The sequence below is a fragment of the Varanus komodoensis genome, unplaced genomic scaffold, assembly GCF_004798865.1.
Source record: "Varanus komodoensis strain SLA01 unplaced genomic scaffold, ASM479886v1 scaffold13_1, whole genome shotgun sequence".
Classification (NCBI taxonomy): Eukaryota; Metazoa; Chordata; class Lepidosauria; order Squamata; family Varanidae; genus Varanus; species Varanus komodoensis.
In genome coordinates, this window is record NW_025335408.1 from 4,866,041 (window position 1) to 5,010,219 (window position 144,179).

Genomic DNA, 144,179 nt, shown 5'->3' on the forward strand with positions numbered 1-144,179 from the left:
CACATCAAGATAGAATTTGGGCTTTGGAGCAGGGAAAGGGGGATGCTGGGACTGCAGGTTTCTGCTGATACCTACTGGCACCCCAGCCTTCTTCCCTCCCCTTTTCTGACTCTAAGAATGATGACCAAAACTGGCCCTTCTAAGAAAATGCCTAGTATGTGACTGGAATCATAAGGCACATCTAGGTTTCTAGATTTGGAGGTTCCTATGTATCTGCCACACTTGTGCCCTTAGTCATAAATAAAGAATGAAGCAAAATATGAAATAGTTCTCTATGAATCTTAATAGGTTCAATAATCCAGTAAAATACGTGGTTAATGTTAAAATTATGCCAAGAGGGAGCTAATATTTTTTACAGGAAACTCACATGAGGCTAACATATGAACATTTATTGCCTTTAATAAGTTGTGTGAAGGATATTTTGCATTCAATTCTTATTCTGAAACTAAAGAGATCACTATAGCTATATATTTGGAGTCTGAGGTAAGTATGGATGTTTCTTGACTTTATTAGGTACTACACCTGGGAGAAATATACAGTAGCTAATGCTTCTGGTCCAAACATTTAATAGTATGAAATTTAAAGGTTTTTTTTAACTTACCAACACATATTGCATAAGATTCTATAATACTAACAGGATTAATATGTATATTAGCAATTTTTGAATCCAATCTACTTAGATCAATATCTAGAAAGGCAAAACAAGGGATTCTATAAAATTAATTTGAAAAGGTAATGAAGATGAGCTAAGGGAAGGAAGATGGAACCATGTACACCATGCTATCTCTTGCTTTCCTTGCCAGCTACCTAATCTCTATCGGTGAGGTCACTCTTGCGATCTTATAATTATATCTGGCATGGTTCAGAGGGCACAGCTGTAGTGGGGACAATGATCTGAGCCTGGAGACCCAGCTACAAGGTTGGAGCATTTTTCTACCCTTGAAGCTGGGTTTCCAAAACTATAGTCATATAAACTCTGTGTCACGCTGTAAATGTTTTACTGATGTAAACTAAGGATGTTGTTGTCTTGTTCAGAAATGTTGAAGAGTATTTACAGATTAATGGTACAAGTTGATTTAATGCTATTATAGTACAGGTATCAATGAAAACTTATATGTAAAGCTATATAATTAGGAAAGCTATTGAATTAATATATCAAAAAGGAAGAAAGTTAGAACATTGTGTTGCACAGTAAATTTTCAGTTTAAAAGAAGAACATAACCGAAATATGAGAAATTATGAAAATAAATAAATGATCAGAAATGGTCAGATAAATAAATATTCAAAAACAATTATGATATTACAGACAGCATTTTATTTATTATTTATGTTTGAGATGTTTATTTTGAATTGTGTAAAACTTTTTGAAAGACATGCAATGAGCACTTTTTTAGACAAAGGAAATAAATGAACTACATTGAGGCAATGGCAGTGATTATTCAAAGGAGAGGGAAAAAATCTGTATTTACTCAACTGGAATCACCCTATTCTTTGTAGTGATAAATTGTCACTGTCATTTTAGCAGGCATGTTAGATTTAGCTGTGCATAAATTGTTTCACATTGACAAGCAAGTATTTATTAAAACCAGGAGAATGGATTACAATAGTGATAAAATAAGACTATAATGACTTGTATATGCTGAGAAAACATTTGATAGAGTAGATAAGTCCCACTTATTTCGGATTTTAAAATATTATTGATTTGGATTAAAATTTGAAAGTTAATAGTATTTACAAATTCCCATGTGCTAGGATATTATATGCAAGATTTATTGTTCTCACAATTTCAGCTGCCATGAGGAACTAGACAAAGATGTCTCTTACACTCATATTTTATTTATATTTAGAGCAATTTTTGACTGCATTCTACAGCAATCCTAAGATAAAAGGGCAAAAGATGGAAGATCAAAATATTAAGATCTGTGCATATGCAAGTGATATTTCCCTCTACATTGTAGGGGAATTTAGGAAAAAAACAAGCTATGAAATTATTAAATCAGAGCAGTTAACTTTCTATTTTACAGAATGGAAATGAATAATATTTGAAGTGAAACAAAATTTAAAGTTACCAAAATGTTAGTGAAATATTTTCAGACTGAGTTTTCTACCACAAATGAACCATCACAAGAAGTAAATTATGATGTATCAGAAACTAAAATAAAGGATGAGTTGTATAGATGAGAATATATTAAAGTATTTTTATGCAATAATGGCAACAGTAAAGATGAAAATAATCCCTAAAATAAAAGACTTGTTACAAAATAGACCAGTAGCAATAACAGAATCAGGAATGAACTTCTGAAAATGCACGTTTGATAAAGTTGTGTGGGAAACCAAAGACACAATCTGGGGAGCACCCACCACTGTGGAAGCTCGATCACACTTGCCCCTCACAGCTGTCTCTGATAGAACTGCACTGGCTGCCTCTCTGAGGTTGGAAATCAGACTTAGGATGTAAGGAATAAGCTATGGCCCTGGAAAGAGAAAGAGGTTGAGAGCAAGATATAAATGATATATTGTTTTTATACATCCCATTTTATTATGTACTGCTGCTATGTTTCTATGGTGAATTGTAGCAGTTGCAATTGCTTTTATGGTTTTGAGTAATGTTTTTGTGTGTGTCTTTTTAACATTTGATTGATTTTAACTTTTGTCACCCATCCAGAGAGCCTTGGCTATTGGGTGGCAAAAGATGAAACAAACAAACTTTTGCCATATGCAGATTGAACCTCAGTATTCTTCATTTCCCTTCCAGGGTGCTTTATCTACTTGTCCAGTAACAGCTGTCTGGATAAAATGTATGATGTGAGTCATGACGGCAGTGAAAACCATTGCCATTACTCCTCATTCCATACCTCAGATGCATGCAAGGCTCCAAATTTATGTACTTACATATAAAGTGTGACTGTAAAGAGCATCAGGTGTCAAGGGCATTGAATTGCATCCTTTTCTCTAAAAAAAAAATACAATAAAAGCTAAAACAATGATTCCCAATAGAAAACAGTGGGGTCTTCTTCACCGGACATAAAGAGTTATTTTCAAGCAAATTGTTTATGTGGATTACACACTTGTATCACTACCTTAGGGAAGGATATGTAAATAATTTAGAACAAAGTTCTGTTAAAATCTTATTCGAAGACCCATTTTGGATAAACCAGAAAAACATATTAGTAATGGGAATTGTCTGTATTATCACAGTCTTACTGAAAGTTTGAAATGAACTAAGAGTGCATTTATGTGTTTTCAAATCACCTTTGGCAATTCAATTTTGCCAAATTGATCCACAATTAAATAAACTTGGAGCAATTGGTAATATTATAAAATTGCAACAATATAAGGTTTTTTGGTAGCCAGGTCATGCTTTTAGACAAGTTCAGAAAAATATTAATGCAAACCAGTGTTATTTGAATACTTTCACATTCAAAATTATTTAAATAGTTTGTTAGGAGATTGGGAGAGATCAGGCACAATCCTAGCACCCAACAGCAGATTAAATGCAAAATACATGCTGTAGTAGCACTGATCTTTGCTGTGGCCACGCCTCTCTCCCTGCATTTTCTATAGGTGACTGTTTTGGCTGTCTAGGTTTAGCACTGGGTGATGCTGGGAAACTATAAGACTGTGACCTTAAATGCATCTGAGGAAAAATTGTGGGACAAATAAAGAAACTAACACAATACTTCAAAATTCTAATACATGTTGAAGAAAATAGAAGACCTGATTAATGCAAAGATGGGATTAAAAACTAGAGAAAGAACCTCAGATGAAATATGGGAGTACATTTGGATCATTTAAATAGATATTCTATGTCTGTATTAGAAAATTCACTTAAGCTTCTGTTTTTAAGGTGACTTCCTCACAGTTATCTAAGATCTATGAAAATTGTAAGGTTATTTGCTGGAAAGGTGAAAAAGAGAAATCAGACTTTATGCATTGTTGCTGAATTGCTCTGAGGCAAGGAGTTTCTGGAATGAAATCATTTTTAATATTAGTAATCTTCTGCAGTACACTATACCCTTAGATTCTAGAATTTGGTTATTAGATTATATGAAAAATGTGCTGCCAAAGTACAAGGAAAAACTGTTCTTAGGATATTACCAGCATGTTGTTTTTATGCCAAGTATTAGAAAAGAAAGGAAATGCCTCAAGTAAAAGCATAACATATTAAAATGTGGGATTTGGCAGGCCTAAGCAAAATTACATGGGTTTTTCATTAGGCAGGGAAGATATAGGATAAATTAACTTGAATAGGTGTGGGAGCTCATCAGAAGATTTGTAATAACATGCGATAACTGTTACCTATTTCAGAAGTGGTGATGGATATTAGACTATGTTTAATTCAGGAAATATTGATTTTTTTTAGTATACATGGTATTGTAACTTCTCTTTGCTAAAGGATTAATTCAATCAGTCAATTTTGCAGGTATGATGCTGTTTTTCTATTTCATATGTTTTGGCAATGCCCACTGGCAGCTTCCTTTTCGAAGGAGGTAATAATACAGATAAATCTTGTAATGGAAAATAGTTTAATATTTAATGATATACATTCCTTTTTAACTATCTGCCTGTCTCTTGGAATTTAACCCTGGGGCAACACAAATTGATTTCTGTGCCCTTTTGATAGCTAAGACTAATGCTGCAACATTGTAAGGATAATGGCCACCTGCAATAGCACAATGTGGAGGACTTAATGAAATTTTCAGTTTTTGAAAGGGTGGCCCTTAGGCATTATTTACAGATGGCAAAATATATAGCTATTTGGGCTGCCATTGTTGAAGTTTGCGTGTAATTATTTTTAACAACAGAAGTACTCATACATAGGAATATGCAATATACATGTAATTAGTGGACCTTGTTAGATTGTACAAAAAACTGTATTATTTTATTTTATTTTATTTTGTCCTTTTTTACTCTTCAAGATAGTTTGGTTTGGTATGGTAACACATGATAAAATAAGTAAAAATAGAAGGTATCTTTAAAACAGAGGACCTCTAGCAGGCCTTCAAATAGGCAACTGTTCACCCCATTAAACGTGCAATCTCATACCTCTCTACTTAGAAGTAAGTCCCATTTACCCAGACCACACAATCAAAGCAGTACACCATAGGTTGTTTAAGCCATCATGAGTTGCACCACATGGCAATTTACACTGGGTGTAAATTGCATATTGAACACCCAGCCACACTTGTCACATCATGCAAATCTGGAGACCATGGGTTATGAGAGGGGTAAACAACCTATACATAACCAGCACAACACCCTGGGTTACATGAGGATTGTTTAATGCCATGAAAAACCATAACTGAGTGTTGACTATTCAAAATGGCTACACCCAGTCACCATAGTCCACCATGGCTTTAATAAATAATGATCTTGTTCCATCATGCATTGTGTTTTAAGGGGTTTACTTCTAGGGAAGCGGATACAGGATTATAAATTAAAGGAGAAACTCATCTGATTGGAAACAACCTAATGAACAAAATCCTGCTTTGAGACAATTGCCCAAAAGAAACAAATTTTATGGAAAGGTATGGGCAGGAATAAATTGCAAAGAATGAAATTAAACACAGTATTTCTGCAATATTCCATTTTGCCAAGCACTAAACTTCTTTTAAAGAAAACTATAGATTGAAATCCAAATAGTTGATTAATTGTAATGATTGGTTTGAATGCCCTGTTTCAACTGCTGAGTAATCTGATCTAGTAACCAGATTTTCCATGGTATTCTACTGGACCACTTTGGTCACTTATTCTATATCTTTCTTTTTGCTAATGTGTTTTTTTAATGAAATTTCATTTAATCAATTATCACTTAGCCCACATAAACACCCTACACCAAAAGAATGAGAGCTTATACAAAAAGAACTCTTTGTTTTCACATTATAGTCTATAATTTTTAGATCATTTTTTCAACCTGATTATTATTATTTAATTGTACTGACAGAGCAAAAAACATTAGCATGTCATTCAGGGCCAGTTGACAATCTTCCAGGAAAAACTGTATGATTAAAACGTATAACATATGTGGGAATTGGATTTAAATTATAAGTTTGTAAGTTCCCCATTTGTCAAGTTCATTTTGAAGCTACTTAATTCTGTGGCATTATTTCTGAAGTGCCTCAGGAGTTAACAAAGAAAGAACATTGGTCTTTATACAGAGGTATCTCACAGATCCATTATGATCAACAAGACTAGAAGTCATCAGTCAAAAGACTGCAATTCAGTCACATTCTGCCACTCTTGAGGATATTCTCATTCTCAGGATATAATCATTCTCAGTATGAGTGTTACTGGGCAGATGCAAAGGGCAGATAATATAACAGAAATGTGCATTAGACTCATCTGCAGCCCAAGCAGAATTGAACCCTTTTGTGGGGCTTCCCAAGGTTTCCCTCTGAAGGGCAAGAAGAAATAACTTGATGGGCTGTATGTGGCCCACATGTCTGGGAGCCATCCAGCACCATGGATAGCTCCTTAAAATTTCAGGATGAAGCCCAGAGTGGACACACTGCCCAACTGACATTGGAAACACCAGTCTCCACTAAAAACTGGACTCTGCAGAACGTTTTGTTCACAATTCAGCTTCAGAAAGGTGGATAAGGTATCCACAAATATAGCAACTTTTGCTTTTGGTTCTCTAATTGCCAACACTAGATTCAGCTGTTAGGGCCACAAAAGTTGTACACTCCTAATATCATGCAATAAAGTGTGTATTAAATCCTATCTACATGTGTGTATATGAGTTGAAGGGATATATTAAAAATGTTGTTATATAAATACTACAGTTACCTCCCAATTCAAGGTTTCTTTGGCAGGAGATTGTACAATTTGTGGTTTGTTTCTTAATCCCTGGCCTGCTTATTTTCTTCCTCCTTTGCCGGCCCCCTCTCTGCATCCCAAGTGGCTTTGCAATGCCATTGTATGGCATGTAGAGTGACCGGATAGGTTTGTTTTTCATTTTTCATTGTCTTTAACTATTCCTGTCCACTATTTCTGTATTTTGGAAAAACAAATCACAAGCATTGCATAATGCTGGGTTCATGTGTAATGATGGCACATGGTTTAAACAACCTAAAATTCACATAGACAGTAAACTATGAATTTATTTTCTAGATTTTAAGTGATTAACAAATTGTGCTTTACTAGCATGGTTAAGGTTGCTCAGCATGACAATTCAGAATCCAATAACCTTGTTTCCAGCTGAATGATAATTCTTCACTCTTTCCGTTTATTTATAGCACCAAGTAACATTTACTGAGCTCTTGATATTCCAGTGAAGAAGCTTTTGGCATAACAAAAAATCAGACCTCAAGGGGCAGATCTTTGGCAGCAGTGGTAAAGACCACAGACACTAAAGTCACATTGGTGATTATTAGAAACAATTATCTGGCAAGTAAAGAAGAAAAAATGGTGTTGGAAACTGAGCAAAATAACAATAGTAATTGGAAACCAAGAAATTCCACCTAACTCTCTCCAAAGTGGCTAAGTTTCAAAGTTCAGCAATTGTCCTTTTTTTCCAGTCAGAGATTTCTTCTGGCAACAACAAAATACTGGCACGAAGTCCCTTAACTTTGCCAGCTGAGACCTCCCTCCTTGTACATGCAAAATGTAAGCATAAATTGATTTACCAGGTTCCAGCTACAGGCTGTTGGAAGAGAAGCAGTAGAATATCTGATACGCAGAGGTCATCTTCTCTAAGACTTGAAAGTCTAATTTATGGAACTTTGGCAATGGATTTGGCTCTCCTATTTAAATTATGTTGAGTCTGAGATGCTTTAGGAGAAATTCTCAGGATAATATTTGAACAGATTTTCACCATAGTACAGCAGTGTAGTGATTCTGGAAGTAGTTGTTCAGACATAAGGAAGGGACTACCTTGGGAATGTCTGACCTATGTTTATCATTTATCTAGTCCTGCATCCCACAAACACACACACACACACCCCTACATTATTTGTCCTACACTCCTTCCCATTCTCTTTTCTTCCTCATTTTCTATTTTTGTTTCACACATGCAGAGACACCAAGGCATGTCTGAACGAGCTGTGGATGCCTGTGGCTAAATAGTGGTAATGCCATCACTGTTTTTTTCCTATTCTAGCAAACCCTAAGGAATGAAAAGAACTTTATGTTTTGATGCTATATTAATATATAGAAAAATGGTCACTTCCTTATCTTGGCAAAAGTCTGCAGTTCCCTATCCAGTGCAGGAAGTCAAGCCAGTTGATTATAATGATCCCTTTTGGCCTTTGCAATCTATGGATCTGTGACCTCTGGGTCAAGCAGCAAAGTGTATCTGTTTATCTAGGCTTTTCCAAAGGCTTGCAAGCTCAAACAGTTTGGCTAATCGGGGAGTCATCCTGTTTGTTTTAGTTAGCAATTACTTAGGTGGGCATCTGATGCTGATTTTTTTCCTGTACATTGTAGCTGTCTTTCTTCTGCAGCAATAATTAATTGCTTATATAAATGAAGATGGATAAAAATATTTTTCAGACAGCAAAACATTACCAAAAAAAAAAAAAAAAATAAACCCCAACATTTTTTTAGCACAAGTGGTACAGTATCTCAACTCCACAGGATAAAGAAGAAACAAGGCAGCCTTGCCAGAACAGTGAAACCTGCTGCTCTTTTTAGTAAGCTGTTTTCTGCCACTAAAAAGAAGACAAAAGATAATGTTTATAGCAACCTTCCCAGGCCTTGTGCCCTCCAATGTTTTGGACCTCCAACTCCAATAAATCCCATCCAGCATAGGTCAGGGTCAGGAATTGTGTGAGTACTAGTCCAAACATCTGGAGAACACCAAGTTGAGGCAGGTTAAAATGGTGGGAGAAAGACAAGCATTGCTGCATGAGGAAAAATAATAGCATTATTGGAGTTTATCACATTTTTGTTTTGCTGTTTTTCAGTTCAGGCTTACGTCTATTTAATTAGAAGTAGCTATGCTTTTGTTCTCTTTTGGGCAACACAGGGGCTGCATGTTGTTCTTGCCCCATAATTTGCAGTTGGAAAACAACTAACAGCCAGTTCACTGATGAATTTAAAGTTACATTTCGGCATTTTAGTCTTTAGTAGTGCTTTGCTGCCAAAAACAGTAGTAAATCATGGGGGGAGCCATGGGAGCAGCAGGATTGCAGCAAGAATGGTCTCTGGTCACCCCCTAAGTCCTCCATCCCTGCTATTCAAATTTGCTTGGGAATAAGACGAATTCAACAGCATGGAATTTACTTTTCAGTCAAGAGACATCTGAAAGAGCTAGAAGAACATGTTTCACACTTCAGTATTGCTTAAGAGGGCAGCTTAGCTCCGAGTAAAATTGAGCTGAGCCAAAACGAGCCGAGTCGAACCGAACCGAACCGGACTGAACTGAACCAAACCAAACACACTTGTCTAATGTTTAAATTGCAAGAAACTTAACCATTCTCTGGAAGGAAATAAAGTGTTTAAACACACCACTAGTGATGTTGCAAACACTGAGCAATAGGTACAGTTGTTGAGGGATGGATCACATTCGAAGAAGCAAAACAGTGCAGTTTGACTTAGAAGAAAATATTCTGCCCGCCCATTTTTCAACAAACAGCAACTGAGGAGCAGTGTAGTCTATATCAGCAATAAAACAATAGTCTAGCATGGATTGAGTCTGCCTCTAGCTTTCACACAAACTGACAGGAAGAAAATTGATGCATTTGAAACATGGCGCTGGAGGAATGCTTTACAAATACCGCAGAATGACAGAAAGACAAACAAATCAAGCCATAACTTTCCTTGGAAGCAAAAATGATGAAACTCTCATATTTCAGGCACATCATGAAAAGGCAAGACTCCCTGGAAAAGACAATCACGCTAGAGAAAGTTGAAGGCAGAAGAAATAGTGGAAGACCAGCTATGAGATGAATAGATTCCATAAAGGAAGTCACAGCTCAGTGAGAGCTGAGCAGGGCTGTCAAGGCCGGGCACTTTGGAGAGCATTCATTGATAGGGTCACCATAAATCAAAGATGATTTGACAGCACATGGCAACAGCAGCTTTCATACATACTGAAAGTTTCTGTCAAGTTAGCATGAACACCCACTCAGAATAGTGTTAGTATCAAACAGGTATAAAGAGATATGTTTGATAACAGAAATCAAATGTGCTAATAATTCTAGCAGTGAGTTCTTCCTTCTGTGCCCTGGCTGCTTGGCAGCACATGCATGGTGAAGTTTAATTGCTCTGATGAAGGTCACAGTGCAACTAAATAGCAGAGTAACCCTAGCAATGTTTTGTCAAAAATAAGTGCCACTTTATGGAGTGGGTCTTCTTCCTTGGTAAGCATTAAGTACTTAAACCTTACTGTTTTTAATGAGATGGTGAATACTTTCCTTGAAATCAATAAGACGGCAAACATTATTCTATATATGCATACTCTGGAGTATGCTCCATTGCCTGGGTGTCAGGGCACAGTCCTATGCTTCTTTAGACAGAAAATGTCCTACAACTCCCAGCATTCTGGCTTGGACCATAGGAAGGTGTAGGACTTATTTTCTATCTAAACATGTCCCAAATCCCACTGATTTCAGTGCAACTGAATTCTGAATACACTTGATAGAATTGCAGTGTGTTAAAGTGATACCAAGTCACTCATGTCACCATATGTGAAGAGTTCCTCTACCATTGCCTGAACAACCATTATTCAATGCCTTTATCAAGATGCTCACATTTAATTTCCACTTGGTATAATTGCAAGGATTGTGACATAAAAGCAGATCAGCATGAAATTCAGTTTGGTTTTCTATTAATTGCTGTTCTTTCTTCTTTGTCAGACAGCTATTCCCTCTCTCCAAGGATGATGAATAAAGGGGTTTTATGATCTGCTGCAATTAATCTGATGAATAATCAATAGCATTCAGTCACTTTGTTTAGTGATACTGTTTGTAATTTGCATCCAACAAAAAGATTCTGATATGGTTAAAGAAAGGCTTCCGTTTCAATAACATTTGAGATTACAATGTAAAACAAGAAAAACTAACAAGGGTATAATACTGGCTAGGGAATACTGGGAGTTGTAGGATTTCTTTCTGTTTAAACATACATAGGATTGTGTACCAAGCCAATCAATGTTATGGCTGATGATCCACTTTAGGAGTTTGATTACAGACCTCTAAATATAGGTTTATTACACAAGTCATTATCCCCCTGCCCCAACCTCACTCTTTACAGTGGCCTCTCAGAAGCTGATCACACCATTTGAGATTTGATTATTGTAGTCACGTAAGATTAATTTTAAGGCATAGTAAAAGATGGATAGCTAGGTACAATTGCTGAGCGCAAATATTGTGTTGGTTGAACATGAATGTCTAGCTTTACACTAAATGGGGCTGGAGGCATGGACAAAATATACAAGGAATGACTTTCCATTTGACACAAGTTCTGCATTATTCCTCCTGGCTTCTCCAAAGAGGTTGCCTTCTCTGTGCCCAGGTAATAACACTGTTCCAAATAGGATTCTCTTCATTACGAAACTGTCAGGTATTAACCCAAGTGTGCCATTCCACTGCCAGAAAGAATTCTGCCAACAGAACCAGAACGGAGGGCATTTTCCACCACCCCACCATCCAGCACACAGGCCTCTTCAATATTTGCTCTGAAGTCCTGAACAACCCCTTGAAGCAGAGTTTTGGGTGGCATGGAAATCTGTAGGGAAGAGGAAAGAGGGGAAAAGTCCCATATGCTTAGCATACCTTCACTAGTGCAGCACTGGATTTGACTCTCAATATGGAACCATTCCAGAGGGTCTGGTTCTTTGCCTATCAGTGTTGTCTGCTTTGATTGAGAACAGGTCTTCTGGACCTCAGGCACAACTTGTTTGCATCACCTGTTACTTATTCTTTTTTCCCTTTTCTTTTTTAAAGAAAAAACTCAGATCGCCAGGAATTGAACCCAAGGCCCTTCTTCATGGAGAGCAGGTGTGCTACCTGGGAACCATGGTCCTTTGCTATTGTGCTTGGATCAGTTTTACAGCAGTGGCAGTGGTGGCATAGAGTAGGCTGGGAACTTTAAAAGGACTCTGCACCTGTAACATTGTACCTGTAAAAATGGTCTTGCCTCTCTTTTTTCCACAGGTGCACAATATGATACTTGGCAGTAGACATATGCCTATGCAAATCCTTCCTTGAATGGGCACCTGGCACTCATGGAGCCCTGCAATGAGTAGAAATTATGGCACAGTGCCTTAAGGAAATACATTTGAGACAGGCAGGGCTCATGATGAAATGGGGCATTGGTCCCAGAACGTGCGTATAAGCAGCAGAGTGCACAAGATCAAAGCCAGAGAAAAGCACATCTGACAAAACGTGCAGTGTTGCTGCTTGTGTGTGGTTGTGGTTATTTCAGTGGTGTGTGCGTGACACAATACTCCTGAATCTGCATCTCTCCAGAAACAGAGAATTCAGTAACACTGCAGGTCTGCTCAGAAGGAAGTCTCATCCCTCTAAACCTGCATACTAGCAAACAGCCCTTTGCAGAGTTTCTGCTTGTCATGCAACTGTTAATGGAAGAGGAGTCTGCAGCTAGAAAGAAACTGCAGTCCTGCTTCATATTCATAAATACTAGGAACGTAAAGGGACAGTACTGGCACATTGTAGCCATGGTTTGTTTCTCATCCCAGAAGGTTAAGTGGCAGAATAGTGGTGATGAGGCTGTAATCCTATGCCCTGGATTTGGGCAACTTGTGGTTCCCAGGTGTTGTGGTCTCTAGTGCTCCCATCAGCCCGAGTCAGCATAGCAAATGGTGAAGGATGATGGGAAAACATCTGGAGGGCTACAGATTGCCCACTTCTCTGACTTTACCCACTTATGCTGGAGTTAGTGCCCTTGAGCTCAATAGGACTTGCATCTAAATAGACCCTGATTCAGTATCCTGATTGCTTTGTGTTCATCCTTCAACACTGGGTTCTGCCTCTGAGATGAGTTGCCTTTCCAACCACAAACACAGCCCTACTGAACTGACTCCAGTGACCAGTTAAAAGGCATTGTGCAGCTACTTCATCTTTCCCTCCTGAATGGATTTTTGTGGAGATAAAAACTATGGAAGGATCAGAGACTGTGTGTACCTTTCCTAAAATTCTGCAAATGGAGAAGGCTGATTACCTCATTTACAGCCCATTCTGGAAACACTTTGAATACTCTGATCCTACAAAGACTCAGAATCTTTCTAAGATTCCCAGGAGCTGCCTTAAATATTTGACTTCTACAGAGTAGCTAATAAAGAAAGTGTAAATGGAGGTGACAAAGATGGTATGGTGGAAAACAAACAAGAACAATGCTATCAGATGAAATGGTGGTTGCATGGTGTGATTATACAAGGACTATCTTTTTCTTGAGAGCTTAAAGATCTATGGCCAGAATCCCAACATGGAGTTCACAGACACTTCCAGTGGAGTGTCCACAGGGCCCTCAGTGTGACTTTTTAAATTATTTTATATGTGTAAAAATTATGTGATGTGTTTTGTTTTTCTAATATGTGTACATGGATTTGAATGAAATGCATATAACTTTCTAGTAAATATACACAGGCTTTAACAGAAGTGCACCATTAATCCAAATCAGTATTAATTTGAAGTTTGCTTCTGTGTCACCTGTTCATTTACTGAAAGCATGGTAAGATCCTAAGTACACTGCATTATAGAAGGTGACTGTTTGTCCTTCTGTCATGAGGGCACAGATAATCCATTTCCTCTTCCATTTGTTAAATGCCATGAGAAAACTAAATAATTTAAAAGAGTATTTCCATCAGTGAATATTAAAGACTGTTCCAGCACAAAATTTATGTGTCTAATAACCTCTTTCCAAATAGAAGCAACTGCTGGACATTACCAAGACGTAGTTTAAAATAAGTATTAGCTCATTGCACTGCCAGCAATTAGCTGAATTAAACAATATCTTATTAAAGAGAATTTTCAGTGTCCAATAGACACAAAACAAGTTTTTGCTGAACAGGATGCATCCTAATGTTCATTGATGTGACAGGTAGATTCCAAAGAGGCAGTCCAGATTCTCACATTGCAAAATGTCCCCACAGGTTTGTGACCCCTTATCTGCATGTTTGGATTAATTAACTTCATTGACAGGGCAAAGCTATTCATGTCTACTCAAAGATGATTTCCACTAACTTAAATGGAACATTCTCCATGGCATACTGTGGAGGTAGAGGATCTGGTGAGTGTTAGATCACCCAGGAACACTATCTATACCATGTTGAATTCCACAATGGAAAGAAGGTAACATAGACATGGAATAAATAAAAATGGAGATAGGATTGCAGTCTTAAAACTGTTTTCTACATTCCTATTTTCAATAAATATGGTGGATGTGTCAGCCTATCCCAACCTACTGCCCTCCAGACCAATGGAGAAAGGCTATTTGGGGTATTCTGTTTATGGACAATGGGAATTGTAATCTTATATGGCTAGAGGACACCAGGCTGAGGAAGGCAGATATAGATGATATTGTGCAGTGTGCTGTCCTCTTTCTTTGGGCACTTACACCTGGAAGATGAATTTTCCATTGGAATCATTACTGGATACTGAAGTGTGCCGGACAGGTGTACCAGATACTGGAGCTGCCAAGTCCAAAATAATACAATCTGGAGCTTATTCTCTATCTCAGATGGATTCCACCTTTCGTGTAGTTACTCACAGTGGTGCCCAGATCTGAGTCCATGAATGGTTTTATGGACCGTAAAGCCTGCCCCACAGTTTGTGCATTTGGTTGTCCAAATTACTTCTGTGCTTCCCTGGTAAGCAGCTTCTTTTTCTGCATGTGGAACTTTTGCTTAAGGGGACATTTTTTTGCCCTGCTTGGGACTGGCTTCTATAAGCCAGAGGGCAGAAGCATAATTACCTAATTTCCTTGCCATTCACATTCAAATCCCTATAATAAAATGATCAATGAATCAGCATAAATTTAGGGTCTAATGTGCATTTTGGTCATACCTTGCAACTCAAATTTTCTGGAAGAATCCACTAGGATCTCACAACAGATAATTCCCTCCCCCCGGCTTTTTAAGAATACCATGAGGGTTAAATGAAAGATGAAGACTTATAGCATAATGAAAGACATTTAAAACTAGTTTTGGGTAAAGGATCCTATAACTTTATCATATGCCATAGTAAAAAGAAAAAAAAATTAGTAAGATAACTAAACTGCTCATCCTAGAGCTAGATCTATTCATAGATGACTAAACATAAAGAAGCTCTTCTTAGTTAAAAATAATAATCTAATTTCCTATGATATCCAAGGTCAATATAGGCCAGAACAAGTGCAAGCAATAATGTAAACTGGCAGTGTAGATTTGAAGGTGCTTAGATATTACAGGGATAAGAGTTTCAGAAATGCTTGAACAGAGAGCACAAAAGAACACAGCACAATCTACGTGGCATAAATTAGGAGCAAACAGAGCAGAACAATTCTGATAAGATTTTTACCAGCTCCCCTTCTCCCCCTCCCTCAGTCTATTTCCCTTTCTAGGCAATCCTGGAACCATTCCCGAGTATGATGTTTTGGGATCTTAGATTTTCATATGTTTCTTTTTAAAAGGCTAATTTTAAATCACTGCCATAAATGTTATTGACCTCACTGAATTTAAAATGAATTGAACAGCACATTTCATTCTCATTAGGAAACTCTGAACAGAAGTCTGATTTGCTAAGGTTTACATGGGGATTGATAAAAATTAGAATGTGTTCTCTGCTTCATTTTGATGATCTAGATCCTGTATAAAACCACTACAAAACAAAACATAATGTTCTTCTAAAATCAGCTCTGGCTGATTTTTTTAATTAGTGCATTCATTTCCTTGTGTTCATTCATTTAATATACAGTAAGGTTATTAGGCTATTATTTTAAGTGATTACACATACGTTTTCTTGTGGCAAACCACACACAGCTATGCTTATGAAAGAAAATTTATTCAAACTTTCTCAAATCCTGTTTTTTCCTTTCTATTTTTTAGACCCCATCCCAAAAAAAAAAAAAAAAAATCCCTAGAAAAGCTTAGCATGGAATGTTTATTTTTGAATGCAGGCTGAGAAACAGAAAATAGCTATTTTTACAGCAAATATCAATAGTAGCAAGCATACACTTGTTTATTTCAGTATCACTTCTGAAAGGGGCAACGGAGCAAGTGCCTAGAAGGATCTGTTGATTTCATTGTGATTATTATTCCAGAGCAAGTGATTTGGTGATATTCAGCTTTCCTAACTTCTATGTTGTCGTGAAACTGATTTTTACAGTTGGAAACTACAAATGAGTAGCTTCTAAAGTATGTTTTAGTGACCTGAGCCTTAAACCAGTGATAGGGAACCTCCAGCCTGCCAGCTTGATGTCACTGGTGGAAGTTTATTCACTGGCCCGCAGGGTCTCCTTGGCTTTCTCCAGGAGAACTTGGAATTCCCACTGTTATGCCTGATCTGAAATAGGAGAATACAATAGGAATGTGGGTGGCAGGGACTCAGCTGGAATAGCAAGCACTCTTTCAAGCACTGGATGTACCTTCTTTCCTGGGCCTCTCCAAGGAATCCTTGTATCCTTAGCAAGGATACAAGCAAAATGGTGCATGCGTGTGTAAAGTAATTATTGTATTAGGCATAGACATTCGCTGGCATGAGGTGGTCCTGCTGGGGACAATTCACTCCTCTACCTGATCTATGTTCTGTAGTCCTTTCTTAAAACTAGCATGCTCAGCATAACTCTGAGGGAGAAGATGTGTCTGATGTGCAGAGGATTCTGTCCCGGCATCACAAGACTGGATTGGGAAAGACTCATGAATATATCCTGGGCAGCAGCTGCAGTAGAACTGCCAAGACTGAGCTGGATGGAGGGGTTGTCTGACAGAGGGCCAGGCCTACGATTAGGCAGAGTGGAACAACAGTTTCAGTTAGCAGAGGCAAGAGCAAGGTGTTGGAGGAGAGACCTGTGTGCCAAGCAGTCTGTTCAACAGTCCCAGAGTTAGCTTGTTGTTATCAGGTGCAATGGGGGATGTTACCCCATCATCAGCTTTGTGGCAGATTTCATCTTCCAGTCCAGTTGGGCTTTTTTATGTGGCCTGGAAAGGAGTGTTCATTGCCTCAAGCCAGCAAAAGTGGGCCAGCCTTGGTCTACTTCTGTTTAAGGCAGGTTCTCATGAATGGGGTCAGATGACACAATAACCCACATTTAAGGGCTGAGGTGGAAATGTGGGTTATTGTGTTGGCTGAACCTGCTAGCATAACAAACACATCACAACCCAACAACGTTACAGGGGTTCTGTTCATAGATGCATGGTTAACAAGTTGTGTCTTGTAAGTGGATCTGGGTTCAGACATGTATTGGTAATAAATCAGGCTTTGAGTGGGGTTACCCTGCAGTCTAAATAAGAGACTTGTCTTTTATATGGTTCTTTCAGGTAATGTATTTGTATTTATTCAGATGTTCCTCTAAGAACCTTTTATTTATGGCTGAAAGGTTTAATAAACATTGCTAAAGGGTAAAGCCTAGCCAGTCATTTGACTTGGGCACCTTTGTGAACACTGACCATTAATTAAACCAATTTAGAAACTATTGAGAAGCATTGTGTCATCTGTAAAATGTGGAACGTAGCTTCAGCACATGGGTAGCCTTGAAGGTACGGTCCTCAACCATCATGTATGAAAGTGAATTATATGATTTTACTAGGACTTCCTTCCAAGTAAACGTGGAACAGGTAACGCACCTGGCATTTCGTACGGATAAAATTGGCAAAACAGCAAAGATGAAACCAAATAGTATGGTTATCTCAAGTAATCGAGGTGTATGTTCGTGAGCGGTGTGCGCGCTACAGCTCAGTTCCAAAACTAGGGCATCTCTGGAGCTAGAATGGCAAGCGCAGTAGCATATTCCGCGACCAACTATTTCTCTTTTAATAGAAGGCTGTAAGAATGGATGCGGTGATTGTCAATATCCTCGCAGGAAAACAGGAATGTGAGCCCATTTCCTGGATTTAATTCCACCCAAGTAAGCAGTTTAAAAGTTTGCCATGCCTCGATGAACTTCAAATACCGCAAGATCCGCCTATGCTCGGCTAATCGTCCGTTTCACGGAACGGCACCCCAGACGGGGTCCTTTCATTGCGCACCACGCAGCCGCGAAGAGCACGCTCCCTCTTCCTCTCCGGTGATTCGGTCGCCTCCCTCTTGCTCGCCCGGGAATGCAGAAAGGCGACCGCCGGCGCTGCTCCGCTCCACTCCGCGCCGCGCCGCGAAACCGTTCGCCGTGCGCTCCCGAGCAGCGTTGCAAAGCGGCCCCTCTCCCCTGGGCGTGATCCGGCCCGCCGGGTTTTCCGAGCAGCCGCCGAGACCAGAGCCTTCGGCGATTGGCGTGTGCGGCTGGCCGCAGCCAATGGGCGGCGGGGAAGGCTTTTCTCATTGTAGCGGGCACCCAGCGCCCGAGTTCCACTAGGGGAGAGGGAGAGCCTGGAAGCGTTCGGGTCGCAGCGCTGGTGCCGAGCCTCCTGGCGCGTCTCCCTGCCGGTGGCGCCGCTGGTTGACACCTCCCGCCCGTGTGTTTCCGCTTAGTATGCGTGGCTCCTGCTTGCCCTGATTTCTCTGGGGACCCGCAAGATCCAAGCCAGGCTTCCGAGCGCCGCGCGTCGGGTTCCGCTCTCGCCTTCAATGTTGACTCTTCGCCCTTCGTAGGAATACCTGGGCTGCTGCATTGCCGGGGTCCTTCTCTTAGCGGGTGAGTCGCAGATCGGCGGTCGGGTGTGCGTGTGTGCAGAGATTCGCCTTCTGCGGTGTGAGGTGGGATCGGGCGGATTCCATGAAATCCCACTTCAAGAGAGGGGGAAGAGGAGCAGGATGGTCCCATCCGTCTCCCCGTAGCATCTCCTGCCGGTTTCCAAAAGTCCCAACCTTGCAATCCTATACATGTCTACGCAGAAGTAAGCCTTGCTGCTTTCAGTGGGACTTACAGGTGCATAGGATCGCGGTCTAAGAGTCGTACTGGTAAGGACCGAGGGGGTGGGGACATAGCAAAATGTACCCTTCTTAACTTCTGCGGAGAGCAACCAATGATCCTTCTGTAGAACATCCTCCGTGGTGACTTTAGTCTGCTCTCGGAATCAAATCACGTCGTATTTATGGAGCTGAATCCCAAGTAAGTGTTTACAAAATTGCTCCGTAAAGGCTGATTCCCTCATTTTACTGGGTTGCGGCTAATGTTAGTCCTACTTCGAGGAGACAAATTGAATGGGACTTCAGTTAGACTAGCATCTGAACCGTTTTTACTGGTGAATTCTGATGTGGTGTGTGTGATGTTTAATGAGTGTGGCATCCCAAGTGCATTATCTTCATATCCTAAGGGATCATAGATTCATAGAATAGTAGGGTTGTAAGGGGCCAAGAAGGCCACTGGATCCAACCCCCTGCTGTTGCAGGTCACCAGTTTACAATCTGCAGTGGCACAGTGAAGTCTCTGTAGACTCTGGAATTAAAGGTCCTATGGGCAGCTTGGAAGGGGCGGTTTACATAGTGTGTATCCTGGCCACACCTGAATGGGGTGCTAGACTCTTGCACCAAAGTCCTGCCCTGCCAGCTCCATTGTCAACATACAGTTGCTTGCTTTGAGCATGGTTAGGACTTTCCTTGGGGTCGGTAAGGAAATTGGGGCACAGGGCTGAATTGTAAGTGGATCGACAAGACTGGGGAATATACATGTTTTGTCTTTTCTTAGCCAAATCTTGGGTAATTTTTTGGAGAGCTCTGGAAAAGCCTTGTGGTGAGCAACCTGTCATTCATAAGCAAAGAACTGGTGTGGGGCTGGTTCTACTCAAAGCTGTAACTTGCCTAAGCAAAGCCTTAGTGTTTAAGTAGCTCTTAGTGTTTAACTTATGCCTCCTGCCTCCTGCCTCCCCAGCTGCACCCCTACATGTGTGAGCACATGTGCACACACACACACTCATTCACAAGAAAAAGGACGAGCAGCCAGAATGGAGCATTGCATGAACAGTATATGAACCTATTTATTAGATTGAGGTCAGGGCTTGTGTATAATTAAAAACCTCTTCACACTTAAAAAAGCTGTGTTTATTTGGGAAGCTTAGGGTAAACGGTTCACCCTGTAATCACAAGAAGGTAATACTGAAAAAGTGCACAGCCTGGGAGGTGGTCATGGCCAAATATCTGGCTTTATTTATTTATTTTTGCTCTCCTAACAAGGAATACTCCATCTGTCTTTCTAGCTAGCCGTGACTATAGATGGGTGTGAGTTTCAGCATATCTCCAGATGTGTGAGCTCAGCTGTTGTCTGTCACTTGGGTGACAACTGGCTCCCCCCTCCATGGCCCCCACCAAGCCCTTTCTTTCTCCATTATCCTCATCCAAACATCGGTTCGACCTCCTCTATGATCATGTGTATACACCCAAGGGAGAAGGCAGATCCATTTGACCATCCCTAAGAGTGTGTGTTGTATTTAAGAGCTTTTGAGGATAGAAAGAAAGCTGAACTCCTGCATTTGAAAATGTACCTTAGTTTTAGGGGGTAGATGCAGCCTAGATCTAGAGAGCCACTTCTGACTTCTGATGAACATTCATCTCTCCTCTCTTTCAAACAACCCTGAGCATTCCCTTGGGGATCGAAAACTTAAACAGCAGCCATTTATCTTGACTGAGTTTTCCCCTGTGTGTGTGTAGTGGGGGGGGGGGGGGAGCAGGGCTAGGAGGCAGTTTTTCCATTTAGTGAGTCTTCAGCATGCCTTCTCTTAAAGTGGATGCCTAGCTTTTGGCCTCAGTCAGAAATCTGTCACTGTTCCCACAGCTGGGGGCACACAGAAAGCAAAATAAAACTCCCCCTTTCCGTACTGTTTTTAAGTACCATCCACTAGGGAACTGAAGCACAGTGGGGGAAGATTTTACAAGCTCCCAGCACAATGTTTATGCAGAGGACGTAAAGTCTAGCCATGCATATTTCCCATATGCTAAAGTTAAAGGGTGACAATAATAAATGGCTGTCGTGTATTCCACGCACACATTCTCTGCTGCCCTGCTAGAGCTTGAGATGTGGCTGAGAATGCTGACCCTCTGTTGTATTTCTTGCAATAACTTGAGCAGCATCTAGCTGGTTTTTCAGGACCATATTCACTTTTTTGACTCTGTTAAAACATTTGGGACCCAACTCATGTGGAAGAATGTTACTGATCTATACGGCTCACTGAAGGAATCATTGAGTCTCTGCAGATGCCTAAGATTAACAGCAGCCACTGCACAAACAGATCTTGCTCTGTTTTGCCAGCAAATGCTGGTAGAAAGTTAAAGCCATCACAGTGTGAGCTTATAAATGTTTGCTTGGAAAGAAGCCCCACTGGGTGAAATTGGGCCTCATGGCCATGTAAGTCATCGGTCACAAATAGATACACCCTCACTTGGGAATAAGTCCTGGTAAACACAGTAACATTTCTGAGTTGACTTTGTATAGGATCTTCCTGCAAGTCACTTTTTCTAGTTTTGGATCTTTGTAGCTGTTTCTTTTGTATTAAAGGACATTGTAGCCAGTCTGCCTTAGTTACCTAGACAAACTTTAACATCAACTGGAGGGCAGGGTAGAGGAAGCAAACTTACAGGCTTAATAGCTGAGCTATTAAGATTGGAGTCAGATGTGGCTAAAAGCAAGGAGAGAGCCTGGATTTCCTTTTTTTATCCTGTACTATAACTAAAGGTAGTTGCATTTTTAAAGTTTTGTTTTGCTACCTTCTATTTTAAAAAGTTATTGTTTGCATAAATAGAGAAAACATCTGCATTACACAATGGGGAATTGTAGTCTTGAGCATTGGCCTAGACATAAAGACATTAAATATCTAGGTTTTCACACACAAATTAATCTTGGTATTCCCTGTTTAAATGGCACAGTTTTGGGGGAAAGAACCTTTTAGGAAACTGGAAAATGATCAAGGCCTTTGGGAGACAGGAGAAAAGCTCCACAAGCCTCGCATTTATTACCTAGCATGACTTTCTGTGGAATGCTGGGCGCTGAAGGACTTTTTCTGTCTAAACATGTATAGGATTGTACTCTAGGTTGTGCATGTAATTAGGAACAGTTATTATAGATCCCCTGTGATACCATTTTGTTAGGTACATTGCTTGTCAGAACTATTTTGTTTTTGCTGCTCAGAAGTGATACGGTTTGCTGAGGTATATCTTGGTAAAATAAAAGCTTCTCGGTTCATTATCTGTTTGGTCTGTCTCCCCCTGTCGTCTTAGAAAATGCATGAATTTATTTTGTGTTGGTTCAGCACACTGGAATTTCTCTTCTTGTTCAGGAAACAGGCTCCTGCAGAAGGCTATTTCTTAGGGTCACTGTTCATCAACTTGCAAGGCCACTTTTGAGGAGCAGTCACCATATGAAGTCAACCAGGGATGGTGGGCAGAAGGGAGACTGCGGATACCCTAGAGTTCAGCTCAAAGCAGCCCCTGGCAGCATGGCCAACGAGCAGGAGTTGCTTCCTTTGGAATGTAGGTTGAAACACATTTTCTAACCTCCAGGCCTGCAGTCCAAGGTCTGCAGCCAATATTACACCATCTCTACCATCAGCCTTTCACTCAATAATAGGGAGTTACCATTCCTATCACAATGGTAGTTTACATGTTCTGTTCCACAGTTTGGATACCCAATGGGTATAGGAGCAGTGGCTATAGGAGGGACTCTGGCCAGCAGTAGCATTGTGTAAGTTGATATTGCAAGATGTACTTGTGTCATGGGCACAAAGTGAAGTTGCTTATAAATGGGTCAGCACCCCATCTTCTAGGTATACAGGTAAGTTTTGCTTGCTTTGAGTTTTTTGCAGGAATAGGGACTGGAAAGAAGAAACGTCAGCTACCTTCCTTTCCCAGCTTGCTGAAGAGTGGTGGGAAGCAGTGTGTTTTACAACTTATAGCACACTGATGTCATGACATTTCTGGCAGCAATATTCAGATAGACTAAATCAGATCACTTTCTGCCTTGCCAGAATGACAGTCTTTCCAGATGGAGTTTCCTTAGTGCTTGGTCTATTGTCAAAGGGTATTTCCAGTTCTTGAGAGAAATTTCCCAAGGGATCTATAATAATTCTTCCTTTGTCTCTATATTGTATTCATGTTTAGACTTCCCTCTAAATGAATTAATCTTCTTGTAAGGCTCTCTCTAAGAACATGGCATGGCAACTCAACGTATATTAATTAAAGCAATTTTTTCATGATCACTTTTCTGCAAAAATAATTTCCACAATATGTATGATAATTAAGACACTGAGAGAGATGCATGAGCCAACACAAACACTTAATATTTCTTTAAAAACATGCACACAACCATCTACAAAACTGATGTCATCTACCTCTTCCTGGAATTATGCCTGAAAGTGATTTGCTTTTTTTCTTCCCCTTTGGAGAAACTACACTGGCTACAAGTCAGTGCAGACTTAAATGCAATTAAGCTCTTTTAAATAATAATAAAAAAGCTGAAATGCAGCTCACTCTGGGTTATGACCATAATCTTGAGTTTTGTAGCATTACTGATTGGCATCTCTGAGAAAACTAGGCAGTTACCCTGTGGCTTATACCCAAAACATTCTTAAGGAATTTCATTGGCTCCAATGTGTTGTGAGGTAAACATGATGATTACAAGGCGCCTCCTCCCCCCACCAAGCTGCTAGGGAGCTGGACTCTCCTCCCCAAAACAAATATTGATGGAATTAACTGCAGGGAGCCCTGAAAAGGTGGTGTGGTGCTTAAAAGACTGAGTTGTGAAGAAGGATGTCCCTGGTTTCAATTTTACCTTTCACAGACTCACCTCCAGTCACTGATACTACCTGTCCGTATGTGTTATGGGAACTCATAATGCAGACTGACCTAACAGGATTGATGCAAGGCCTGACCCCCTCCATTCCCAGCCAACAAACTCTCAGCCCAACCTACCTCACTGGGTTGTTGTTGTGAAGATAAAGATTGAGAGGAGAATTATGTTCCTAGATAGGAAAAAAGGAGGGATATACATGTAATAAGTAAATAAAATAGGGTCCACATAGCCAGAGGCAGTGGTGTAGTAGTAAGTTTTGGGATTCAAGCTATCATGGCAGTTCTCATGTCTACACCCCCAAAGAAAGTCCAAAAATGCAGACTGCTGTGTGGATCCATTTCAATACACCCATTCCAGCAGCTTTTATTTCCATCTGGAGCAGGCCTTATGTGAGAGGAACACATCTGAATTACAGAATTTTGCATTCAAGACCAAACCACCTCCCCCTTCATCAAATAGTTTACATTACAAGAAGGATAGTTCACACCAGTATATTGCTGCTGGGAAAAATCCATTTTCCCTCCATTTACTGTGAAAATTGCAACAAAGCTCAGGAAGCCTGAGGGTATGGAGAGCTAGCAGCAGTGAATCTGGGAGGAAAATTTTCCATGGGAATTTTTTCAGTGCTTCATTTTTCCATGGGCAATTTTCATGGAAAGTTTTCATCCCATTAGTTCATCATTGTTATTGAGTTGCATTTATATCCCACTTTTCTTCTCCATGCAAGGAACCCAAGGTAGCTTAAAGGGTTTCCTCTTCCCCTTTTATCCACACAGCAACAACCTGTGGGGTAGGTTAGGCTGAGAGTGAGTGACCAAGCCAAATCACCCAGTGAGTTCCATAGCTGAGGGGCGACTAGAACCCAGTGCTCCTAAGTACCAGCCCCAGTCTTAACCACTACATCACACTGGCTTTCAGGGTAGCAATGCCTGGATGGCAGATGAAAAACAATACTAGTGGAGCTTAGCAGTTATCATTAATGTGTTTCAGGTAATTATTCCTAGCAAATAGGTAAAATAGTACATTTTATTTATTTATTTATTTATTTATTTATTTATTTATATTGTGGTTTATATCCTGCCTTTTTCCTACAAAGGACTCAAGGCAGCTTACATCATCTCTCCTCCATCTTATCCCCACATGTCTATCTTGGTGTCAAATGGCATGAATAAGCAGTGCCAGGGAAACATACAAAACTAGTGCAAGAGAGTCGAACTCTGTTGAAGTAGATAAATGCTTCAGCATTGCATGAAGTTCTCAGGATTGCTAAAACTGATTAGTTTGTCAAAGTTTTCAGTTCTTTCATGCATTTCTTTTCTTAAATATAATCCACATAGGGAAAGTGCATGTTCTTTTCAAGTGTTTACAAGTAATTTTGATGTACTACAGCATTTACATCACATTAAAGGAACAATCCCATGCATGTTTAAAGAGGGAAAGGCCCTACATCCCCTGCTAGCCATGCATGGGGTTATACTTTTTTGCGCTTTCTTTTCTCTGCTTAAAATATTTCAGGTCAAATACTTGGAATGTAGTAAGGCAAAAAGTATGGGGCATGTTGTTGTTTATTAAATACAGGTAAACTAAATAGGCTAAATTGGATCATGCATGCTGCAAATAACCCTAGGCAAATTAGGCTTGGAATTTTATGGAAGATGTATATCACTGGTTGGTAGGAGAGGTCATTATCCCTGCTAATCAGAAAGGCCTAGTGTTTCAGCCCTGTGGGTCCTTCATCGGAAGGGCACCAGGTTGGGGAGGGCTGTTGTAAGGATTACAAGTAGATAATGCATGTCAGATGCTCTGAACATTTGAAATAGTCAGTCTATCTTGAAGAGGGAGGGGAGTGGCTTTCCCAGAATGAACAGCTCTGCTTCAGAATTCTGCTCTGCCTCTGCTGGGTGAGTGGTTGGTGCATCTTTCCCTGAGTGGCTTACCCAGGAAAGTGGCATTGCCCAGGCAGAAAGCAGCCCAAGAAATCCTTGCACATCTCTTTCGACTTGGCAGTGTCCTGTTTGTATGTAACGAGAAGTCCCTTACTGGAACTTCCCAGGTGAAGATCCTCATGGGTGTTGTGGTTGCGATGGGGCCTGCCATTGTGAATATTCAGTGCATAGTGGCGGCATGGTTAAGCATTTTATGTTGGAAAACCTGTTGAGGGTCAGCTGTTTGGATGGTTGAAAAGTCACAACAATCCTAAAATAGCCCAGAGACCCTAACACCCTATGCCACGCATTTGTTGTGAGGATAAAATGGAGAGAGGAGAACCTTATAAGCTTTCTTGGGTTCCTTGCATGAGGCAGAAAGCTGGTGTATTAATGCAATGCAAACCCACACTTGCTGGGTTTGCACATAAAGAGAAGCCACTGCACTGGGGGCTTAAATCAGCCATTTGGCCCCTTTGAGTTCTGCGGTTCACTGTGACTAATAAATTGTGGTGGGCTACAGTGATCATGTGAATGAAGCTATTGGGTGATCGTGTGAAATTGACTATTTCCATGTGTAACTGAAAGATGTATCAGATGCTTCTGAAATGTTCTTTCTTCTGATGATAGGTGGAATGCTTGTTGCTCTGGTAGCACACATACATCCAAGCTACTGCAGGTTGAATTAAATCTTGGACCCCGCAATTGGTTATGCCTGCTGTACATTAATTTTTACTATATAGTATACAGAGACTTTTCATGTTTGCTTTCCGCCTCAGTCTGCTACCCTTCTCTTGTTCTCTAGACCAGGATGGGTGCTGGATGGCTATTTGGCTCTGCACATTAAAAAGAAATACAAGCAGACCTTCAAGCACATGCCATGCTTAAGTTGCATTCAGCTGTGCTCCCTTTAAATATGAGCTGCAGATCCTCACATCACAATCGTGGTCTTTGACTTCAGTAACAATTCTCTTTGAATGGCTGCCAGTTATATGGACAGCATGAAACAGCTGTACACCAAAAGAAGAATTTCCAAGGGCCTTCTCAGTGTGGAACTGTGATGGTATTTAATTTAAATAAGGATACATGATTTTCCATGACTGCTTTCCTTTCTGTAAGCAACTTTGCCTTTACCTCCATTCCTGTTCAAATCTCACAGCAAAGGGCCACGATAGTGCCCAAATTGCTGTCAGAATGAACAAGTGCAGTGGATGCCCTAATCTTAGCTATGTAAGTACATTCCTTAACTCCACTGACACCCAGGCATTTAGCTTCAGGGCTATATCCAGGACTTTGCCCGTGAACCTGAGTCTTCAAGGGCAGCGTAACCCCATCTAACATGGGTTGAATTGAATTGAACCCCTATTGGCAAATGTTGAACTTCAGCTCTTCCAGACCCTCCTAATTATTCTTAGTATTTATCACCAGTGATCCCAGATGTTTGCAAGGCTACAACATGTTGCTCATATGAGTTTGGCCACAGTCAGCTGGTAGATGCTAGGTATAGTAGATCTTGATCCTACAAGGCCCTTCTTAGGGTAAAAATCAATAGTGCATGCTCCAAATCACTTAGCACTATTTGGCTCTAGATTACCTATTAAGAGAACTTGCTGTTTTCCCTTGCTTTATAAGAATTGAAACATTTAGGCCAGGACAATATCACAAACAGCAACAGAAATGGCCCATTTGTTTCTATTATATGCCTTCAAAGAAATAATTCATGTGTCTGAATACGTTTGTCTCACAAGCACAAATACTTCCAAATAGAATTAGGTTTGACCTGAAATTCTTTTTGTATATCATTTTATTTATTATAATATCATATGGATAACTTCTTTAGGAGATTTTTCTGCCTGTACTCAAGACACAAAGAGAGGCTCTCAAGTGATAAAAACTGTTTGCAATTTATGCTTGGTCCTTGGAGTGATTTAGGCCTTTGTTTCTTGTGCATGTCAAAGAAGGGAATAATATAGAGTGCACGTTTGTTTATTTTAGTAAAATCTAATCCTATAAATTCCTTTGTGCTCTTTCTATATGTCTAGACAGTTTGGTGGGCTAAGAGCCAACAAAATGTCCTTACTCACTGCCCAGTGTTCTTGAAAGAACAAGACAACTGTCCGCCTACATGAGAAATAAATTCTCCCTTTATTTACAAAAGAAACTACACCAGAAGCTGCTTTGCTCAGGAGAGCAAAGATCCAATGGCTAAGAAGCCCAAGCCTCAGTAGGTTTCCCTTGTGTTTCAGAAGGCCTGTTTTGATTTTTTTTTTTTTTTTTTTTTTTACTGGGATAGGGAGCTGTTGAAGATCCCAAATTACCAACTGTTGTACTGCCAGGATGCTAAGAAAGCAATCTCACAGAAACATCTTAGAGAGATCAGTGTAACAGCTACAATGTCAACATGTATCATTTTACTGACAACTACGTTAAAAAAGAAAATTGGTGGGTGGGCATATTTATTATAGGAGGAGGACTGCTCCCAAACTCTTTCAACTTTTCTTTTTAAGGTTAGCACTGGGAGCTTCTATTGTTCCTATAAAAGTCTCTCTTCACATATTGCTCACATTCACACAGCATTATAAGCCAGAAGTCCATAGAATCCTGGCTTATTTCCATAAAAGCGCATGACCTAATTTTCCTCTGCTAGCAGGAGTAGTTTCAGCAACTAGTTAGCTCACTAGGAAGAACTAGTACATCTGAACTGGGAACTTGTCATTAAAAAGGTGGAGTTTGAAGCCAGGTTTTGAAGATGGCTTACAATTCCTTATCTGTTTGGGAACTATCACCTAGTTGGGTTTGGAGGTAATGTTAAACTTTTTTCTTTGGGTGAGTTCTTGGTTACTCAAGCCACTCCCACTAGTAAGAAGAGACAAACAGGAACAATCAGGCAACATGTAGGATCATCCTCGTTCATGAAAAAAAGCCAGGATTCTGATCCCTTTGAATGTGGCAAGCTCACATTACGTGATAAATGGAGACATTATACTTGCTTGCCATTTCAGGGGTTCATTGCATCTAGCCATAATTTGTGACTCTCTCCCTTAGACCAGAGCTTCGACTTGCTGCAATCTGAAGACTGTTAAATGCACACCATTCTCGTTGATATGAGTGAGACTGAAGCATGGGTAGCTTTCTAGGATTCAGCCAGTATTGTCTGTTTTTTCTTCCCCAGATAAACTGGCAGATGGTTATACTGCAGTGAGAACTTGCATTGATGCTTGCATCTTTTGACATGTTGACCTGGACTGCACATAATGACAGTAGTGGATTAATTATCCCAAAGGCTTCTAAGCAGGAGCAACTGCACCACCTCTGGCTTACTCCTCATTTCTACTTTAATTTTACAACTGATAGTGGCCTCAATGTCAGATGATATCTGCACCTATGAGCCTAGGCACTTTTGCATTGTTCAGGAGTTAACCTGCAAACAGCCCAGAAAGGGAACCAACATTTGTTGTTGAATTGTGAAATCTGGGTTGTTTAAATGATGGGCTGTCATTATGTGTGAATCCAGAACCATCCATTATGTGGTTGTGCATGGATTGTTTTGCCTAAGCTACAGAAAGGCCCAAAATTACCATGTTAAAACACTTAGCCAGTAGTTACAGCATTGTAAAGGTATTTGGGATACAGTGAAGGAGCAGGCAGAGGGAAACAACCCAGGGATTCATAAAACAAAGCACAGCTTGTTCTGTTGTCTGTTAGACAAACCCAGGGTAAGGCAAAAAATCATGGATTTGCCTACTCCTTCACTAAACAACCCAGGAATTACCTCCACTTTAATTATGGGGTTAACTTTAAATTGGGTTTAAACTCTGGGTTGTTTAACCCTAAACAATCCAGGCTGTTGGGCTTGCATATCATTCCTGCCTTGTTTACAAAGTTGCATGCAAAGCAAAAGTGATGAACATGCAGGGTGCTATTTAATCCATAGCATATAAGTTATCCATTATATATAAACCAGGTCAACCCTGGATAAGGCGTATTGTATGGGCTCTACCATAAGAATGGGAAGGATATGATGAAACCTCAACAGTTTCACACACTACAGATAATTTAGAAAACTTTGCAGTGTACAAAAGCAAGAATACTTTTTTTGAAGGCATGCCAAGGCCTTATGGCCTTCAGCTTGTTTGGTAAGAGCACCAGTGATAATTGCCTTGAAGCTGTCTTCCCCAGTCCTTCCGAGATAAGGGCTGCCTTTGCTGTGGGAACAAAGCTCCTTGCCTTACTGAAGCAGCCTCACTCCCAGGACAGGGGTGGGTGGGTGGAGTGAGAACCAGCATGCATAGTAGCAGACTCTGCAGCAGCAGAGAGGAACTTCGTAAAATTCATGGCAAGAGTTGTCTTTTGTTTTCTGCTGTGGAAAGGAATTGACACGCTGCTTACCCTGGCAACTTTGGATGCCGGTGGATCATCTCCTGGCCTATTGAGGGAACCAGTTTGGGCCCAGGTAAAGTGGAGTGTAAGGTTTCATTTGCTTGCTTATATCCTGGATCCATATTTCATCACTGTATACAAGAATGAGTATATCATGCTTGATGGTGGTTTCATTTCTTCCTAAGGATCATCAAAGCTAGAGTGGGAATATTTGGCTGAACAAGTTATCTGGGTTTAAAACACAAGACAGTGAGCCATAGGTTAGCATTATATGTAATGCTATGTGTAACACAACGAGATTGTTGTGTTAGCTTTTGGTGCTGAATTTAGACACTAGTATAAAGCGTCTGTTTTCAGCAGTGTTGGACTTATGTTATCTTTATAGCGTCAGCTGGATACAAGCAGTGTAAGAACTGGTGATTTCAAAATCTGGAGTCAGTCTAGAGATTAATGAATGGTTATTGCCTAACTCAATATAACAATGAGCAGTTGGGGCTGTTCAGAGGCCTGTTGATGGATGAAGTTGCATTCAAGTGTTTCCTCTTTCTGGACCCAATGAAGAGCACTGTCAGAAATGATGAGGAGGGGAACGTCTTACTTTTAAGTAAGCATTGACAGATGACTACAAATGTTTAACTGTGCAGAATATCAAAGGTTGAACAGCATGAAGCCTCTTGCTCTGTTCTGAAGTTAAGATTACTTTTATGAGGTCCGAAAAAGCCTTCTTTGGAACACTTTTCTTGTTGACCAGCAGTCCACCAAACTAGAACTGCTCAGAGAATCTTGGGTCAAATTGTATTTCTGGAGCAACAAAGTTACAGCAAGAGCACAGAACTTGTAAATGTATATAGATAGGTGGGATCAGTTTCTTGCCTGCCTATTCCTTGGGCAGAGTTGCATACTTCTTCCCATGCTTGACCTCCACTGATGGAACGATGGTTGACCTCTGACTTTTGGAAGTTGCTTCTTGGCCAATATCACGTTGGGCTCTGATTCAGTAGACTCTAATAAATAAAACAGCTACAATAAAAGTCAGAAAAAGCAAAGCATAAATGTACCTATGCTTAACAGCTAGGGTGTTGGAACTGGTCCAGCTGTAAGATACACAGTGCTATACCAGTAGAGATAGGTAAAAGGTCCTATTGGCGTAAAACATAGACTCATTTGGCTTTTTTGAAACTTAATGGCACAAAATGATTATGGATTGTTGTTATATGGATTAGACAGGCAGCGATGCGGAAAACTTCTGCTGTGAGAACAAGACCAATGTTTGCATTGGAAAGCCACTCCTTTCATTGTGTACCATTTTCTTTACTCTGTCACCTCAGGGGGTCATTAGAAAAGCTGAATTTGACAACTGCCTAATTGTTCAGCTTTACCTCTGAGGCTCTTTCCTCTCCACCAAAAGAGTTATGTAAAATTCCTGTAGCTCTGCTTAGCTAGCTTGCTTATGATGACACTTAGGTTACTCAGGAAAGCATCATACACTTTGATACGGTCCCAATGATGTGAATTTACATGTTGTGTCTGTATTTAAATGGCAGCTGTTTATGCAGTTATGACTCTTTATAATAAGAACGGGTGACTTGCAGCCATGCGTAAGCTGTTGGCCTTCCACTCCCATCAGCCCTAGCCACTGCATATGATGATGAAGAATGATGGGAGTTGCAACCCTGGAAGGTGACAGTGCTCAACCTTGCTTTACATGAGCTAGAAAATGTAGGGAACAGATTGCATTAGACTCCGTATCCAGTTTTGCAACCCTACATGAGAGTACCAGAGAAACATTTCATAATTGGGACTCTTTGCCATTGAGTTTGTTTACTTTTTTCTTAAAGCAAGTTTAGCTAATGGGGATGAAGAATTCATCTTTCAAAAGAAAACTGTCTCAGTTTGATGTCTCCATACTGTTGCTTGGCCGCCTTTTCTAGCCACATAAGTTTTTCCATAAATGGAAAACTTTGTTCTGATTTTTTTCAGATTTTTTTTCTGAATAGTTAATCCTGGGGAAGTGTCTGCTGGACAGCTATATAAAAACCCCAGTATTGCTACAAGTCCTGCTGGATACTGGTACATGTGTACTTCTTGGCAATATGTGTAGGTACTTAATTGGCATCTGTACTCAAATCACTGACTCTGATTATGCAGCAATGCTATAAAAATATCTACACTAGCCCCAAGTTTGTTTTCCCACCCTCATACAGTCTCCTTATTCATCAGAAGCAAACGTCCCACCAGTTAGTTTAGTTTAAAAAAACAGCCACCCCATAAATAGGATTCTCAGATTTTCAACTGAATTTTTTCACTTGTAAAATTCAAAAAATAAGTCAGCTCAATTGGCTAATCTGAATTTGGATCAAAGATGATTCGCAGAATCTTTTTCTCATGGTTTGAAATATCAAATCATAGGCCATATTTCAGGCACTGTTTTGGCATCTTTGAATACTATGAAGCAAATGCTAATTTAGCTTTTCAGTATAGAAAAAGGGCAAATTAGGGGGGAGACAGGACAGCGGCATATAAAATTATGCATGTTGTACAGAAAGTAGACACCAGTCATGATGTAAGAACCCAGGGTCATCCCATGAAGTTGAAAGGTAGAAGATTCAAGATGGATAAAAGGAAGTCGTTTTCCATAAAGCACTGTATTAACCAATAGAATTTGATGAGATCTATTTGTGGAGGAAGAGGCTATCAATGGCTATTAGTCATGTTAACCATGTAATCTCCTGTATCAATATGCCTTTGAGTACCATTTAATGGGGAACTTGAACTTAGAGAAAACAATTGCATTCGCATTGCATGAGCATCCATCTGCCACTGTGCAAACAGAATGCTGGATGAGAGAGGCCTTTGACCTAGTCTAGCATGGCTCTTATGTATATCTTACATATAGATATAATGTTAGCTTTAAAAAGTTTGTTTCCTCATTTTCTAAGAGTTTAGACCTGTTTCTGTGTGATCTCTAGAAAAAGTTGTTTTGACTGCCAATGCAAATGCCAAATTCAGTGCATTTTCATACTCTAAGGTTTCTTGGCAACAGTTATCCACGCTCTGGTTATATTTGGACTACTGCAATGCGCACTGTGTGTGAGTATCTGGAAGCTTCAATTAATGGTAGGCTGCTAACTGGTGTATGGCATTTGAAAAATCTGCACTCCTTTCCAGTTGCTTTCCTGGCCCAATTCAAGATGCTGGTCTTTCCTGAGTTAAGATTGCCGGAAAGGCCCTCGCTATCCACAGAGGATGGTTTTCTGGGCACACATGAAGGGGCTTTCTCCTTGTGTCACTCCCGAACTGTGGAATGTGCTCCTGCAAGAATGACTATTACCCTCACAATTCTGTTGGCTGTGGAGAGCTTTCTGGTCCAATAACTCTGCTTAATTAGGTGGTATCAAAATGTGGTTAAATAAACACCTTTTTACTTTAACCTTTTAAATTACGTTGTTGTTGTAAGGATTTACTCTTTTAATCTGTGATTTTTAAAAAAAATTAACGAGTTTTATTGTTTCAAATTGTTGTGTACTGGCTGGATGGCTTTTCAGCAAGTAAGTTGGTATATAATTGTTAATAAATAAGATTGTATACGTGTGAAGTGTGGATGGTGCTTACCCACCGAATCCAGACATACTTCTGAAAGGGGCTCTCATTTAAAATAAACACTTAAAGCTGATGTTTTAGAAAAAGGTCTGAACAAGGCCAGGAGTTTTCAGCTTTCCTATCGCCAGATGTAGCCCTTGCCAAGGTGTGCCAGTATATGCTTTGCCGTGTCAAAATAACCCAGCGAACATCAAACATTCATTTAAATAACATAAGCAGTTAAAAACACTTAGCTGAAACTAACAAAAATCTGTGTGAAATTCCTGGGAATGGAACCAGATGCCAGTTGATTAAAAAAAATCTAACTTAATGTGCAACAGAGATCTTTGTTTAAAATTATGCATAATGTTAAAAAAGGCAGGCTGCTACTTTGATCTTTACTTCTAGGAGAGGATGTAAGCAAAAACGTGAAACAGGAGTTGACCTACTAAGGAGACTACTTCATTCATTTACCTGACACCAAACTGGTGGCCCTTGCAAGCAGGCCGTTTCATTAGCCACTCGGTACCTCTGTGATATAAAAATGCTGTAGGGAAAAACAAAGGCACATTAAAGCTGAATTAAATTGCTCTCCAACCAGAATAGCGGTAGTGGTTGTATAATTGTTCTGTTTGACCCCCAAAGTATGCAAAATAGGTTTTAAGCAAGATTATGTTGAAATGAAGTGTGCTCTGGGGATCCATGTCACATATAAAGCTGCATTTCAACTGCAACAGCCCTGTGTAAAATGAATGTCCAATGCAGCAGAAGATTCAGGAGGTTCAGAAAGTACAGGGCGAAAATGACTTTGTAAAGGACAAGTACAGATTAGCTGACACTAGGCTTGCTACATGCTATGAGAATAATTTTAAAGCAGGCAAATATAAACTCACTGTTTCTTTCTTTTAATTACTATGGAAGTTAAAATTAAAGTTTTTAAATTCTGAATGGAAAATGCTGGGCCAGTTAAAGTGCTTGAGACAATCCCACTTTGATTTTTCACAAGAATGGATATTGCGGTATCTTCATTCACTTACCTTCGCAAGTCTTCCCTTTTCTCCAAATGTATGTCCAGAGACTGCAGAGCAACATGGCACCAGTCTTTTAAGTCTCAAGATCAAAACACACTTTTCTGGTGGCCATCCCTACAGATCGTGGGATGTGCTGAGCTTTGCAGAAGCTTAGGGGTTACTGAAGACAGTACCTAAGGAACTACACCTTGAGGTTCTACTGGATCCCAATGGAAAGTTTCTTCTATGCCCTTTCTCAAGGATGCCTGGAAGTTAAACTGTTCCGAAAGTGCTAACCAAGGCACCTCAATCCTGACATTAGAAAGCTGTTATGTCAACCAGAAGTGGCTCATAGCTGGGAGTACTTTCCTTAAAAAAGGAACAGGGCAAGAGGATCAACCCAGATGTCCTAACCAAAATTAACACTGACTATATAGAGCTCAGGATCTTCTTCTCCTGTCCCCCTTCTGGCCTTGCTAATCTACACTCCCAAAGAGAGACTGGCATCTTCTAGATGTGTATAGAACAATATTGACATTCTGTATTGACAAGACGAAGCCCTCAGGATACAGAGCACAACATTCATGTGCTTTGATGAATCCTCTTCACTGTGTTTGCCACCTCATAGTATGTTTCACTCCAGTTCCTGCTCAGGGCCAGAGGGCGTTGTTAAATCAGTCAGAGTGGTTGTGATCTCAACAACTTTAGGGAGCAGGCACTCTTGAGTGAGATCTTGAGTGAGACCACTCTTGGTGGTCATGTGGTCATGTGTTCACATATTTATCAGATGTTGTAGATGGGTAACAGACAATGTTCTGCTTTGCATCTTGTAACTGAGCCTTTGGCAGATGAGTCCTTCAGAAGGTGCTCATTCATAAGCAGAGCTGAGCTGGGAGCTTGTTGGTTGCCCGAGGGTGTGCACTGCTTTTAACATTACAAATGCAATTAGCCTTGTCTGTACTTATCAGTGAATCTTTGTTCTTCTCAAGAAACTGGGATGACATCCACTTGTTTCCCGTAGCTAGTTCAGATTCCTGTCTTCTTTGGACATTTCCAGGCACACACCCCAGTTTTCATGGTGTTTATCTCCATATTCACCTCCCTTCTCCAGGGTGAAGAGTGACAGGCACCTGGGGAGAGTTATCTTTCAGGGTCAGTTCTGAGCTTATGTAGCTCAGCTGAAATTTTCTGGAGATGGATGGGAGAGACTCTGCCTTCTCTTGAGCTTCAGAGGGCAATCCTTTCCCCACCATAGGTGGCTTCTGGTGAACAGAAGAACAGCAAAGCGGAAGAACAGAAAATAGCCGGTGCCTACAGAATTTTCAGTTCTAAAGGTGTTATATTTTCTGGAAGCTCAGGAATGTTACTCGGGGATCGAATAGTGGCAAGCAGAGAGTTAGCACTTGCCACCTTTCTAATGGAAGAAATCTCTGGCCATGCACTTTCTTACTGGTAAAGCTCTTGTCCCTCTGACTTCATTTGCCCATATATAGTACTACCAGTGCTCAAGGCATCATACAAAAGTACACAGTTCCACATCGAGGAGCTTAAAATAAGCACTTTTTAACACCTCGAGAAGAGCTTTTAAAATATCTCGCAGCTTTGGAAGTACCTTCCTTAGTGTTGCAATATTCCCCAAATGTACACACTCACATATGTACTACAACACTGGGCTGGCTTCAATGATCTGGTCTGAGTCTGTAGTGGTAGGGCTAATTACTGTTTTGGAATGGTTAATTTTAGATTACCATGTTTAATTTTTATCTGCCTTTTTATACAAGGTCATAGTAAGAATTGGCTGTGATGATGGCTTTGAAAGCTTTGCTTAATTGCAGGGAGAAATTAATTTAAGCTTTTTACACTAGCAGTTACACACGTGTTTGTATTCCCCTTCCCCCTGGGTTTGCACAGTGATACTGTATATGATGTCTTGGCTGCTGTTGCTGATGACACAGTGATGAAATGTCTCTCTCTAAAGAAAAATCTGAAGTTGGTCAATATCTGTTAAGCACAAAGAAACTCATGCTTGTGCAGTTTTGGAGAACTTTTAAGGGAAGAAAAAGGGGGAGTCACTCTTAAATACATAGTAATTGTGATTTTTTGCTCTTGGTGTTCTTTTACCTAAGTGAAGTAGGAAGCAAGCTTAATGCACAGGCCTGGGGGTAGCAGGCGGGTGGATAATTGAAGTCCTTGTTAGTTACAGAGATGGAGTGCAAGAGGGTTATCATTTCCATAGATACCTCTTCTTTCCATAGCTCCACCACTGAAGTAATCCTCTCAAGTGCATACAAGCATGCCTTATAAATAAAAATATAAATAAAAGGATTAGTCAGTGAAAAATGCAGTGAAGTGATAACCAAGTTGGGTTCTGTAAAAGCATCAGACAAACAAAGAATCTTTGAATGCATGCATTTAAAGTAAAAATGGAGCAAGATAGATTGTATTTTGGTAGAGCAAGTATTATACTGTCAGTCCCCCCCGGAGAAAAAGTGCCATATAATTACCCCTATCCTACAGCTAGTTAGCAATCCAAGAGAGAAGTTGCTGAATGTACTAGCTTCTCAGTACTGAAACATCTAAAGGCATACTGTGAGTTACTCTGAAGACATGGCTGGCAGCTCAGTCTTGCTTTCTTACTCTAAAGTGAGTGCAGGATTGGGACCCTAGTCTACAAGGGGATCAACCCCTTGCCATCTACTATGGCCCCAGTCTGGCTTGAGATCACATGTTGTTAGTTTTCCTTGCCAAAAAAGTATTCATGGATGACACATCCATAGGAGCTCCAATATAGACAGTTAGTAGAGCCGGTGGCAAAGACTTAAGACCCCCTACCCATGTCAGGGTTCCAGCCTGTACTTACTTACAGTAAGGAAGCAGAACAACCGTGGCCGTGAGCTGAATCTTAAAAGTAACATGTAGCTTGGATCTAAAAGGATTGGAAAGAATCCTTTCAGTTTTGTAACAAACAAAAGTAGTGGGTTAAACCTAAAGGCAGAGAGATCCATTATGTCTATTATGAAGAAAATGCCATTAATACATCAATGAATCAGAAGGGTATATTATTTTGAGCTTCTTCTAAGGTAAGTGCAGGCAAGCCACCCCCGTGTTTCGAACTGCAGCTCCCATAAACCCTGACCATTGGTCATCCTGTTTGGTGTTGAGCTGAAGTCCAAAAGACCTGGACAGTTGTCTTCACTCCAGTTTGCCTAATCCCGTCCTAAGGAGTGCCTCATCAACAGATGCTTTTGATTTTTCAGTGTATGTGTGTTGGGAGTGAAACCCCACTTTGGCTTGCACACATCTTTCATCTATATAATTTACAAGCACAAAAAGGGTAATGTGCAATACAGCCTCAGATCTATATGACAGAGAGAAGCTATTGAGGTAGACCTCACCATCGTGCGTATTTGAGAGGCCTGGCGACAATAGCAATGGTGTTGCTTTGTTGCAAAAGCTTCGCCTCTCTTGATGGCAGGTAGATTATGATTTAGGCAGTCTGTCCACTAACTGTAAAAGTGACTATTACTGGTCTTATTTATTTATTTAATTTTTATACTGCCCAATAGCCAAAGGCTCTTCATGCATGCAAGGAACATTAATCCTGATTTGGAAACAACTGCTGCTATTGTGATCATTTTCTTCTGTTCAGCAGAAGACATGATCACGTGCCAAAGGCCATAAGGAAGAACATTCCTCTGAAAGTATTAAGAGGTATACTTTCTATCAAGTGAAACGGAGTTTTCTCAGTTCCTCCATTTTTCTAGTTAATTGTGCCTGTTCTGTTCTTTGCAGGAAGTGGATAGTTAGTGTTCAGGTATGAATGGCGTTTTTATCTCCCTTGTGTTCTGCGCCCAGGAGGGCAACCATACAATTTTCCTTTCAGATGTGATAGAAACCCTGGTGTTTGTTCAGAAAAGTTTATTCAGAGAAGATGGAAGGTGATAAAGGATATTTTTTTCTCCTCCGTCTTGTCAAAAGCTGTGAAAGTTTCAGAAGGGTGCCCTATGGTTGTTCTACAGGAAGCACAACGTTCATAATAATGGCTGGATTATCTTGGGCAGCTTAGTGAACAGCACACGTTTTGTGTGCAGTCGAGCTGGAACAGACTCCATTCTGAAAGCTTAAAAGACCACGGCTAGCAAGTATAGGCAGTAGTTAGCTAGACAGACCAGTGGCTGGTTGCAATATAAAGCAGCTTTCTGTGTTCCTACACATGAGAAAAGCACCGCTGTTTCAACCGATACCTTTTCTGGGTGTAGGTATACCTGGATGGCAATACACATACTCACATCCATTAGTGTTGCCTGTGTATTTATACCACAAATAGGGTAGATAGATCTTGTAATGAAATAAAAGGGCTGCCTTTTTTAATGACAAGAACTGCTTTCCCAAACCTGAAGACGCAAAATGACTGCAATTTTGGCATTAAATTGTGATCCACCCATCCTGTGGTTGTCTGTCTTATGAGAACTTAACTTTGTTTATAGTTGCCTTGTATGCATTCCTGTTACTCTTTCCCACTGACTCCAATTTATTTGGTTACTATTTTCACACGAAAGAAGGTAATGAGCTAATAAAGAAGAAAATAGTTCCAGTGTCATTTCCCCCTTGCTTTTCTCCAAATTCAAACACATTTCTCTTTGCAGTGGGATAAGAGGAGGGTGTGTCATGGTAACATAAAATAAAGATGGAAATTGTTGCCTGTGACTTCATCTGCCCCTGCCCAAGGGTGTTTCTGAGCCCAAATATGAGGGGAAGTTGGCTTGATCTGCTTAATTTGGTTTTAATAGTGCTTTCATTTCTGGCATTTGAAGTCATCGCAGCTTGGTATGGGCAGAGTTTGGAATGCCATCGTCCTTTGCTTAGCTGCTCTCCATTCTGGTTCTGCTTCTTCCCTCCATCTACTCACACACCCAACCTCACCATGTCTATCCAGATACGTCAGTGAAAGAAAACAAAACTATTCTTAATAATACTGTGTATGCCTGTGGACTCCCATCTCATGAAATCAAGTTTATTTCCTACTCTGTGCTAAAACCGATTGTTTAAATTGGGAAGGTCCTAAACATATGATGATATTGTGTAAAATTTAAATCTGTTTCTCTGCACAACCACTTCTTGCTCCTGCAGCTTGAAGAGACTAGCTTCAGGAAGGTCTTTGATAGTAAGATTGTCCATGTGCAGTTCCAGCCCAAGATATTTTTCTGCTTGAGGTGAAAAATGAGAAGGTTTCCTTCCCTATTCCTTGTACAAAACACCCCAGTTGTACTGGCAGATGATGCTTCTTTCGCACAGATGAGGGCAGAATCCAATGAGATGCTTACATCCTCACTGATTCTCTTCTTCTCACCAGCTGCATGGCCCAAACTGATGGCACTGTGGTGTTGGAGCTCTTCTGTGGCAACACAAAATGTGCAAAAACAGTCATTCCTGGAATGAAGCAGGGAGCCAAGCTCTCATAAGGGAGTCTCGCCAACTTGCCTTTTTCTTGAAATAAGCACTTCCACTCATTTCGGGGCTTAAACGCCTCATTTGCTTCTCTCCAGAGCCTTCCACTGTGTCTGAAGGCATCGGGCTAATTTAAGAGGTACAGAGCAGGCTACACAATGCATACCTCTTTCCTCAACACTTCACTGCCATCCCCCTGCACCTGCTCACTGTTGTCTCCCTCTGCTTGATGGTAAGGCCATCCCAGTTCATGCGAGCCAGTTCCAGAGCCAGTTCCAAGCGGCACATCCAGATGTGGGGTAAGCAGCATGATCCACTGGCCGTTCCACTCATGTGTGTGATCCTTCAGGGCAAGCTTTGACAAAAGAGCCTGCATCTGCATAGCCTGATTATTCACACACAGCTCAAAAATCTCACAAAATATATGAAGGGAAGGTGCGAGGCCATGTGAAAATTGAGGGAAGGTTAGGAGATTTGCCCTCTACAACATCTACATTTGGGGGTACATTGATGCAAGAATGAGTAAAGCTAGTTCTTACATAAGGTTTATTTTCAAGTCGTAATAATGCTGTTGCATCAATATAATAAAGACATATGACTTATTTTCTACATATGACTTGTTTTTCTCAGCAACGCATCCAAAATTTAATTCTGCTTTTACTGAGTTAAATGAAGTAGCAGAGTGGAAGAGAGTAACTTGCATGTGTGAAGGGAATGAGTGATTAAGTTTCTGTTGCAGTGACACAGTCGATTTTACTAAAGCTTTTAAGAAAAAGCTGGGCTGTGCTTAAAACAAGTCTTTTGCAGAAATGTGTGTCCTTTTTGCATTTATAATTTTAGTTACTGTACAGTTAAATTGTTGACAGCTGTAAGGCTTGCATTTGTGGGGGCATAATTAAATTACTTGAATCGTTACTTTTCCAGATGTAAAAGCTCACTGCTGCATCCTTTGCCAAAAACAGAATAACATTAAAGTAATGTGTCTGCTTTTTCAATCTTAACTTGTCTCTTTCCTATTTTTCCACCCACCTCCTTTTTGGAGGCTCCTTCATTTTGCTGTTAAATGACTATGTAGGAAAATGTTTCCTAAACTTTTACTTCATCCTGCTTGAAGGCATTATTCCTCCACAAAGTCAGTGGAATTTTTTAATATGCTTTCTTAGCATTTGTCCGATGACCTTAGGCTTCGGCCTGATTTACACATAATGACAACCCAGAGTGAGACATTATTTAACCTGTGAGGAGCTGTGATGCATGCCAGATGCATGTTGTAGCTGTTTTTATTATATAAACCTCTATTGGACTGATTAAGTGCTGCGCTATATTGTCCAAACCCAGTTCCTCTTCATGGTCTCTGTGCATCAGCCAAATGAATGATTGGCATAAAAGTTAAGCAAGGGTTGTTCAGTTGTAGGTTGTGTAATCAAAATGGGGGCACATGCATCCCAGAATGCACTGTGGCTCAGTGGGTTAAATATCCCATAATGAGCTGACTGAATCTTATCCATATAGATTGTCTTTGAGCCATGGGTTCTTGTTGAATCGTGGGTTTTTGTTACATGCAAACCCTGTGCTATGGTTTGGCTTCATGGTCGTATGGAAAATAACTTGATTTTTTGAGGGGAAACTGCAGTGGTCTCTAGATGTGGAAAGGAATGGGATTTTTCCATGAAACAACTGAGATACACATAGACGATCATTGCTCAGATTCTTCAGGCTGTTTATTTTTAAATCAGCAGTTGAAAAGCTTCTATGGAGGTACTCACAATCTAGAAGGGTCCACTTCTGGAAGGAAACTTCCTATTTTGTATTATTTAGAATTTAAGAGTTAGAACTTTTAAAACTTAATCCAGATTGCAGCAAACACAAAAATACAATTTTGTGCACAAGCCTGTGACCATCTGTTTTCATATGTGCAGCAAAAGCAATGACTTGGTACATATTGCTGCTCTAAGCAGTGCTTTTCAGAAACATGACTGCTACTTCTGCATTTATCACAAAGCTAGAGGTTTAGCTGACCTGTATGAAAATATCTCTGGAAACAATATGCACTTAAAATCACAAAATATTCACAACCTGTATGTGTAGCAGTGCAACTTGTAAAGGAGCATGTTTTTAAAAATAGAGGGAAAATATCCCTTTGTACCCAACTCATTTCATGAAATATAGGCAACCTGATTGCTTGCATGTGTTTACATCTTTCCCACTGAAATTGGAGGGGCTACAATACCTTCAATCCGTGTTCATATTTGCATATCATAATTAAAAAAAAAAACCCATAGCCATGGAATCTCTGGGCTAGATCAAAATCAGGGGGCAGGGGGCAATATCCTTGATGTCAGAACTCACCTCTTGAAATTGCTGTTTTCCCTGGGAAGGAGGGTTCACTGGTGCAAAGAGTAGCTTCCTTCCCCTGGATAGCTCAGGGGAGGGCAGGTTTCACCTGCCAAAGATCCACTGCTGTTACCTCCTGGCATTAGACCTCCCCTCCCCTCCCCTTCCCCTTTGCAACCCGCTTCTTCACCCACTTCTAGCTCTGATGTTCGCAACAGTGATCCCAAGCAGAAGTACATGCCCTTGCCCTGCTTGCTCTCTCAAGTAAGCAAATGGTAGCAGTGCTCAGAAAGAGGATGAGGAGCAATAGCTGCTGGTGAAAGCGGCTGGGAAGGGAGGCTTGCAGAGCGAGGAACCTCTTGAAGGCACCCAAAGCCAGCACCGTATGGGAATTCAATCACACATTTTAAAGTGCTATTGAGTTTTGCTTTTTTGTGTATTTTTCCTTCAGATTTTGCTTGACTGGGCCTCACAAAGGTTGACTTCTGAAAATTGTATCCTGGTATTCATTTGTTTTTCTTTAAAAAAAAACCAAACACCCTCCTAGAGCTAAGTATGCATAAATGACTAAGCTTTGTTTATCCAGCTATACATTCTGCTTTGTGTGGTTAAAACAGAAGTCATTAATGTTATGGATGTGGGGCATGTTGTTTAATATGGTATAGCCTTCAAGCCCCTTTTCTTACACAATATCCCACATATATTCAACAGAGTCCCCCTTTCCTGCCTCACTCCTCATCCTAATTTTGTCTGGCAGAATGACATGCCTTGAGGGACAATGCAAAGACTTCTACATAAGTAGCAATTTCAGTTCTCTGTAATATGACACATTCCTTAGTGAATACACATCTTGTTTGACACACCTTTTGAGGACACATGCATGCAATTAATGTATTTTTATTAAACTTTTTGATACACATGTTATTGATTTGTAACAGCCTGGATCAGGGGTTGGTGTAGTTTTTCCACATGTAGACAAAAAAGAGATTTTTTTTCTTTCTTACCTCCTGATTTCCTACCAGAAAGTATTCAGAGTTGCCTACAAAATAGGGGATAAAATATCTACTACAAAATGAAACGGATCTATATATTTATGAAGACTTGTTCAACAGAAACTTAAGTATATTACTTTCCAGTTTATTTCCATGTTTTCTTAGTTAGCATTAGCATTTAGTTAGCGTTAAGTGTTCAGTGTTCAAGTTACCTCGCAGATACCCTTCATTAACATAAGAACCTACGAAAAGTTATGCTGGATCAGACCAAACATACATCTAGACTAGCACTCCGTAATCTTTGTTCTGTTGAAGTGTTGCAGTAGGAAGGATGTCAGTTTAGGCTTTAGACACCTGTGGACTTTTAAATCCTTTCTACTTCTAATGAGTTGAACTTGCAACAACATTTAGATGTAAGGGTAAACTCCATATAGAAAACATCATTCTTAATTGTCGTGTACTGTAGAGTGGTGAAATGTTCTTATAATTCTTTTCTGATGTCTTAGTAGCTTGACAAGGCAACTATGAACAACTCATAGTCCTGTGTTCACATGTAATGACAACCCATGATGTAAACAACACAGTTTGAAACTCAGAAGCAAACCATGGGTTCTGTTTCTGGATTTCATGTGGGTAACAGACCTTAGTGTGCCTGAGTTTAGGCATCACAGTAACCCAGGATTCAACAAATCATTGATTGGTATTATATACAAATCGGGTCACTGCATAAGTAAAAGAAGATGCTAGGGTATTGGCATGACAAATACTTTGTGGTACCCAAAGACTTCAAGGCAAGCTTTGATTATGAGGATTACAATGATTCCAAAGACATTTCTAAAACATCTTGTTTCATTTATGATTGTCTTCAAACCTGCCAGTCGATAAGCATTAGGGACATGTATGAATATCTAAAATATAACACATTTGTGTTGGAAAAGGAATGCCATTTCTCCTAGCAAGTCTGTTATTAAGTTATTGTGAAAGTAGTGATTTGTTTGAATTACTCAGTTTAATTCACCAATAAAAGTAACAACTGACATCACTTATTCAAATTGGGATTCCAAGTGCTATGATTTGGAAGGAGACTTGCAGTGAGTGTGTATGCTTAACCTTCCCTCCCCAGATATGATCTCTTTGAAAATTCACAGCACACCATCACAGTTCCCACATGGCAATCAAGCTTGGAAAGAAACCCTTATATTAATATCAGTGGTTACTTAGGTTTAGGAAGTGCATTAGAGACTCGGGGAAACAGATGTACACAATTTAAAAACCCACAATGCAAATAAAACATATGACAACAAAACCAGGACACTAAAACACAAATGGGCAATAATGAACCAGCAAAGAAGTCTTGCTCAAAATCAGAGAATCCCAAAGTCCTTTTGAAAACACTCCACCTTCAAGAGTAAAGGTCAAGAGAGGGTGAAGAAAATCTGCCCACACACCTGATATGTAGTTTTAAACAATGTTCTCATCTCAAGGAGGTATAATTATGGATAGACCTCTACATAAGCCAGAAAGGGATGAAACAATTATTTGATTAGCTCTGTTGCTTCCCTGGAAATGAAGGTAGGCTTTAAAGCACAACTCAGCTCTCAATTTTTTAGCAAGTTTAGCTTCAACTATTTGAATGAAGAATTGAGGATCGAATTCTCTTGCCTTTATTTCTTTACTTAATTTCTATACCACCCAGTAGCCAAATATAGTAAAGCATATAAAAGGGAAACATGCACAGTGGGAGCCATCTCTGAATGCAAAGTGCAAAATCCTGTTCCAGTTCTAAAATTTGGCATGTGGTGTGTCTGTGGATTGGGTGGGTCCTGTTTTGGAAAATGAAATGCTGGGGGATGGGTGGAGAAACCTGCTATGCATTCATTGGAAAGCTCATGCTCACATGTAAAGGTGTTTTTTGCATTGGGACTTGTGTAGGTGAATATTGAATAAGCTGTAATACTATCTCCATGCAATGGACACTTCTCCAAAATGTAGTCCAGACAGACGTGAATGATCACCTGATGACTCGGCAAAGAGAATTAACAGAATAATCAAACAAAAACGGTTCTGTGTGGAAGTGGTCAAATTCCACAGTTTGCACAGGAGAAATACTACTGGAATTTTCCTGAGGCAATTTAGCATCTGGAGTTTTACAGAAAGCTTACTCTTCAGAAAAATGGTAGTAAATCTTAAGGGAAACATTGTGCCTTTTTGTATTTAATTAAATTTGCATTTCTTTAATAAGTTATTACTGTGCTGGTCCTTTTTCATTTTAAAAACATGAGAATGGATAAAGAGGAATTATTCCACTGGTTTGTTTTTATTTAAGCCAAGGTGTCATGTGCACATTAACTAATTGTAAGTGAAGTGTATAAAATTGTTGGGGTGCAACATAGCTTTCTGGTGACAAAGAATCTATTCAGTGTGTTCGAGCCTATTTCATTTATGGTTTGACCTTTACATTTCTAAAAAAGTATTCTGTAATATCCCGGATTTCTCTCGTTCTCTCTTTGCATAGAAATTAATTTGCATCCTGATCCGGAACATGTTTACTGAGTAGAAAAGTTTAGACTTTTGCTATGGTTTAATTCCAAGTAACTACATGGTAAATCAAATGTTGGCAGTGACTGAAGTTGTAATCCTGTTTCCTGTTAGTCATGTTGCTTAGTGAGTACCAAAAAGTGTGGTTAATTTAAAGAAGGCCCAAATGAAACCTTGAACTTGGAATAGCAACCTTTTGGTTATTTTAGTTCATCCTAAATCCAAAGGTTTAGATGCTAAAGAAGAGGCTAGTCACCAAAGAATTAAGTAAGTACATATTTGCATCTCTCGTAACAAGATCTCTGACTGCAAAGCACATTTGCCTGGCCTTTCTAGAGACTTCTAGAGGAAAGAGTCAAAGGCTGTGTGATCACCATCAAGACTGGCTCACTGGTTGATCGTGTGGTTCAAGGTAGGCATGTGAAGGACACTATCAAGGTGTGTCTAGATAGCCATACAATGTTTGATGCGACAAAGGATAGGGTCATTTCTAAGATCTGTAGTTCCAAGCTATTTGGTTCCTTTGGCTGTGATCCCATACAACGTTTTCCTTCGCTTTAACCCCACTGAACTTAGTGGGGTTTACTTCTGACTTAAATACATTGGTTTGCACTGCTAATCACTGCTAGCGCATTCCACTGTATATGGACTTCTTTATAAAGCCAAAAAATAGTGAGTGGTGGTGCACTGTTGTTCAGTAATTAGTTCCTGCCTGGAGCCTATATAGTCTTCAAGGGTATTATCAAATTATCAGACTTTCCCATGTTGATTGCTGGTGTGTTTTAAGTAGCCAGCTCAAGAATTTGATAATAGAAACTGCTTCTTACATCCCTTGTAATATGACCTCAGGGCTGACTGAAGGCTGATATGTATTCCACTGCAATTCCTAAAAGAGAATGTGGTGGGTAGCAGTCCTGAATGATGCCAGACTAAATCATTCTCTTATTTCAGTTCTGAGATGAAACCCTGTACTTTGAAAAGAAACAGGACAGCTGCTTGCTGAAACCACTCAACAGATGCTATCTTCAAACTCATGGATGCTCAGTAAGAATGTCAAGCATCTGTGTGATGCAGGAATCACAAGATGTTTCTCTAAGGAGTGATTGGTGGGTTCATGTCAATGGTTTGCACACAATACGTTAAACACTATCTTGCATTGCACCTGACTGACTCAGTTTCCGCTACCTTGGTACTGATTTTCTGGCCTACATATGTTACCTGGAAGTCAGGGGCTGGTCTAGTACATGTGAAGCCTATCAAACTGATCAGAGGAAGTATACCGATGGCCAGCCCAAGACATTTTTCTGCCTGAAGTGCATGACAAGATTTCCCCACCCACCACTTCAAATAGTAACTCATTATTTACTTACTTATTGATTGATTTATTTTAACACCCAACTGCCAAAGTTCTCTGGGTGGTTCACATTAATGCACTTTTTAAACAATATAAAATATGCAATTAAAACATTAAATCACCACAAAAAGCTTGCAATTCAAAATTAAAGCCATATAAAAATTATATGTTAAAAAGACTGAGTTAGACCCTGTTTAACACCAGCAGGTCCCTGTGAGGCCCCGCAGAGAGGATGGCCTTTATCTGGTACTAAAAAGATAGCAACGCTTGCGCCAGGCAGGCCTTAGTGGGGTGCTCCTTCCACCACTGAAAAAGTTCTTCTGACTGCTACCAACTGAGTTTCCTTCAGAGGTGGCAATCAGGGAAAGGCCTCAGAACTTGATCATAGTGTCCAGGTAGATAAAAGTCAGGCCATGAACATAAGAACCATGCTGGATCAACCAGTATTCTGTTTGCACTGGTGAGAATCAAAGTTCCCAACAAAGTTTGCATTCGGTATGTAGAAGCTGACTGGACTTGATGGCCAGAGTTAGCTTTGACACCGGCAGTAGGACGACACCCTTCACTCTACGTGAGGGTAGCAGACGAGCTGAGGCAAAGAATGGGCTGTGTGGCACACACAGGTTTGATACCCAGCACCTTGTCCCTTGCTCCTGCTACCATCCGTTGTCTGAGTTGGTCACCGCTCTCTGCCTAAGGATAGGCCATCCCCCAGTGCAGTTACAGGGCATTCAGAGGTGCTGAGCACTTCACTTAGGAATTGGGCTGTCCCAGCTGTTTTGAAAGAGACAGTGGTGCAACTGTTCTGGAAAAGCCAGATTTAGATTTCATGACATCAGACAATTATTGCCCAGTCTCCAGTGCTCCAGTCTTACAAGTATGCAAGGTTCTAGAGTAGGTACAAGTCTGTCAATTCCAAGCAGTCTTGGACGACACAGATTATTTAGATCCATTCCAGTCTGGCTTCTTTCCTGAGCTTGGTATAGAAAGTGCCTTGATGGCTGATTTATGCTGGAGAATGAATGTAGGGAGAATGACCTGCATCTTTTGATAACATCAGTAACTTCTGGACCATCTCACTGGGTTGGGACTTGGCAGTTGCAGTTTGGAGGCATATTTTGGAATGGTTGAAGGTCAACACCTTGAAGCTTAATCCACACAGGATGGCAGTGCTATATAGGGAAATCAGTAGATGAAGGCATGGAATGACCGGATGAGGCTGCCCTGTCTTCAAAGAATTTAATATGTAGCTTGGACTGGATGCTTAGCCTCACTGGCATTATTGACTGGGAATGCTTTTTCACCAGTTGCAACCTTAGCTAGAAAAAGATGATTTTATCTGGTAATACACCTCTGGTTGTGTCCACTTTTTGATTGCTGTCATGTATTTTATGCAGATCTGTTTTGCTGACTGCTCAGAAATTACAGTTGGTATAAAATGCAGCAAAGGAACACTTGCAAGAATAGGCTTCTGGTTTATGTCACACCTACTCAGTGCCATTCACATTGCCTGTCTGTCTGTTTCCAGTTCTTACTAACTTGAGGTGCTGGTATTAGCCTTTAAAGCCCAAAATGAGCTAAAGGAGACCAATCATCCGAAGGACCATTGCCTCTGTGCAAGGCTGCCCTACCTTTAAGATCAATATCTGAGACTGTTCATCATTGGCAGCCATGAGATTTGTGCGTATTGGGGTACTTACAGACTGTGACTTCCTAGTGCTGACATTTAATTATGTAGGAATGCACTATATTCTGCCTTCATGGATTTTCCGTTGTAAGAAAAGCATGGAGAAGAATATAGGTAGAAGACATTGTCATCTGGAACTCCATGATATTCCATGAATGGGCAGGACAAGTACACATGAAAAGTCTCTTCTGGAAACACCCTTGTAGACAATGGCCTGGTTTACAAGTAACAGTATACCATAGTTTATTTACACCATAGCTTGTTGCTGAAGTCAAGGTTTGTCTGGCAGACAGTTGAACCATGGTTTCTTTTCTCAGTCCCTGGGTGGTTTCCCTATTTTTTCAGTCATTTGCTTATTCTCACAAATGCCTTTGTGGCACTGCAATTCTGTCAAAGAGGGTGGGATTTAGTGTTCTTGTCCACTGTCTCTGCAGCTTGGCAGCTCAACTCATGAATAACCCACAATTATTGGTTCATATGTAATGACAAGCCACAGTTCTACCAGGGATCTCTTTGTGGGTTGCTCATAATTAACAATCCATACATATAAGCCATAGTAGTGGCTTGAATGTGTAACAGCAATGCCAGTTGCTTTCCCCTTCATCCCTGGAATGTGTCCTGCAAGAGCTTCTGTGGAACAAAATTCATCAGACTGAGAGATATTCTGCAGGCCTGGTTTCCTAATGCTGGAACATGATATTTAGCCCCAAGATATTCTTAGCCTGTGGGTTCATCCAGTGGAGTACATTGAATAGCATAACTCTTCTGATGTTATTGGAGCAGAGTGGAAAGATCACATTTTGCTGCAGCTCTTCTCCCAAAAAGGTAACATCTGAGGTTTCCCTAACACTAATATTAGTGTAAAAGAATTAAATGGATGAACCATAACAGCTGCTTTTCAGTTTATGTGTCTTTCCTTCTTTCATCATTGTTTCTATTTTTTTGGAAAGGGATGTTGAGTTAGGATTTGAGGAAGATTGATAGCAGCCTATTATTAATTACTTGTAAATAGAAGTTCCAATGCAAGTTCCCAGATCTAGCTAAAATAATATAGTTATTTGGATGACAGTAAACAAATGTAGGGATGCTGAAGGCAGTTACCCTGGTTACTTGCTGCCTATTCTGGATGTTTCTGGCATGAACTATACCAGAAAGTACATAGATTATTACTGAAAGCTACAGGTACACCAGGGCTATACTTATCTTTGTGTGTTACTTGAAGCTTCCAGGTGGGTAAATATTGACAGCCATTAGGAAATAGATGTTCCTCGTTGCAGAGAACCAACAAGGAGCAAATGTGAACAAAACCAGTCTGTGGCCCCCTCTTCCCCTTCTCATCTGCTTAAAAGTCCTGAGTGTTAGTTTAGTTATGACACAAGAGATAGTCCCCATTCAAAGAGAAGAGTGAGCTGGAAGCACTTGAGGTTTTTTCCTTGTTAAGCAGCTTTATGCTAAACATATATATCTGATTTAGAACTGCAGGCCATTCATGTGGAGAGTGACATGGGTTATGTTTCCGCAATTTCTACATCTAGGGTAACTAAAAATAAAGTGCATAAAGGCATATGTTACCAAGAATAGCATCTAGGACTTTTGCTCAAATTTATCAAAGTCACATCAGAAATCCAAAGCAGAGTAATGAATGCTATTGATTGAGGGCTTTTGGTAATTTATCATGGCTTCCTTTCTTATGCTGGTTAGCCTTTCCCTCCCCCTCCTTTAGAAGGAATTATAGGACTTGTTTATCATTAAACAGGTGGCTTTTACTAATTTTGAATCAAAGTAAATTGTAGCCACTGACCACTTTATTCTAAACATGAAGGCTGCCTTTCTGCTACAGAATAGGAATCATGTTTGTGTCAACCAGCCCGCCTTTGGTAAAATGACTGGTTAAAGTGTGTGGTTCCACTGGGGTGCCTAAGCTGTTGCTGTAAGGGAGGAATTGACACATGGAACGAATCTGCAGTGGTCTTGAGAATAGGGCTGGGAGTAGCAAAGTTGGGTATACCATGCCACCTGTCTTATATCCATGAAACACTTTTCCTCAACCAGTTGTCCTCCAGACCTTTGGGCTACAACTCACCATATCTCTGACCAATGGCCATGCTGGTAAAAGTTGAAGTCTCAAACACCTGGAGATGACCAAATTGAGGTGCTCTGCATGCCTCTACAAAGTTGAAAAGGGAGGTAGTGCCAACTGAATGCTCTGGGACTAGGGTTTTTTGGTCCACAAATGTATCCCCCATGCAAAAGTTTTTTCCCCCTTTACTTCTGTTTTTACATGTCAGATCCAGGTCAGCGGCTGTAGGTGTTCGTGGCTGGAACACCAGGTTAAGAAGTGGTGGAGATGGATGAAAATGTTAAGTGTTGACACAGGAGGGCCAGAGACAAAGGCGAAGTCAAGAACAAGCAAGGGTCAGATACCATCCAGGCTTGGAAGGACCAGAAGCCAAGGCAGCGTTAGAAACAAGTGAGGGTCTGATAGCAAGGTCTGGAGGCAAAGGCAAGAACATGTAAGGTCAGATATTGACCGGGTATAGCCGGTCCAGAAGTGAAGGCAGAGTCACAAACAAGCAAAGGTCAGATACCAAGAAGGCATGATAGAACCTGAGGCAAAGGCAAGGTCAGGAACAGGAAAAGTGTAGTAGAATCAGAGACAAGGTGGAGTCAGAAACAGGAATGTGTTAAGGGCAGGGCAGGGCAGGGCAGGGCAGGGCAGGGCAGGGCAAGGCAAGGCTGGAAGCAGGAGCAGGAATGCAGTGCAACTACCTTGAAAGCACATGTTGTGTTTAGTCGCTATGTTGTGTCCAACCTTTCACGATCCCATGGACAACATTCCTCCAGGCTCTCCTGTCCTCCACCATCCCTTGAAGTCCACCCAAGCCCACATCAGCTGCCTCGATGACTCCATCTAGCCACCTCATCCTCTGCCGTTCCCTTCTCCTTTTGCCGTCAATCATTCCCAGCAGCAGGGTCTTCTCCAGGGAATTGTTCCTTCTCATTAGGTGGCCAAAGTATTTGAGTTTCATCTTCAGTATCTGACTTTCTAAAGAACAGTCAGGGTTGATTTCCTTTACGATGGTCTTATTTGATTTCCTTTGCAGTCCAGGGGACTCTCAGGAGTCTTCTCCAGCACCACAATTCAAAGGCGTCAATTATTTGGCGCTCAGTTTTCCTATAGGCCATAAACATAGCCCATAAACTTATAACTAAAGCCCATATTACTGTGTCCAAACTGAGCAGCCCTGGAAGGCCTTTTCAGAGCTCCTGGCTGCAATGATTGTACAGGATCCAGTCCGTGCAAGTCCCTACAGGTCTGCTCCTGGTCCTGCAGGCACTTGGAGTGTGAACCATGCTATTTTTCACCATGAAGTCATCAGGGGAAGCTCATCATAGCTTTGGATCCAGACAGCATGATTGTGTGTGTAGCTAATGCCCCCCCTCTGTTCGCTGTGTTGTCATAGTTATTGTTGTTGCAGATACTGAACAAAAATGTGTACGAGTACTTAGCAGTTAGAGTGCTTTTAATTACAGACTTAATAAATTTACTTTCTCTTGATTTTCAAAGCAAGATTGTAATGCAGGTTGCTTGCCTTGCTCAAAAGAAGAGAGTAAAAGACCATGTTCCTTACTCAGGGCTGCTCAGCAACAAACTAAACATTATCTTGTACACTTACTTAGAACATTAAATGGCAGCATGAATGAAGGAGTACTTAGGATGGGGTGCTAAGGAAGTGGTGAGTTTGTGTGCCTGATTTTTGTTGGTTTCATAGTAAGGGCAGAAATTTTAACCCTCCCAGGTGCTGCCTACAAGCTCTGATCCTTATTGTGCTTCCCTCTCTCTGATAGGGTTTCAAAAACGACATGCGTGTTAGGCATCTTAAATGAACCTACATCGCAGGTGGCATCTGTACATCCTTCCCAAACTGCGTCTTTCTGCTGCTCCTTTATTCATACTAGAAAAGTATGATGGGTAGCCAGGCACAGTTTGACCATAGGACTGAGCATAGGACATAGTACTAGTTGGCTGGCCATCTACCCTTGAATATATCCCATCTCCCCCTTATTTCAGGAAGCATCATGCAAAGTGCATCATGCAAAGGCAAAACTTCTTGGAAAGACAGTCATGCTAGGGAAAGTTGAAGGCAGAAGAGGAAAAGGAAGACCAAATATGTGATGGATTGACTCCATCAAGGAAACTGCAGCCCTGGATTTAGAAGAGCAGAGCAGGACTGCCATGGATAGGACATTTTGGAGAGCACTTATTCATAGGGTTGCCATAAGTTGGAGATGACTTGATGGCACATTACAACAACAACAACAACATCAAAGTAAGCCAATGACTCTTAATCACCAGTGACAGACAGCTATAAGGAACCTAACACTGGCATTTCTCTTCTGAATTACTTTTTGAATTGTATATGCATAATTTTTTTCCCGACTTATATCCTGCCTTTTTCCTACAAAGGGCTCAAGGCAGCTTACATCATTTTCCTCCTCCATCTTATCCCCACAACAACAACCCTGTGAGGTAGGTTGCGCTGAGAGTCTGTGACTGGCCCAAAGTCACCCAGTTGGCTCTATGGCTGAGCGGGGACTAGAACCCAGATCGCCTGAGTCCCAGTCCCCTGCTCTTAACCACTACACCACACTGGCTCTCTTTAAATTTACCAGTTTCAAACCTATGACATCTGTAGGTTTCTTCTGCTAGGTTGCATAAAAGTGTGCAAGAACAGGTTTAACTGGGCAATTAAAACTGCTATAAATGTTTCCTGTGGAACACTTTTATTACAAATAAAATCTTAAATATTTAATACTGAAAGACCATATTTGTTAGGATTTTTTTTACTGTGATTGAGTCCAGCATAACTTTGTAAATATGTTCCATCTGGAACCTCAAGAGTAGAAAAGTTTAATGTATTCTTTGTGTGTCTTTTCAGAAGACTGGCTTTCCTTAGAGGCTTGGTGGGTCTTGCTTCCAGTCAAGGTATAAAGTAGAACAACCGGGTTAACTGCCCCTGGGCATGTAGCTGGGTAACAGTTAGAAAAATCTTAAACTGTAAACACCCTGGTTCTCATGCCCGGCTGTAACTAAACCTAAGCCCATGCCACTGAACGAAATGCACATTGCCTCCCTGTTTATCTCATCTTTCCCTTGGTTTTCTCTTCATTAAATTTTAGATTTGCAAGCTCCTTCTGGACAGGGACCCATTTTTATTTACTGTAAGGCACGTGTGCACTGATGACATTGCATAAATAGGAAATAATTCTCCTTTCTTTTGGAAGTTGAGAACTTCTTGGCAATAGTTTAACAGGACAGCCTGTGGACCCAACCATATTTGCCAAAAAGTAAGTCCCACTGAATTTGGTGGGTTCTAAAAAAGTGAATTTGTTTAAGATTGGTTTGATGAACTTAATTTCATAATAGGGGAGATATGGAAACTTGTAAGTGCACATTGTTTTGTCATGAGGTTTCCCAATTAAAAGGCCTATGGCAAGCTACTTACGCTGGCCTTCCCAAGCAGTAGTGTGTGCAATTTCCCTACTAAACATTAGCTCAGCTGAAAAAAGAATATATTCTGTGAACTGGTGTTGATCAAATTGGCTGCAATTTTCAGCTCGCTTAATTGGATTCAATTGCTTAAAACTGGGTCTCTTAATAGTGGATTCAATTTATAAGCAAAGTGGTGGCAGTCAACAAAAAAAGCACAAAATAACTGCAAATTATGGGAAAAAATTATACAGGTGATTAGTTTGGTAGTGAGGAAGCACTACTGACAGCTAGCTTTCCCCCGTTTCAATAAATGCTGATTTTCTGGCAATGTTTGTCCAACTAAGAAACGGGGATATCTAAATTTGTAATTCATACTGTCTATGGACCAGCTTTAGAGAACATTGCAATAACCATTAATTGGTTTCTAGTACCCTCTAAAGAAATGCCAAAAAAGAAAATTGAGCCTATTTCTAGAGATTTCGCACTGGGAGCTGGAAGCTGCCACTCTGTATTCACTGTGTTATTTCACTCCTAAACTATTTCTGTAGTTATTGAGTTGATTTGTGATCTAATTCAATATTGAAAATGCTTGATATACAGCCTGCCATAATCTCCAACTTGGATAGGTGAAAGTTATATATATTTAGTTAGTTAGTTTATGTATATCCCACCTTTCTCTGATTGTGGAACTCAAGGTGGTTGTGTGTGGTTCCCAGGTGGTCTCTCCCCCAAACACAGGGCCCAGACCTGCTTATCTTCTACATGGTGGATGCTTTATGTGTCTTCAGACAGTCGCCCTAGTTTTTGCAGAGTTAACCTTCATAAGAGTGCTCTCTTGATGGTCCTCTTGCTGGCATTGGAGAGGTCTTAATCTTCTTTAAAGGACTGGCATGAGTTTGATGACTTAAGGTATGCACAGGGAGCATGATATTTAGATCAAGCTAGTTGTCTGTATTGCATGAATGTGTGATAGTGGCCTCCACCATGGTTGGCTAAACTTCCCTAATATACATGGGGGAAGCAGGTAGAAGGGGCTGTGCTGATATTGACTGGATGTTTGGCTGCCACAGGGCAAGCAGAAGGTCATAGAGCAGGAAGGTGAAGCAGGAAGGCAAGGGGAAGGAAGTTGAAGAAGTCTAGCAGTGCCTGACTAGTCCAGAGACAGCTATATGAAAAGTTGCTGTTGATGTTAGGAAAATTCAAATCTACTCATACATACTGATCTAAAATGTCAGTAGGCTATGAATGCACTGAAAGAAAAGCTTTTGCAAGCTTTCCCAGAAGAATGACTAACCTGTTGGAGTGGAAGTACCAGGTATACCATTCTGAAGCCTGAACTAACACCATGTGCATGCAGGGCCCCAATGCTCTGCTGGGCCCCCGAGTGATAAGATTGAGGCACATGTGGGGTGGGAGGATCAGGGCAAATCATGTATCATTAAAACCCTAAGAGACAGCCTAGGTTTATAGCTCATCAAAGGTGACCCAGTAACCTTCAGGCTTGGAGAACTGAACCTGGATTTATTCAGTTTTCTCAGCACTCTGTCACTAAACCACACTGGTTCTCATTCTCTTGCAGAGTTGAAGTAACAGTGGGAGAAGTAACAGTGGACTGGGACACGTGTGTGTGTGTGTGTGTGTGTTATATTCACATACACATTAAAAAGCCCGTATGATTTTCAGAGTTAGCTCCAGTACCAAAGTGTCAGATAAACAGTATATGTACAATAGCATCAGATCTTCCTTTGAGACATGAGTGCAAAACCAGTTATAATGCATAATGAGGGCAGAAGGATTTCACAGGAAAATCACCTTTTGAGGTTTTGCTAAATCGTGTTCCTGGCTGCCAGGACAAAGCAGATGTCCTCTGTGTGGTGCTGCTTGTTCACTAGTGGTTTAGCCAGAGTTTGAAAAGTGGGGCAATTGAAAAAAGAGCAAGAGGAAGAGAGTAGAGTGGCATTCTTCTAGTCTCTGTTTGCTTGAGAGCTCAAACCAGGAGCCTCCTGTTCAAACAAAGCAAGTAAATAGCCAAGCTCTGGCACTTACTTTTTATGGTCACTTTGCATCTCTGTTGAGTATCCTACTCTGGAGAGATCAAGAGATGTTTACTGCAGCAGTTACAATAGGGACATAATTTGGTTGTGGAAGGGGATGGGTGACAGGAGGCTTGGTGATATCTGGGCCTGATTTATAGAACAGGAACAGATTCCTTTCAGAAAACTCTTCACCTGAATACCTGCCAGTTTGAATGGAGTTGATTCGTATGGGAGAGCTGCATGTCTAAAACGTTGTCAGGGGTGGGGATCAGGGCTGATTGATCTGTCGCCACACTTGGAGGGCTATCCATGGGGGACAGGAAACAGCCTTGGACAAGTTGGGTCCCAGTTAGCTATCTGGACAATGTTTGCACTATTAAAAGCTCCTATGTGCAAGTGAGCAAGGTCTGGTTATTTATTTATATCGTCGTCGTCGTCATCATCATCTGTACTGCATTTTTATCCCACATTTTTCCCCTTGCAAGGAACCCAAAACAGCTGACATGGTCCTGCTCTCTTTCATGTTATCCTTACAACAACCTTGTGAGGTAGAGTGAATAAGTGGTCCAAAGTCACGCTGAGCTTTTTGGCCAATAGGGATCAGAACCTAGATCTCTCTTGGCTCATTCCAACACTCTAAGGTCTTCTTTTCTCCTAACAGTAGCTACTATAGGGCATGGATGGATGTCGCTGTGCCCAAGTGTTTTTATTAACTAGTAGAAAATTTATAGGATCCATATGCACAGGGCACCACTTGCGTTAGGAGCAGAGAAAGCTGCCTTATAGTGAGCCACTTGATCCTCTAGCCCAGGATCGTTGGCATTGAGTAGCAGAAGCTCTACAAGGACCTACCTGGAGATGCCAGAGACTGAGCATGGAACCTTCTGAAAATAGGCTTTCTAATATTGAGGTTTAGTGGTTATCTTGGAAATCCTGATCCCAGTTTAACTATACTAAGTTAGACATAGTTTCTTCCATTGGTATTGGTGGATCTACTGTAAACATGACTTAAGTCCTGACCCAATACCTGTAGCTACTTCACTAAAAACGACAATCCTTGTTCCTGTGTGATGATGATTTTGCATTTGAACACCTGTGTTCTGCAAATGCTATCTGAGTAGCTGGATGCTTTGTGTTCTTTTTGACACTGCTTTGCGACATTGACTTTTTACATTCTTGCTTGTATAGTCCTGGAGAGTGTATTCAAACTTCTAAATGCAGTGGCAGAAAGCTTCTTGGAATTTAGCAGGGGGACTTCAGTTCAAAGTATCTCCATAGTCTATATCTTTTGAAGTGCCTGTTTGATTGGGCCATTGTCATACCAGTTGGAAGCAACACTTCTCTTTACAATTGGGAGGCTGGGCAGAGTAGGATGATAAATACTGGTATCCTGGTGTGAAATTGACCCTTTGAACTGAGAAGAATCACTTCAGATAAGCAAGGAGTGATGTGATAAAAATGCCTAGCTTTTTATTGTTTTGGGGTGTTCCGCAGTATCTAAAGTTCAGACTGCTTGCTAAATAAAGTGTCTTTCTCTCACCTCCATTGGGATGTAGATAACCAAGTACACATTTTGCAAATGGGGCACATCCTCACATTCCTTGAGCTTGTACACAAGATGATCTCAAGAGTGGGGCAAAGGAGGCCCAGGTGTCTCGGAGACTATGCCTCTTCTAGCTCAAATCCTGTTCTCTCTACGATTAGCAGAATCATAATTGGCAGTGAGATAGATTTTTGTGAGGAGTTCCCCTTTTCTCCATTAGGAGGGTGCTCCAGGGCCAGAGGGGTTGAAAACCTATCTTTCAGAAGCAAGGGGTAGGGGATAGTTTTATTTTGCAGTGACCATTTTTATTTTTCATTTCAAAGGCCTAAATTGACACCTGTAGAACTTATTTTCCTAGAAACGTCCTAAGGTTATTTTCCTAAAGACCTCCTTGAAGAAGTGTAACATTTACATCAAGATTTGCATGGCCATGGCAGAGAGTTGTGTGCCTTCTGTCACAGTCTAGGCACAGTCTGGTAGCATAGGGCTAAGTGTTTGCACAGCTCAGTTGGTGGACAACTGCAGTCTCAAGGGGCTTCTCCAGGGCAGTTTCTGTACTGCAGAAGCATCACCCAGAGGGAAAGCACTTATGTCTGCCCTGTTTTCAGGATCATTGCAAGTCTTCAAACAAACAGAAGTGAAGGTGGTGTGAACAAGATGTGTGTGCTGCTAAAACAGGGCTAAGGAACCCCAGTCCCTCGAGATATTGCTGGAGTGCAACTCTCATCATCTGTGACAACTGGTGCCACTGGTTTTGTCTTATGGGATTTAGAGAAAAATAACATCTGGACTGCCTTAGGTTATCAGCCCTGTGCTTAGGATGGAATATAAATGTTTTATATCATAAAGGAATCCAAGCTGGTAAAGTGATGGGCATGATCTTCAGATGAACTGAACAGCTTATGATGTAGGTGACCTTGATTATTATTTAAACAAAATTCTTTTTTCATGCAAAGATTAAGGAAAGCTAGGGGAATGCAACATTGGTTTCTTCAAGAGAACTAACTATGTAAGCAAAATACACATATTTTTGACCAGAGGTAGGGGGTGGCCAAAGAGAAAATAGTTGGCTTTTTCTTAGAAACTCAAGGACTGGGATTGCTACTGATCGCCTCTATTACTCCAGAAGTTTGATCCAAGAGTCTAGGGAATAACGATAACAATTATATACTGAACTGTATCAAACCTATACTGAAGAAACATATCCTGAGTTTTATCTGTGATGCCCATTGGAGACAAGAGCATTTCTAGGCATGTTGGTGGCTGTTCTATGTGTTCATATCTGGGTCTGTAGCAAATAGTAGAAACAGAGAGGTTTCTATGATGGAAGAAATGCCCAGGGACAGGGACTGCAGAGACAAGCCACAGAAGAGGTTGGTCTATTATTCCTATCCAAGTAAATTCTATACAGACTTGACCAGTGGTAGCTGCTGAACTGAATTTATTTGGGGTTAGCTTTGACAACAACCACTTGGCAGCTTTAATTTTGGAAACATTTAAATGAAAATAACATTGGTAAATGTTTTTTCTTATCTCATATTATGTTAGGGTGTGGTGAGGAAATGTCTGATTGCAATTCTTCGTTCCATTCCTATCTGAAGAAAATATTTTATACTACACTGAGCACATATTCCTAATCTGACAGAATTTAATAAATTCTTTGTTGGAGGAATGTAATCTAAGCTTTTTAAGGCAGAGTTTGATGTTATATTCTCAGCTCCAGCACAACTAGTGTATTAAATTATGGTAAGTTTAATAAGTTTAATAAATTTAACTTATTTAAGTTGATTTCATTGCTTGTTCTAAAAAAGGGATATTGGTTCTAGTTCATATTAAAGGGTTTTAATCATGTTTTAGGATTTGCCTGGCTATAGCAGAATAACAGCTATGTCAATTGTAATATTCTTTTCCTAATTACAATCAAAGCTGTAATCCTGTCCTGCATGGAAATGTTTCTTTTTTGCCATTTAATGAATGAAATTAAGGCCATGGAAGCATGATGGAAAATGCAGCAATTTCATTATCCATTATAAAGAATATGTAGGATAATATATACATAATATGCAACTGCATGTATTTCCCTCTTCCCCATTCCTTGCTAAAATTAGCTGAATGTGAAAAGAGTCTGTTAAAGAAGGAAAATAAATTTCAGAGAAGCACTAGGAGGGAGAAGAGCTGGAGATACTAGTTCTTCAGAGAGGAGACTTCAAGGTGGCCTTACAGAACTATCCAGATCCATTCATGCATGGCTGTTTTTTCTGGTTGAGTTTGCCCTTTTTCTAGCTAGACAATAAGCATTGGCACGACTTGGAAGGGCAGATCTTTAATAGTAGGAAAAAGCGTGTTTCTGGGACTATCTCGGTTTTTACTTTCACAGTTGTACTCTGTCTTTTCTCTCAAGGACAAGGAGAAAAAGCCCTGACAGCAGTCCTAGAGATAAAATTGATTGACTTGTCTAGGGCCACAGACAAATTTCACAGCCTGGATTTCTTGAGCCTCCCAAAAAACATCATGTCTGCAACACTAGGCCACCTCTTCTCTTAATATTCAGTACGAATACTGAAGCTAATCTATAGTTACTGTGCTTGCGACAGTGAAACGAGTAGTGCAACATGCCAACTTTGTGTAGTTGATGGGCGTGCTTAAGTGCATGTATACAGAGGTATGTTTGCCAGGAATCTTTTTCATTTGCCTGGAACTTGGGGTGCTACCTGATGATGCTTTTATTGTGCTTAGTCATGATATGTGTGTTGGGGAGGTCGGATTATGTTATCTTCAGCTTTCTCATGACTTTTTTCTTCTCCTCCTTCCCATGTGACATCTGTTTTGGAAAGAAAGAAGCAATCGCTTCACAGTATCCTTTTTGATTAGTGAGAGGATAGTGTTCCCCAGCCTGACACTTTCCTGGTGTGCTGGACTACAGTTGCCCATTATTCCCAGCCAACATGGCTGACGGTCAACTTCAGAAAGGCTGAGCAAGGAGGTGTCCTTCTGAAAGCACTTCGGTGTCCTAACTTCATAACAGGTGGGAGAGGATATTGCTGTGTGGCAGATGAACTGATTCTGCATGCGTTGTCTGATCCATATGATTGTTGACAGACAAGATTCCCAATTAGGTAGTATATCCTTTGGATGAGAATGGTGATCACCATCAAACTGAAGATCTTTTCTTCTACAAGAGAATTAGCCAAATGCTCCCAGTGGTAGCAGGTGAGCAACCAGAGGTAAAATGAAACAGGTCATTAGAGGCAAAGACAAGGGAGTCTCTTTGCTAACAACCACTTTTAGATTCATAACCTGAGTATACCTACAGCACCATCTCACACATATATACTCACAAGTAAACCTTTTTGAATTAAAACAGGCTTTATCCCAGGTAAGCAGACATAGCATTGTGAACTTAGGTACCAGTTTCTAAGCAGCAGAAATGAGTACAAAGATGAATGAAATTTTTAACAAGCACACATGGGGTTCTATACATGCACAACACTGTACAAACTCAAACAAAACTAACTTTTAAAAACTCACATGTATTCCCGCCAAGCAAGCCAGAGGATAAAAGAAAATGTCAATGGTTTTGCACTAGGAAAGCTAGATTGAAATGAAGTTATTTAAATGGAAAAAGCCTTAAAGTGCAATCTTAGGTATGTCTTCTCAAAAGTAAGATCTAATGAGTTCACTGGAGCTTACTCCTAGGTAATTAGATATAGGATTAGAATCTTAGGCAATCTCCTATGCATGGTTCATCAGAAGTAAATCTCATGACATACAGTGGAACTTATATAGGTGTGAATAAGATTGCTATCTTACTGCTAAAAACCCTATTTTTAATAGGGTTAGGAAGATAATAATTTGAAATAATTGGGGAGCAACATTGGTCCCACTCCACAGAAGGTAACATCTTAATTTTTAAGATATTTGTAGTTAGAATTTGGGGCTTTACTTCAAGTCACCCAATATGTAAATAACAAAGTTATTATATATTAAGAGCAACCAATATTAGCGAGTAGCAACAGGATTGTTTTTGGTGGCACAATTTCCTGAAATATTTACAGGGTGCCTTGCTTCGATTATTCATGCATTCTTTCAAGTGCAAGATTTAGTTGCAAAAGGAGAACAGTCAGACAGCCAAGAGGCCTACAAAATGGGTTCAGAGAGTATGCACCCCGTGCAGTGCATACACTTTCAGAAACAGAATCAATTTGACCATAATTTGCACATTTAATTGAAAATGCATCTTCCAGTCCATAAAGTAGCCAGGAAAAGGAGGTCTCCTAAAAAAACAGGTGTTTTCTGGGTGTATACTCCCAAGTCACTAAAAAACAAGCTTTCAGTCAGCGCCCATTAACACTCACTTCTCTTTTGCTATTCGCCTATTTATCAAATTTTAAGCAAGTGACACCCCTTTGTAATTCTGAAGACATCTGTCTTGTCTGATCTTGATCTTCCCACTAAGACCAGACCATTAACACCTACACTAACCCAGTGTCATTTCAATAACTACCCACAAGAGGAAAGTAGAGAAATCCCCTCAGATTGTTGCAGTAGCTTAGCTATGAAGTAGAAATCCATTCTCAGGGATATTCCCAGTGTTCGTAGCAATCCACCATAGAGAAGAGGTTCTGTGCCATAGACCATATTGAACCTACCACAAGTTGATCCCCACCATCCAAGCCATACACATGAAACACCAGTTCAGAGATAAATGTCAACAAGAAAAGTTAGTACTGACCAGCCACACTGCCTGGGAATTATGGGAGCTGCAATCCAACTGGAAGGCACCAGGCTGGGAAAGCTGGTCTAACTGGAGTTAGGTGGAAGTTCTGAGTGAATCTACTTCTGTTGCTCCAGGCTGTTTTCTTTACATCTCTCCAAGTCATCCTCTCAAGAAGCAGCACAGAGGATGAGGTGAATCTTAAACTATGAATGCCTATACATTTGAGATGGCTGTCACTGCATATGACAGAACTCCTTCTTCCCTCTCCTTCAGTGCATTCCAGTGTAGACTTGGGAAGTGTTTCCTGACCTAATATTCTGAATCTTGTTTAAACTAACTCAAAAGGGTGTTGGTCTAATGGATTATAATTGGGAAGACTTAAGGAATATATAGAATTTCAAATTAGGGGATGGGTGCCTTTTGAATGACTAACATGGTACATTAAAAAAAACTGGAAATGGCTCAAAATAGGAGTGATGCATTAATGTAATTATGCTGAACAGTAAGTATATATAATATTGAAAAACATGGTGAAATAATGTGAAGTCATTTAGAAATATTAAATCAATGATTCAGGGTTATTTTTAGACAACACAAAACTAGCAGTAGCATCGTTGCTACCTACACAACAGTGGATTAAAGTTCTCTTGGTAGGAAGTAGCAGAAATTGACATCTAAGAATAGGGCATCTGCTCTTGAGTTACACTGAGTATCTAGTATGTTAGAGAGATTAAGTAAGGTGAGGTATACTTAACAGAATTTCAGCCAGGCCTTGATGCTTTATATGTCAGTAGTACACACAGTAATAACTTCCTTGCTAATTTTTGAGACCCAGAGTCCAAAAACTAGTTAGTGACTGCACAAGCAGGAGGAAGACTAGATGTCTGGATGTGTGCTTAGTTTGGTTGGATGTATGCTTAGTTCCCATTGTGCATTTTGCCCAAACTGCAGTTTCTGAACAGTTTTCAAGAGCAGCCTAATATACAGTAGGTTGCAGCAGTCAAGCATAGAGATGACCAGAGTCTGAGCTGGTAATACCAGAATTCTGTCCACACCATGACCAACTAGATTCCAGTGGTAAACCTACAAGCACCTTCCCACCTATGTTACCCCACATTCCCTTCGATACTGGGGGAATTGGAGCGATCATGAGCAGCTAAGTCATGACTAACTCATCCCATTGATGTTTGACTAATTGAGGTTGTGGTCCCTACTTCTGATTAGGAGTATGCAGTTAGACCAAATGCAACCCATTGTTTACAGATCAAATTCATATGTTGGAAATGGCAGCTCTAGAAAAACGTCTGTCTTCATTTTTCGGCCTAGTTTTCAAAGCATACTCAAAAAGCCTCTTCTGCATTTGAGCAAATGATCATTCCTATCCCCGATATAGATCTGAGGAGACTGCTTTGCTGAATAATGGAGACTGTTTGCACTCTTCCCTGGCTACCATTTCATTGCATAAATATCTGCTGTGAAAGGGTCTGAAGTGTTGGTAGAATTTGCTTCAGGAGTAAGTATAGCTTTGCTTTTAACAGCTACATGATCGTTGTCCTGACTCTGAAAAATGAATAGTTATTTCCAGGTCCAATGCTTCATTTTACATTCATAGTCCTCAGCATAAACACATTCTCTTTCTCCCTCCACTCCTAGAGAGAGGGAGAGGGAGAGAGAGAGAAGTAAAACATATCTGTGCAACAGCATGAATTTTTTGGATTTTTTTACTGAAGCTCCTGGCAAATGACCTCATCCTCCTATGGAAACTTCAAAAAGCCAGGAAAATATGTGAAAAACAATTATTTACCTTTAAGGGGGTGCAGACAACTATGTAAGCTAATCTATCAACAGGAGGCTTAGTCATCATTCTCTGTTAAGGTGGAACTGAATTTTGCTTTCAGATGTTTTGTTAGTTCATTGATTGAAGAACCTATTCACAATTTCATGCAATTGTGTGAGATATGTGAGCCAGATTTTCAGAAAACATGGTGACCCAGCATATGGCTCAACTTGTATGTAAAAGAAGGTGGGAGCATATTCTGTGTGTGATGTGTTTTGACACTGCTGCTCAACACATACTCTTAATCAGACATTATATCTCTTTCCCCTGCTTATTCTACTACCTAGCTTGATGAAAAGTTCTGGGGACTCCACATTTTTGTGGAATTTAGAAATAAAAAGTATTGTGCCACTTTTTTTGTGGGGGGGGGGTGTCACAAATTGGCATGGTTATCTTCAGAGGGATGATATGATGTCTTGGTGTGCATCCATGCACAACATTCATTGCCTTCTCAACTGTATTAAAGCTTCTTCCTAGTACGCAGAATCTGGACAACTTTATTACAGTACATCACTGTGTTATGTCAAGATAACACATGGGTTGAAAATGTTATTCTAACCAAGCCTTGACATTTTTATCTTAAGTTCAGTCTAATAAGTTGGGTTTCTTAAAGAAGAAGTAGCTCTGCATTTCTCAGTCTAGGTTGGACCGGAGAACGACATTGTTGCTAGTGCTCAGTTGGTGACCTCTGTAAGCTAGCCTGCAGATTGACGAGGTGCACATGAAGGGCAACCAGTTGCATTGGGTGTGGGTTGCTGCATCATTCTTGCCCAGCAAGGGGTGGCGGCGGCAGGTGGTAGCTTCCAAACCACCCAGGACAAGTCACAGCTTTGTGTGGGGTAGTTCAGAAGAAGCCCTGTAACCACCCAGCTGACCTTGGACAGCACAGCAATTCATGCCCAGCACAGGTAATTATGCAGAGGAGATAATGTATGGGCTGGGGAAAAGAAGCCACCACAGCTTCTTTTCCTTTCCTGGCACTCTGAACTGGGTGGGTCCTGCCCTGGGAAGACAATAAAACACCAGCAGCTACTTCATCGTGCAGAAATGCTTCCCGCTTCCTCTTGAATACGTAAATACCAACAGCTAACCAGAAGGAGCTTGAGCACATTGCTAGGACTCCCCTAGCCCTTGCCCACGTGCCTACCTGTGTCATTCTTTGGGAAGAGTTCTGAGGCTGTGAAAGGAGGGGAGTGAGATGCTAAGCTGAGTGCAGCGCAGAATGAGCTTGGCAGCAGCGTCAAGTTGTATCAACAAAGAATCAGAGTGAGAATAGTGATGGAACAAAGGGGAAGTGGTGATGCATCAACAAGAACAACAAGAAGAGCTGGCGAAAGCTACAAAAGGCTTCCAGCGGTCAATCAGTTGAGCACATGTTTGATGGGATTCTGTTCTGCACTTGGAGGAGTGGTAGCTTAGTTGCTTGAGCACCTGCTTTTTTATGAAGAAACTCATCGGTTCGTCTGTGAACCTTCAGGTAGGGATAGGAAATGCCTTGGCAGTTATTGTGGGCAATGGATGCTCTATAAACCAATGGTATGATTTGTCATAGGGCAGTTTGCTGTGTTGAACTGATAAACATCTGGAAGTGCCTCTATTTAAGCTTGCACATACTGAAAATCAGTGCATAATTGAACTGAACAGTTTGTGAGTGTTTCAAGAGCTCAATGCATGGTGATTACTATGATAGAGAATATCTCTTCAGATATAAAATACATATTTATAGCTGCTTCCATACCAAATATCTGCATCCTGGTTTCAAAGGTTTCAGCATTGAGGATGTAAATACTGCTTTAGCAATTGAGGAGAGGAAATTTTTCATGGAAAAGATCAGAGTGCAGTGACCCATTTTCAGTAGCTTAAACTGCAATGGATTTTGATTGCATGGCTGAGCCGTGCCTTGCATGTGCATGCAGGGACATCAGATGTTCAGTGCAGGGGAAATTCTTGGGGTGGGACTGTAACTCAGTGAGGGATATGGGACTTATGCATGCAGAAAGTCCCAAGTGAGTATGGGGCATCTCTTGCAAAAACTGGAAAACATCCTGCCTGAAACCTTGGAGAGCTGCTTCCAGTCAGGGCCAACAGCACTGGGTTAGTTGGACCCATGGGCTGATTCAATATAGAAACAGTTCCTTATGCCTCAAAATTCCATAGGGGAAACCTTTGTTTCCTTACTTTCCCCACTGGATGTATGACCATGCACACACAGTCGCAAGGGTTGAGACACTTCAATATCCCTGCCCCGGTGTCCTTTCTCCTTGCCCAAAAATGTTGCTTATATGCCTTGACGAAACAGAGAGCTCCAGTGGAATCCATTTTCTTTCATTCCTCACCCAATTTTGTTGAGTCTCTCTTGGTTCTTAAATCCATTTCTCATGACAACTGAACCTTAAGGGCTCTTTTGCAAACCAAGCTATGAAACAATTATCAATACTAAATGTGAAGAACAAGGTCAACGTTAAGTTTTGGTCACAACACGTTTTGAAAGGTTTGAAAAGGTCAATTCCCAGTGCCAGAAGAGGATATATAAGGGTGTATGGCAGCTTCGTGCTGTGCATTAAATGAACTGAACTTTGGATATTGGATGGTATAGAAATTAAATAAAGTAAAGAAAGAATGAAAGTAAATAAATAAAATTTGCCAGGTGGTGCATTTCTCTGACAGCTTACATAAAATTATGGGCACTGTTATTCCTTTTGTTAGAAATATGGAGTGGGTATAGGAAATTTATTTCCTTACTGTGCTGTGTGCTAGTCTTGAGAAGGCTCTTGAAAAAATTATCTAAATGAAACAATAGAACCACAACTAGCATTGGACAGTGAACTTGCCTTCTAAATGGTCACTGCGGCTATTTTAAGCTAGATATTGAAAGACAAGTAAAATTCCAACCCATGTGGATTTTCATAGACTCATGGAGCTGGGATTACAGAGGTAATCTAGTTGAACTTCTGCCATTTTGCCCATGGTAGTGTTTTTCGAACAACGTATTATACAAGGTTAAAAGAGGAGATGAAAAGTAAATAGATCCCATGCATTTTGGCTATTATGACTTGAATTAATTTTGTTTGTGGAAACACAAGGTTTATTGAAACAAATCTGAGCAATGTTAACAAAGAGGGGGAAAGATACAGATGCCTCTCGTAGAAATTAGTTTTGATTCTACTGTGTAAAAATAAAACCTGTCCAGTCTTAATAACTTGCTAGTCAGCCTTGAGCATAGCCGATTTGTGCCAAATTCAGCTGTGATGCAACTTTCTACTGTGTATTTTATACGATATCTAAACATTCATTCAAGTCTTACCTTATTTAACACTTTTTACTGTACTTCTTGAAATTTTCTTTTTAGCATAGCTAAGGATACTCAGGTGAAACTTAGCAGGATCTGTAAGGAGACTAAGGGTGCAATCCTATGCAAATTTAAACAGAAAAGAAGCCCACAATTCACCAGCCTGCTACTTTCTATCTAAACTTACATAGGATTGCTTCTTAAGAATGCCTCAGTTTCTTTCTACACTTGCAAGATCAAGCCAAATTTGAGCACTTGTACCTAGACATTTGGAAGAGCAAGTGTAGCGTGCTTTTCTGTTAGCTCAAAGCAGGCACAAAACTAAAACAGTATCAATTTACTTATGATTATGCCGTAAGTTTGGCTGGGACATGTTGGTAGGTGTACGCCTTTTTTCTGTCTAAACATGGATAAGAGTGTGCCCTTTACTGCTAATAGAAAACTCATTCACTAGGAGCTGTTAACATTAGATTGGTTACTTTAAGAGCTAGAATTTGTTATTTAAACAATAAAGATAAGGGATAGCTTTCTTACTAAAAGAAAACCTGTGATTGTTTACCATTTGGTGAGCGGAATCAATCTTACTGTTTGTTGTTTTTGTTATCTATTCTCTGTTCCAGAAAGTGGTTATGAATTATATTCACATTTTAACACTTGTACAGTGTGTGTGGTGCATTCAAATCACCTTTTGGTTTTCTGCTTGTTAACTTGATTTACTTTCCAGTACACCTGTACTGTTTTTCAAACAGTGCTTCGTGTATCTGCTAAACTATAAGAAACAGAATGTATTGGCATTAAGTATGAGAAATACCTAAAGAATATATTGGTGTCGGCATGAATTGGTTAGTACCTCTAGGACACCCCATTATGAATCTTCATATATGTTTCTGTACAAAAGCTAAAGGAGAACTTGGACCAGAACATCTGTCCTGAGATGATCTGTGTTGTAATCCATGCCTATGAAAATTTTAGAATGTCCAAAATACATTTTTCTCCCCAAATACACTTTGGGGCTGTTCATACAACATGACAGCCCAACTTTACATGCTTGATCCATGGTGAGGCTGCAGCACATGTGAAGCATGTTTGAGAGTTCAGTTCATGTGAGGGTGTTGGCATGGCATGAAATGGGATGAGATGGCAAGGATGCCATATTCATCCTCATGCTCACAGGTCCCATGGCCTGCAGTAGATTAGATAACTCATGATAAGCTGCAGCATGTCATCCGAACCCAGTTATAGGGGCAGTGTGACCTGCCAGCATAAACAAAACATTCCAGATGCCACTGAAAGTATTTTCTTTTAAATCAGTAAGGCTAAGAGTTACTGAAAGGGTAGCTCTTTCTTCCCTTTATGGTGTCCAGTCATCCTTTAAGAAGCTTTCTGCTATATGTGATTCTCTGCTGGATTGTAAGTAGGGGAGCAGTGAGTGATGAAATGGGTCATCACAGGTGTAAGAAAGAGTTGCAGTGGTCCATCTAGCCTGGAGGCACATGTTTGGCAGTGAAGTGATTGGTTCAGGTAAGGATGTGTGAAGCCCTTGGAAATTTATTGTCAGTCTTCAGCTGTGACTGAGGGTTTCTTCCTAACTCGGATATGCTTCAGTGGCCAAAACCATGTGCGACAAGTTTCTTCAAGTTTTAAAAATGCAAAGATATATAAAATATGTCGTTCTTGATCAATGCTAGGTTATTAATCTTTACTCATTTTGGGGGAATAAATCAATAATTGAATTATCAGTTTGAGATCAGTTGAAATTATACTCTGCTGGCTTTCTGTCACAAATTTCAAAATGCATGATTACCACATTGAAACATCTGTTGCTACTGTAACATGCCATGCAGGATCTTTGGCAGAAAAATAGGAGTAAAAAACAGAAAAAGGTACTTTGGAATTGGATACAAATGAAACTGGGGAAATTTGAAGGTAGAAGAGGAAAAGAAAGATCAAAGAGATGCTTGGACTCCTTAAAGGAAGCCACAGCCTTGAATTTACAAGGGCTGGGCAGGGCAGGGCAGGTCATTTTGAAGGGCTTTCATTCATATGCCATAAGTTGGAGATAACTTGACAGCACATAACAACAACCATCTCTGTTAAACTTTGGTTGCTGCTGCTGCTATTATTTTCATTTTTCTACTACCCAATAGCCAAATGAGAAGACCATATAGACCTCACCAGTCATACTGCAGGAGATTTAATCATAATCCCTTCTGCTCTGTGTAGCAATACTTTGAGCAGTTGAACTGTGACAATGTGGTAGATTTGTCATGGTTTTTAAGGAAAAGGAAAACTAGTTTCCTCCCAGTGGTCTTACTAAGTAAAAGTTCCATTAAGGGTTAAAGGGCAATTACCCTCTGCCATCTGGGACTTTGCCTCTGTGATGTGACCTCCAAACAGAGCTGGGAAGATTTCAGGCATACTGGATCCTTGTTTTTTCTAGAACCTTGAGCTCCACCAGGTGGATCCAGTGCAAAATAGTGGCTCAGAAGGAGAGACAAATGAAACATATCTGAGTGCATCTCAGGAATATGTTTTCAGTATCAGAACTGAGCACTGAGGCTTTTTATGCAAAAAAATCCACAGAACTGCTTTTTCTTCCAAGCATCTTTTATTTCAGCAGCCTAAATCCAGCTGGCCTGGAGCCTTCCTAGCTATTCTTAAACAATTGGGGGTCAGAAAACTTGGCTGTGTTGCAAACCACCTGGGGGTCTATCAAGTAGAGCCTGATTTGCTTTCTGCCCATTTCTGATCCGCAAGTTTTATTCATAAATGCACAGAATAATAGAGCTGGAAGGAGCCAATAAGGCCATTGAGTCCAACCCCTGCCTGTTGCAGGATTCCTTTCGCTGGTCGTTCATTCAGTTAGTAGAGATAAGAAGTTGCTGATCAAAGAACTCTCCTGCATTTGCAACAAGAGCCATGGGGGAGGAAGTAGTATACTGCTTGACCATAGGAAGTGCCCTAGTCTGTGGCAAATAATTGCTCTGTCTAATTCAGCATTGTCTCCACACTGACTGCCAATGATTCTGCAAGGTTTCAGACAGATGACTTCTCCAGGCTTCCCAGGAGACTCTGAGAATTCAGCCCAGAACCTTTTACATGCAAAGCAACTGCTTTAACACTGACCTACAGTCCCTGTTGTGCCATAACCTTAAATATGCCTACCTTATTGGGGAGCAATAGAAAATGGGGTACTTTGAAGGATGGGTTCAGCTCCAGGACAAGAGTTCTGTTGTGGCTATGCTAACATTTGGCACCTTGCCAGTCAGTGTCTTAGCAACTGTGAATCAGCTCATGCGATAGGAAAATAATTGCAGGAGAAAGTTTGATATATGGGGTATACAGGATTTGTTAAAGAATACATATAAATGTAACACCTTACTCTGGCACAGGTAGTCATCAAGTTTTTGCAGTCATTTGTACTTGCTTAGTCACATCAGATGTGACTAAATGTAAATAAATGGTTTCCATAAACCCTTCTCTACCTGACAAATGTCATCTGCTGCTTTTGACTGCATGGGTCTCAATTGTATAATTTATAAGCCAAGCATGTCATCCTTATTGCTAGGGGGCTGAAAGGGAAATGGAGAAAGCGGTGGAGCCAGTTAAAACAAAATGCTTTCTGCTGAGCCGCCTATCGCTTTCTTAGGAATAGCTAGTCCTTGTTGACTCATACTTTTTCCTTTCCAGAATGGATTCATCCTTGGCAGGAACAATGCCTCTGGGACATGAGTGACTCCTCTTAGCACCCTGTGGATAAGCCTGTCTCAGTTAAATTTATGCTTGTAGGAAGCAAGGACTTCTTCATCTCATCCAGCAGAATGGTCTGTCAACCTGCGGGGTTATTGCCCAGGGAACATACAGTAGCTAGCACATCCATCCTTGGCCTTTCAGATGTTTCCTTTACTGCAGGCAAAAACATTCCCATCCTGTCCCTTCCCTTGCTTTTTTACAGGAATAACAAACAGGGAAAGATCAGGAGCCATAAAATTGTGCCCCTTTGGGAACTAGGACCTGAATAAATGGATTATATAGGTATGCTTATAACAGCAGCCCAGCCCTGGATAAATGTTTGTTCTCTGCAACAGCTGTCCACAACCAGTCACCCTCCATATGCTTTGAACTGCAACTCCCACCACCCCTGACCACTGGCCATGCAGGTTGGGTGATAGTTCTCCCAAACATCTGGAGGGCACCAGCCAGGGGAAGGCTGTTGTGCAGCAACCCTGATGCTTTTTACCCCGACAACCAAGGATGGGCAGAGTGTGGCCTGCCAGGTGTTGGAAAGCAACTTCTATCATTCTTTACCATTTGTTACAGTGGCTGGGGCAGGTAGAGTTTGCAGTTCAGTAACAACTGGTGGGCCACAGGTTCTCCGCCACTGCTGTACATAAAGAACATACTGACATGGATTAACTTAATTTTTTAAATATAGAAATGTTTTGTGAGTTTTTACTATATAGGCTTTCAAATGCCAGCAGCTCCTTCTTGAAGAATAGAAAGATCATTCACATAAAGGCGGTTGAATCAGAACATAAAGATGGCCAATAAGAGGTTTGTGATCAGGTTGCTCCTCTTTGTGTATTCTGAAGGTGAGGGGTTTGTACTGCATGTTCTGAATAATGCATTCTCAAAGGAACATGAAGTAGAAGGGAAGCTTGCTTGCAATGGTTTAAATTAGCTCAGTAAAAACCACTGTTTGTCAAGCAAAGCCTATTTTGTATTTATGAGTTCCATACTCGATGCTTATCAGCCAGATTTGGAGGGTTAGGAAATTCTGTGCAGGGTGGGGGGCAAGGAGGAGGAGATCACCACCACTACCATCCTCCTGCCCCGCATATTCATTGGATGGGCTTTTTTGCTTACCTAGCAAAACTATCTCAGAGGAGCTGGTATTGAGGCTGTAGAGGCCACAGGATAGCACACACTTTGTTCTCTCCAGCCTCCTCCTTTCCCTGTGCAGGGAAATGGCACCTTTCCCCCTTCTCTGAGGTTGTGTTCCCAACCTCGGAGAGGCGACCTATGCAGTTCTTTCCGTACTGTCTGTGAGATGGAGGAGGGTTGGACTGTAGATTCCTAACTCTGAGGTCAGTGGTCTGTGTTTGACTCAAATATGGGAATCCAAAATATCCAGTGACCCCCCCACCCCAAGATTCTGCCTAGGGTCCATAAGATTGTTATTTTAGTATCATAGTGGCTATGCCATGAAACCAATAGATGGTAAACATTTTCCTGTGCCAGTCTTAGAGGTTTCAGGAAACTATTTGGTTAAAAAGTTGTCATGATCAGCTTTGTGTTATCATACAGGTATCAGGAACAGCTAAACATCACAAATGCACACATACAAGATTGGTCATCTGTTGCTTTTGCAGAATCCGTTTCCTTCATTCTCCCTCAGCAATTTTTACTGGTTCCCCATTATTTGTATAAGCTTGATTTTTAAGGGTTTTTTTTAAGGGAAGATTAAACAAGGAGGTGTTTTAGGTGGTGGGTCTGCAAATAAGTGGTTCATCCAAGGGAAACAAGACCCAAGCATGGGGGGGGGGGAATGATGTCAAATGAGTAGAGTTTAGGGTCTGTTTCTGGACCATGCCACCTTCACATGTGTTCACTCATAGATCCATTCAGCTCTGATTTTGCATTAATCTTTCACTTTAAGAAACCCTTGTCCAAAAAGTGTTTTCAATGTGTATTCATAAAATAGGCTTATTAAAAAAGTATTTTGAAACTAGTTTTTGATTCAGAACTCTGTTGCAACATTCAGAGAAGTTCAAAAGTAGATAGATTTAGGAAGTTGCCTTCTATGAAGTGAGATCCTTGATCCATTGCACCAGGTATTGTTGTCACTAACTGTAAGCTGCTCTTCAGGGGATTCCAACAGGAGCTCCTCCAGGCCTGCCTGAAGATTCTGGGGTTGGATCTGGGGCTTTCTTCCTACATAGCCTGTGCTGCATCACAGAGCACGGAGCAATAGCCTTTCCCAAGACTGACCTGCACAGCAGTCAGGGCAGCTTGCATTTGAATTCACCGAGAGTAAACTCCCTGCAAAACCCAGCATGTACTTCTATTCCAAGTTCTCTGGAGAAAACCCCATGCTAGCTGTTGAATGAAAACAGGCACGGCTGCCCTTAAAAACCTGTGCCTGCAATGAAACCTGGGGAAATGGCTCTGCTTAAAGAATGCAAAGGAAATAGAAGCAACAGCCATGTCAGTAGGTCCTCCCTTTCTGAAAGTTCATCAAGTTGATTTAATGCTGGCTTCTGGCCAAGCACGTCTGAATTAGAAATAAATACAATTGTCTGGCCCAAGCCAAGTCTCACTTACGTCTTGCATTTACAAATGTAACCTTCAGTTATCTGCACCAAATACCAACAATCTTTTCCTCTGTCCTTGTTACTTGGCACTGAAACCCCAGTTCTGTTAGTGAGCTATTGAGTTTTCTAAACTCCTCACTACGAGGCATATCTTATGCACTGGAACTTACAGTGAGGTCTGTTGTTCAGCTGAATGCAAGCGGTTGTTTAGTTGACTTTCGAATTCAAGTTGTTGGATAACATTTTATCCTACATTGTTGTGCACGGTTGTTCTCACCAGTGGAAGTTTATCTGTTCAGATACCGGAACCTTAAAGACTTGCTCATTTCTGACATTGTGAACAGTGGACCGCCAGATAACCTTTCTATCAGAGGCATAAAACAGACTCTTCACCTACAAAAACCACAGAACGTAATTTCTTTCCTTTCTTTCTTTTGTAATTGCTGAGCACAAATGATTAGGTTCCTTGCAGCCTGGTAAGTCCATGGAATTTAAGCAGCTTAACTGCACAGAAGATTTAAGCATTTGCTCCTTTGCCATGACAGAGTCGTAGGACTGCTTTTCAGGAATTATAACCACCTGTCGTACCTTGATAACTTCACAGAGGGGCACTACTGTAATTTCACTCATATCTACAGGCACTTACATATTTACCCAGGAGTAAATTCCACTGAACCTTGTAACACTTACTTCTGCACAGAATGCACTGTAAATCTCTGTTACTGAAGCAATTATTAGTTTAATGTTTAAGTAAATACAAAATGCTTGTGCTGAGGACAAATAATCACCTGACCCAAGCAGATAACACTTCTGTGTGCAGCCCAAATAACTCAGATGGCTTGGGTGTAATCCAGTTTAGTCCTGTCAGAGTTAGTGGGACCAAATAAAAAATCTGGATTCATGAAGTTATGGAGTAACCAATCATGCCACCTGTGCACTGGTTAACTTGAGTTACAATATTGTGACTTAATGTGGTAGGGCTAGAAGCAGGGGATATGACCTTTTGGGAGACACTGGAAGGAGCAATTCCTCCCCCCACCCCCAGGGTCTTCCTTTCTGTACCCAGGTATTTAGGAGTAAGAAGTGAACTGACAGCCATGTTAGCATTGATTTTTCTCATGGAGTGACACCTTCCATAATTGAAGTACCTACCTTTACTTGGCTTACAGGGTAGCAAATGCTTTGGCGGTTCCTGTAAAAAATGAACTTCCCCTAGAATAGTCGGGTGCTTGTTTAATTTCTATTCCAGTGAAATACTCTTGCTGGCTCCTTTGTGGTGATACGTGCTCAAGCTGTTCAGCTTGAAGAATAAAAAAGAAAGTGATGTTGCCTCTCTGTGCATAGACATGCACAGAACAATGCTTCTCTCCCAGCAGTGTGTGATTTCGTGGCAGCTTGTGGTTCATGCTGGGTCACTGTTTGATCTGCAGTGTAGCTAGTGCTTAAGGAATTAGGAACTGCACAGGGGTCAGCTCTCAATGCCTCTGACATATAGCCGGGAGGGCTGTTATATACGATTGTGTCTGGAATTAGGGTTCCTTCAACTAAAAGGTAGCTTTCACTCATGGACATGAAAATGAGTTCCAAGGCTCTGCCACCTAAGTTGCCTTAGGGTCTGAAAATATCTTGCTGCAAATCAGTTGCAGATATGCGGATTCCCTTCCTCCCCCACAATGCACCCCTCTCCATCAGCTGGTGGTCTGAAAGGGGTGATGGATTGTCAAATGGCCTAACTAGTAGCAGCAAATGGAGAAATGGCTGTAGTCCTTCCCATTAGCTGAGCTTGGCATTAAAAGGCTGTCTGCCCTTCTCTCTCTGGAGGAACCATGTAACCAAGAGTACCCTTCTGAGGATACTCCAAAAGGAGCTGTCAAGAGAGAAAAGGGTGGCAGCCTGGAGGGAAGATTCCTGCTGTTTCTTTCATCGTGTGAAGAAATGTTCTGGAACCACATAGGGACTGAAAGTGCAGTCTGATGCTCAGGATGTTTTTCTTGGCATCTGCTGAGTTTTCCTGATGATAGGTGGCTGCTTTAGATGGCTGTGAAGAGAAGTTCCTTGTCAGTCTTCTGGAGGGGCATGATACTTCACAAAAAAGAGTAGGAAAAAAAGTGTAGGAAGGCATGAGATTGAAGAAGACATGGGATTCAGGGTGAAAGAAGCTGCATCTGGACAAAGGACCTTTAGAGGGACAGGTCTGAGGAACATGAAGGCCCCAGTGACAATGTGATGATTTAACTCCTCTGGCTTTTAGTCGGAACTTTTAGATGGCTACCCATGGTTCTCAACCCAGGGGGTTTTTGGATTCAGGGTTCAGTGCCATGGACCTCTCCTTTGAGGTTCAGAGTGGGCAAACTGCCCCCTGACAAGTGGAGCCACCAGCCTCAACTGCCTGCATCCTAGGCAAGGCAGGGAGAGAAAATGGCTGCTTCTGCTCCTAAGAGGGCAGCTCTGCGTGGGAGTGCATTTTTGGGTGGCTGGGCTGAGGAGAAAGACTTGCATGAGTGGCACTGATGAGCAGAAGTAGGTGGCCGCCCTGGCCTCCTCCTTATGGAAGGTGTTTCCAGCTGGCTCGCTCAGTGCAGGCAGAAGGTTGCCCCATCCTTTGGACACAGCTGAGTGAGACCAGCTGAGTGAAGGAGTGGGATTGCAGGGAGGTGGTCAGGAGGTGTCTTTTAGTGGCTTTGTAAGGCTTTTAGAGTTTCCCTGGGTTTGTAAACTGCTTGGATTAGCAAGAGACAGTGGAACCAGCTGCCTAGAGAGGTGGTGGGCTCTCCCACACAGGAGACATTCAGAAAGAAACTGGACAGCCATCTGAATGGGATGTTGTAACTTAGTGTCCTGCAAGAGCAGGGAGTTGGACCCCAATGGCCTTCATGGCCCCTTCCAACTCTACTGTTCTATGACTCTATGAACAAAAAAGAGCCTTCTCCCGGGTAGCTGAGGCAGAACAGTGACTCTAGAGTGGCTAGGTTAGAGGATCCACTGAAGGCCTCACTAAAAAGTGGGTTTGACTCAGGTACCTTGCCCTGAGGAAACCTGGATTTCCTCAGGGCAGAGTGCCTGTCATTTATTAGCTCCACTAGCAGGGCAATCCAGTGCATGTTGAGACAGAAAAACACGCCACCACTCCTAGGATGGGAGCTGTGGGCCACTGCTCTCTGTGTATAGAAACACAGAATTGCACCTTTGTTCTCACACCCTCTTGCACAGGCTCTCGTGCCAGGGACTTTGTCGTTCTGAAGTTCTGGTCTTTGGCAAAGTGCTTGCATGACTAGCGAGTGCTGCAGAGAAAAGTCATCTTCTGAAGAGGAAATGGGGTGGCTCTTAAAGTAGATCCTCTTTGACCTCGCGCGTCCTCTCCCCTGGCCTGCACCTCAGATGCTGTTGGGGTGGGGACGGAGAGAGGAAGGGCTTCCTGGCAGCCCTTTCCCTTGCGCTCTCTCAGCTCTGCGTTGTATGCTTTGCGGCTGTGCAGTTCCGCTACTGCTTTAGGAATGCCAGATGGGGACTTTTCATTCAACAGATCTGTCTTCTGGTGAGTGCTTCCTTTGGAAGGCACAGAACTTTGACCAAATCTGCATAAGCTTCTTCATGTTTAAAGTGCCAATCTTCAAGCTGTCTAGAAAGAAGGTTTTAGTGTAATGGGTTAGATGGGAACAGAGAGACTTAGGGTGTGCAGAGAGACTATGCAGGATGGAAATAATCTGTGTAGAGCATCCGTGTTTTTTCCTCCCCCTTCAGGACTGCTTTGGAGCATTTTTAAATAATTTATTGTAGGTTGTAGCTGATGTAATTACAGGCAGGTTTGCTCTGAATTCAAATTCAAACTAGATCTCAGTGGGTTTTGTATAGAATTGCCTAGAGATGATGCCCTTAAGAAATCTTTCACATATGGCACAAGTTCAATTGAACTAAAAAACTATACCCTTACTTTATGGTACATTTCACTGAAATCACACTGAAATACATCTGTTTGGAAGGAGAGGAAATAGGTGGGTGAGCAGGTGTGTAGGAATGGAAGGGATTTGCTACTAACCCTATATCCGAAATTTGAATATGTAGCATGATCAAATATTCTCCCTGTTATAGTGGGCTGTTTCAAGAAATTGTGTGTCTGCATGCACATGCGCGCACACACACACACACACACACACACACACACACACAATCGATTGACTCTTTTTTCACTTTGGTGAAAAGTTGTCTTTGTAAATGGCTTTCCAAGCCAATGTGGCAAGTTTTTAACAAAGAAGTGCTGTGTTCAGGAGTCACCAGGTTACACTAAAGTAAATCCTGTCTGCTGATTCCCATGGTGGTTACTTAAAAAGACAGGGAAAGCTCATATTTGAATGGGAATCTTTACAATGTTGGTGCTGGCTTAATCTTGGCAAATCCCAGGGACAATGATGTCTTGGGGATATTGCTCTTTCTTCTGAAGTGTTTGGGCAAGCTTTATTTTCCTGGACCCACAGCATACCTTGTGTGCATGTGTGTGTACATGCATGTGTGAGAGGAGAAGAGAATATGCAGATAAATGATCCTAATTAACATGTAATGCCAATGATCTGACATGGTAAAATAGCACTTTAAAATATCTCAAGAATACTACAAACTTTAGTGTAGATAGTACATTATAAAATAACTTATGGTTGCACTTTAATTACTAGTAGGAACTTTTCACTATTTTCCTTTCCTTTCCTTTCCTTTCCTTTCCTTTCCTTTCCTTTCCTTTCCTCATGTTAGTAAAGTGTGAATGGTTTCAATGTAGAATTGAATAAAACTTTCCCCACCATCATGCACTTGTTGAAATGTACTAATAATCCTAATCTTGAGATTTGGCATGACATGCCATAGCTCCCTGCCCCCTTGAGACTGAATTATCATGAACACTGGGGTGGTAACCCTGCCACCTGCTTTTTAACCTCAAGTCTTGACCCTTTCGGTTATAGATGCAGGGCTTTGTGAAGGAGATGTGTGATATGCATCTTGTATTCCCCACAGCCTTGTTAACAAGCAGTTTAACAAAAAGTTGTTAAACAATTTGCCCTGCAGGACAGAGTTATACAGCAGGAGAAAAGCAAGGATGTTTGTGCAACTGGCCTTATGAATTGTGACCTCTTCGATCTGGTCAGAGGTGACCACAAAGCATACTCAGTGAGCTGGAAATCCTAATACAAGGGCTACTTTCACACATGGCTTCAACTGTGACAGAGAACAAGGACACATTTTTCTTTTAGAACTGGGTGCCCTGTAGCATTGGTGCAAGACTTCTAAAGACAGAAGGAAGTGAAAATAGGTGACATTTACACTTGGTAAACCACTAGAGAGCTTCTGTTACTGCATAGTATAGAAATGCAGTAATTGAAATAAAGTGGTGTGTAGCTATACTTTCTAATCATGTTACTCTTTCACCCAATTATATGGTTAATTGTTCATTCATCAGTGAAAGGATTCTCTTTTTGTACTTTACTAATTAGGCAGTATTTATGCAGACATAACACATGCGTTCAGTCAGGTCAATATCCTAAAGTCTATAGATAGAATGGGAAGATGTTCTTTATATGTTTGTTTTATTTAAACTAACATAAACCACTGGATAACATATGTAATAATAATACTACCTATCCTCAGAAGAGAGTGCTGGGTCTAGTCATCCAAAAAGTAGATCTGTTGAATCGTGTTTAGAATGTATACATTTATATAAAAGTTGTTGAAAGTAATTTAAGCTGCAAACCTATACACCAGGGTAGGCAACTTGTGGCCTTCCAGATGCCTTGACTTTCAACTCCCATTTGCTCTAGTCAAAGTAAACAATGGATGGGCATGATGGGAAGTGTAGGTCAAAATATCTGGAGGGCCACCCTTATACTTATTATAAGTATAACACTTATTATACACTTACATGCACTCTACACTTATTCTACACTTCCTACACTTATTATACACACTCTAGGGGCAAGCCCTATAGAACTCAGTGGTTTTCCGTTTAGGCAGGCATTGGCACAAGTACATTTGAAGTGACTGTCCATCTGCTGTTGTTCACTACAGAGGAGGATACGTTCTGGGAGACATTTGCTGTAATTTATTTTTATTTATTTAAAAATTGATTCTTCACCTCAATATTGCTGTTTCCAGGGCACCTAACTGCACCATGAATAAGTGCAGTAAAATTAGAAAGCAACAGTTAAACATGTCTGTAAAATCACCTAATTGGAGTGTAAAACACGCTCTCCAGATGTTTGGGCCTATCAGCTGTAGCCAGCAAACCAGTAGCAATAGGAAAGGTTGGGGAAGATAAGACATGTTTGCCCGGTGCTTCTAAAAAGCATTCCAAAGGCAAGGCAGCCCAGTTGGTAAGCCAGGCTGGCCCAGTGTGGTACCCTACAATATTTTGGACCACAGCCCCCATAATTCCTGAGGGCACCATGTGAGGGGAAGCTGGAATTGCCATGTGTCTTAATGGCATCACCTGAAGAAGGGGCTCTCAAAAGTAACTGTCTGGTTTAAGGTTAATTTGTAAATCATGTTGTGTTACCAGCTGATTTAAACTTATTGTAAAAATACATCACCCATATGTGGTCTCTTTTCCCCGAAAGAAAAGTACTAAAAGAGAAGGGATATATAGAGACAGTCACCAAGACATCAGAGACGGCTGGACAAATCAAAGGAAATATTCTGTTCAAATGCAAAAAAAAAAAAAAATCCATCTAGTGCAAACAGAGATCAGATTGCACAGAAAGGGCAGGAAGTTGCTTCAAGAAAACAAAAAGGAAAGCAGGGGTGGAAGTGCGAGAACAATGTGGGGATATTTGTAGCACACACATGGACCACATTTAGTCTTGGCAAACCTATTGAATCTGCTATTAGTTTTGACCTGGACTCCAGTCCAAAATGTGCAATTCATTTTGGAAAACATGCAGTGATTAGTTTAATAGGGTCAAACCAAATTCAAATTGAGGCAAACTTCAAGATTATTCTTACAAATGACCCTCTGTACTAGAAGTTTAGCTTGCAGAAGGCATCAGCTGTGAAGTGATGACCCTGGTTCCATATTGATAACCACTTTAGAAGTAGTTCCTGGAAAGATTCACAATGATTGTGGTGGTATTTGAAATCGGGCATGACTATTAAAGAACAATAGTTATTCACCATAGTTATTAGTAAGACACACCGTTTTAGCATCAGTTAACTCCAGAGTCCAGTCTTTTTTCATGGGAAATGGGCTTCAGCATGAAAAACCCTGTGTGTTTGTTGTGATCTGAAAATTGCCTTGGGATCATAGCATGAATGTGGTTATGGTGGTACTACCAAGGCTATGCTACTTGGCATTGCTGTGCAGAATTTCCAGGCTGAAAATGCTGGTGTGAGATAGCATGTTTGAATGCTTCTGTATGTTAAATTCTTCGAGTTGGATCCAGAGTTCTGCTCTACTGTACTGATGGAAGGGGACTTCCCCACCTGAAAGTGGCCCCTGAAAGTGTTGCACATATAAAGAGCTAGGAGACCCTGCTGAATGGAATGAATGGAACACAGCAATGATGATCTCCAATAGTCAAGTGGAGACCCTTGCTTGAGCAAAACCCTCTTGCGCACTGAAGGCAGTCCCTGGATCTACCCCCTGTCGGGATACATGGCCAGCTAGCATATCAAGGAAAAAGGCTTCTAGCTTAGCCTTATCTGGGAGATTCCCTATGTGGGACATGGGACTTCAGAGTCAGTCTCTCTCTCTCTCTCTCGTTAGTGCTTTTCAGATTGTGTAGTTTTAGATACCACACCTTATGTAGCTATGATAAACTTATTGGTAAATCGATGGAAATTGGTGTGTGCAAGCACTTAATATTATGATTTATAACAATTTCTACAATAAGATTTTTTTTCATTCATCAGTATCTTTAGTTCATAGGGAGAAATATTTTGGGCCTTCACAGGGAAGTTTATTCATATGTTTTAAGGAGCATAAGGATGAGCTAAACTTTAGTTGAACCAAACCCTGGAAATGGAATGAGCCCAGAAACCACCCTTGTTGCCTCTCTTGATGGAGACCCTGGCTAGTTTAAGCTAGAGTTTCCTGTTATGTCTGAAATGGGAAACGGTATATTCCTAATCAGTTCACTACCTGTGGTTGCATAATGTCTACATTTTTCAGTCATGTTTACATCATTAAGGGAGAGGTGAGGGGGACTGTGTAGTCCCCAGTGTATATCATGGCTTCTTGCATTATGGTTTAAATGCAGCAGATCTGCTTGTGCAACAAGGATTCCTCTTTCCCCCACTACACCGCCATATGCCCTCTGAATCAGCTGTAGAAGGTCCTCCAGCCTTTGAGATCTGGGAGTGACAGAGGTGACTGCAGAACAGAGGAGAAATTTAATCCATTCATTCCCTGGCAAAAGGACACCGCTGGATGCAGCCTTATGGCTGAGCAAGCCAAGTGCCTTGAATCTGGCCAACATCAAATTTATGATGTAACTTTTTGCTCACAGAAGGCATACCTTCTGCGATGATGACGATGATGACGATTTTCACCCCTGTTTGGGTGTGTTGTATTTATACTAACATAGAAGATGGAAGTCTGTTTTTTCCCATTATACTGATGCTTTGCACGTACACTTTTGTGTGTTCTAGGCTGCAAATGAAAAGAGATAGGATGTGGAAAAAGTCAAGTGTCTGTCTGCTTTTCACGCCTTTGAACTGTTTTCAAGGAGGCACCCTTGCCAATGATAGAAATATAAACACACCGGAGAGCATAGGATACCTCTTTCCTTTGAAAACAGTGGTCATGCTACATATTGTAACATTTGACTTTTGAACCTCTTTTTTAGAGCCCTTAATTAATGAACTGCAGCTGAGTATCCTGACACTACCGCACGGACGTGTGTCCTTTGGCAATGGAGCCAAAAGCTGGCAATCTTACTCTTGGCTTCCAGAGAAGCTCAACATCTGATGATGACTCTGGATGCGCCTTAGAAGAATATGCCTGGGTTCCTCCAGGTCTTAGACCAGAACAGGTAAAGGCATATAATTAGCATATCTTTCAAGTTTATCAAAAGCAAGTCATTCTCATTTGGGAATATTGTTTGTGGTTTTATTAAATAAATAGATAGATAGATAGATAGATAGATAGATAGATAGATAGATAGTAGTTCTGTCTCTCTGTTATCCTGACTTTATTTTTTGGATCCAACATGTAAACTTACTGGTTGGGAATTAACGGGTTTGATTTATTGAGTTCTTTTGTGACCATATGTAGTCATTGGGCCTAAAAACAGAAACGTAAGATCATTTTTCCCATTTAGGCAAGTATATTATGTGTTAATACTATTTTGACACACTTTTATAAAAATCATCGATAGACCTGGCACTCCTATATATTATACTAATGATGTAGCTCAAGTTAATCTGTACATCTATCTCAATAGAAAATATAATTTCCCAGGTGCAGTAGTACCTATGGGCATGTCTTTTGAAGGTGGTTTAAAAACAATTTCAAATATGAAAAATATGATTCAAGATTATTGGCAGTATTGTTCATAAAATCATTTACAAATATTCATGAATGTGTTTGTGTGATTTTATATGAACGTCTGTTGTCTAATTTAGCTTAGGCATTTTGTGAACATTTTCTATTTTTCTTTTCAATCATTCTATGAAGTTGCTGTTTTCTATCTCAAGGTGCTCCTTCAATATGTTTAAATTCAATAAGCGCCTACCTTATTATAATTAAAGCACCATTTTGCCAATACCTTACTGCAATCCTTGAAGCAAGCTGGAACCAGAAAATAATAAATCACCTGCTGGTACAAAGAAGTTTGTTTTTTATGAAGATTTGTCAGTTTCTTTACAAATAAAGTCCTGTTTTTAATCCTGTCAAAACTTGAACAACAATAACAGACTGTCCCTAAAAGGCATGTTTCCCAGTGAAGTATAATTTCTTTTTGAATGCCATTCAAAACTACCAGTTCTTACTGACTTTTCACTGGCCCCAGGCAAGGAATATGGTTGTACCCATCAATCCAAAGGTTCCAACTAACATTCACGTGGAAAGAATGAGCTTAATCAGCCAGAGATTATACAATTATTTCCCCTTTAGTTTATGCAATTCAGAGAGCAAATCAGACCTGTTGCTGTAACAGTTGTTTTCTAGACAACTTCACACATTGTGTGATAAAACGCAGAGAGAAGATGTGGAATTTTAATAGACTAGCTGACTATCCCTGAAGGGGGTGGAAATTGGATGCGCATAATTTATGACACCCCTAATTGTGGCTGCAAATTGCATTCCAGGACAGCAATTCAACAGCTGGGTGCTAGCTATCTCAGGCAATGTGCTTTTGCTGAGTCAACTCATTTGAGCCTCTTAGCAAGAAGAATGCAACTTCTGCCAAAGATCTAAAGTAGAAAATCCTCCTATGCTTTGTAAACACAATCTAAGATAAGGCAGGAGAGAAGAATTCTTCCACATGGGGACCTCAGTGATTTATGTGTCTTTCTCCAATCCAGGTACAGCTGTACTTTGCTTGTCTGTCCGAAGAGAAGGTTCCTTATGTGAACAGCCCTGGGGAGAAACACCGAATTAAGCAGCTTCTTTACCAGCTACCACCCCATGATAATGAGGTAGATACAGACAAGCATTTCTTGTCCTGCAATGTCTTGGCAGAGGGAATGACTGTGCATCTAGACAGACCGGGATTTCCAGAAAGAGCGCAATAATTCCCCAAAGGTGTCCCCTCTGCTGGAGGTGACATCAGAGGATGCTTTTTCTGCCATGACACCTTATGTATGGAATTGACCCACCAGGGGAGGCGTGTCCTGCGGCAGCTCTGTTTTCTCCTAGTCATCAGACAAAAGCATGTATTGTCTTCGAGGCATTTAAATTGTCTTAGGCATTTTTTTCAAACTGTGGACACCTCCAAACACTGTCTGGTTTCTTCTGCCTTAAGTTTTCAACGTTGAAGGGCTGCATTCCTTGGGGACCAGTGCCTGAATGGATGGTTCCATCCCTTCTCTTTTCCCTCTTTTGCCACCCCTAATGCCTCCATCCCCACCCAGCAGGCTGCCAGGGGAAAGAGATTCTTGTTGCAGGCTCTGCAGAGGGCTTTTGTCAAGGGCCTTGGGTAGCCCACCCCCTCTCTGAAGGGAGGCCCAGGGCAGAAGCTCCATCAGCATTTGTGTCTTGCGCTGTCTGGCAACTCTGAATGTTACTCATGTTGAGTCTATGGTGTTAATCGCCTGTGGCATAGTAGGACAATACTGGCCCTGTGGACTGGGGATAATGGAAATTGTAGTCCAACACAAGTGGAGGATGCCAGGTTGAGAACGTAGGCTTTAACGTTATTGGAATGGTGCAGTACATTCAAGCAGGCTTTAAACTGTGAGACAATCTGTTCTGTTTCTGTTCTCCACTGTTCTATACTATGCTAATGTATTTTCAAGAGACCTGAAAGGAACTCTGCTTAAATCACACTGAATTAATCCTAAAACACATTGTAACTTTTAAAAATAAATCCCTGCAGTTTATAAATTCCAAAAGAAACGGGCGTGGTTGCATGTTGCACCAAGCCACCTGGCAGATAAGCCATGTTGGGTTGGATGTTTGCTGATCAACTCAGAGTATACCCAACAGACAGTAGGTTGTTTGCTTCCTCCTTCCCCCTCAATCTCCAGCCACAGCATGTTTCCCAGTCTGCTTTGCAGCAGAACCTGTCTTGTCCCCTTTTAATCTCTACCCTTTCTCATTTGCCACTGTTCTTTAAAAGAAGAAAGTTTGGAACCTCAAAAAATTAAGAGTTGTAGTTTTTTCAGCACCCGAGTATTATACCATTGTGTCATTCATTATCAGTAAGTTCTTAAAAAATTCACCAAATATGTGCTAGTGTAAGGGCTGAGAAGTAAAGGATGGGGAAATCTGAGCACCCAATGATCACATTGATGGCCAGTAAGCTGATACTGGATCCCAGCAAGATGGGGAAATTATGAGTGAGTGGTTTCTCGGTCTGGGAATTTAGTTAATTCTGGGTTCTGGGTAGGGTTGTGTTGTGTTGCCCCCGAGGGGCAGCTTTGCAGTTTGAAGCTTTTCTTGGATTCTTGACTATCATTAGAGACCCAAGGGACTCCTCTGCCAGGAACAACTACCAACTGAGGCTGGTGCACCAGCTGCACCCATGCCTGGACAGGATTAACCTGACCATTGGATTACTATAATGCAGTGGTTTTCAACCACCGGTCTGTGGACTGGTGTCCATGGGAGACTGCATCTCAATTCTCCACAGACTGGTGTGGGGACTGGCTGTGCTCCACCACCTCTTCCTTGGTTGGCATCACATTCACGGGGGGTGATGACTTGGTGGGAGCTGACTGGAAACTACACCATGCTGATTATGGTATTTTGTTCTTTTGTTGGCATTTTTTGTTGCTTGGTTTCTGGCTGTTTTGGAGAATTTTCATTTGTTTGCTGCCTGTATTAATAATGTATTGTGTGTATGGTGCTTCTTGGTTCTGCCTCAGTGGTTCCCAAGGTGGTTTTCCTGTTTCCACCAGTCCCCAGCTGTGGCAAGGTTGAAAACCGTGCTATAATGGACTCCATGTGGGGCTGCCCTTAGGGCTGGTTCAGGAGCTGCAGCTGGTGCAGAATGCCGTAGCTAGTGTCTTACTGCACACACATTACTCCTGTATCACCACTGGCTGGAAGTCTGCTACTGAGCTAGGTTTACACTGGGAGTCCTTGTGGACATAACTAGGACCAGATTACTTCCAGCAAAGTCTCCTACCATACCAGGCCTCCATGATCTGCCAGAGAGGCCTTGCTGTCCCTGCTGTGGCCTACAGATTTTAGTTGGTGGTGACAGGCCTCTTTTTACAGTGGTACCCACCCTGTGAAATGATTCCACCAATCCCTTTTATTAGACCTCAAGATGGATGCATTTTAGGGGTTTACTGTAAATATCTTTAACTCCCCCAGCCATGAGCTGACTTGGAACCAGTCTCCAATGTTATTTATTTGTTTATTAATAATACTTCTATGTCGCGTGATGCTGTGGACCCCCACTGCCTTGTCCCTAGCTCTTGCCAACTGAGCAATTCAAAAGCATGTAATGCAAGTAGATAAATTGGTACTACTTTGGTGGGAAGGAAACAGCACTGTGTGATGTCATGCTGGCCACATGACCACAGGAATGTCTTCGGACAACACTGGCTCATGGCCTTTGAAATGGAGATGAGCACTGCCCCCTATAGCTGTTTGGCTAACAGAGTATAATCCGCAGGAACTCCCTTCCTTTTCTTCCCTATGCTGTGTGATATTAAATAATCTCATAAGTAGATTATATGTTAAATTACCACTGTGTGGTTCTCATATTCTTGTCTTCTGGTGTACATCGTGTCAGGTTTATTGCAAGCGAGAAGTGTCATAGAAACGTTGCTCCCATTGAATCAAGGAATGATAATCAGCAGTGTTACTCGATTGATGGAAACAGTTCTGTCAACAGATCCAAGACTGGAGGGCCTCTCTGTACACCTACAAAATTAGCACTATGGAAGTCCTCTGGAACACAGAGTCAGGCAACTTAGAGGGCTGCAGGGGAATGGAAAGAATCTGTAGCACTAAAGAATCTGTAGCACTAACAAACATCTGCTTGCATGATACTGGATTTACTCCTAGGGAGGAAGATGGTGTGCCTTGTTTTGTTTTTAAAATGCATTATTTCTTTCATACACAACTAGCTTAGATGTTGCAGTTGATATCTGCTTCTTTTGCTGAAGGTGAGATACTGCCAATCTTTAAGTGAAGAGGAGAAGAAGGAACTACAGATATTTAGCTCACAACGGAAGAAGGAGGCACTGGGACGAGGCACAGTCAGAATACTCCCTAGAACAGTACTGCATACACTTTGTGAACAGGTAATAGTCTTATTACCCAAAGGAAATTCAACACTGAAACTTTTGACATTTAACTGTTGTATATGTAAAACTGCTAACAAACAAGGTTAAAGTGAGGATGGGCAACTTGTGGCCCTCCAGATGTTTTGGTCTACAACTCCCATCAGTCCTAACCAGTATAGCCAATGGTAAGGGATCATGGGAGTTGTAGGCCAAAACTTCTGGAGGACCACATGTTGTCCAACCTGGCTTTAAAAGTTTGAAAAATACACACTGTATGAAAGCGTACTCAACTCTGTTAGACTGGGAAGTAGTCTACATAAAACATAAAACCAGGCTTTCTTAAAAAGTAGGTTAAAAATTACAAAGATTGATTTAACTAGAAGAAACTGATAAATCATGGTACCTGAATTGCACATTGAGATACAGAAAAGGGAACAATGAAGATTAGTCTAGAGAATTGTGATGTATCAATTTTCATACTGCAAAGACATATTTTGAACTTCCCTGTTTTTATTTCCAGTGTGGTACAAAGATAAATGGAAGTGAAGTTGCTGTATTTGCATCAAGAGCTGGGCCCGGAGTGTGCTGGCATCCTTCCTGTTTTGTCTGCTTTACATGCAACGAGCTGCTTGTCGACTTAATCTATTTTTACCAAGATGGGAAAATTCATTGTGGTAGGCATCATGCTGAACTGCTCAAGCCACGATGCTCCGCATGTGATGAGGTAATCTTGCATTCCGACAATACTTAAGGCAAATGTGGAAATTAAAATGGTTTTCCTTGCTCAGTTAAGCAGGGACTTAATGAAGCAATGATTTCCCATAAGCAGCTGGAAACCAAGGGTCACATGACTCTCTACACATTAACTTCTTCATTAGTAAACTGAAGAAACGTACCTTGCCAAAATAGTTAGATTAATGGAGTAGCTAGCATTGTGTGTGGCTTGAAATCTTTGTTTGAAGATGTTTTTCCCCCTCCTAGATTATTTTTGCTGACGAGTGCACAGAAGCAGAAGGTCGCCATTGGCACATGAAACACTTTTGTTGTCTGGAGTGTGAAACCGTCCTTGGGGGACAGAGGTACATTATGAAGGATGGGCGCCCCTTCTGCTGCAGCTGTTTTGAGTCCCTTTACGCAGAATATTGTGAGACTTGTGGGGAGCACATAGGTAAGTTGCATCTTAACACTGAAAAGCACGTTTACTCTAGAAAGCAGCCTGTGCAAGCTTAAGATTCAAATCTGATGTACAAGCGTGCAAGAGAAAAAGTCCCTGACACCATGGCTGATGTTATTAAGATTGGAATAGCTTTGCTCACTCCAGGGGCAAAGTTGGCATCTAGGCTTCTTGCAATAATGCCTAGAATTTTACAGTTAACATTTAGAAGCCATCTGGAAAACATTTCAGTCACTCAAAGCATTTTGCCGCTGATCTGAAACTCACCAGTATGTCGACAAAAGGCTTCAAGTGTGTGTTTATGTGTATTTACTGAGCTAGTCTATCAGTGAATGTAATTCTATTCCAGTCTGGTTTGTTTGGAACTGTGGGATTCTTTATGACGTAAGCTATTAAATTAGCATGGCACAATTAGTGTAGGATTGCCAACAGTGTCTGCTTCTGTGCTCTTTTCTAGGATACAGGAATGCTCAGACTTCGTGCTCCTTCTTGTATTTTTTTTGGTACCACAGTTATCTCTGTATCCTTGTTCATTGGCAGCTGAGGTTAACACCAGCTAAATATACTGTGGCCCAATTGTTTTTGTAGCTGTCATCCTACAAAAATCTTTGTCAGAGCATATTAGTATTTAAGGTGTCCAGAGATTGATATTGACATCCATATGTCCTAAAAGGTCTCACTGTGGTTAACTATGGTTGGGTTGCCCCTAGTATATATAAGCAAAACAACCTATTTCAGCATCTTATACAAATTGGAACAAAGGATATAAAATACCAATCAAATATGCCCAAAAAACTAAATGCTCCTTTTCTTAACAGGGGTAGATCATGCTCAGATGACTTACGATGGACAACACTGGCATGCTACAGAAACGTGCTTTTCTTGTGCTCACTGCAAAGTTTCCCTGCTTGGCTGTCCTTTCCTTCCCAAACAAGGGCAGATTTATTGTTCCAAATCATGCAGCCTGGGAGAGGATGTTCATGCCTCAGACTCATCGGACTCTGCTTTCCAGTCTGCCCGCTCAAGAGACTCCAGAAGGAGTGTCCGCATGGGGAAAAGCAGCCGGTCAGCAGATCAGTGTAGGCAATCGCTCCTCCTGTCCCCAGCACTGAACTACAAATTCCCTGGCTTTTCAAGCACTGCTGATGATACACTTTCGCGGAAACTGGATGACTTAAGCCTTTCAAGGCAAGGAGGAAGCTTTGTTGATGAAGACCTCTGGAAAGGAAGGGGAGAAGAAATGCCAGATGATCCAGAAGAGTGGGCTGAACATGAAGACTACATGACTCAGCTGCTCCTAAAATTTGGTGATAAAGGCCTCTTTCAGCAGCCGACAGATGCAGATGTTAGATCAAATGAGCAGTGGATTTGTGAGGGCATGGTTAAAGATCGATCTGAGTTGAAGAAAAACAGTCAAAGTTTAGCAAGTAAGAAATACCAGTCAGATATGTATTGGGCGCAATCTCAAGATGGCCTAGGGGATTCTGCCTATGGTAGCCACCCGGGACCTGCCAGCAGCAGGAAAATCCAAGAGCTGGACATGGAGCATGGCACACCTAGATACAAACTTGACCAAAAGAAATGGTATGATGGCTCACTGGAGTGTTTGTCAAATCTGAAACAAGAGCAGTGTGTTCGGGACTCAATGGATTCCCTTGCTTTATCTAATATCACAGGTAAGACTAAGAATTCAGTGTGGTTCCTTCATGAAGCATTTATATGGTCTAGCAGACAGGATTCTTTCATGCTAGCATGTTTGCTCCTTACCAGAACTCTACAGGAGGTATAGGCCTGAGTCTATGCAAGGTTTGCTTGCTTTGTGCTCCCTGTGTGCTCTGGACCCATTTAAGTGGTGCAGTGGGACTTTTTTCCCCTTCCTCTTACACTTATTGGCCAATTCAATACTGTTTAAAGGCATTTGCTGCAAAGCAAGGAAGCAATGTCTATGCATACAGCTAAAACACTGGAGAAGGGGTGAGTGAAGGCCACTCGTTTATTCCTACTTATGGAAGTTAATAATTGAGAAAAGAATATAAAGGCAAAGTCATTAGGCACTCTTCCTGCAGTCCCAAAGTCAGTTTGGTCAATCATCTGCTTCACTGTTCTTTGTAACCAAAACTTGAATTTCTGATACATGAGCTCCGATTATGCTTTTCAAACTTAACCATAGAGGAAGAATATAAACAAGTTTGCAGTGGGAAGTGGGGGAAGTGAGAACAGCAATTTACTAAACATACATCATTGCAATTTTTACTCTCAGGTGCTTCTGTTGATGGAGAAGTCAAACCAAGGCCACCGTTGTATTCTTTACCAACCTATCAGGAAGTGGATGATTGTGAGAAAATGAGCAACATGGGAACTCTGAATTCCTCAATGTTACATAGGAGCACAGAGTCTCTAAAAAGTTTAAGCTCTGAATTATGTCAAGTGGAGACACTGCCTGAAGAAAAGCCCATACACATACCGGTGCTAAGAAGGTCGAAATCACAGACAAGACCTCAGCAAGTTAAGTTTTCAGATGAAGTTATTGATAATGGCAATTATGAGAGTCTTGACATTCGTCAGCCTCCCATGAGCGAAAGGACTCGCAGACGCGTTTATCAGTTCGAAGATCACGGGAAGAGACACCAGCATCGCCGCAGGAGAAGTCGAAAGTCTCGATCTGACAATGCGCTTAACTTGGTTGCAGAAAGGAAACCTGCCCCAAAGGAAAGACTTAATTTTTATTCTCCTCAGGATTACGGCAAGTTTATTCAAAGTAAAAGTCCTCATGCAATTCGGGCATACACTCCAAACTCATACAGCCAGTATGCTCACATTGCCTCCGACTATGCAATGGAGAACCAGAGAGACCAATTTTTCAGATTCTTTGAGGAGGAAGACTCTTGGTGTTCATCCTCCTCCTCCTCAGATTCTGAAGAGGAAGGATACTTCTTAGGACAGCCCATTCCACAACCCAGATCAGTGAGATATCCCTACTATACAGATGTCCTTTCTAGTCCAAGTGCTGAACTGCCCAGTTCCCAGTTTGGACAAAGGATAACAAAATCTAAAAAGAGAAAATCACACAAAGGCAAAAATTGTATAATTTCTTAAGTTTTACTGATAATTATGAACTCTGTGCCTACACTGTTTTTCAAATCTTATGTAGAAAATGGTTTAAATAAAGTCCACATGGGCAGCCTTTGTCCATGACCCCTGTCAGGGGCCTGCAGTTAATAATCAACCGTTTTAGGCGGGGTACAAGAAAAGCAAAGTGAAAATACTATTGATATAGCTTTAAAAATGTCCTGACTGCGATTGAACATATTCCAGTGGTGGACAGTTCCCATGCTTCTTCACCTAGGGCTGATCGGAGTTGCAATCCCAACATCTGGCGGTCCACAAGTTCCCTACCTTGCTCTAGCCAATTTTTCATTTTCAGTGCCCAGTACAAAAAGCCAGAAAATGGCCTGGTTAGCGTGACCACACAAGACAGTGCATACCAGGTACAATGACTTTCCATAATGACTGCCCAGATGTAACTTGTGCCATCCAAACCTGAATGGCTTGGTCTGCTGTAAAAGGACCCAATCCTCCTATAGGTAGTGGGTTATTAGAAGGTTTTTCTGCCTCCCAACAAGGCCCACTGCCAGGTTGCAGATGACACAAGAATCTATACCTGGGTAGCAATTCTGGAAATAGTGCCTAGCATGCTCTGGTTTAAATAAGGCTCAGTGGAGTATTTTTGGGTGTCAGCATTTGCCCAGTGTCAGCATCTTATGGCTTATTATATTTTTCCTGCTACTTCAGTCACCTAGTTCAAATTATACCAATTGATTTATGCACCATCTGTGTTTACATGTAGCACTAAAAATGCTTTAGTGCTTCTTAAGCTGCAACAAGCCCAAGCAAAACCTCAGATTTGTGTACTTTCTCCTCCCTGTCTCCTATGAAGTTGGGAGAAATTTTTCAGCATCTTTTCCTTTCACTTTCTCTGAATCTCTACTCATTATAGACATATCAGGGGTAATATCTTAGCCAACTTTCTACACCATGATTCCTGATTCATGCACAATGATAGGTTAGGAAGTTGACCTTCTATGAGCAACCTTGGTCAGTTAAAGCACTGTCTCTTGTTCACACACAAGCCAAAATTCTGGGAAAGTGAAACAGAGTCTTTTTCCCAACCATGTGAAGGAAATGAAATTCACTCAAAGTTTGGGATAGTTTCCTACTGCTTGTGCATGTAGTACTAAACTAGAGGTGGCAACCTGGCTTTCTCCGGGTATTGCTGGATTATGACACTCATGAGCCCCAGCCAGGAGGACCAATGGTAAGGATTTCTGTGGGCTGTAGACTAAACTATCTGGAGGGCACTCCTGCACTACAATTGCCACGATTGCATTGTGCAATCCTGGCAAATACCACAATTATATATTATTTATCCTACACCTATATTGTAGAGTAGACTACGCCAACATCCTTCACTCCAGATGTTTAGTCTGTAACTCCCAGCATCTGATAATTGGCTGAGTTTGTTAGGAGTTGTAGTGCAAACATCTGGCATGTTGACAGACCGGGACTGATGTAGCCCAAGCCTTTCCATGCCAAGCAAGAAATCTTTGCTTGTATGCAGAATAATCGAAGTAATCAAGTTGACTGTTCCTTTTGAAGTTTGTCTGAGTGATTCCCACTCAGCCAAAAGTCAATTTAACAAGAAATTTTCATTATCCCTAAGGAACCATTTTATGTGGTGTAAGCTACAGCCTCTACCCATGAACTTCATTGCGTTGTCTCAGTCCGCTTGTATTAAAAACTTGGGGAAACAAGCAAGAATCCTGCATATTTGAAACATTATCCTACGTTTCAAATGTAGTATATGAGCAGCAGTTAGAAGCAATATTTATAATGTAGTATTTCATAGCTGAAACTGTGTTCATAACTTAACAGTGCAAATAATGTACATATTGTAAAATTAAGATTTAACAGACTATTTTTATATCCCTGAATTGCAAGACATTTGTTTAAAAGGCAAGCCTAGTTTTATTTGAGAGGATAACATCAGATTGATTCAGGCAGGGGGTTTGTTAAATGTTCATCAGCTTATAGCAGTGAAATGTTTAATTTTTGACAGTAAAGCTCTGATTGCATGGTAGAGCTGTGTAAATACTGTTTAACCTATGGTTCCTAACATTAAAGGAATTATTTATGGGTCAAGGAAATGAAACTGTCTAAGTAAAGTGCACACCACAACTGGAATATGCAAATCCTACAAAACACATAGTATATTAAAGATACCCAATGATCAAACATTAAATCTCATTCTAGGTTTTGAAATTAATATTAATGGGTGGTGTCTATAGTTCTCCCCAGAAATAATTACACTTCACATAATCATTTGTGACTTATGAAAGAATCCCATAGCTATTGAACCATTTTTTTTTAAAAAACTTTCCTACCAAGGCATGGAACTATTTTACAGAATGTAATACAAAATTTTCACAAAATATGAAGGAATGGTGAAAAAACGTGTTTGAGGAAAACTGAAAAACAAACAATGCTTACTCTTTTAGTATGCTTTATAGTTCTAAAATCATTTTGTTGCTTTAGCATAACCTTCCCCCAGCTGATCCTTTCTAGATGTGCTGGATTTCACCTTCCATTGCCTGCAGGCAACATGACCAATTTTCAGTCAGGATTGATACTGTAGTCTAAAACATCTCGATAGTACCAGAGAGGAAGTACACAGGAACAGACATCATAAACGTGGTTCAGAGTACACATACAGCCACCCTGCGAATAAGCTACACAGACTGGGTTTACTGGACATGGTGGCTTATAAACAAGGGCTGGCTTCTTGTGCTGTCTGAACCCAGCCAGAATTGTTAACAAACCATGCTGTTGGGATCATACAACAAGTTTATTACCCCAGGTTATAAGCCACCATGGTTTAGGGTGTTCAGGATGTTCTGTAAACCTGACTCACAGTGTCCATTGTCCACAAATGATTGGGCTTACCATGGCTTGTTTTTCTTGTTCCTACTCTCCCCACAGCTGGTGTCTCAGTGTCTTCCATGGCAGAACTTGTCTTGTTTCTCCCTCTCTGCTTTAATTGCTACCCTTTTTTGTTCACCACTTAATTTCTCTGTGTTGTTCAATTGTCAAAGGAGAAGACAAAGCTGAGTAGGTAACATAACATGAAAACTGACGATGCAAAATTTCATATAGGCTAATCTGCACACAGTTGCCAAGCAAGTAAAAGCACTAAAGGGAAGGGAGCAGCAAAAAAGGGTGCACCAAAGATGGACTGGGGAAGAAACCCTTCTGAGGTTTTATTTGGTTGGAAAAGATTCTATTTAGGAATGGTAAGCACCCATATTTAATTGAAGAATCTCTAAGAAATCTAAACCTGTTGTATGAATAGTGTCACTTTATTCAGTGTTGGGAAAAAAACTAGCACCAAGCATCTTATTTTTTGTTCATTGAAAGGTTGTCCCTAGCAGTGGTTAAGTAAGAGCTTAAAAGTTTTATAATTACGGCAGCTTTTCCTATAGTGGTGGAGGTCTAATGGACATTTTCTTCCATAAGTTCTGGTTATTCTGTTAACATAATGGGGACCTGAGCATGTCTTAAAGCATTCCTAAATATCTAAAAATTTAAAAATGTAGTAGAAGATTAATAAGGAATAGAAGAAATAACTATACAGGGAATCCTGCAGAAGATTTAAAAACATGCCCCCACCATGCTTCTGTATTTTCAGAAGTTCTGTATCTCTAGCTGGTCTTTCTATAGAAATTTTCTTCTTTTTAGCAATCATCTGTGGTGAGCAAAAGCTGGGTAACAATATATAAACACTGTATCTTAAATATTCAAAAATAGCCCTTGTGGGAAAAAGGGAAATCAACAGGAGTTTTCAGGTTTTTTGCTGGGGGAAGGGGGTTCAGGCTTTCATAGCTCTATTTCTGCATCCAGGCATACAGAAACATGTTTCTTGTGTCGCTCAAAATAGACATGGAGTAATAGAATCATTGCAAAAGGATACCTTTCTCTCTGTATGGTATCATTTGCAACTGCAACATAATTTCAATAAAAACACATCAAGTGTTTTCAGTCCATACCTTAGGATGTACTTTGTCTTTAATAGGTGTCACAATGACCTGCTTTGCACATAACAATGCCAGCAGGTGGGTTGCTGAATAGCTGTTGATGTTAGGTGTGAACTCTGCACTATGGGTTAACCATGAACAATCCACAGAGCACCATTTCTTGTTAGTTTGTATACTCTGGCCTGTTTGTGAGTGCAGAGTTTTCATGTAAACCCACAATTTAAAAACATCCCACTGTTCAGCAACAGCCTGTGCTTTGGGTTATGCGAAAAGCACAAAGCACATTAATAAGTTGATTTCTGTTACACCAGTCTGCCTCAAACAGAAGTACCAGCCATGCTTACATTAGTACCTGCAGTATTACAATAATTTCCACCCACTCCTATTGAAATCACTGTCATTTTGTCTGCTTACCCAGTTTGGAGACATGGCTTTCAGGACTAAGTGTCCTAGAAATATTTTGGTGTCATCAACAAATGTGATTTGCTTGAACATCCATGATTCACAAAGCAAAGTTTTCCTAGGGCCAATACTACATCTCATATTGCGATGAATATTGTGAGAAAATTGGAAGATGACTATAGAATAGAGACAGTTTTCTGTTTTAATTCTGGGAAAAATCCTTTTATGGTAGGTTAGGTACCTCTCTTATCTACTTAATGGCAGATGCTACCATTAAGTAATACATGGACCAAGCTAAACCATTGAATTACAGTAAAGTCTTGCTCCTGTAAAAGTTTGTTACCCCACCACCATTTCATGTATGAAAGGAGATCAACATGTGGTATATGGGGCACAACTAATCATAGAAAATACCAAAACTATTTGAACCAGTGTGCCATTTGTAGAAGATAAAGTTGTGTAAGTCTAGCATTGATTAGAAAATAGGTGCACCATATTAAATGAATCCATTTATATTAAAAGAACATTTTTAATGTGGATACTCCAGAAGAGGAATGGTGAACATTTTCTTCCATTGTTTTGTGTCTAGGTTTAAGTACATATTCAAGATTCACTGTACAAGCTGTATTAAGAAAATGCAAAATCTCAAACTGTGCTAAAAGTATTTTAATTAAAGGCCATTTTATCAAAAACAAAACACTAAACTAAAACAACTAGCTTAGTGTCAGTTTTCAAACAACTGTTTACTCAATATTACAATGGATTTGCAAATGGCTACCCTACCTAAAGACAGCACATATGTAAATACACATAAATACAGTTGTAATTACTACTGTACATACCTGTAGTCAGTATTAATAAAATCTGAAGACTGTCACTTGTATTCAGAGAAGCCTGTTTCAATAATTATGGCATTTTGTGACATATTTTCAAAAATACACAACAGCATACCTACTGAACTATATTTAACATGACATTTTCCAACCTAAGGTCAATGGAATGTACAAATCTACACTGAGATTCAAAAAAAGTGCCTCAAACACACTTTGCGTTCTTTGAGAAGTTGACTACTACTAAGTGAAAAGTGAAATAATGACCTTGCCAAGGAACAGCCTTACTATAAAATTTGTATTAGGTTTTCTGAAGAGAAAAAAATCTGTTGTAGGATGTACAGATGCTGAAGAATTCATCACTTTGAAACGTGGTATTTACATATGAACAATCCAGTCCTGATCTTAGGTTTCTTCAAATTCTTGACTTGCACTATCATATTCCGCAATGAAATGCTTAAGTTCTTCAACACATCTCTCACCAATCTCATGCAAGTTTTGTCTCAAGGAAAACTGAATTGGTTTTTCTAATGAAGGGTCTTTTTCAATCAGCATCTTCACTACAGCACCAAAGGTTTCACAATCCTGTCTGTAGACCTAGAAGTTGATAAAATGAAAGACAGTAAATGCATTTATGTTGCACTTCACTAAACTAAAAGACAAGGCTTTTAAACTCTGAACTTTCTCAATACCAAACTTAAATACCAGCATTTCCAAGGATTAGGTGAAGACAATCTGCACCTTCTTCCCTAAAGGTAGAAGAAAAGGTTGAGGGTTTTCCCTGCTGAGATTATCAATATGCTGATGTCTTATCTGGCTTTGGAGCTATTTATGGAGGTGCAAAGTGGCTTTTGGGTTTTTCCAGCTTTGACTGGTTTGTCAGTTGTGACCCTATCTGAAGTAAGTAGACCCAGCTTCAATGACACATGGTCTGATTACATCCAGGCTAGATTACTGTAATGCTAAGTAAAGCTGACTTTAAAGACAGTTCAGGAATTTCAGGTGGTACAGAGTTCAACTGACTAAACAAGTTTCTTAGGTACTGTGTCACTATTTCTGTGCCAGTTGCACTGTCTTCCTAACACCATGAACTCCGTTTGAAGCACTGCCTTTGTTCTTTAGTTTCCTAAACCTCTTAGGACCAGTTTACTGCATGTATATGTAGCTTCATGGGCTCTGCTAATGACCCGGAAGCACTGTAGTCTAGTCCACCATTTGATTGGCAGGTTAAAGGGACAAGACCTTTTAAATGATGGCCTCAAATCTTTAGAACTGCCTCCCCTGGGATGAGTTTGTGTTTCATTGATTGCTGATGTTACTGATGTTGCATGACTGATTCAGGATAAAAGAGCCAAGTTGCTGAACCTGTCAGCACCAAGATTACAAACTTGATGCTTTTACAAGTAGTGCGTCTCCCTGGACAGACAAACCCACCAAAAGAAACTGCACTGGCAGGAATTTGTTTATTGGTGAGCCTCTTGATGCGGGTGGAGGAGGAGAGCGCAAAAGTTGGCTTGAAACTCAACATTAAGAAAACTAAGATCATGGCATCCGCTCCTCTCACTTGCTGGCAAATAGATAGGGAAGAAATGGAGGTAGTGACAGATTTTATTTTCCTGGGCTCCAAGTTCACCACAGATGGGGACTGCAGCCAAGAAATTAAAAGATGCTTGCTCCTTGGGAGGAAAGCTATGGCAAATCTAGATAGCATACTAAAAAGCAGAGACATCACCCTGCCAACAAAAGTGCGTATAGTCAAGGCTATGGTTTTCCCAGTTGCAATGTATGGCTGTGAAAGCTGGACCATAAGGAAGGCTGAGTGCCAAAGAGCTGAGGCCTTTGAATTGCGGTGCTGGAGAAGACTCCTGCGAGTCCCTTGGACCGCAAGGCGATCAAACCGGTCAATCTTAGAGGAGATCAACCCTGAATGCTCTTTAGAAGGCCAGATCCTGAAGATGAAACTCAAATACTTTGACCACCTAATGAGAAGGAAGGACTCCCTGGAGTAGAGCCTAATGCTGGGAACAATTGAGGGCAAAAGAAGGGGACGGCAGAGAATGAGGTGGCTAGATGGAGTCACTGAAGGAGACGGCATGAGCTTAAGTGGACTCCGGGGGATGGTGGAGGACACGAAGGCCTGGAGGAATGTTGTCCATGGGGTCCTGATGGGTTGGACACGACTTTGAGACTAACAACAACAAAGTCTATTAGTGCTTCCAAGCATCAACTCAGCACCATTCCATTTTGAGACCCACAACTCATCAGTAGCATCCCTTTCCCACTGAAGCTGCAAATAGAATTCTGAATATGCTAAACTGGAAAGGTTTGGAAATTTACATTTATTTAGTACAGCAACTGGGGCAGGGGACTTTTGGTCAAATAGGTAAAGTGCACAGGCCTGCAAGCTAGTATAAAATAACCTCAAGTTGAGAACAGAGTAACTGGAATCACAAGTATGAGCTCTTAACTCTCAAACTGTGCATGAGTAGCAATAACTTGCATCAATAGCTCCAGGCAACTTGTGATCACATTTGAATAAAAAGTGTATGCTGAACAACACTGCAATGTGTCCCTAGTGAGCATGTATAACCTGATCCAGTGGCTGGAAAAGTGAAAGTGATCATTCCAAATGGAAGTACCCTCTCTAACTGGGACCTTACTTTATATGCAAATTTTAACTTTTAAAACCATTTGCAAATTTAAACATTTGGCTAATCCGCCTGTAAGCTTCAACATATAGCCGAATACTGGTTTTGGCTCAGGTGAATGTTAAGAGGAAGCTAGGGGACTGAACTCTACTGTGAACTGATACACAGGAAGGATTTTACTAGGAATCTAAGCAAGCATCAGCCACACTTCTGCCATAAGCTATTTTCAGTACTTTTCAGTATGCAACATGTGCATATCAGAATGAAGTACACTGCTAGGTTTTATTGCACAGTTACTTAGTCCAACTCCAATTTACTCCTAGCTCCAGCCCAACCTGTTTATCTAGACAATTGTCTAGACAATAGTATGGTTGTCGGAACTCTACCCTTCACCCCAAGCAGAATTCGGCATGCATACAGTCAAAACCAAAACCAAGACTAAAAAATTCATTTTGAGATACATTTTCACAGATGCTGGCAACTTAAGATAAATGCAGTATTAACCTCAAGTGCCATATGCCACACAATCCCCAGAAGAGTTCCTTCCAACCAGTAATAGGGCAACAATAAAGAACAGCCACTTTGGCAATCAGTTTGTGTTTAATTATGTTACAGTGACCACCAATCACAGGTACATAAAACAACTTGGATTCCTTCACTGATTTTCACAGGCCGCTCTACAGACAATCCAGTCCTGAGCTTATCAGCACAAACCAGGTAATAATCTATCCAAGGATATGGTGCTGTCTTCCCCCGCCCCCTCAGTCATAGAAAAGGAACAAAAAATGTCAACCTTGCACCTTCCTAACTCCCCTTGTCTTCTCTCTCATCGCCTTCTTTCATCTAATCAACTTAATTTTTTAGCCTAGAGGACCGCTGCACCCACACCCATCTCTTCACCAGCCACTTCCAGACCTCTACTACATACCATCTCCTCTCTTCCTTTTCTTTTCCAATGGACTCTTGTTCAAGGTTCTAGCCTGCCATACTGTCTTCCAGTATATTCCATTCTCATCAGTATTTGTGCCCACCATGCATGCACAGTCCCTGCCTGAGCTGTTAGTGCCCACATCTTTTCCCCTCAAGATTTTCTTTTCCTAATACATCTACAATTCTGAGTTCCCAGAATCCTGCTTCTTGTGCATAGATGATACTGCTTTGGCTAAACAAGAATCCACAATCGGAAAAAGAAATCACTATTAATTTAAAGGGGGCTAAAAATAGCCATTGTTTGAAAAGAACCTTTGTCATTTTAGAAAGTACTCAATTCTATGCATTTAGAAGAGATGCTGAAGATACACTTGTTTATTCTGCTAAGATTTAAGCATTATGGTCCGATTAAAAACTTCAACATACTGCTAATATCAAATCTGACTTTATATCATTTCTTTTCCCATTGGAAGTATATTCAGGGGCATAATACTTTATTAACCAATTGAGATACCTGAACTGGACTTGATAAGTTTATCTACTTGTTCACCTTTAACATCAGTTCCTGATGATTAATACTATTCGTCTGTATCAATTCTTCATTTGAAGTATTTCATACATGCTATTTTCAATACATGATCTGTCTTCAGCAGGTTTAGGCCAATTAATAGTCTAATACAAATCTTCTTTAAAGCAATTCCCCATATGCATACTGCAGCACCAAAAAACTAAAGCATTTGAAATGCACTGCCTATTGACAAACTGCCCTAGCAAACTGCACAAGAATATGTTTGAAATAAAGCTGGTTTTAATCTTCAACATTTAAAGTTCAGGGATTTTTGAGAGATCTGCCACAACCATTTTTGCTCAGATGGCCAAATTCCATAACTATAATCATATCACTAGAGCAGCCACCTGGCTAAATGATAGTCTATTTTTCCTTAGGAAACATAAAATGAAAGCCTGATCTAATTATCATGAAATACAATGGTAACTTGAAACACTGTCCTGCTGTTGGCCTAATTAGATGGCTGGTCAGGTATAAACAATTTAGGCTGCAATCAGAAGATCCATTTCTACACACTGAGCAGGCATTTTCCTCCCACCATGATGCCTGAAGAAAACCCACCAGTATCCAAAAAAACAAAACAAAACAAAACCTGGATTTCAAAACAAAGTCCATTTCAGTCCATTTCTGCCAAACTTTAGACCCATCCTGGGAAAAGCTTTGTACACCTGCTTCTACATCAGGTGCAGCCAGACTAGTTTCTAAAACTCATAGAAAAACAGTGTTCATGAGTTTTATACTGATTTTATGTGCTCTCGGATTATGGCTAATACATGTTGCATCACTTTAGAAACTAGCTGTTATATTGTGCACAAGCTCTCACATCGTATTGCAGGATATATGAAGTTGCCCTGCACATGGTAGACTGCCTGAGAACAAGCTAAGTTAGCCCAATGGGAACTAAATGCAACAATTCATCAATTGAGAAGGGAAATAAATGGAATGGAATACAAACAACAAAAATTTTGTACACACAAAAAGGATAATTCCCTTTAAAATGGTGAATGTCTGAAAATCATTCTTGGAACAATTCAAATTCAAGTGATGTTACAGATGGTTTCTGGATTCTATGTGGGCACATGTCCAAGTTTAATTTTCCCTGCTTGTGAAATGAAAATTTATTAGGCAGTAAACTCCATTGTATATAATTCTATATAAAGACAAATAGGATTGAACTAAAAACTTAAAGCTGATACAGATTCTCAGCTCTCACATGGAAGTGTGTGTGCAGGAGGTACAAGGGATAATCTATGAACAGCTGCAGTAACACTCTCAAAATAACTCCTTAAGTAAGGAAAAGAATTGTGGAGAAGTCCTGTATTCAGATCCAGAACACAGTCATCCCATTCGAAAGGCAGAGAAAACTGGAGAGAAACAGTCAGAAAGTATGCAAATAATACCATTTGGGCATGAAATAACACATTTGTGGCCAATATAAAAGAGTAGTAGTTATGTTATTAAAGATTCTGAGTCTGAACCAGAGAACTTGCTCATAATGCACCCTTGCAGCTGTGGAACTGAAAGCAACACTGTAAGTAGCTCAAGGCCACCCACTGGAAAATGTGGCTGAGCTGGGATTCCATGGAAATACTCACTGCACTCACAGCTCTGCATTTCCACTTCTGGCTCCTGAGAGGTTTGTTTTGTTTTCTCATTTTTGGTTTTAAAATGGGATTATAAAGTGCCTTGCAGAACTATTCACCTCTCCTTTGACTTTTCCATGTTTTGCTCTGTTACAACCTGGAATTGAAATTAGTTGGTACGGTTACTTAATACACACAAGATACTCAATGCTGAGAAGTACAAGATGTTTTTTTTTAAATTGTACAAAAGTTAAGTAAACAAAAAACAAAATGGCACTTGCTGGTTGCACCTTCACAGCAGCAATTACAGGTGGAAGGCTTCATGGGCTTTCTGCATTTGGATTCTGCAGTGTTTGCCTGTTCTTCATGACAAAACTACCCCAGTTCTATCAGGTTGGATGGGGTCCAATAGTGAACGACAAATATTTTGCTGGAAGGTAAATTTCTTCCCCGGTCCCAGGTCCCTATAACCCTATAACTGCCCAGTATTTGGCTCCATCCAACCTTGCCCAATGTCCCAGCCATTTTCTGAGTCCCTGCTGATTAAAAGCATCCCCACAGCATGATCTTGTTACCACCATGCCTCCCTGGAGGAAGGGTGTTCCCAGGGCAATCAGCACTGTTGGCGTTGTGTCACATGAAGTTTTTAACATCAAGGCCAAAAAGTTCATTTTTGGTTTCATTAAACTAAGAACGTTTTCCCACAAGTTTATTGTGCCTCTTGCGTGCCTTTTTGCAAATTCTAAATGGACTTTGATATGGATTTGTCTTTCTTCTTGCCACTCTTCCTCTTTCACTCCAGCTCCTCCACCATTGGCCATTGGCCTCCTGGTTGCTTCTCTGACTAATGTTCTCCTTACTCAGTTACTAAGACTTGGTAGATAGTCTTTTCTAGGTAGACCTGAAGTAGAACCATATAATTTCCATTTTGCAAAAATGCAAACAATGCAAAATAAATAATAGTGCTCTGGGAAGTGTTCATAGTTTAGAATTTGTTTGAATAACCCAAGCATGATTAGTGCTTCTATAAAATTCATCCCAGAGCTGCTTTGATAGGTCTTCAGGATGTTGTCTACTTAGATAGTGCGTGCTTTCTAACAAACTCTGGCACCTTCTACAAACCAGTGCTTTTAATCTGAGTTTATATGGCTCTGGAGTTCTACACAGCTGGATTCCAGTCAAGTACTTACAGAATGTGACTTCTTGAGGTAGTGGGTTGCACCACAGCAATGTCACAACAAAGGGGATGAACACTTATGCAACCAGCAAGTGCCAGGTTTTTTTTGTTTACTCAACCTTTGTGCCACAAGAAAACCTTTACAGTGTTGAGTATTTTGCGGACATCAAGTGGTAACAATGTTCATTAAATCAATTCCAGTATCAGAAAATAACACAACAAGATGTAAAAAAGTCAAAGGGGAATGAATACTTTTGCAAGGCATTATATGGATCCTTTTCACATTCTGCCAAAACACCAGAAGGCAGCTTGTGAGTGCCAGCACCTTTTGACATGGCTAACTGGATTCCCACAATGCTTTCTCCAGTACATTAGAGAGCAAGAGACTTAAGACATTTTGCATCTTAAAATCTGCAGAATATTACAAACCTTCTGTTCCCTATGTCATCTTCATGTTTCCAACTGCTTGTCTGAAAAATGTAATTCTTCTGGGCCACAATTTCATAACGTGTTGCTATCCTATCCTGTCAAAAATTAACTTAAAATTGTAACCAAAAGTGACTTTCTGTTGCCACAAAGTACTTCTATCATGAAAGGCAGAGTATCCAATGCCTTTTACTCACTGTAGCCTTCTAAGCCTTACCCCACACAATTTCAGGAGAACTGAAGAGTAGTGAAGGTTACAGTGCATTCGGTGACTGAAAGTGGCAGAAGGTGGGCATCCTACTTTGTGAAAGCAGAACTGCTTTCTGCTAGTTAAAATAAAACTTTTTAAAATATATTACATTACTTTCACTAATGGACAAAGATTAATAAAGATGGCTTAACTGTGAACATTTCAAAATACAAGCAGGGAGTAATCAACTTTTTACTTCAGGAAGGACCCACCCTTCAATGATTTATTATAAAAATAGCAAAGTAATTGAAATCTGTTTCCTAAATTTGTTCCATAGTAAACTTGTTTCTCTGTCAAAAACAGGAAGGGTGTTTTATCTACAAAAATCATTTGTTTAGTATTGATTTGCTAGCTAGAAATGCATTAATAATGTTTATAAACCCATGCAGGCAGATGTTTTAATTTAGCTCTTATCTTGAGAAGGATGTAGGTTAAGAAAAGGTGGAGTTCATTGACTTATGGAAACAGTATTTTTAGTACAGATGAAGGAATGTAATTTGCCTGTAAAAACAATATTCTTTTCAACTAAGTATTCCAATAAGGCTTCACCTACACATGCATGTGCGCGCACACGCACAGTCTATGCAGCTGGGTCACATTAAGGCAAAAACTAGCCAGTCACTGAGTGGACCATTCCTCAAGAGAGTGGGCAACTGAAAGCTGAAGAAATGAATCAGTAGTTCCTATGTCCAGGATATTCAGGCACTAACCACCAAGGAAAATGTCTTTAGAATTAGCATCTTGAGTGACACCACCACCAGATGTTCAAAGGGTGCTTGGTTAAAGTCCTCAGAAATCAATTCAGAGTTTAAGTGAACAATTTACACACTGAGGTGGAATGATTAGAAATCATCTAAACATGGAAGCAGGTTGCTAGTGAAGGTCTGTATGAATTAAGATAAATTGAGTTGCCTAAGATAAATTGTGGCAATAGAATTTGCCTTATTCATCTTTCTGGGCTTAAAGGCCACTGAAATGTTTCAAAGACCCTGAAATACTACTGAAGAGAGGATCTGTCCCAAGTGCATTGGTACAACTTGATGAAAGATTGCCAGATTCAATTGGTAGAGAAGAAGAGAATGACACCACCTTAGCGAAGTAGCTCTGTCTGTTCAAACACCATTTTCAGTTTCCATATGGTCTCAACCCACTTCATCCATGCATCTGAGGTTGTAGGGAAAAAACAGTGCAGAGGTGCTTGAAAGGATAATGTCCATCTGTGTGCCAGATGAATTTGATTGCCTTCAGTGCTATTAGCAAGGCTCCCTTCGTCCCTCTTTGTTCTTTTTGGCTCTTTTCCTTGTCCTCTTTACACATTGTGTCTTTCTGCAAGTTAGAACCCTGGAGTCTGCTGCCCACTGTATGGCAAAAATTAAAATTGGCAGGGCTTCTCCAAGGAACATCTAAGATAGAGATTGTCTACTTGCTCCAAGGTTGCCACCTTTCCCAACGTAGCTGGTATCTTGTACTTGTTGGAAGAAACACCAATGTACCTAACTTATTTCACAAAATACATGAAGGAACTTAATTGTTTAAATAACAAAATACATTCAGGAAAGAAAAATCTTTGGACAGCACCAAGTTGTACCAGATGGTTAAAGAGAAAAGGTGGTGTCTAACTAGACAAGTGGACACTACAAAAGTAGTGTACAAGATTATAGAGTAGCTTGGAGATTGTTTGAAGCTGAACTTCATATGTTACTCCATTCTAGGCTCCTAATTTGGCCAACCATTATGACAAATTTGCAGACTATGCTTTGATCCTGCCCTCTAAACCAGATTGGAAGTGAGTTTCCAATTTTGATTTGGTGGGCAAACTCAAACTGCCAGGTTTTATGTAATGGCAAACTTTGGTTTACACAAACCAAGATCATTGAGAGCATCAAAGTATGAAAGGAGGAAGAATATAAAAGCCTGAGAGGATGAACTATATTTTGGTGTTATATCTGAACCAATCCTTGTTACACCAAGTGAAAATACAGCTAGTTTTGAGCTCAACATGCAAGTTATAAAACCTCAATTCAATTGTTGCTGTTTTCCTTTTTCCCACTTGAAGTTGTACATACTAATCGGTTGAAAGCTGGTGTGCATCTATGCAATAGCTCTGTATAAGCAAAGGGGCTAGGGACTTCTTTTTCTCAAAATGAAACTATTTCAACACAAGTAATATTATTAAGTCCAGTCCCTGGAATGTAAATGTTCCACATAAATGAACTGAGCATCTTAAAATAATAATTTTTGGCAGAGTCTAAAAATAGATATGGCTTCCAAGCAGCTGTTGCTGCAGCTTTTTGCAGGGATGAAACACTGTACTTTAGACCTGGACTAGTTCAATTTTGTAGCTGACTCTAACAGCAGCTGCCTCAAATCTGTACTTATTTTTAAACTCATTAATTTGCTATGCTCTGAAAGGCCTACTTCTGTGCCATGTGAAATGCTACCTTCCCAGTAACAGATCCTAGAAACAGGTAGATCACAACATGATTTAGAAATGGAACAGAATTTACAAGATTCATTGTTTCAATAAACTAGCTTCCCAGACCTTTTGGATTACAACTTCCACCATCCTTTGCACAACATGGCTAATGATCAGGAATGATGGGAGCTGTAGTTCAGAACATATTGTATGCACCAGATTAAGGAAAGCTGCAGTGACTAGTAGATGAAAGCTGTCATGCAATGACCATCCACTAGATTCTAACTTACCCACTGTAACTGTTAGCAAATATTCACAAAGCTATCACATCAGAGCAGTTTCTACTACATCTACAGAGAAACTTTGCTAAATAGTAAATAGAGAGTGTTAAGGAATATGAAAATGAGAAACTAGAGCAACAATCTCAGTATCAGTCTCTGTGAAAGTACAATCTCAGTATTGGTCTCTGTGCTACCCAGCATGAACCAAGAAGTATTACTAATGTTACCAGTACTACTAAGGATAGACTCCACCATTCCTTGACACAACCATTCATTTTTGCATAGTGTTTTTGTTGGTTTGTGCATGTGCTTTTCTATTATTTTTAGGCAAACTTCGAAAGCAGAATGCTTTGATGGCTCCTGGATACAAGCCTTAGTGGAATGGTATGTGAAAGAGTCCCCATGTCAGCTGCTAGTAGCATATTAGTCACTCTTATAGGGTCATTGATCCATTAATCCACATGTTGTTTTTTTTAAGAATTAGGAATACCATCAAGCAAGGCAAACAAACCTTGGTTCTGCATTTTAAAGAAAAGCTTTGCAACTGAGCAAGTGGAAACACTGAGGGGGGCAGGAGGTAGTATGGCCCAGACAACCCATGGTTTGTTGATATGTGGAAAACAGTCATCAACTAGCATAATTTTACATTATATGGTACCATGGAAAGCCTTAAGTAGTCAGGTTTTATAGCAAATTGAATTCTGAAATAAAAACACAAAGAATATTTACAGAAGATGAGATTTTAACAATGTGAGGCTTACTTGTTCAATCTCCTTCGTCTTCGCAGCAATTGCCTTTGAGCGACTAACATGCTGACTATCTTCAAACAACTCATTATTTTCTGTAATATTAGTGCCTGTTTCTTCATGATGTTCAACATAACATGGTTCTGTGGATGCAGCCTTTAGAAAAGAGATAATAATTTTATGCAGCCAAAACATACTTTATTAAGCATGTTTACATACATAGTTATCCTGGTAGGAGTTGTGTATTTCAAGTCACCTTATATAGCACAAACTAAAATGATCCCATTTGCTATATCAAATGGAAAGGTATTTATAAAGAGAAATTCAGTCAGATTTAGAAATGCTTTGTTAATCTTTTGGTGAGGGCTGAAGATTTTTGACTTGTACCCCAACTGCAACACTAGTTAGGGATATCAAACTGGTTATCTCAGCAAACAACTATTCAAATTGTGTGTACATGGGAGAGGAGTAAGAGAAATGAACAAAAAAAAATAAAAAATAAAATGGGTACAAATCCAAAAACGGTAAGATGGCACACAAGATAATGTAAGCAGTGTTCCCACTGCAAAGAAGTCTGGAAAGAATAGACATTACACTTATGTAGTGCTGATTGGCTGGTCTTTAATCAAAGCCACCCCCTTCTTCCTTGGAACGTGGTTGGCTGGCCAGCCCTTGTCTTAGTAACAGCCTCCTCCCAACCTTTCCTGGATCAGGTTTTTAAATAGTTAAACAGCAAATAAAACCCTGAACAAATGTTTGACCAGATAACCATATGACCAGATAAACAAGGGCTATTGATAAAGACAACAAATGGGGACAGTTTCCAGAGGGTAGTCATGTTAGTCCTTTGCAGAAAAAAACAATGGAGTCTTATAGCGCCTTGTTGTTGTTATGTGCCAGCAAGTCACCAAAGCCAACCCTATGAATGCCCTCCAAAATGTGCTGTCCTTGACAACCCTGCTCTGTTCTTGCAAACTGTAGCACCTTATGTTATTCTAACATAAACTGTTGCAGACTATAGCCCATTCATTAAATCCATCTGATGACAACATAATGCAGGGGGAGTGAAAAGATACTGGACCTGGGGACTGTACATGTGCATAAAGAGCAAAGGCAGAAAGGAGCAGAGATCACACTACAGGGAAAAAATGCCTTTCTTTGAAAGTATGTCTGTATACAGTTTAAGGCCTTATTCATACAACATATTAAAAGACAGTTCCATATGATATGCACAAAATGAAGAAAGGTTAAGCAAACTTTGGGCTCACACATTCCTCCTTCTGCCTGCCATGCCCAGGTGGTTGAAAAGCTTTCACTTCCACTTTTACGTAGCCACAGCTGGCCACATCATCCAGACTAGGGTCTGTTAATAAAATTGGCTATGACTACTTTAAAAAAGCCAAACCGACAGTTTGGCAGTGTGAAACCTTCCAAGTCCCTCCTCTTTAAAAATGGGAAAGTGGGAAGGAGCCCAAAGTTGTCTCTTCTTTAAAAAAAAGATGCTCCCATGATACACACAAATATTTGCACCCCTTATTTTTTCAAAAAAATTTTTTGTCACATTTGTGTAAACCAGAGTAGTATAAGTAGAGCTGCAGAGAGCTGGGACAGGTACTGTGAAGGGGAGGTAACTCCTGGCAAAATCCAACCAGTACTCACCCTGTACATTGCCCATGCCAGTCTGCAGATGAATTAGTGCTCTCTTTGGAATGCTTTGATGGTTGTCAGAACGTGATCAAATGGCTCCAAAGCCAAGAGTGATGTTAACTTGCATAAGTGGGATGACACCTCAAACATACTCTTCATGACAAGTTGTTTTGGGGGGGGGGGGTTGGAGGGAGCTCATGTTTCATGGTTCCACACTTCTACTCTTGTTCCCAAGAGTGTAACATATCAGGACCATGCAAAATGAGGAGTACAGGGGCAAGCACTTTGGCACATGTCAAAGGTGGGAGCTCCATTTTTAAAGTGAGATTTACAAGGTGTTAAAAACATTCTCTTTTGGCTAGTAACAGCTCAGATAGATGTTAAATAGAGAGCTTCCACTGATATACTTTTTACTTGCATGTACAGGATCCCTGCAAGTTTCACACTGGCAGCTCTAGTATATTTCCCTGCCAAGGAAAAACTCTGTAAGTCCTTATACGTTCCACTTTAAAAACAGAGCCTAGAAAGTGGGGTGGAGCCTCAAACACCCCTTTCATAGTCAGATCTTTGGGTGTTTCAGAAGGAGCTCATGTGTCCGAACAATTCAGCTAGTATCTCAGGGACAGGCAAAAGCAGGGAAAAGTGTAAAAGTGGGAGCTCCCAAGTTATGAACAACCAGTGCTTACAAACAAACTGCCATGCAGAATATTAATCTACAAACTTGACTGCAAAAATCATTATTGCCAGAGACAGAGAGGAAGTGAAAGGAGAGAGAAGGAGGCCTCCAAAGCATGCCTTCCTGTGCTGCCCATCAGGAAAAGGAAAACCTTGCTGCAAAGAGGAAGTCCCGGTGAGCTTGGGGCGGGGGGGGGGGGGGGTGCAGGTAGAGATATTGTGGGTTTTCCACTTTCATGGGGACTCTGTACCATTAAGTCCTGCGAATGTGGAAGGCCAACTGCACGTGATCCAACTTACATACAAATTTGACTTAAAAATGGTATTCTGTTTTCTCAGGAATGGAGCTTATTCATAACCCAGGGACTGTCTGTAATCACGTTGCTTATCTTTAAGCTTTACAGAGAATTGTAGCACCTTTTTGCATCTTCAATGGAACACCAGCTACAGCCTCCAGCTACAGCCTTCTACTATTACATGCTGTGAGTTGTTACATTACTAATTTGGCAGCAGGTGAAAAGCACAGTCTGCTAAATAGTTTATATGGCCAAATATCTATTAGTATTTTTACTTACATCATACTCTGAAATCTCAGGTATGTTGCTTGTTTCAGCTTTCTCCACTTTCTCAGCTGCCCACCTACTTGCAGCCTCTGCAAGTTCCTTTTCTGATAACCTGTTACTTTTGTCCAGTGCCTAAAGGGGGGGGGGGGGGGGGAGGAAAGTGTGGGTTTACATGTAATCTTGCATACAATAACATAGGTGGAGGGAGGCTGAAAGTAACAGTTTAAGTAACATAAAGAGTACTTGATAAATATCGCCCTTATGAAAAGGATCATCAGGATTAAGAAAGTTGGATAATTTGAAAAGCAAGTTCAGGAAGACAGAAATTGAATGGGAGATTGAAAATATACAGAAATTCCAATTCCTCAACAGTAAAGCAATCTCAATGATACCAACATAAATTTATATCCCACCTTTTCCCCCTCTTTGCAAGGAACCTGAAGCAGCTTACAATATTCGCTTCCTCTCCATGTTAACAGTGTTGTGAGGTAGGGTTAGGGTGAGAGTCAGTGACTGGCCCAAAGTCACCCAAGCTGGGGCTGAGCAGCAACTAGAGCCTGGATCTCCAGAGTCCTGGTCCAAGTCTACCCAGTACATTACAAAGGCTCTCTGCAATGTTCCCTACCTCCTGAATCTTTAGGAGACTAGTAGCATTCTCATTCTCTCTTTCATGACTGTATACTTCCCTGTCCAGAAACAATGTTCAAGTTTGCTAGAGATCTTGACAGCTTGCAAATGAGAACCTAAAACAGAGAACCTGGAGAACCTAAAAGCTTGGGGGAATCTGAAAAAGGGTAGGAAGACAGAATAACCAGGGCAATACAAAAAAACCCCCAACATCCTAGGAGATCATACCTGAAAGGGGTATAACTACCACCATCCCTTTCAGAGGAAAAAAAGCCTTCACCACTTTCAGTTAGGAACTCAGCGAATGACAGCTGTCAAATGTACACAAATGTGCACAAGGCGATATGCAGCCATGCTTGGTCAAAGTCCACCGATGTTGCCCACTACACTTTTATAGCAGACACCTACCAGGACATTTATCAGGCAAAGCATTTTGGTCCTTCAAAGGTGCATACCTGTGTAGGCTGATTTAAAAAAATGAACGACCCTGACTGAAATTTCACAAATTTGTGCCACTCCACCCCTAAAAAGAAAGGGAAAAAAGAGGTAACAAGCCAGTGGCTGCTTCCAAAGTGGAAAAGGTCTCATTGATGATGGCATGGACAACGAGGACAAGTGTGGCAAGTGGGCTGGGTTGCCACTCTTGCCTAGGAGCTTGCTTGTTGCTTCTTGCAAGCCATGGTGAGATTAGTCTCCTAGGTTTAAACAACACAACCCATCATGGATTCAGCAATCCCTAGATTTGTCATGGTGGCTCAAGACAAGTCACCCTATAGGAAATGGCCTGGGTTCCGGCAACAGAACAACATACCACTCCTGGTTATCCATGATGGGTGGCCCCGCAAACCCACTCTGTAACTGGATTGACACAACAATCCACTCTAGCTTATAAGCTATGGAAGATTGGTATATTTTTGGCCTATCAGCCATTGTGACAATCCATGGTCTATAGAAGGGGTTATTTAACCCATGATGGATGGATGGCACACCAACCAAACCTAGGAGAATGATCCCACTCTGGGCTGAAGGAAAAATGAGCTGCTTAACAGGAATGTCAAACTGCTCTTTCTGCTCTTGTCAATGTAGCTTGTGCTACTGTGAGTGACAGCCCCTAAATAAATTCCCAAGAAACATTCTGGAGCACACATTACTGGCTTATCACACTTTCTTTGTGGGGGGAACAAAACAAAAGTGCTCCAGTTTGTTAGGATTTTTTTAATGCTCCTTTTCAGGGGGAAAAAGAGTCCTCACTTCCCATGATGAACTGTTGAGCCCACTGGGGGTGGTGTGTCTTACTGTGTTATGCTAACTGCCTTCATCTCCTGACAATCTATACCAGAACCATGGTCATTCATTGCCATACAACTGCTTCACATGAAACTACCTGTTCACAGCCCATTACAAACTTTAATCAGTATTTGAAAGTTAAGAATGCAACAAAATTTCTCCACCCCTGTTAAACCACCCATCACCAGTAAGCCTTTTCTGTGAAGAAACTCAGCCAACCCCTCCGAGAAGATATCAACAAATGTTGATTTTTTAAGAATCTACATTACTGATGCACAGAAATCTGAATCTAAAAAAATGATTTGCACAAATTTCAAATCAAAAGATCAGAATGTGACCTAGATTTTTTCCATACTTTTTAAAACTGAAGTCTCACCTTTGAGGGTGGCACTACTGTAGTCCCTGATGGAGATACATCTCTTGAGGTTTTCAAAGACTGAGATGAAGACCTCTCTTTACCTAAATAGACAAAATATTATTACAATCAGAAAGTTACACATGGATTAAGGCCTTCTAGCACATTTTCTTCAACGACTTCTTCCTTGTAAACATGTAAATTTTAGGAAGGCTTCCCTAAGAAGGAAATTAAAGATTTGGGACCTAAGAAGGGAGAGGAATAGCTTCATAGACTTAACCAGTTGGAATACAGAATGAAAATTCATTATTCAAATTTAAAGGATAAGACTTATTTGGATTCTTTTTAATGTAATGTACTTTTGCACATTTAATATTTCTGAATCACCTTTTTACCAACCGGGCTTTATGCCTGTATGTGGAGTACTTCTAAACCAGCTCAGGATTGGACCTGAAGTAATTACCATAGAAAGGTAACACAGATGAAATGAATGCAACAATATCACAATATACCTTTTGGTCTCTTGAGAGTCCCATACTGCTCATCTTGGACCCTGTACCCAAGACTACCTAGCTTTTTCTAAATATGCAGTACTGATGCCAGTATTTCATGCTTTCTAGACATTGGTATGTCCAATTCTCCCCAGTGAAGTCGAGCTCATGGTATTTTCCTGGAAGAAAGTGGGGTAGGTGGTTTTTGACAATTCCTACCATCCACAGCCACTGGTCCACTTCCTATGCTGTCCCAGAGGGCTCCCTGACCTTCTGAAGCAGTTTTTCAAGAAAGCACAAGAAATGGGAAGTTAAACCTGCCTCTTTCTCCTCCAATGGCATGAGCTGACAGGGTCAGAGTATTTTCCAAGAATGGAAGGGGCCTTCCATTCATGTAAGAGCATGACTGGATCCAACCCATGGGAGCCTATGTATACTCATGTGCATTTCTATCATTTCAGTTAATAATCTGAAAATTCTGGACACTGGTTCACACTGTCCAATTCCTCCAAACAACCTTTTACATGACTACCCAAAAACACTCAAGTGAAACAGGCTATATGTGCATCTATGCTTGGTCCAAGCATAGATGCAGTAGCCAGCTCCCCAACTATGCAGTGCTGTACACACAAGCATTCACACAAGCTAGTAGCACATGCATGAACAGAGAGAAACTTGACAGGCCCCAAAATTCAGGAGTTCACAGAAGTGCAATGAAAAACCGCCCACTTAACAGTTTTTATATCAACTAAATCAGGTTTTCAACCTTTTTATTACTGTGGACCACAAGGATAAAAATGATAAAGCAGGGATCACTTGCTGCTGTTGGACATGGCCAGAGTTGGCATCCCCTACAATTCTCTCTCTCTTACACACAAGGATAGCCTTCCCCAGCATCTCAAATAAGAAGCGATTCCCTTTCCCTTTCTCTCAAACACACATAGTCTTACATTTCTCACAGAGCTTCTCGGTCTCTCTCACATTCATTCACTTTCCTCCCCTCCATCTCATCTCAGAATGCAGGAATAGGAAGGTTTAAACATTTCCCCCCACCATCCAGATCTTACCACGCATCCCTCCTCCTCACTGACTGGAGTTTTTCCCTTGCCAATCTGATGGACAAGTTGGGAGATGCACAGAGATGCCTCTTCCTGCACATTGGTGTCCACACTGAATTGTCAGTCCACTGTGATTGGCATAAGGAGAAAGGGACTGAGGGAGAGTAATCTCCACTGGATTTCCTTCCTTCAGGCTTAATCACCCTCTGGCTAATCAACAGAAGCTATTAGGTGGGCTGGCTCCAGCCTGAGGGCAATGGCGAGAAGAATATGTGGAAAGAAGCATTACAATGTGCCTTCTTCCCATCAAAGTCCTGTTCCTCTCAACCTGTTGAACAGCTGGGCAATGGGGTTCTAGAGAGGGAGGGAACTGTGAGTCTTGGGCATATGAGACTGATAAATGAAAGTTAAAAATTGCATTGCCTAAGTGATGTGAAATCCTTGCTCAGTTTTTAAAAGTTTTAATGCAGTTGCCATGAGCAAGGTTGTTTGGGATAGAGGGGCAGGTGCATGTGGTTTTAGGGTGCTGGTACTATTCGTTTCTTTTGTTGCATTTCGCCTTTTTTCATTTTTTCTTTTTACAAATGGCTTCCTTGCCATTGGTAAAATACTATTTCAGTTCATCATGCTACACTGTTATCCTATCAATTTAAAAACTATGCATGAGTAGTGGTTTATGAAGTTAAACTTGTTTTACACTTTTTTACAAGGATAAACTATTTAAAGTGTAATATAAAGTGCCTTTTTACAGTAGAGATGTTCCTCCTCAGATTCAGGGGTAGTACCATTTACAATATACTGGAAGCATGATTTCATTCAGTTTGATCTCTACTTAACAACTTTTTGAATTATTTGTTAAACTGCAAAGATTTGCAACTGATTATGTCAAGTCATTAACACTTTGGGGAGGAGATGACCTTTGAGGTCTCTTCCAGCTTAATGATTCTATGTCTGGAAATGTTATTTATTGATATTGCTTATAGATTAGATTTCAAGTTCTGTTTAGTATAACATTTATATTCTGACATTACTAAACATTTTTGCCTTTGGTTTGAAATATATGTGCTTGCTGGTATTCCAAATACCAGATGAGTTAAGCAGGTCCTAGCTATTTTAATTAAAATGTAAACCTTTACAGATTATTTGTGGAAAATTAATTATACAAAATTCTAAGCTCCTGGACATCGTAATAAAACAACCTGAATATTAGAATCACAAAAGCAGATCATTCAGTGAGCTGCTGCTGTTTGATCAATTTTGTTAAAAGGCCATTCAGGCTATAACCATTCAGGTTGTGAGCCGCCCTGAGGCTTCGGCGAATGGGGCGGCATAAAAGTCTCCTAAATAAATAAAATAAAATAAATAAAAATAAATAACAAAATACGTATTTATTTAAAACATATTTATACTATCTTTTACCAATTCTAAGGCAGCACAGAATAAACTACCAGTTTTAAAACACACTGAACTAAAATAAATCAACCACCATAATAAAATACAGATAATAAGAATTGCAAAGCAAATAAACATTATAAAAATTAGAATGCCTAGGTAAATAAAAATATTTTAAGCTAGTGCCAGAAAGACTACTGGGTGGGCTCAGTGAGCTGCTGTTTAAGGGTAGAGGGATTTGAAAACTTGGCACACTACTCAGATCTCCAGAATCACACATCTGCTTTGTGATTTCAGATCACACTTACAATATGAAAAAGTCTTGGATTAGGGCCTTCATGGAAATATCTGCATTACATATTTTTATTTAATAACCATAACTAAATAAATATTGGCAACCATCTTGGTTGGTAAGGTCCATATTCACATGAAACCTAGTTTTCTATATCTTTACAATAAAATTTGCAACCCTCACAGTAGTAGCTTAGATTTATTTCAGCAGAGATATCTGCCAAGTGGATAACAAGCTATATTATCTATTATCCAGAAAAAAGGTTGCAACGACGAACTGCAAGAGACTAAACAATATTCTTTATAGTTCTGACCCATATAAGCACAATAGGCAGTTCTATTATATTGCTCCTTCACAGTCTGAAGTTTGAGTTTGAAGTCTAGCAACTGTAGAAGAACCCTTGTGGTAAGAACCTAAATCTGATCCTAACAAGGACAGATCCTGCTGCCCTGCTCAGTCTACTCATATGCTGATGCAATGCGTCTTTTGTTTAAAAGTAGACTTAACTTTAAAAAAACAGGCTCAAAAACTGGTTTCTAGAAGCACTAATATTTTCTCACATCACAAATATCCAAGAGTTTGAATACACAATGTTCTTCTCATGCATCCCCTGAAACAAGTTTTGGCCACTTGAGATAACATTTTTTACCTAAAAATTCTCAGAACAAGGATCAAAAGGTCCTGAAAAATCCCTTTGAGGTTTTCTGCCATTTACTTTTACTGCTGACAGATTTCCAAGATTCAGTCTGTTAAAGAGAACCCCAGTATATTTATTTGAACCAAAATCTGTTTGTCCAATTGCCATTTTGAACAATACCAGTAACTTAACCTATTAGCTTCTTTTGAATGCAGTAATACCCAAACCTTTTTCAACAAGGTATATAAAACGAACAGTATGTGCTTAAACTTCAACTGAAAGAATATTCCCGTTAATCCAAGAGCAATGAACTGAACTCCCACATATGTTAATTTATTCATTTATTTTCTATTTCTACTCCAAACATGGGAAGCTGCAGACGATATCAAGAAAAAGAGGAACCCATGGTGCACTGAAGGATGCTGTTAAACAGTGAATTAAGCACTGAATTAAGGGATTACATCTAATGGTGTTGCTCTGGTGACAGAAGGCTCTTGATCCAGTGGAAGCTTCCATTAGCAGAAAAGGGAAGGAAGTGACTTTTGCCAATTTTTCTCTTCTCACAATACTCCTTCTTACCTCCAACACTGTTCGAAGAGTCCAACATTCAGGAGTAGATTTGGATGGCAGGGTCTGCAGGGAAAATTTGGCCAAAAGAAAATGGCTTCCCTCAGAGTTCTGCAATGGGAAATATCTCCTGGATCTTTCCATCAACAGAGGAATACCACTGTAGATAACCCAATATATCTGAGGGGGAACGTATGTACGTATTTATCATGAACATTTTTCTACAACTATTTTTGCAAGATGTTCATCATAGACAAAAGCAGAAGAAAAAACAAAAGAAAGATTAAAAGAATTGGTTCACTATTTTTAAGACTATGATAAAGAGGTACATCCTAACTTTCCTGAAGGCCAAAGGAATGAGGGTCTGTCATAATTCTACAGAAAATTCATTTGACATTTGGGAATGATACAGAAGAAAGACCTTTCCAATGTGCCAGAAATCAGGTCTCTGCAGGCAGTGGTTTCTTCACAAGTGCCTCTCTTGCAGATAATAACCAGACAGGTTCATAAGACATCAGCCAGTTCCTGAGATAGCCAGGCCCAAACAATATAGAGCTTCCTACACGTAGAACTAAAGTAGGAGAACAACTGGAAACTACTGCAGATCTCCCAGTATGAGTATAATACAATTTCATAATGAGTACTCTTCCAGAGGGTAGTTGCAACATTTTGCCCACTTGAAACATCTGGAATTTCTCAATGCAGTTATATTGTCTAGATGGGATGTGAACAGAGGTATGAATAGCCGTTGCAAAAGCAGACTCAGATAAGTTTGGAGCTAGCACACTAAATGCAATTGTGCAACTGTCTTACCACTAGAAAATCCAGAGACTGCACAGATCAAAGAGTACTCCAAAGCTATGAACCTGATCTCTCAGAAGAAATATAACACCTTCCAGAACAGACTGAATTCAAATGCAATCTCTTCCTACATCAACTGGTTCATTCAAGTGTAGTTAAATATAAATTAAATCTTGTGCATGTAAATAAAGCATTCACAATCATGTATGCACCAATTTGGTCTGAACTTTCTGCAGTCACCCAAGTTGTATCCCAGAAGTACAGTAGGCAGTTCATTAATTGAATGGCATGCTATGTCAGAAAAAAACCCCTGAAAATATGACAGCAAGTGCTGTGATGCACACAAAATAAAATCTAGGCCCACCTAAAACCGGGAATACTGTTTGTAAGTCAGTCATTCAACCTCACAAAAGCTAGCAGAACTTAACAGAGTCCAGAAAGGTAATGGAGTATCCACCATACAAAGTGGATCCTGCAACTCTGATTACAGGGTTGGATTTTTTTTCTGGTTTAGAAAAATATGATAGAAACTTGTAAGAGTATTAGAGAAGAACAGATCACTTTACAAATTCACGAGAACTTTGGGGTGACACAGTCTGAATTAACTGTGGCTTTAGAATCCACCAAACCAAGTATTTTTTCCATGCAAACATATGGATTTCATTGCCAGACAACATGATGGTAGCCACTAGCAGAAATAACTTTGAAAAGGGTAATATTTATAATCAGTGGGTCTCCAAATGTGTCAAGCATAATACCTAGAAACTGAATTTCTTTATTCAGGAGGGTATACTGTATTTTTCTGTGTATAAGACAATACTTTTTCTTAAAAATATTTATCTAAAAATGGAGGGACGTCTTATACACAGGGGCCTGAGAGGAGAACCGCGGGCGCACTGGGAGGGGAGACTGGCGCGATCGTAGGCGCACTGGGAGGAGACTTGTGTGATCGCGGACGCGCTCAGGGGGAGACTAGTGCAATCACAGGCGCGCTCAGGGGGAGACTGGCCCAATCGCAGGTGCACTCGGGGGGAGACTGGCGCGATTATGGGCACGCTCAGGGGCGGGGAGACTGGCGCAACTGCAGGCGTGCATGTGGGGAGGTGGCAAGCACACACGCACAGGGGGAGAGGCAAGTTGGTGGGCGGGCGCGTGCACGGGGAAACAGCAAGGCAGTGGGTGCGTGCATGCGTGGCACCAGCTTGCTCGCTCAGACATCAGTAAGAAAAGTGGGGAGCATCCTACACATGGGGACATCTTACAGATGGAAAAATACGGTACTTCCAATTTTATCACAGTCTGATGTCAAACTGAAGTTATCCCTATCAGGTGCTATCTGTGAAGTTCCCAGAGTCACACTACCAAAAACAAAGGTGGAGCTTTGGTGGACTGAATCAAGAAGCCTCTCAAATTTATACTTGCTTGTGTAGAAGGGCCCAGATCAGTATGGAACATGGGATTTAGCTTTCCTTAGTTGATGTAATAGAAATTAGAAGTACCTCTGATGATGCTTGAGAACCCCCAAGGAGCTTACTTTTCCTCTGGGCCGGGGTTCTACACCCCTGTTGTATTCAGAAGAACTCAACATTGGCTCACTTATTGATCTTCATCATGAATCCTGTATTACCTTGTTGGGAAATATTTCTTTTATGTAAAGATGACATACTTCTGCTATGCTGGGACTGATGCAGTGCATAGGCTTTGCTTCTGTCAGGAGAATAACTTCTGCTGCTGACACTGGAGCCGGATCTGCTATGCGGAGAATCCCTCCTGCCGACTGATGATTCCCTGAAGTACGGTGAATCTCGCTTATGTGGGGATCGATCTCTTGCATAATTAGGATACACAGGTTTTCGTCGTGTGCCATCTCTGATGTCCCTTTAAAAACACAGCAATAATAAATAAAACAGCTCCATTCAATAGATTTCAAAATCAGGAAATACATAATCAGGCATTCAAAGCAACAATATATTTTCCACTAAGCTTTCTTCTCCATATAATAGTAAGATTTATCAGTTATAACTTAACAAGATAACTTGTTATCACTTATAACAGAAACTGGATTTAAAAAAACAAATTCTCATCAGCTCTTCCTGTAATGTTTAATATTTAGTGGGCTAAAAGTTTATTCAGATGAAATGAGCCAAGTCAGGAGATTCAGCACAGGAGATACAGTAAGACTTTAATGGGTAGTCTCAGGCATAAGCACTGTACACTTGGTAAATCACATTCTCATGGGTTTGGAAGTTTTTTGTTCTATGGTTACATCTAAAAGGTTTTAGAACAAGCATAAAGAGCCTCTCTTGGCGGAGAGGCCACATTTTAGGAATGGGAAGGGCTAAGGACAGAGCATGGAGGAACAAAATAAATTTTGGACATTTTGCCACAAAGCATAGAAAATCATGCTTATTCTAGCCATGTCTACTCAGAAGTAATACCCTTGAATTTTGTTTTAAAGGAAAGTGTTTTCACCACAATAAATAATGGACCTTGTATTCAAGCAAATTTTCATGTTTTGTATTACTTTATCCTACAAAATGGTTAGATGGCAATTTCCTAAAGGAAAACATTATTTAACATAAGCTAGTGTGGCTTTGTTGGCATTCTGATTTTTCCTTTCTAGAAACAAGATTCCTTGGGCAGGAACTTGAGAAACTTTTGTTGATTTATGTTCTGTTTTTATATGATAATCAATTTTAAAACAATTAAAGCACAACTCCAACCATTAAAAGATCTAACAGCCAAAATTAAAGTTGCACCTGCACATTAACTAAAGTAGAAGAAAAAGCCACACAACAATAATAAACTAAGTTTCAAACCGTGAAAACTCTCATAAAGTTAACAAGTGTGGAAACTGACACCAACTACATCTAGATTAGGAATGTTCATTCCAGCCAGGAAATGCGTAAATGGGAACTGAAAAGTTTTCACATCCTCTCCAGGCTTTTACAACCATTATATTGCCACGCAATAAAGGGAAAATATTTAAAGTAAACTGGAACACAAGTTATTTTACAGCTTTACTTTTGTCTCCTTGTAAGTATTATGCTTTAAGTGCATGACCTGAAGACAGCCACACACAGATACAGCAGCTGAATTAAAGGTAAATGAAGAAAAAGAGCCCTCTAGTGTACATAGTGGAGGATCTTCAACAGCAAAGAAAAGCTTAGCTTTTTTGTGCTGCATTTCTGCAGGAGTCCAGCTAACAGGATACACAAGCACCACTGTTTATAAAAACATATGGATGCATTTCCCAAAGATACAACTTTGTCTTTTTAGAATAATATAGCATCTAGAAACTCTAAAATAAAAATAAACACCAGAAGCATATTCCTGCTTTGTAAAGCATTTCACTAGTGAATGCCTGCACCATTGTCTACAAAAAAGAAACAGTTTACAATCTCATTCTAACACCATTTCATTACAGTTACTTAAAGACAGACTCTGTGGCTTCAGCATCAAGCCAGCATTTTTTCTCCCCATTTTGCTTAACATCTAGGCTTCTAAAGAGTACTACAGAACTTAAATGTAGTCATTCTTTTGTGACATTTGGGTTGATAGGACTTTCAGATCTCCTAAAATGCAGGAACATGTGTTTGACAAGTTATATACCAACTTGAGGACTAAGGCCAACCACTATGGATGGTCACTAGAGACCAGAAACAATAAGGCAAGTTCTTGGCTTGGATTCTTCCTCCTCTTCTTCCTAGGTCTTGATACTACTACCCATCAGGAGCTGCTGCCAAGGCAGGTAGGAAAACAAAACAAATTCTGATGCCATTACCTATACTGCTAATTTCTAACACATCAGCAAGGAAGCCCAGCTCTGTGTAACATTTGCCTGGCCTTCCCACTGTAAAAGAGATAACTTGTCAATTCAAATTAACCTTATTTCTTCTGCTGTCATCTTTTTTCCAAATCCAGTTTGGAATCCAAATTCCATACACACAGGGCGGGAGAGGGGGGAGCAAAGTAAAAAGTGAGGTCTGGCAGTTCTGGTATCTCACTTCTCTACATGTATCATACTACAACTGCTACGGCAGGAGCTAGACTTGACAATTCCCACACCAGAACTGTTCTAAGAGTTAGATCTGGCAACTCTATGCCCCCATGGTTCTCTAGGCCTGAAATTGCCTTTCTTTGGCCACATGGTAGTCCCTTGCATTAATAAGGATTTGTGTTGCTACCTTCTAACTGGCAGGACCAATATAGCTTTAAAAACCAAAATAAAAGCTACAGCTTTCCCCAGCAACATGATGAGATGACCCTTTTACAGAGTGGGGTGGAGAGGCAACAACTCTTGCCCTATGTCATATTGTCCATAGCTCATGAGAACTTTTTCTCATTTCAATTCCATGCCTCCACCAAGCAAAATTAGTTCCTGCTTTGTGATTAGCCCTAGCCATCCTGACCCCAGCTAGCACCTTGCAGCACTCAGGACTTTGTCTGGGAGACCACAGAATCATGTGGCTTCCCAGTTCAAAGGAAATGCTTATTTCTACAATGGGGCAGGTTCGTAAAGCTACGTGCCATGAGATGCAATGACTTGCCCTGTTCCAGAATAGAGCATTGGTGCCAGTTTCTGATTGCTTCAGGCATAGCTAGTTCCTTTTGAATAACTGGTCTGTTCTGCTAATGTGGAGGCAGCATATATTTACATAAATTAATTACATTTTAGCAACAAACATATGTATTTACATATGTTTATATCATTTTGACAATTCAAGAAAAATTAAATTTGCTCTTCAACCTTACATGTACTTGAACGATTACAACAGAGTATTTTTTGTAAGCACACTCAGCATGAATTAGCCTAGTTTTCCAATGGAGCAACTAAAAATTCTTTATCACATTCATTATAAAATATTGTCTGCATTTACGGATTGGTTTTTTATGTAAGGGGCCACTTAAAGATGCTAAAGCATAATCTGGTTGATCACAGATCTTAATGCAGACATTTCTGAAACCTGGAATGTACAATATGAATAAAATACATTTTATTTTAATAGAATGCTAGAAACTAGAAGGTTGCAGTATCAACTATGGATATACAGTAGAAGCAGAGCTACTGAGAAAGAACTGAAATATGTTTAACATCATTTTTAACTGTTCACTGTTTTTAATCAGACAGTTCATAAAAGCCATCCATCAATCAATCAATCAATCACTGGGTTTTTACTAGTATATCACTGACATTGCAAATCTCTACATGGTTGCTTGGCTAGACTGCATTAAGCCAACATATACTGCTTCCAGGAAGGCTCTCAAACTCTATTTGCCAGGTCCTATAATTTTGTAGTAATATGTCAAAATTGCTGACTCAAAAATTCTTCTGAGAAGTGTGGAAGAATCAACATAATGCCATGGATTGCATTTGTTTCTCAGAATGATTTATTAGCCTTCCAATGGATGATGAATACCAGTATCACCAGCAACAAATAAAGTTCAAACACTTGAGATCTTCCTGGAACTGCAGACTTCACAATATTTAAAAGGCACACCTGTGGATCCAATAGCAATTGGGTGTTTAATACTTTGTAGACCAGCACTAATAATGATTCCCTAAAAATATTAGATATTACACAGGACCACCACCTGTAACAGTACCAATCATGTCAAAATTAAAGATTTTCAGGATTTTCTGCAACAGAGATGCTACAGTATCACAATTTCTTAATGAAGGAAGAAATTGTCTTTAGATGTAAACCTTTTTCCTGCTTTCTTATACATTAATTATGCATTCAATTGGCAATAAACTACAACTTTTGGGATGGACAGACTTATATTAGTCTGCATAACTAGTTTTCCAAATTCATTTTTTCTCCTAAGTTTTCATTCAGTGAACAGAAGGCTCTCTTCTTTCAATGAAGAATAACTCAAGATCTAAGCCCTTATGCTTTCTCTTCCATAAATAAAACAATTTTAACTTGAAAATATTGAAAGAATAACATGCAGCCCATCCATCTTAGAAACAAACTACTTCTTTGAAATACTCAAAACAGCTCTCTATGCCAGGCCTAGACAATACTCTACCTGCCAGAGTGCAGTAATTTCTTGATGTGCCTCTACAAACACAGCATTAACAAGAGTTGAAAGCAGGATCTATATAGCATAGCTCAAGATAGAACCAAACCAGCACGGAATTCTATGCCAGGTAAGTGGGCTTGGACCAAGAAAGCAGGTCCAGCTTGATCCCTGCACCTGAATAAACTTTCTCCTCTAATGTTGATCACTAGTACCTGAAGTAAGAGCACTACTGTTCCCACATCAGTAGCTAGTTCTAGCACTAAACCCTCCATAGATAAGCAAATTCTTGCCTAGGCAAAGTAGCTTGGAGAGTCTTTAAACCAAAACAGATACTATAAACATGAAAAAAAGAACCAAGTAAATGGTTATAATCCTTTAATCTATTGCCACTAAGGCAAGCATGCAACAATAGATTCAGATACTGTGATAATAAGCAAAACGGGAGTGCAGGTGTTTGTTTGTTTGGAGCACTAGGCCTTTTTAATTTTTTTTCTTTGCATACACGTGCACAGACATACAAGACAGCCCTTCTCTCAATTTGAAACAGTAAAAAACTAATCCAAGACTTGTTCAAGCTGGTCATTTGATGAGATACCAGGCCAATCTGCATGGCAATAAATCACATAATGGCATTTATTTGCAACCCTTCCCCTAAAGATCTTAATCAGCTTCATCCAGATTTCTCTCCCCTAAGCCTGTACAGTACTCTGCAGTTGAAGGTGTAAATAAAATGCACCTGGAATAAATGACCCTCACTTGAACTCAAGTCTTGGTACAAATAAAGGCTAGACTGTCTGGCCATTTGGTTTTCATTGCTTATGGCTGAGGAGCTGAGTATAGTACTTAACATTGAAGAAGTTACACTGTCAACACAGGGCAGCACAAATACAGCTGAATCTTTTTAGTTAAGCCTAAGAGTTCCTTATTCAAGGTTGGTATATATTTATAGTTGATTCTAGGTAAATCTAAAGAGATCCAAAGAACTGTGAAGCTTCTTATGGCACAAGCTGGAAAACAATGGTTCAGCACTTCACACAAACCAAGGTATGAAAACAGGATCTGAGCATCTGTGTCATATGAACCACATGTGTTCAGTCTGGATGACATAGGAAACTATAGCCTCACAAACCAAGATACTAGCAGGAAATCAGTCATTCAGAAGAGAGAGGAAAAGGAGACAGCATACAAAGAAAAACTTGCTCTTAGTCTGATAAACCATGGTTTCTTAGACCAACATCATATCTGGACAGACTTGTTCAGATAACCATGCATCATATGGTAAATGGAATTCAGAAGAAGCACTTTGTGCTAACAAAGTAATTACTAGGGCAGTTCCTGTTTGTAGCAGCCACCACACTGCTTTCCTGACAGCTGCAACCTGAGCCATGCACTGTGCTAACCAGCAAGTCCCAGATAATCCTTCCAACCCAGACTCGGAAATCAAAAGGTGACTGCTACTGAAACCACATATAGCAAGGAGAATAAGCATAATTTTTGGCTTCAGACTAAAAATAAGGATAATTGAAGCTCTGAGTAAAGGTTATACTCCATTTAAAGGTACTGCAGAGTAGAAGGAAGTCTGAGTTACTCTATTTTGTCTTTTGGCTGCTATAAACCAACATAAATAATATTCTGAAATTCATTTCCTTTGATCATCCTATTCCAACCTGCAACTTTCTGTTAATGCAGAGCTTTGCAATCTTTTAAAAAGTGTAGTTTTCAATATTATTAGAAGTCATATTTCTTATAGAAAATAAATTAGGAAGAAATGCAATCTTATATGAAAACTTTCTACCAGTGAACATAGTAGTCTGTGAATGTCCTTGTGTCAGCTTTTTGTTTAGAAATAAGCAATGAAGTGATAAAAAAACTGGAAAAAATGTTCCAGTGTTATATACTAGTTTTGCCAAGTTCCTATTCAAACTGAGGTTTACAGCTGAGCTTCAAACTGTGATGCTGAAAAGAAGATTCAAATGGAAATGCTGACGGATCGTTCACTATTCAGTTGCTCCACTCTGCAGTTTAACACCAGTTACAACTTCACTTATTATACCAAGAAGATATATTGTTCATCTAAAGCCAACAAATTAAAAATTGTTCCCCCACTACTCAACATCAGTTTCTCATCTACAAGCAGGAGTGATACTATCCATTTGCAATTTTAGCAGACTCCCCAACACTGTGTCCCCAGGCACAACATTCCTCCTCCAATATACCATGGACCCCATCTTCCTTTGTCAGTTTAATAATCTGAAAGAAAACTAGAATATAAAGTTTTCTTTTACATGCTTCATAAATATTTATTATGAAGTTCATAAGCACATATACACACAATCACCTATCAGAAAAAATCTTATTACCTACTGATACTTAAGCATAATGATCTCAACAGCAAGTACTAAATATGTTCCCTTTGGTTCACTATAGTTCAGTATATAAAGCAATAAATAAGAAATTCATAATCTTTTACTAGACATTTCTCAATTTGAGGCCCTTTAATATAGTTTTTATTTATTTGATTCACAGCCCACCTTCCTACGAAACAATGGAACTCAAAGCGGTTCTCAACTATTCTTAAACAGATTAAAACAATAAAACACATTAAAATGTAATAGACTCATAACAGTTATAGAATAAAAACAGCATTCAAACTAGGAGACCTACTTACAGGCAAAAAGCCACTTTGAATAAAGCAGACTTTGCTTGTAGGCAGAAAAATAAGACATGGAATAGGCCTAAAGGGAGTTCCAAGCCCTGGAAGCATCTACTGAAAAGACACTCTCTCATATCATCACCAAGCATAACTCTGGTGGTGATGGTTTCAAAAAAAGTACAAATGTTAGCCTACAGGGCTGCAGGCTTCATTAAAAACTTCTGTTTAGGATTCCAGGACACCCATTTTCTTACATAATTGAGTATTGTTCAAATTATGGCCACATTGACTGGCTATGCATGACATGTCAATCCAGCATGAGTAATTAGCCAAGGTTGCTTGTCATATCATCTGAATGGATCATCAACCCTATCATGGTTTTTGTGACGTTACAAGTGAACAATTTCAGGAGAGTGACAAAAGCACTTTGCCACTCTTGCAGAGTTTGCCTGTGCCACCACTCGTAACAACCATTCTACTGATGCCCAAGCATCACCTTGAAGTGACCATCACATGCTAATGCTCCTCACTCTAGCTGCAATCTTTTCTTGTTTCTGCCACTACTTTCCCTGCTCCTTGCAAAACTGTTTCACAAAGACTGCCACTGAACAGCTTTCCAAAGTGCCAAAATGGCTCACAATGGGATGGCCAACTCTATTTTCCCACCTTAAAAATATTATACAGTGCCAGAAATGTGCACAAATATTCTGCAATTTTAACAATTCAGTTTTTCAGATATGTGTCAGTATGCACCTCCAAGAAGCCAAAATGGTAAATCTTACCTAGTCAATGCCCTGGTTAGTGTTTCCTGTTTTATCTCCATAATTACTCTCTCCAGATACGGAGTACCAAACCTGGCAAGGTGGGCAACAGGGTGGCTTCCAAACTAACATGCAAGCCATGGCTTGTTTTAAGATTTCAGTGTGGTTTGGAAGACAGACCTACCACCCATACTGACTAGGCAACGTGGGACCCTGTACTTGGTGAACATCCTTACAAAAAGGAGGTGGTACACAACTAACATGTGCAGGGCAGGGAAAGAAATCCACCATGACTTCTTTTCCCTCCAGGTCATACAAACCACATTAGCATACTTCTCTTTTGCACAAACCATATTTTGCCTTTACATTTGAACCAGCAAACCTGTGCTTCAATTCAGAATGCCAAGGTTGTAATTTGCATAAACAAGGTAACTAAATAAATAAGAATGTACAAGAGGAAGAGACAGAGCAAATGGCCCATGGATCATTCAAACATAGCTTACAGGATTGGAAAATTTGTAGTTGAATTGACCCCACTATCTCTAAATCAACTTTCTAATATGCCCACAAAACTTACAAGTTTGCAAATGCTTTTGCTAGCCTCCTAAAAAACCCATAAACTACATTATCATGTTGGCCATAGAGAAGAGGAAACCCTCCCCTGTGACCAGTATGGAAATGCAGACTGCTGGCCTTTTCGCAAGTTACTGACTTCTATCAGATTCATCTATCCTCTGTTGTTTTCTTATATGATAGCCTTGTAGTTAACTGCTCATCAGATTATCTGAGATATGAATTTTTTAAAAGCTTCCACAGGTTAAGATATCAAAACTTTTCCCATCAGATACCTCATTGCAGAGTTTGCATGAGAAAAATAACCTTTCCACTACAAATCACTGGTTTCATGTATGTTTATTTTGAATATCAGTCAAACACAGGATCAATCATCTGGGGTTGAACATAGGGTAAAAAGGAATCTGCCTGTCTAGTTATTTTCCCACAGGGTCATTAAGAAGAATTTCCTATATAACCAAATTGTAATCACAGAAGCTTGTCTTGCATGACTTCCTACTATTGTTTCTGCAGGAGTACTAGCATACTATAGTAACACAATGCCCTCTAGGCATTCACCACTATACACTGATTCTCAAGAAAGGTCTTCTCTTAAAACCACAATTAGATAAAGACTATAAATAAAATGTTTACCTGGCATGAGAACCCTAGATCCGCTGCATCAGCGTAACTGCATATCAAGAAATCATAGTGATATTTTAAAGGCTACAATCAACAACATCTGGTCTGCCAGTGCTCAGACATTTTGGAACTCACACTTTTCGCACAGAGCTTAATGCATGAATTGGTTAGGCTTTTGCTTTTTTGAATCCAGACATAAAATAGACACAACTTACCCAGTGCAAATGAAAAATTTAAAAAGTCAAGGCCAATAATTATTAGAAGGTGCTACTATGGCTGCAATTCTACATACATTTCCCTGTGAGTAAGCTCTAATGTATACTGGTGAGCATATTTCTAACTATATATATATAGAATTGTGTTACCATCAACTCAATATTCTTTTATCTGAGAACAGCCTTCGGACAAAATTTAACCTGCCAGTTATGCCAGTACTGCTTCACAAACAAAACTTAGCAACTTCTGGGAAAACTTGAAATGAGCAATATGCTAGTTTCAGAAAGGGGACAGGTCAGCAGAGCTCACATAAGGATGCTCCATAAGCCTACTCCCTTCCAAAAGAAAGCATTTCTGTTCATTCTGAGTGGCCCCAGAAGAGTTAAGTTACTGCTTGGTCTATACCTCATGAGCTCTATCATAATGCCCACAACTGCCAGATATCATAGCCTTAGCAACACTGGCCCATGGCTTGTGTATTAAATGCAGGCAAATGCACTCAGTTTTAATTACACAGTTGTACCACCTGTGATATATTCAATCCCTTCTCTCATGACAGGTACAGTTCTGTCAACTGTTATGACGCTGAGAACCTTTATGGCTTATTCTATAACTTAGCAGCCACCTTTCTAGAAAAGACAACAGAAGTTCACAGAAAACAACATTCAATGAAACTAAAAAAAAATGAAATCCTCATTGTTAAAATATGGGTCTTGTTCACTGACTTGTCACAACACCCATTTAGAACTCTGGAATTGACTACTCGGTTACCCATCACCAGTTACGTGGATACAGAACTTTTATATGTTGAAGACAAAAACATTTGCTTTGATTCTGTAATTAAGGCAAGCTCAACTTTAAAATGCATCCCATTTGACCACTGGAGGCCACTATTGCTCTTCAAAACAAGCCTTCTAAACTTTGGTTAATTTCTTTGCTGCAGTTTTCAAAGGTTTGGGGTTTTAAGAAATTAAAGGTCAAGATTTAAAGCATTTACAGATTGTTTGCATTCAAGTCAATTACTTTTATAGAATGTAGGGGAAAATGATAAATGTTGCTAAGCTCTCACAGTAGCAATGCATTCTAAAGTTGTTAAGATAGTTTTCAGCTAGATTTCTAATCCTTGAAAAGAATGTCAACAACTTTTCCACCACCTTGCTGCACCAGCAAGCATTTAACATGGGGCTCACAGACAATCACTCCTACCTACCTACCCATGCAGTTCAGCAGCATAAGCAAAAATAAAATGGCGATGTTATTTACAACAGGAACAAGACACAACTTTGTTCCTATGCTTGCTCTGACTAATGTTTAGAGATTTTAAAAAAAAACACATCAACATTTCTAAAATAAGAATAAATGAGATAAACCTATACTTTCAATCTTTATCATTCTGGTTGTTAAAACAAAATGAAGATCACTTTACTGCCCATCTCTAGATTTTGTTTACACCTACCAGTACTTCAGTGAGATATATGAGTACTTTTCTCTTATGAAGGAACACAGATCACTGCCTTAACAAATTCACTCAGAAATGGCCAGGGTTTCAGACTGGGATCCTTCCCATCCTACCTTGGAGAGTCCAAAGATTGAACCTAGGATCTTTCATGTATACTACTAAAATTAAAAGTATAACTTTGTGCAAACACTGATAATCTCAATGCAAAAGCTACAAAAATAATTATATTGGAAATTCTCAACACGAGAACATAAAAAACTACCATAAAGAACCTGTCACACAGATTAACAATCATGACTCAGAGCAGATCAATACTAGACCTATCAGTTTAAATACCAAGGTAATTATGAAACAATCAAGCCCATTTACTCCAGCAATTCTGTTGTGCAACCATGCAGCATGCACCTGTCTTTATGTTGTCCCAGCAGAAATCCTTTCCTTGCTCCTTGCTTTTCATGGCCAGCTTGCACAACGTGAGCGAGCCACTGAAAGCAAAGCTATAAAGGACCTTATTTATTTATTTCATTTCATTTCTATCTCACCCAATAGCTGAATCTCTCTGGGAGGGCAAAGTGGGAGTGCTTTTCACAAACAGCACCACTTTCCCAGTAAGTTCCTTTCCTTTCTGTGTCTTCCTTTGTTCCCTAGGGAGCAGCAGTTTTTCACTTTTGCCCCTTTGCAAACTGCCCTCTTATCTTTTTAAAAAGAGAAACATACTTTAATAGCTGTTTCACTTTAAACCCTCCTTTAAAAAGATGAGTCTTTCTCATGGAGAGTTAATGTGAAGTAGGAAAAAAAAGGACTATCTTGCACAAAAAGGCCTATCTGCAGGTATAAAGGAAGGATGGACGGACGGACAGAAAGACGGACGGAGGCAGGAAGGAAGAGAAAACAGTGGGAAAGCATGGACAACTCCTTCAACTTGCCGCAGGACAGTATGAAATGGAAGCTCTTGCCTGATCCTTAAAGAGTTAGCAAAATTAATCTCTGGAGCTGGCTTTTGCCCTAATGGAGAGAGAAAGACTTTGTTGCGATGGGGGCGGCATAGAGCTGTTTTAAACAAACAAACAAATAAATAAAGGGACAGACACAGTGAGCCAAGATCAGCTTGTATATATGGCTGTTGAGACAAGAGACTCATTCCTTCCCACGGTATCTCCTGGGATACCACCTGGAAGCACAAGGGGAAAGGAGGGATGATCTCAGTCATCCATTGGGCTTAGCACTTCACAAAAACAACCAACCCATAGTAATCAATAGACACTGTGAGTTGTTGTGATGCCTGAAAAGGGCCATTAAGAAGGAATCACAGCCAAGCACTGTGAGTCTACCTGCTGATACAGTCATCTAAGACTGCATTTAAGCAGTCTGCTGATCAAAATGCAATTGGGAACTTTGTTAAATGCTTTGCTAGCATTTCCTCTTCTCTACTGAGCAGCAGACCTACTGTATTTATTTTTTATTTAAAACATTTCTATCCTATATTTATCCGAAACAGATTTCAAGATGGCTTACAAACAAGAAGTGTAACAGCAAATTAAAATACTATATTAAAATATACAATAAAATAACCCCTATGGTCTGATAAAACAATCCACCCTGAAAACACTGGGTGAATAAAAAGGTTTGGCCTGGCGCCAAAAAGAGTAAGTCTGTTCTTTTTCTTTCTAACATCCCTGAAGGAAGCATCTTTCTTGTACTTAGCAACCCCCATTCTGCTTAGCTGTCATCTTTGGCTCTCAGCTGGCATATTCTTGGCAGCAGAAAAGCAGCATGTACCTACAGTTGCAATTCTTGATGATTTGGGGTAAGAAGGAAGTAGAAAGTCAATAAAGGATTTATGGAATAACAGCATTTAGGTCATGTTGCACCACACTCTGGAAAAACATTGAAAAGTGGGAATCGTATTTTTCAGGACAGTAAGCAGCTTTGCATATCTACTTTTCCCCTATGTAGACACCAAGCAAGTTCATACCAGGAGAATTCCAGGTATGTAGGAACAAATACTTTCAGAGAATTTATATATTAAACTTTCAACTTTAGTTGGAATGCTACAGTGTGTCAGTAGTGACTGCATGGCCATTACCAACCTTTAAAGCAAAGCTTTTCTTTGGGGTAGACCTAAAGCTAATATTTAACTTGCTAAGTACAAATTGAAGTTTAATATATACAAACAGCTAGATCTAAAGATCCCAAAAATGTATACAACTAAGTTTTAAAATCAAGCAATACCTGTAATCAGGCTGACGACTAGGATGGTCTTCCCTTGACCATCTATATCCTGGGTCTTCCTATAAAACAGAAGGAGCAAATGAAAATTATAATTCAGTATAATATAAAATCCAATTTGAACAATTACTTTTACTATACATTAAACGCAGTTCACTTCATAATGTTTTTCAATTTTCCAATTTCCCTGACAGTACATCTAAAATGTGAGGCATTCCTCTGCCCTGAGCAATCTAATATTGTATCTTGCACTTACACTAACAAGCAAGTTACTAAATAGTAAAAAACTAATATGACTATTTTAAAAAGTGGAAAGGAATGAAAAAATTGACTGATTAAACATTAAATTCAAAGATTACAACCTGATTGGCCAAGTTTCTGCACCAAAAGGTGATGCACCAATAACAGGAAGCCATCAAATATAATAGGAACTATAAAGCTCCACTGCAGATACGACCACAGAAGAGGCCATTCAAGTCTGAAGAATATTTCTGCACCATTAAAAGTTACTCCATGACTTCATTTCTGGGATTGGGATTATGATATCCTGGTTGATTTACTACTATTTGGCAAGTTATGGTGCAAGATACAAATAACAGGATTTTTTAAGAATGTCAGAAATACAAAAGTTCATCTGGCACATGCCGCTTCCAGCAATGCACATATGGGGGAGGGGGGAAATAAAGCTTACAATTCTGTGCAATGGTCCACTTCTTCTTTCACTGGCAAAACCACGTCCTTCTCCATAGTCTCTATAGACAACAGGACCATGACTATAGTCGTATCTACTGTAGCTTCCTTCCCCAGGTCTCTCTGGAAGTGCAGGTTTCTTAGCTGCAAAACTGACTACTCGATGGTAGTCATCCTAAAAATTGAAATTATATGCAACAGCCAAATTTAAAGATATCGATTAAAATAATTTCAAAAATGAAAGACTAATAAGCACTGATCTTTTACAGTCAAAAATTAAATGAAATCTTCTGAACAATCCAGAACAGGAAGTTCCAGGGTCATTTTCTAAACAAGATGTAAAATGACAGGAGGCCCTAATAACCCATCAGTTGTTGTCATGTGTACCAGGTCATGAATTGAAAATTAGCTTCCAAAGAAAGAAAACAAATCCCCAAACTTTTTGCAACTGATGGGTACAATTAAAATGTTAAGTGAATATTGTACACATTCTTACAAACTGGTTGCCATGGGTTGTGGTATGGTAGCCACAACATACCAGCACGCCACAAGGCAAACTGGTGATATGTAAAGGAAAATAATTTGCCCAAAAATCTAAATTGTGGTCTCAGTTCCAAAACATAAAGCCATACTTTCGAACCTAAATTTTCTGTTCCAGCACTCACCTCAAGAAAGCAAATTGATGAGGCTCAGAGACAAGTAAATTGGCCATGAAAATAAGTACAAGGCAAGATGGCATCTGAAACCCAAATGCCAAATCACCTATTTTCTCCCCCATGCACCGCAAAATGCAGGTTTCACAAAAAGCCAAATGATAATGCTCAGAGAAGCACAGACAGCCAAAACATCTCCCCAAGAGAGATCCATCTAAAATGAACAAAAAGTCAAGCAAAACACATACTGTGGATCTGTTCACACATAAATGTGACATTGACAAGAAAAGGAGATAGGTATCTGGGTTCAATAGCAGACAGATATTTGATATGGAAAGGGGAGATCTGATGCTGGGAGCCAGCAATCCCAATAGACCAAATGCAGAAAGGTGCCAAAGTAGGGAACAAAGAATTAAAGCTTTCTGCCATAAAGGCCCTGAGATATATGCCGTAGAGGCCAGAAGGACTAAGAGGGACTAAGGGAGAAATAAATCATGGTGAACCACCAAGCAAGCAGTCATATGTAGGGAGTAATGAAAATGCCAACAATCCAGTATGGCTTACTTTCAGGGTGGCTTAGCATGATGTACAAACTCACACAATGAATCAGGGAAAAGCTGGATTCACTGGGCTGGTAGGGGAGAGGGAAAAACTTTTGAATTTTTCTACTATTACATTTCCTTTTCAATTATTTTAAAGAGGCCATTCAAATAAGGATTGCTAGTTTTCTTAAAATTCAAAAATGGGCTATTCTTATTTGATGAAGATGATGATGTCAACTGGTTGAAGCATATTTTTCCTTATTTTCTAAATATAATAACAGCAATCATTTAATTTCTTCTCAAACATATACTTGCCACAAAACACTTTTAAAAGATATAAACTTTGAATTATTTTCACTAAAAAGCAGTGCAAAATTCCTCAAACCAGAATCGTAAAAAATATCATTGCATGTTTTACATGTGCTGTGTGTGTTTAGTCTTTTTAGACAGTATTAAAACTTCTCAATTACAAGTGGGATTAGAAATTAAAATATATAAGACAGCTAATTACTACTTAATGATATCCAAGGCAGGTATCCACTATTATCTAGTTTAGATGGGTATCCACTGTGATATGACATGGAGCAAGGCTGTTGACTTGATTAAGCCTGAGCTTAACATTCCTATATTTTGTTACATTTTGTCAGAGCTAGCAGTAATAACAAATTTCTTTGTTCATAGCTACAGATAGTTAAATGGTAGTTAAAATATTGTTAAAATATGTTAATGTAAATATAAGAAAGTATTCTGAAAAGTAACACCAACATGAAAACAGCATTATCTGAAATGTGAGAAATCGGCCCCAGATGAAGCCTACATTTTACTTTGTATACTAAGATTACTGTGGGCAGCCTGTTAACTTGTCAGTTGCTACAAATAAGCTGTTATAGGTCTTAGTGGTTCCTAGTTAGACCTGTTATCTAAATTATCAGATGGGAGGATTAGAAATGTCAAGTTTTGATACACTATGTCTGAACCTTCTATTGACTCAGTGATCTACAAATAAAAGGCACTTAAATCCCTTTAGTGTTCTGAGGCAGGAGGGAGAAGTTTCCCTCCTGAGTTGGCAGCTACTAAACTAATATGGGTTCTTGGTCAAAGGGAGCCTAAGTGAAACAGTATAAAAGGCAGTCGCAGCCTTGTTCAGAGAGTAATGCAGTCTAATAGTCTCCCAAAAGCAAAAAGGAGCCTAGAAAAAGGAGTGACCAATAAAAGGCAGAAGCTATGTGAGCTAGCAAAGAGAGGAAGATTCTCAGTTATCCAGGATGTCTGGCCAGAATGACAGCTGAATGTAGTTGGCCTCATGCTGGAATCCTTCACAGAGGGCAGACATCTTCTTGGCTGTGACCCAGTCTCTAAGTCCCTGGCCAGAAGAAAGATAGCAGGGGAAAGCCTGCTAGGGGAAAAAAACCCCTTCAGTTTCAAGAAGATAATTCCACTTTGAATGTGAGTGTCCAATAGTGTGTCCTTGGAGCACAGCTTTCTCCAGTCTCCAGATGTCTTGGACTGTAACTCCCATTGTGATGGAGGTTGCAGTCCAACGTAACTGGAAAGTTGTTCTAATGAGCTCCTGCCTGGAAAGAGAACTTCAAGTGTTGTCATCTGCAACATTCTAAGTTAGAAAAATGAAGTGGAATTAGACACATGCATTTTATTTGGGGAACTGAATTTAAAGATATAAAGATTTCTTTAAAGTGCTCACAGAGTTATTACTGGAAATCACTAACATCTATTTGTCTATTAGATTTTGGGACCCTGACAAGTCAGACAAATGCACCCACCATAAATGGAGTTCCATTCACGGAAGGTGCTTCCACCTAACTTTTCAGGGATTCCCATTTCTCCAAACACTGCACAGCAACCCACAGCAACAGCCACCCTGGCAAGGCTCACACAACAAAACTAGTTGGCCTGCCAAGGGTAGTTATGAAAATCTTCCCAGTATGTGACCACCATGCACAGCCAATTAACTGCCTGCCAACTGTGCAAACTGAGTTAGTGTGCAGCTCTGGGTGGGCAGGGGGAGATGAGCTCAAAGGGCTGTTGTGCAAAGCTAGCAGTTGGGGATGTCTGCTTCCACCCACCCAGGCACATACACCTAAATCTCAATGTAGCACAATGCAAGTTTAAATAAATAAATAAATAAATAAATATTTGTTTTCTCTTTTAAATAATTATCTGTTTCTGTTCATTCCATGCCTCAAGCCTGCCACTGTACTGATGACATATAAAGAGAAAAGTTAGTTTATGGTAGCACTGAAACTGAAAGGATAACGGATTAAGGTGAATTTATAATAGAGCATGAGGTAGAATTGTCAGGCCAGTTTGCCAACAGTTCAGGAAGATCTGATGGCATAACAAGCCATAGACAGGTAATACTTTTTAACACAAGCAGCACGTACTTCCATTACCTATTTAAGATAGAACCAATACATCTTACATCTTCTTAACTTGCAGTTTAATTTGGTGATAATTACATTGATATCTCCTATTAAAAACGTAAACCTATTTAAAACATCTAAAGCAGATCCTGTGATAATTATTTCAAGATTGAATTGTACTGACCTTTACCTGAAAAACACATAAACCATTATTGTCATAACTGCATTGGCATACTGTAAATCAAAGGGCAACATCCTATTGCTGATTGACTACTAAAAATACAACTGACTGGCTGACTATATATACCCTGTTCCAACTCATCCAAAATCCATCATGTTGAAAATGGAGAGCACTTTCTGGCTCCTGTAAAAAGAATTAAGAAACATCAAAAACAAGCTAAACTTTTACTCTGAAGTAAGCACATACCCAAAATCTGTACTTTGACCACTGCTCCCTTGAATTTCCATTTCTTCAAACTGTTGTGCTTGACACATTGCAAAACATTACTAATATGGCAGCTACCCTCACCATTCAGGATTAGAAGGAACTATTTTCACTGCAGGATTGGTAATAATCCACATTCTCCCTCAGCATATGGGAAAATGAAAGATTTAAACTAGGAGCAGCTGTTTCAGCTGTGGGTCTTTAAGTGCTACTCACTTCAGATCAACTAAGAGACACAAAAATAAATGTATATTTGCATATGAATCTTAGCACACAGATGACCCAGCATGATGCGCCTGACAAAGAAGAGTGCCCAAATGTAGTTAACTGATCAAAAAGCAATATGTAATTGCCTGAAAACTGTGTGCAAAACGGACAGGCCAATAATATGTACCAAAAGCCAACCTAAACAAATAAAATAACAGCAACCTAGGTAACAAATGCTAATACCTGGAGTTTTATGTTGCCAAATGTATACTGCATAACCTGTAAATAAAATAATTTTGTAAGGTTTTTAAAAACCCTATTTCTAAGCACAACAGTTCATGTTAAAAGAATATATTTATTTTGGATATTATTGCTTTTTCAGCAACATTCTTAAGAAATTCAGTATCATAGAATCAACCAATGAAAACAATGATCAAGCATCTTTTAAACAATTAAGGGTGCAATCTTTATGAATGTTTAGACAGAAAAAAGGATAACTCCCAGGATTGCCCAATCAGCCATGAAATCCGCTATGTCCTTGTCAAAAACTGCTTAGCCCCATCAAAATACCTGCTTTGACAGCTATCTAAATAAGTGCTGCTGTAAACAGGGTAGGCAGCACTTTTCACTTTCCCAATCAACCAAAGACATGGAAAAATGAAAAAAACAAGAACAAAAACCAGTCTACCTTGTTTACAGGACTACTTAAGTGCAGCCTACCCTTTCCCAAGTACCAAGAGGCTTGGAAAAGAGTGGAAAAGGAGGAAAACACCGAGTGACACAGTCCTTAACAATCAGAGGACTGTGCTGCGAAGAGCAATCTCCCATGACCCCATTTCCCAAGCAAAGATCTGCTTGCAGCTTTGTTGTCTGACACGACAGCTTAGTGTTTGACAACTGTTCAGTGAAAACAAAGCAGCATATGTGAAGCCTGGTTTTGCTAATGTCTACGAATAGGTGCATACTCTGACAGAAGCCACTTCCCAAGACATTGGCCAGGGAAGGGTTTAGATTTCAGGTAGTTGGAATTGTAAAAAGAATGACTGGCCCTCTGAACTCTCCAATACATTATGATAACCATGATTATGAAAAGAGAGATGATATTGGCTTATGCTTAACCTATTAAGATATACATATTAAGAAGGCATGCTACGCCCAAGAAATAAAAGATAAGAAACTATCTTCTATTGTCTCAAATGCAAGCTCCTCATGCACTTCTGAATTGTATGACTAAAAGATAGAACCTGTGTATAAAGAGCAAAAGGCTCCTTGGGTTGGCACCTTTCCTACTATTTAGAAGCCTCATCCAACCCAACACAGATATTCGAGAATTAGCACATTAAAAATGGTGATCTGTGAAATCTAGCAAAGTCTAAATCACATTTTAGCACTTTGCCCAGAAAACAAACCACTTGGGCTTACTCTAACATCTGCTAAAATTTATACAATGCAAAGTGGGCAAAACTTGTTATAGATATCCAGGATATTCCAACAATAGATCTTAACTAATCAGTACCTACTATTCTTTGAATTAACCCATATATACTACATTTTCAAATAAACAAAACTTAATTTACATAGAATCACTATCAAGATTCCTAGCCACATATTCATAAGGACATTTTATACAAAGTGACAAGTTCTCTTTGCAAGTTTTGTACCATAAATTTAAATCTGCTACATGCAGTGACAAACAACACAATAGTTGGTAAGTGCAAATGGTAAAGACAAACTATTAACTGGAAGGTAACAAACCAATTGCACATTAAGAAAAATCTACTTACATCAGGACGCGGAGGAAGCCGTTCTCGTGGAAGTCTTTCACACGTGTATCTCTCTTCAGACCACATTTCATCTCGTCTGTATGCCACTAAAGATCACAATTTGATTAACTATAGTTGATATTTGATAGGAGGGAGGAAAGGGCTGAATACGTCTTTATTTTTATATACATCAGACTGCACTAGAGAAAGCCTGGAGGGCATAATTTCTTTCAGCTTACAGGTATTTATTTGAAAATCATTTTCAGTAACTACAGTAAACATTCCCAAGACTTCTGTTCTTTCTATTTTTATCTTGGAAAACTACCTGGTACATGCTGGATCAGAACAAGGGTCCATCCAGTCCAGAACTCTATTCAGACAGCGGCAACCAGCTGTCCACAAGATACATGAAGCAATGAGTACAAAAGTTCCACCCACCCAAGCACCTTAGCAATCGTGTATGCAGGCATGTGATCTGAAAAGGGAGGTAGCACACAGCCAGCAAGACTAGTAGCCTTTGATAGCCTTCTCTTCCATGAATTTGACCAATCCCCTTTTAAAGCCATCCAAGTTGGTGGCCATCACTACATATCATGGAAGTGAATCCCATAGTTTAACAAAATGCTGTGTGAAGGACTTTCTTTTATCTGTCCTGAATGTTCCCATCAATCAGCTTCTTGGGATGATCCTGGTTCCAGCAGTATGGGAGAAGGAAAAGTATTTCCCTCTCCACTTCTCCACATCATGTATCATTTTATACACTCTATTATTTTATACACTCTATCTCCCCTTACTTGCCTTTTTTCTAAGCTATACAGTCCCAGTTGTAGCACTCCTCATAGCGGAGTTGCACCAACACCTTCATCATTTTAGTTATCCTTCTCTGCACTTCCTCCAACTCAATAATTTATTTATTTATTTATTTATCGATTTATATCCTGCCTTTTTCCTACAAAGGGCTCAAGGCAGCTTACATCATTCTCTTCCTCCATCTTATCCCCATAACAACAACCCTGTGAGGTAGGTTGGGCTGAGAGTCTGTGACTGGCCCAAAGTCACCCAGTTGGGTCCATGGCTGAGCAGGGACTAGAACCCAGATCGTCTGAGTCCCAGTCCCACACTCTTAACCACTACACCACACTGGCTCTCAAATATCCCTTTTGAGGTAAGGTGACTAAAACTGAACGCAATATTCTAAGTGTGATTGCACCAAAGATCTGTATAAGGGAAGTACAATCTTGGCAGTTCTATTTTTTGTTTTGTTCCTAAATATGCCTAAGATGGAGTTTGCCTTTTTTATATCAGCTGCATACTGGGTTTTCATTTTCACTGACAACACCAAGATTCCTTTCTTGATCAGTCACTACTAGCTCAGATCCCAACTTCAACCTATATAATCTCTCCTCACAATCTCTTTCCAATCAACTACCTTGAATTCTTTGGTGTCATAAGCAAATTTGGCCACTACACTGTTTATTCCTAATTTCACTTAATTTATGAATAGGTTGAAAAACATTGGTTCTAATATAGAACTCTGTGGGAGCCCAATTTACGCCAAAATTTATGCATTTGAATTATCACTACTTCCCATGTTATGTTTCATACATATTTTATTCTAGTTACATTCTACAAATCCAACCAAATTTTTCATAGGAGCATCTTCAAGTTCCAGTAATTTATGGTACATACTGGAAGAATGTACCTAATGATGGAAAGAAAACAATGTTGATTCTGGACAAATTTCCCTGGGAGAGCAGTCCATTACAAGAGAGTCACCTTGAAAAGACCTTCCCTTAACAAACATCCCCTTGCTTCAGAATGAGGGAGATTTTAGGGAAGTGCCTCCATAGTTGACCTTAGGGTATGGATAAGAACCTATGAGATGAGGTTTTCCATCAGATACCAAGGTACAAGATCAAGACAAGATTCATATACCAAAAGCACTATGATCTAGATTCAGACACAAAGTGAGAGTGAGTTCTAGCAAGATAAAACTGGTGATTTAACTCTTGCGTCCATATTTTGCACTAGCAGTAGTTTCAAAGGCATCCAGGAGACCAAATGGGACATTACCACAATTTAGATAACTGCAGCCAACTTAGCCAACTTTTTGTAGAGTTTTAGTATAAACTGGTAACAGCATTCTGTGCCAAGATTATCTGAGCCTCTAATGGCAGTGATGGATCCAAAAGTAGCCCCAAACTATGAACCTCATCCTTCAGGAAATCTGCAAGGCCCTCCATTCTCCCACCAAAAGTTCTCTCTCAATCCCAGTCAACCTGACCAAGGAACAATTTACCTGCAGTTCTTCTCCCTTGCCTGGATCACCTTTAATCCAATCCATTACTGCCACCAGGCACCGCTCTAGCCACCCAGAGCTTCACCTCTCTCCAAAGAGATGGAGAAGAATGTTTTGTGCCATCAGTCTACTGATGACAACATGATCTAAACCAGGGGTCCTCAAACTTTTTGACCAGAGGGCCAGCTGAAAGGTGCTGGTGCTGGGCGCAGACTGGAAAGGTGGTACCGGCAGTGTGCACAGGCCGGCGAGGGGGCAGGGTGGGGGTGGCACATGCAGGCACGCAGGCGGGAGTGGGGCGGGGCGCCAGGCAAGGTGCGGGCAGGCGTGTGCAGTGAGGGGGGGGGAAGGCACTTGCCATGAGGCGGGCGCACGAGGCAGTGGGTTGCTTGCTTGGAGATCGAGGGGAGGTGTGTGCAGCGAGGTGGGCAGCAGTGGGCTAAATGGGCATGGTGGGCTGGATCTGGCCCCTGGGCCGTAGTTTGAGGACCCATGCTCAAACCCACAAATTACCTCGCTCAGAGGTTTCCTGAAGATGCTGAACAGGCTTAGGGTTGGGACAGAACTCTGTGGGACCACAAAGCAAAGATGCCACACAGTCCAACAGAAATTCCCCAGAACTACCTTCAGCGAACAGCCGTGTGAATATGTGTAGAACTGCCATGAAACACACTCACAACTAATTCAAACAGCTACACCACAAGGATATTGTGATTCGTGTTTCTGTAAATGGGACCGGATGCACTTTTCCCCCTTTCTGAGTACCTAGAGTTTAAGGAATGGGGAGAAAAGCTGAAGACAGTGAAAATTATCATATTTATACTTCAAAATTAGAGGAACCCTGCAAGGGGCTGGATATATTGTCATCCACCTTTACTACTTGCTTTTGCTTGAGAACTCATCATTTGACAAGGAAAACAGCAGCAGCTGCAAAAAAAGCAGCTGCAGAGCATAAGGGAGACAAGGTGTTTTCAGCAACCAAAACCCCAGGATACCTGTTGCAGGCCCAAGCAGGGAGGAAGAGGGTGCAAGCCATAATAAGCCCAATTGTCCACTGAGAACTCTGTGTCGCTGGTGCCACAAATAATTCACATTCCTTGCTTATTCACAGTGTCAGTTACAGGGCTGGGCAAACTCCTCAACCAACTAAGTACGTATTATTCTCTTTGTTTTTCAGCTATTTTAATAAAATGTAATAATATTTATTTATTATTTAGAATTTTTGTATGCCATCCCATCGCATAGCCTCGGGACGGCTTATATAAAAAGCCATAAATAATATAACATTTAGGGTACATTTTTGACTTTTCATTTTTTTTTATTAAATAGTTAAGGTAAAATATATTAATGCGCTGGAACAAGAAAATGACATGAGCTCTTTTTATCATGATGCTTATTTTACTTGTACTTAACTCACTTGCAAAGTTAAACCATCTAGTGATTTTCCAAGGCAAACAGCAAACTTCTCAGCACAAATGAGCCTGAATTCCTTGGAAGTTTTTTTCTTATTCAGACATTTCCAGAAAATCCCCTTTACTGCTAACCACAGAGACTGGGTGAGAAAAACACTTAAAAACCTA

General features: G+C 40.2%; 2 protein-coding genes across 11 annotated transcripts in view; one reads left to right on the plus strand and one right to left on the minus strand.

Annotated features, from left to right (window-relative positions):
• The first annotated feature begins 18,444 nt into the window (after nucleotides 1–18,444).
• PRICKLE1 (prickle planar cell polarity protein 1) lies at nucleotides 18,445–95,037 on the plus strand. The gene is made up of 8 exons (XM_044422908.1): nucleotides 18,445–18,729; nucleotides 83,114–83,299; nucleotides 84,792–84,905; nucleotides 88,050–88,187; nucleotides 88,690–88,893; nucleotides 89,151–89,337; nucleotides 90,162–91,019; nucleotides 91,604–95,037. The coding sequence occupies exons 2-8, from the start codon at nucleotides 83,180–83,182 to the stop codon at nucleotides 92,437–92,439; spliced, it is 2,457 nt and encodes an 818-aa protein (XP_044278843.1). The 5' UTR covers nucleotides 18,445–18,729; nucleotides 83,114–83,179; the 3' UTR covers nucleotides 92,440–95,037.
• Nucleotides 95,038–97,342: 2,305 nt separating this feature from the next.
• PPHLN1 (periphilin 1) overlaps nucleotides 97,343–144,179 on the minus strand; it is a 51,481-nt gene continuing 4,644 nt past the window's right edge. For 4 of the 10 annotated variants that reach the window (XM_044422910.1, XM_044422911.1, XM_044422918.1 and 1 more), the window contains 10 exons: nucleotides 140,322–140,407; nucleotides 138,781–138,816; nucleotides 138,193–138,249; nucleotides 134,311–134,484; nucleotides 133,623–133,681; nucleotides 120,708–120,958; nucleotides 113,864–113,946; nucleotides 111,586–111,705; nucleotides 108,704–108,844; nucleotides 97,343–98,260 (listed from right to left, as the gene is read on the minus strand). In XM_044422910.1, the coding sequence (XP_044278845.1) occupies nucleotides 98,069–98,260; nucleotides 108,704–108,844; nucleotides 111,586–111,705; nucleotides 113,864–113,946; nucleotides 120,708–120,958; nucleotides 133,623–133,681; nucleotides 134,311–134,484; nucleotides 138,193–138,249; nucleotides 138,781–138,816; nucleotides 140,322–140,407 (1,199 nt within the window). In that variant the 3' untranslated portion in view covers nucleotides 97,343–98,068. The remainder of the gene's footprint in view (nucleotides 98,261–108,703; nucleotides 108,845–111,585; nucleotides 111,706–113,863; nucleotides 113,947–120,707; nucleotides 120,959–133,622; nucleotides 133,682–134,310; nucleotides 134,485–138,192; nucleotides 138,250–138,780; nucleotides 138,817–140,321; nucleotides 140,408–144,179) is intronic. The other 6 variants (XM_044422916.1, XM_044422914.1, XM_044422915.1 and 3 more) reach the window with 4 other exon arrangements.

Coding starts and splice junctions, on each gene's coding strand:
- PRICKLE1 (XM_044422908.1), top strand. CDS start 83,180: ATGGAGCCAAAAGCTGGCAATCTTACTCTTGGCTTCCAGAGAAGCTCA. Junction 84,906..88,049: donor TACCACCCCATGATAATGAG/GTAGATACAGAC, acceptor CTTTTGCTGAAG/GTGAGATACTGCCAATCTTT. Junction 88,894..89,150: donor GATGCTCCGCATGTGATGAG/GTAATCTTGCAT, acceptor TCCCCCTCCTAG/ATTATTTTTGCTGACGAGTG.